This window comes from Mustela putorius, unplaced genomic scaffold (genome assembly GCF_011764305.1).
Source record: "Mustela putorius furo isolate JIRA1106 unplaced genomic scaffold, ASM1176430v1.1 tig00003859_pilon_pilon_pilon, whole genome shotgun sequence".
Classification (NCBI taxonomy): domain Eukaryota; kingdom Metazoa; phylum Chordata; class Mammalia; order Carnivora; family Mustelidae; genus Mustela; species Mustela putorius.
In genome coordinates this window covers 9,260,152-9,404,330 of record NW_025422011.1, presented here as the reverse complement: position 1 = coordinate 9,404,330, position 144,179 = coordinate 9,260,152, and the positions used below count along the sequence as shown (strand labels likewise).

Sequence of the window (144,179 nt, the reverse complement as noted above, 5' to 3'; positions counted from 1 at the left end):
GAAGCAGGCTCCTCACTGAGCAGGGAGCCCAACATGGGGATCAATCCTAGCACCCTGGGATCATGACCTGAGCCAAAGGCAGACACTTAATTGACTGAGCCACCCAGGTGCCCTACAAAAACATTTTAAACACTTAATTTCAAATACAACATAAACAATATTTAATTCCTGTAAAACAACCAAGAATTGTTTTATTTAATTTAAAAGCTAATGCTTTTAGCTAACTGTGTCAACTAATCTCAAGCTGTAGGAGGACTCCATTTAGCTCATGATAAAATGCACAACTTAGAAAAACTGAGAAAAAAAGTATGGTTAGGATTCTCAGATGATGGGCAACCATATGGAGTTTGCTGCTTATTTCAAAAGAAGAGAAACAAAATTAAGAGATTAACATGTGACACTTACATTTGAAATACTCCTGGGTTTTATTGCAGATAATGTCCACCTAAAAAATTTGTAGTAGAATACTGATTTCTTTCTTCTTATCACTGGGGCAAAGCCAGATTATATGGAATAAGAAATATATGGTTTCCACTCATATTTATACTCAATTATGAAAGAATTGGTATTAATTCAACAAGAATTTATTAACCAATTATTATATGCTAGGCACAGATGGGACACAGCAAAGTGCGTATCCTCTAGGGATGGCTGTGAATATATGCTAACAGCTAGAAAATAATTTTAATACCTCAAGATGCCTCAGTTCCATCTTCTGCAAGCAACCTTCATTTGGACACTTCACCATCAGAGAAAGAATCTCTCGTTTTGCAAAATTATCAGGAAATAGTTGATTTTCCAGCAATATTTCATTGTCAACTGGACATTTGTGACCAGCATCCCTAAAAGAAACAAGATACATACACTTCTAGTAGATTTAAACAAATATTAACATTGGAAAACACAAAACTTTAAGTCACCGCATATAAGTTCTCCATTGATTATTTCCTATGGAAAGTAACTTAACAACGTCATACTGCCTATCACCAAAATATACTGTTCTTTTGTGGACAATTTAACAAGGGTTCTTTACTGAAATAAATACAACTAGTACCATTTGGTTACCTATCAAAAACTATGTGGCATTTTAGATTTGGGGACAGATTTAAAGCAAAAAAATGAAAAAAATTACTTGAATAAAACTATTTTGATTGGCATGAAGTGAAATAAAAGTTAAGCGTGGACACTCTGGCAGTGTGGCAGGCCTCTGTTCCCTAAGCAGCCAGACAGCGCGCCTGTAGTGCACTGCTCGGTCACAACAAAAAATTAAACCCATGAGCAAAACCCATACAAGGTCACGTTTTTGGGTTTATTCTGAACAGTCATTACAATACTCTGGCTCACTGGCAACAGAAGGTTTCCTTTATGTTTATTTAAGGTACAGTGTAGTAGGGAGCATCTCTGTGTACTTATTCCCAGTGGTTTATTCCATCTTATGATAGAAAAAGCATCCTCAGGAAGCTTGGGTGTCTGTCACTCCCCTTTAACTTTTTGGAATGTCTCAATCTTCAAAAAATATGGCAGGTCAAGTAGGCTACTCAATCATTCAAATATTTGTCGAGCACCTCCTATATGTAAACCAACTAATTGCTGCTGTAGGTAAAAAGTTGCTGAAAAATGGGTCTGCTGTCAAAGGTCTCAGAATTAATAAAAGTGAGAGCCATGATCTTTATGAAGCCTCTCTCAGAGTGCATGTTATTACTACACTGTCAAATACTTTCTGGGAAGCAAAGAAATAGATGCCCAGAACCTATGTGACAGAAAATAAAAACAACCTTACAGAGTAAATTGGAAACCACTGTCCAAGGTATTAACAATCACTCCAAAAGAAAATGGAATTGAACTGAGATAGATTTTGATTCCTTGAATGACTGTAAGGGATGAAAAATTCCAGCACGGTTCCTTTAAGAACTTCAGAGTTAAAGTTAAATGGTCATTTGTGACTTAGAGGGAGACAGGAAAAAAAAAAAAAATGGCTCAGACTTCCTTTTGTGGCTTTTACTTCCTTTTCAGACCAAGTCCCATTACTTGCATGAACTCTATTAAAAAACTGCTAAAGGGGCATCTGGATGGCTCAGTGTGTTAAAGCCTCTGCCTTTAGCTCAGGTCATGGTCCCAGGGTCCTGGGATGGAGCCCCGCATTGGGCTCTCTGCTCAGTGGGGAACCTGCTTCCCCCGTCTCTGCCTGCCTCTCTACCTACATGTGATCTCTATCAAATAAATAAATAAAATCTTTTTTAAAAAACTGCTAAAGATTAGCTACCTTCCTCGGACGTGGGACACTTGGTAAAATACTATACATTTGTACCCACAGGAAAACCAACAATACACTTTTATTGCCTACATAATGATGTAAACAAAAATCATTATAAACAAACAAACAAAAACTGAGCCTTTAACATCATTCTCATGCACATTCTAAACCAGTGGTCTCAACAAGGGCAATTCTGCCCCCCATGGGACATTTGGCAATGTCTGGAGACCACTCTGGGTGAGTTGGAGAGAGGGGGGATACTACAGTTTCAATGAGCAGAGGCCAGGGATGCTGCTAAATCATTCCACAATAATTTCACACAACAAATTATCTGGCCCAAAATGCCGTGGAGGAGGGTGAGAAAACCTACCCTCAATAGATCTCACCAACTCAACAGTGGGTAACACAGTTTTTTCAAGAATTGACATAAGTCCCATGTTCCTTGTAACTTAAATCAAGCCAAGTCCCAAGTATGGATGTAGTTACCCTAAATTCATGTTTTATGCTAAAGTAAATTTAAAAGTTGAAAGAGAAAAACTTATAAGACAAGTGAATAGCCAGCTTAACCTACTTAAGAATGATTTTACCAATATAATTAGATATTGACTGAAAAACATAACCCCCCCAACTTCTTCTATTATTATTATTATTATTTTTAAGATTTTATTTAGTTATTTGAGAGAGACAGTGAGAGAGAGCATGAGCGAGGAGAATGTCAGAGAGAGAAGCAGACTCTCCGTGGAGCTGGGAGCCCGATGCGGGACTCGATCCTGGGACTCCAGGATCATGACCTGAGCCGAAGGCAGTCGTCCAGCCAACTGAGCCACTCAGGTGTCCCTCTTCTATTATTTTTGTTCTGTATAGAATCCTTTAGTCATCTGAAAATATTCCCATCTACTTCTGAATTATAGTAAAATGTATCTATTTCTTAGGAGATGAATTTGAATCACTTGTGGAAATCCCATCTACCTTCATATTGGCTAAAGCAACTATGATTTACTGAGCACCAACTGTGCGTCAGGCACTGTTCCTGGCAATTAGGACATATCAAGAAATAAGAGATCTCAACCCCTGCTCTCATGGAGCTTATCTTCATAAAACAAGCAGACAACAGACAAATGACCCAGCATTTCAGAAGATGAAAAGTGCTAAGGAAGAAAGAAAAGTAAATAATGGGAGACTGAGAGGGTGGGGGAGGTAGTCATGCTGTGGTATAAATAGGGTGGCCCGATTACCTATGAGAAGGTGAGATGTGAGCCATACTGGGGGAAGGAAAGAGGGAAAGAGTATTAGCTAAGCAATTAGCTGAAGTAACAGTGCTCCAAGCAGAGAGAGCAGTTAAAGCCAACTCCCCAGAACAAAGCACGCTCGGTATGTTCAAGAAACAGCAGAATGAACTGGAAGGAAGGGGAGTGTAGTAGAGAGGTGGACAGAAAACGGACTATCATACAAGACCTTGGCTTGTATTCTCAGGTGACTTGCTGCAATGCTCTGAGAAGTGATGATATCATCTTATTTTACCAGGTTGTACTGAAAACAGTCTGGAAGAAGGCAAGGATAGAAGCAGGAGGCCTGTGAGTGAGTCAGATGGCAGTAGCAAGTGGAGGCAATGAGACGGGATTTGATTTGAGATATATTATGAAGGTAGAGCCATCAATTAATACTTTCTTTAAAAATACCCGTTTTTTTACAGTTGTCCATAGACACCAGGTAACAGAATTTAACACAGCTAAAATAAGAATAATCACTTATGTAAACTTAAGTAAATCACTTAAGTAAACATTCTTTATATGGCTGGGATTATCAGATTCTAACAGCATCATCATTTAAAGTACATTTTTTTCTAAATTTTATTTTTAAGTACTCTCTGTACCCAACATGGGGCTCAAACCCACAACTCTGAGATCAGGAGTTGCATGTTCCTCCAACTGAACAAACCAGGTGCCCCTAAGACACATTTATTCTATATTATTTTCTTAAAGCATAGAGTCTCACCCTGTAGTCTGCAACAGAACTGCTTTAAAAAGAAATAGCTAATTTGCCTATTTATTTATCTGAGGGTTAGGAGGGGACAGAGCAGCAGTTACCTTTCATACCACAGCAGAAATGAGGAACAATCTAAATTTCTCAATTTTCTGTCCAGTGTGCTTTTCCCTAAGTAACTTTTTATGTGTAAGACTACTCTTGGGAGGTCTTGTGTTCTATGTAATAATGTTCTCTGTATTTGGTCCTATTACTGGATACAGTTCTTATGCTCATGTACCTTTTTTTTCCCCCCAAGAGTTATTTATTTATTTGAGAGAGAGAGAGAACACATGCACGCAGTGGAGAGGCAGAGAGAGTCTTAAGCAGACTGAGCTGAGTGCAGACCTTCATGACTCTGAGATCACCACCTGAGCTGAAACCAAGAGTCGGATGCTCAAATGAATGTGCCACCAAGGCACCCCACTCACGTACCTTATTGACTTGATGATGCAAGCTTTGCAGAACCTGTGGCCACAGGGTGTTTGCACTGCTTCCCGTAATGCCATCAAGCAGATGGGGCATTCATACTTGCTTTCCAGGGGTGGGTCAAACTCCACATCATACCCCTGGACCTCTTCCATAAAAGAACTGGAGAGGTTCCCCGTGCTGGCGGTCCCACTCACACTGTCATCTTTTGCAGCAGCGCTACAGGAGCTGGTCATGGCAGCACAGCAGTCACTTTCAGAGTGGCTGGATCCACAGCTGTTTTCACAGTGTAGCAGACTCATAGTAACGTGACTATCAATTGCTCTGTAGAAAGAGTGAGGAAAAAATGCCTTAACACACATATACATACACACATATACATGTCACAGCTTATCTACGCAAATCACTTTTTAGTTGAAGTACGTTAGCTATGCTGATATCATTTACAGAAAACTTTTAAAGTTCTTTGAGCTTTGCTTTATGGCTATGATTTTTTGAGCTGTGGAGTTCATGATCTAGGAGAGAGAATATAAGATTAAGAGAAGAAAAGCACCTCAACAGTAACACTTAGTTTTATCACAATTATCTGCTTATGTGTCTGTTTCCTGTGACTGAACTCAAGAATTTTTATATCTTCAGTACTTAGCACAGATCTTTCATATAACAGTTGCTCATAAAGCATCTGCTGAAGACCTGAATTATGCTACTGAAGTTCCTTCAAGTATCATAAGGTGAAGAGCACAGAGTGACCAGCAAGCAGTGCAAGGAAGAGCAATGCGCAAGGAATCGGGTGATCATGTGCAAATACCAGTTGTGGGATTTGGGGCAACCTAACAATTTGGCTCTTGGTTTCTTCTTCAAATTTAAAATTCTACAAGTACTTCAAAATGTTCAATGTGGGGATTTCTACTATGTAGAAAGAATGGAATTGAGAATATATATGTGTATGTCCTTTTGCCTTCAGTCAGGTCAAGTGACTATGTCTCATTATTAATGACTGGAAAAACACGTGAGATTTCATTGGCCTACGGAAAACTATTGCTTTCATGGGAGGTGGGACGCCTTCAAATTCTGAACCATTACACTATTTATGAATTAGAAGCCAATGTCTAAAAGTGATACCCAGCATATGTAACCGAGTCTCTGTTGCAGATAATTACACCTGATAATTAGGCATTATCTGGCACAGATATAATAATGTGCCAGATATAGTTCTATAAACAGAATGTAAGCCTCTAGTCAATATGGTAGATGTTTATCCCCCTCCCTGTCTCAGTTTCATATGAAAATCCTGGCTGCCACTAGGCCAAACAGTGGGTTAGGATGGTAATCCTGTATCTTTTACTTCCATACCTCCTTCTTTTTCCAGACACCTTCTTCTCAAAAAGATCAACAAAGGAAGAGGCACTGTTCTGGCTGGAGAGGCAGTGGGTGAAGCTTAGATGCTGGAATTTGAAGACAGGGGTTTAATTCTTTTCTCCATTATTTGGTGTAGGACCTGGATGAATCAGGTAACCTTCTATGCTTCAGTTCCCTAATGTATAAACAGAGATAATGATGAAGCCCACCACAGAATTACTGAGGATTAAATGTGTTAGTATGTGCAAAGTACTTAGAACTGCATCGGGAAGAATGAATTATTATGATGTGCAGTTCCATATAGCAATTTTATTTAACAATTTTACTGCCTCAATTTTACCAAAGTGGAAACTATGGAGCATAAAAGAGTTAAGTAACTTGCTGGAAATCATAGGCAAAACCTGAAGTGTTCCCCCAAGGTTGATACAAAGTAACTACTGGCCAATTCCCTATCATTTAAAGAAGTTCTAATATTAAACTGAATAGCTGTGAAGAATGAACAGTCACAGTCTTCTCACTTGTAAGGTGCTTTATAACAATATCCCCTGAGCCTCAGTCCATGTTTTGGTTCAACTGTTCCTGGTTTGCAAAGAGTTTTTTGGTGTGTACAATAAAGTTTTACCAATTACTACTTCAGAGATTCGCTGGCTTGTACTTCTACTGTTTTTGAACTTTGACAAAGCACAGCCTTAATTAAATATTGTGGGATATAACCACTGATGACTTATTTAGACTACAAAATGAATAAATATTGTCATAAATCATGGCTTGTCATACATCATGGCTTAAATCCACATACTAGTGTCTGGGTATATATTACAATCCAAAGAGTACAACGTTAAGTATCTGAGGGAAGGGGGTAGTATGGTGATGCCAAAAATGTGCTCCTCTACAATCAACAGATACTAATGAGAGAAAGCATCTCAACTAAAGAAATCAACAAGGTATGTCTTGAATTGGTCAATTTTAAGTCAATGGAAAATTCATTCATGGCAAAACACAAAAATCCTATAAAGTAAAACGATATAAAACAAAATACTGAGAAAGTACCTTTATTCTTCCACTAGCTTTAGAAACAACTATTCACAAACTCTTTAAAATCTATTCCTGGGGGCGCGCCTGGGTGGCTCAGTGGGTTAAAGCCTCTGCCTTCGGCTCGGGTCATGATCTCAGGGTCCTGGGATCAAGCCCCATATAGGGCTCTCTGCTCAGCGGGGAGCCTGCTTCTCCCTCAACCCCTCTCTGCCTGCCTCTCTGCCAACTTGTGATCTCTGTCTGTAAATGAATGAATAAAATCTCTGAAAAAAAAAAAAATCTATTCCTGAAATGCAAAGACTTGCAAAACGTGCAGCACTGGCCAAGGAGTGCTGCAAAACAGTCAGCTGTGAGATCTGAATTTTGAATACAAATTCAAGAGGCATTCTCCTTCCTAGGCACTATTTGTTTTCCTCCTAGAGGCAAGGATCTGAACCACTTCTTAAAATCCACAGAGCCAACAGTGTATCAGCATCACGTATCCCAACTTACCACAGAAAAGGTCTGGCCTTTACAATTCTGAAATACTGAGAAGTATATAGAACATGCAGGTTGAAACTCTGCTCATCATATGGGCAACAAGTGCCTGAATGAAACACATTCCTTCCTTGAGTCACTAAAAGGCCACTCTGTCCTTAAACCACCCCAACCTCAAAATCAGCAAAACCCTTTCTATCTTCCCCAGCAATCACAGAGGAGTGGATGTTATGGCAGTGGGTTGGGTTCACAAGGCCAGCACTCAGACATTCTTGACAAGTTTTTCTCGTTTCTACCCCCGTGTAGCAAGACAGTAGTAACCTGTTCTCCCGAGAAACAAGAGAAACACGCAAATACTATATATTCCAAGCTGCTAATACTTTAGGTGCTTTCTGTTCACATTCAAGACAGTCCTAACTCTCAACTGGAGTTCCCCTATAGCCAAATACTAGGAACAGCTTTATCAGCCCTGCGTCTGGAACAATCTCTACAACTACCGAACGCAGGGGCGGAGGAGGAAACATTCATATCATCTGAACCTTTTTTTTTTTTCTTTTTAAACTTGCTGCCTGGGACCTCCATCGAGTTCAACAGGGAACCCAAAAATAGCTTTCCCCCACGACAGTGACAAAGAGCGATGGGAACTTAAAAGGTTTGCGTTTTGTTTTCTTTTTTCCTTTAAAAAAAAAAAAAAAAAGCTGGTAACAGCTCCGAGGGACGGGAAAATCCAGGAGGCAATTTCCTTTTCTGGAAAGGGGAATATGCGGGGCGAAGGGAGGCAGGGCTAAGGAAGGGGGCGCGGGATTCCCGCCGGCGGAGGGAGGGAGGGGTGGGGGTCCCCGCAGGCAGGGGGAGCAGAGATGAGCGGAGAGGGGTCGGCGTGCCCAGGGGAAACGTCCCCTCGTTTCTCTCTGGGAAATGAGGAGACAGAGGGCGGCCTCCCCAACCTCTGGGAAGCGAAGGGACAGGGGGGCGGCGACCCCGACCTGTGAGGAACCGGAGAGGAGGGCACGGCGTCCCCAACCTCGGGGATAAGGCCGCGGCCGCCGGGAGGAGACGTCCGAAGAAGACTCACCGCTCTCGTCCGCTGGGCCACCGACTCCAGCCGGCAGCACGACTCGGCTCCGCCAAGGCTCCTCACTTCCGAGCTGAGGCGACCTGGAAGCCAATCTCCCTACCCGAAGGCCGCTTCAGCTGCGACCCCGGGCCCGCCCGGAGCCCAAGCCCCAGCCGCGGACGCCCCTACTTCCGCCTTCTCTGCTCTCCCTGCGCAGCGAGGGGCGGGGATCGGGCGGGGGCGGAGACAGAGCGGCCTAGCGGGGCCCGGGTGCCCCCTGGCGGCAGTCCTCCACGGACCCCGCAGGCTTCGGCGCAGGTGCGGGGCAGGTCTCGCTGTCAATCAACCCTGTGCGCTCTGGCTGGGCTTCCTTTGCGGCTCTCGAATTGGGTATCCCACCTTGGAATTCCACACACCGCAGTCCTGAACTGGTGTGTGTGGGTGTGGGTGGCTGTGTGGGCGGGTGGGTGGAGCGTTTCTATAGCTTCCCTATCCAAGCAGGAAAAAACCCCAGCTGGGTTAGATCACTTGACCTTCGGGAATTCTTAAATCCCTCCCCAACTTGCCAGGAAGTTTCCACAGTACTTAGAACCCTCTGTTATTATCACCTGGTCCTTCTCCTTTAACCAGTCGAAGGGAGTCAAACCCATGTATTAAGCATATCTTTGAAACTGCTGCCAATGACACCAGCTTCTTTTCTGTCACTGTCATGGGAAAGCTATTTTGCACTCCCTGCAAAGCCCTGTTTAACTGGAAGCAAACGTCAAAGGAATGTCACCGACACTTTGCAGGAGATACACAAAAGATTCCCACCCCCTCTGCAAAGGTGGCTCATGTTCACCGCTAAGGCGGGGTGGGTATTATAGGGTAATGGTAATACAGTTTTAAAATCACTTTTAAGGGACTTGTGAGAGGAAAAAAAAAAAGACTAGTAGGTAGAGAGTTGTAAGAGATGGAAACAGAAGGGCAGGCAAGGGCTAGATCATGCAAGGTCTTGTAATCCATGCAAAGGAGATTTATAAGAGGGAAGAGATGTGAAATCATGCATGGGAATCGCTCTGGCTACTGTGTGAAGACTAAGGACAAGGATGGAAGAAGGGCGAAGGGGAAAGGACGTTGTGGTGTTCCAGGAAAGGTGGGGACTTGAACTGGTGGGCAGCAGTGGATGTAATTAGAAGTGGGCAAATTCTGGACGCATTTTGGAGGGAGAGCCCCATATCATAGGACTTGCTGATTGGGTCTGAGCAGGTGATAATGAGGGACTGTTATATATATATTTTCAAGATTTTACCTACTTATTTGAGAGAGAGAGAGAGAGAGCATGAGTAGAGGGAGGGGCAAAGGGAAAAGGAAAAGCAGGCTCCCTGCTGAGAAGGAACCCAGGGATCTTGACCTGAGCCAAAGGCAGACGCTTAACTGACTGAGCCACCCAGATGCCCCAGGACTCTGATATATATATTTTTTAAATATTTTATTTATTTATTTGACAGAGATCACAAGTAGGCAGAGAGGCAGGCAGAGAGAGAGAGGAGGAAGCAGGCTCCCCGCTGAGCAGAGAGCCTGACGTGGGGCTCGATCCCTGGAACCTGGGATCATGACCTGAGCCGAAGGCAGAGGTTCTAGCCCACTGAGCCACCCAGGCGTCTCCCCAGGACTCTGATATTTTTGATGAGCAACCGAGTGGATGGCGAGGAATGAGAGAGGACCAGGCTGGGAGAGAAAAGAATCCGGAGTTTGTATGTTTCCATCCGCTGAAGCTTGAAATACCTACTAGTACACAATTAGAGATCTTTAGTAAGCTGTGGAAGTAAGGCCTCTGACCCCTAAGGGAGAGATCAGACCTGCAATAGTAAATTTGTGAGGAGCAGCCATATAAACAGTGTTTAGAATCACCTGAATGTTATCGCCTAGGGAGACTGTACTTAGGGAAGGGATGCAATCTGATACCCACAGAGTGGACAAAAGCACCTTCGAGTCAGATTCCTTCTCATGCCAGAAGCAGTCAGAACAAGAAAATAGATATGTTAATATTTGATAAAATTACAGATCAAGAAAGAATGAGTCAATCAGAAGAGGAATTAGAAGTGATGGAACCTAGAAAAAGGCCAGAGATGCAATATGGCATTTCTCATGTACATTCTGTTTTGGGGAGAAGGTTCCCAGGATCAAACTCTCCCCCTAGCTCTCTATTTTCAAAGGCAGGAATTTGGGAAATGGCCTGATGTCATTAATCTTTGACATGTAGAAGCAATTGGTAACAGGGGCCAGACAAAGCCAGAGGAGTACATGAAGGAATGTTATCCAATGGAAGATTCTGGTCTTGGAATATATGCCAACTATGCTAAGTTTCAGAACAGCCCTCCTCATTTCTCCTTCCCTGTCCCCACCCAATTCCCATTCCACCAAAATCAGAGCAGGCGTGTGAGTAGGTAATGAGGAGTGAGGGTGGGCAGGTGGGGGCAGGAGGTAGGGAGCTCAGAGGAAAGATGAGTGAGGTGTATGTACAGGTGGATATGTATGAGAAGGCTCCAGAGGGGAACTTCAGACAGTTCTAACAGGCTTTGGGGCTATGCACTTAGCTCAGTCTCCTGTCCAGGTTGAAACCAGACTCTGAGCCACTAGACGGCAGAAATTTAGCTTTAAATCTGCTTTGCAGTTTATAGAAGTTCCTAAAATTCTGTATGGCTGGAGGGTCTGGCTGACTCATTCAGAGGAGTGTGTGACTATTGATCTCAGGGTTTGGGGTTCAAGCCCCATATTGGGCCTAGAGATTACTAAGAAAGTGAATAAACTTTAAATAAATTGTTAGGGCAACGAGTTTTCTTTGATAAAGCCTGTCTCCTAGCAAGAACTTAAAAATAACTTGTGCTGGGGCGCCTGGGTGGCTCAAGGGGTTAAACCTCTGTCTTCGGTTCAGGTCATGATCTCAAGGTCCTGGGATCCAGCCCAGCATCTAGCTCTCTGCTCAGCAGGGAGCCTGCTTCCCTCCCCCGCCCCGCTCCCTCCTCCCGCCTCTCTGCCTACTTGTCATCTCTGTCTGTCAAATAAATAAATAAAATCTTTAAAAAAAAATAACTTGTCCTTCTCCACCCTCTTCCCAAATTCTAGTCAAAAACCTAGACATTTTCTGAGTACATTCATCTTTCTTGCTCCTGGAGAAAGGAGGGGATTCTCTTTTTTTCTTCATGTGGGAGAATGGGAGATGGTGGGTAGATGTCCAATGCACTGGGACTGGTTTATTTCTTGTTCACAGCTCATGAAGAACTTTGAGATGATATGTTGACCCAATTTACTGCTTTCCTTGAGAGAAAGAATGTACCAGCTAGAGGAGGGGAGTATCTATTTGTGAATTGTATTTTTAATGTAAATAAATTGCTTTTGTCTGATGTGTATATTTGTTTTCCATGAGCTGTCTTAATGTAGGGGCACGCTGGGTGGGAAAAATCAGTTTTTGAACTGACAGAGCTAAGGGACAGGCTAATTAATCAAGGTAAATGATACCGTATGACTTCTTTTGGTACATTCTCTCTGGATATATTTTTAAAAATTACTATCAAGAAAAATCATCCAACATTGAAATAAAGGAAAAGGAAGGCTGGTATCCTTTCAGTGTCATTTAATAACACATTTTCCTAATAATTCTTTAATTATCGGTGTCTGAGAATTCACCTATGTGTGATTTTACTGGTTATTATTTGATTAGAAATCACACATTGAAGTTACATGGTCGCTTACAGATTTCTGTCTGGTTAAAAAATACAACCCCAGAGACTAAGGCACAATATGATATTAGCCAATTTTGTATCTAGGAACCCCATAAATTCAGTTCAGCATTCCTTTGGCCGACCACATAAAATCTGCTTCTCCAAGTCTTCTTTGAATCAGCTTTTTCATCTTAATGATACCCTCATTAATTGTTTGAATAAAATCTTAGACGTGTTCATCCTATATTTATCTGGTAGCCTTGTGTGTATTTTTTGAAAATTATACTTTAACATTATAACATTCCTACGCAACTCTCCTTCTTTCCAATATTAACAAATGGAGTAAAACTTGGAGTACAAATTGCTCAGTCAGATTTATGCATGTTTGATGGTTAATCTTTTGAATGGGATAATGTCGAACCTCTTAGGACATCCGGATGCTTCTAGAAAACTTTAATCATGGCACTGTAACACAAAACCACAAATGTATCTAGAAGCTTTTGGCTTATCCGTAATTTGGAACACATGGAGGCTTATCATTTAGGAAGTTTCTAAGTTCAAAAGCCTGATTTGTATGTGTACTACTGGATGCTAGGTGTGGAAATTCTCACACCAGCATGAGAGCAGAGGGTCTGAAACAGAGCGGTAAAAAGTATCTGTGCCTTGAGCTTGCTTGGTGGGAAGAAGAGAAAAACTATTTCTGTGTTCCCGATTAGAATTTATAATACAATTCTTCCAAAAGGCAATTAAGTAAGTAACAATTAGTTTCTTTGAATTGCCCACAATGTGGTTGAAATAATGTCTTTTATGCAATGGAATTATTTTCAGCAATTGTATGTTTTTACTGTAAACGTATTTCAGATATGGTATGAGTCAAATAGTCTTTTGTGAGGCAGACTGAGAAGCTAGTCCCAATTTATAACATTGTTTTTTATAGAAAACATGTATTTGGTTCCAAACAACTAAATAAAAATGCTTTGGGGGAGAATATACAGTTCTTTTATAGATTGGGAACAGCCTATAATGAGGTTTATTACAATGATAAAATTAAGCAAATTAAAAGCTGTTTTGCTAAAAGGATATAAAGAGAAAGTGTGTGTGTGTGTGTGTGTGTGTGTGTGTGTGTGTGTGTGTTTTGTTAATGCTGTTATACCTTTTAGTTTTGGGGTTTTTTTTAATCACACAAAGTAGGACATATTCCAGGTTTCTGAAGCCTTTGCCCACATTTGTCTTTTTCATATGGTGCTATCGTTAATACTTCATGATTGTCACAGACAAAATAATTTTCAATTTCAAATTAAGCTTGTAGCATTTCATCCACCAAAATCTCATACTTTCACCCCAATTTCTGCCAATACAGAGCAGATTTCTTTCTGGACTTTCTAAGTAGAACATTGCATTAATGAATAATGAGACTGACCACTTCCTTATAACAAAGTAATTTTAGTGTTCTGAATAACAGCTAATCCTCTATTTCTTTCCGGAAGGAAATTCTGTGGGGTATCCAGCATTCTAATAATTATGGTAAATTAATAATGATCTTTGAAGATTTGACATATGCACACTAGAAGATATTCAAATTTTTTTGAGGGTTGTGGTGATGGTAAATTTTTCATAAGGCATTTATTAAAGGTCATTTACATTTTCTGTTTTCTGCATTGGTGAGCTAAGGATATAAGCAGTCAATGCCAGAAATCAATGAACAAGAGATCATGTTAGCCATGACCAGAGAGGCATGTTTCCTAATGGGAAATCCCTCAGAACTAAATTGGGAAAGTGCCAAATATCATATTCCAGAGAGGAAATAAAGTGTTAGAAATTGGAACAAAACTGGAATCCAGAATGATTCATCAGCTTTCGTTCCATTGCTCTTAAAATAGTTCATACTTATTTCGCTTCTTGTATCAAGCCTTTCCTATGTAATTAAAATGCTTCAAAATAACTTTAAAGAATGTACAGTTTCCTGTTTATGACTATGCCTATAGTAATTTAACTATTCCTCAAGGCTGTTTTTGCTATATTTGCTCTTATGTATCAGTGAACTTCTGTGCATGAATTTTTGCCATATTTAACATTGTGCCTTTAAGATGGATGCCTTCACTGGAAACTGGTAGGTCAAAGGCTTTGAATATTTACTACTTCTGTTACAAGAGACTTTTCAGAAATACTGTCAATTTGTTTTCCATCTGGTTCTTAGTGTATATATTGCTTATTTTCCCCAGGATTCTAGGATTGACTATTATCTTAAAAAAAAAAATAAATGAACACCTCCTCCCCACTCCCATGCAAACCTACCTCTCCCCAGACATACCCCAGTAACATTAAAAAAATTAAAATTCACAAACACGATAACATAGCCATGCTGATGTATAAAAAACTTGAGGATTTGAAGCCAATGGCCAAGAAAGAATTCTTGAGACATCTTTGGTGCAAAAAGATGGTTTTATTAAGACACAGGTGTAGGATCTGTGGGCAGAAAGAGCTGCACCAGGGTCATGAGAGTGGCCCATTATATAGTTTCAGGTAGGGAGGGGGTTGGGGACAGCTTAAGTCTCTAAGGAATTTGAAAGCAAGGTTTCCAGGACCTTGAAGGGGTTAGCTATCATTTGGAAAGTGTCATCTATTACTGTGTGATAAAACCTGAGTCATGAGACCCTTCAGGTGTACAACGGTGGGCTATGTGCTTGGGGAGCTATTGCCAATATATATCTTGGAGTGTGTAGAGATAAAGGAATTTCCAAAAGAATTCTTATATGTTAAAGTAGGCTTACAGGATCCTGGAGGTGAGGGGGAGGGGTCAGGCTAGGATTGCCTTTTGCCCTTACCAAAGTGTCAACATCGAGAGGTTTGAGGCCTTGAAGGAATGTCACTCTGCTATTTCAAGGACTTGTCAATGGCCTGTAGGTAGTAAGGAAATTTAATAATTTTCCTTCTGCCTTTGTTTCCTACATCAGTGCTACAGAAGGGCGAAACCTGAACGGCGATTTTCCCCCTTATTTTTTGAAACTAGTTCTACTTTCTTCAGGTAAATATATCACCATTGTGATATATATATCCAACCTAACATTTGAAAGCCCGGTGTTGCTATTTATGTAACCTCCATTTGGGAAGGAGCAGACTGTGAACTGCTAGAGGTTCAAGGTCACTCAACCAGGATCCCCGCATTCATTAAGTTCACAACACTCTGGACATGAGTGCCATCTCTACCACCTCTGAGAATTGCCTGTGGTTTTTTGCAGACATTCCAATGGGGAAGGTGAGTCCCAAACACGTCCTGACAGGAAGGGAGGTGGACTTTGGAGCCATAAATAGGCGAATTTGAAAATGGCAATTTAAAGGTATTGATAACACATATTTGAAAAAGATAAAAGATTATAGTATCTCCTCAGTAAAACATTAAAGGCTTATAAAAAAAAAAAAACTTATGGTATTTACCTACGACCATGGAAAGGAGCCACTGTTTGTCTTGGGCAAACAGTGCTTGGGCAAGTAAAACATTAGAGATTCCTAGTGTGGGTCAAAGTTCATAACTATTGATTATTGAGGTCTTTTTTCTTCATCGCTACTCTAGAGTGTCCTGCCTGTTTGCTTATCTTTCAGAAACGCTCCGTGGTGCTGCTCACTCTCTCTCTTCTACTTCCCTCCCTCTCCCCTCTTCAAATTATTAGAGAGGGTTTTTTTTTTTTTTAATTGAGAGTTAGGTGCAGACCCTGTTATATATTATCCCTATGTTACTTAAGTATACTAAGAACGAGGATAGTTACATAGTCTCCAATATATCTATAATAGCATTCTCACGTCAAAAATGTACCACATATATTATCCAATACACACCCAGATCTAAATTTCTTTAAGTTGTTCCCATAAACAATCCTTTATTTTTCCATCCAATCCAATCCAATTGGCAGCTGCATTTGCTTGTCATTATCTAATTTTTTTTTAATTAAACTTTGATTTTGAGATAATTATAGATTCCCACGTTAATTGTTAAGAATGAATACAGAGAAATCCCACTTACCCTTTACCCAGTTTCCACAAATGATAACATCTTGCAAAACTATAGCCTGACACGGATATACGATTCCATCAAACTGAATATTTCCATCACCAAAAGGATCTGTTATCTTACAGCCCCCCCCTCCCCGCTTACCTGCTCCTGCCTCTTCTCTCCCTAACCTGGAAACCACTCATCTCTTTTCCATTTCTATACTTTTGTCGTTTTAAGACTGTTACATAAATGGAATCGTATAGCATGGAAACTTTGGGATTGGAATTGATTGTAAACATTCCTCTACAGGTTTTTGTGTGAACATAAAGTTTTACTTCTCTGGGTCAGATATTCAGGAATATAATCGTGAAGTCATGATGGTATTTGCATTTATTTTTTTATTTTTTTAAAGGTTTTATTTTATTATTTATTTGACAGAGAGAGAGAGAGAGAGGAGCGGAAGAGGGAGAAGCAGGTTCCCTGCTAAGCATGGAACCCAATGTGGGGGGCTCGATCCCAGGACCCCGGGATCATGACATGAGCCAAAGGCAGACGCTTAATCACCTGAGCCACTCAGATGCCCCATGGTATTTCCTTTTTAACTTTTTAAGAAACTGCCATGTATTCTTCCAGAGTGACTATACTATTATATATTCCCACCAGCAAGGTAGGTGTGATTCAGGTTTAGAGCAGTTACAAATATCTCTTACTAAAATTTTTAAATATTTCATATTTTCCTATTTTGATATTTTATATTCTGCTTTTTGTGACTGATAGTCTCCTCAAATATATATTCTCTGAATTTTCTTTAAATGTTGTTTTATTTAAAAAGCAACAGAAATATCAGAAAATGCTGGGAAGTACAGGAGAAAACACTCAAAATTATTTTTGATTCTCTGACCTAGAGATCTTATGTGTTAATATTTTGATGTCTACCCTTAGTCTGTGAGGAATATTTTCATGTGTTTTGTGTAGAATATACTGTATGTTAGTATTTTTACATGTATCCTTTTATTTTTAAAAATATTTTATTAATATATTTATTTCAGAGAGAGAAAGTGAGAGCATGAGAGAGGGAGCAGAGGGAGAAGGATAAGAGACTCCGCCCTGAGCACGGAGCCTAACTCGGGGCTCCATCCCATGACCCTGAGATCACGACCTGAGCCAAAATTAATCATCTGAGCCACCCAGTCGCCCCTATGTGTATCCTTTTGAAACACAGATATTTAGGGTGTCTGGGTGGCTCAGCTGTTAAGCATCTGCCTTCAGCGCAGGTCATGGTCCCAGGGTCCTGGGATCAAGCCCGGCATTGGGATCCTTGCTCAGTGGGGAGCCTGCTTTTCCCTCACCCACTCCCCCTGCTTGTCTGTGTCTCTCTCTGTCAAATAAATAAATAAATAAAATCTTTAAAAAAGTAAAAATAAAACAGATATTTATATGTATGCTTTACAAAAGTGGTATCATGTTGTTACACATGTAACAATATTTCAGAACATTTTTCTCTTTCCTTCAACAAGGTAATTGTAATAATTTCACCTGTGGAAAACGCTCCCCAGAGATTTGTTTCCTTTGTTGTGAATCTGGGAAAGTTATCACACTTCAGGACAGTCATTTCATATGTAATCCCTTCACTAAACTTTTAATAATTTTTATACATTTATAATTTATTCACTGTATTTTCTAAATAGGCAACCATCGTGAGGAGAAATAATGGTAATTTTGTCTTTTCAATTTCTTAGTTCCATTTCATATTGGATTATCCTAGCTAAAATTTTCAAAAAAAATTGGGTGTGCCTGGGTGACTAGGTCGGTTAATCACCTGACTTTTGGTTTTGGCTCTTGAATTGAGCTCCCCCCCGTTGGGCTCCACTCTCAGTGAGGCGTCAGCTTGGGATTCTCTCTTTCTCCCTCTGCCCCTCCTGCTATGCTCTCGATCTCTAAAATGGGTAATGAACCTTTAAAACAATGTTTTTTTAGGGGCGTTTGCCTTCAGCTCAGGTCATGATCTCAGGGTCCTGGGATCGAGCCCCGACTCAGGCTTTCTGAGTCTGCTTCTCCCTCTTTCTCTTACACTGTTCATGCTCTCTCTCTCAAATAAATAAATAAAATCTTAAAAAAAATTTTTTTTAGAAAACGTAAAATAATGGTGACTGTGTTTTGCATTTAGTTGCTTTCTCCATCTTCTGGATTTTTGTTTGTTTGGTTTGGTTTGGTTTTTAAGATTTTATCCATCCATTTGACAGAGAGAGAGATCACAAGATGGCAGAGAGGCAGGCAGAGAGAGAGGGGGAGATCCCGATGCGAGGCTCGATCCCAGGACCCTGAGACCATGACCTGAGTGGAAGGCAGAGGCTTAACCCACTGAGCCACCCAGACGCCCCATCCTCTGGTTTTAAATGAGGATGTGTCTATTCTCATTGTTGAGTAGTGTGTTGGTTGGTGGTTTGATCTGGAGTAGGTATCTTTATTATTGATATTGAGATAAACATTACTTTTGACTGAGGTGATCACATGTATGATAGAAACTATATTTAATTACTAATCGATTCCTAATATCCAACCATCCAGGGAAAAATTCCACTCAAACAAGTGGAATAATTTTAATAATGCCGTGCTGAATTTGATTTGGTCATATTTTATTTATTTACTCATATTACTTTTTGTCAGGTTGTGGTAAAAGGCTTATGCCTGATTCACAAATGTATTTCTAGCTTTTTAAATAATCTGAATCAAATGTATATAGATCTATAATTAGCTCTTCTTTAGAACTTTGAAAGAATTCATTAGCTAAAAAAAAAGAAAAAGATCACTGATTCCTTAAGAGTTTTTGGAGGTCAGAGGCACCTGACTGATTTCAGTTGTATTTAAAAGAAAAAAATGGGGATGCCTGGGTGGCTCAGTGGGTTAAATCCTCTGCCCTTGGCTCAGGTCATGATCCTAGGGTCCTGGGATCAAGTCCCGCATGGCATCGGGCTCTCTGCTCAGCGAGGAGCCCGCTTCCCCCACTCTCTCTCTGCCTGCCTCTCTGCCTACTTGTGATCTCTGTCTGTCAAATAAATAAATAAAATCTTAAAAAAAAAAAAAGAGTTTTTGGAGGTCAATTTTAAATATTTATGCTTCCATAACTGCTCTCTTCAGATATTCTACTTCTGAAGCAATTTATGGTTCAAATTATATCCTCAAAAACTTTCCACAGTAGTAAGATTTTCAAATTCTTTACCAAGTAATCTTGCATGACATAATAATTTATTTTTAAAAACCTCCCTTGAGGGAAAGAATGTCCTAAGAGCGAGGGACAGAGTGGGAACAGTCAATTGCCTTGCTCTACCAGAGGAAGTAAAAACTATTAAACAAATAAGATGACGTCAGATCCTAATAAACCTTATATTTAATTTGCTCACAAAAAATGTCTGGTTTTCCTTCTGGCCACACAGTAGGGTTGTGCTGCTCTGCCCCTCAAAGCTACATATGGCCGTGTGATTGCTTTCCCAGTGAAATGTGGACAGAAGTCTTGTTTCAGCTCTTGATCTATAATCTGATCATGACGGACGGACTCTTTCCCTCTGTCAGCTGCAGCTGCTACTTCTGCTGCAATTTATGGACCACAGTAAGTCCTGAGGCCCAGCTGGTACTCGGGGAATCGATGCTCTTTGTCTTGAGAGGAGTGGCAAGGTCCCATTGCAAAAGGTGTAGATTCAGGTAAGGGTGAAAATTGGGAGCATTCTGTAGTCAATAGATCACCATTATTTTCTGCTTGGATTTTTAAATTTTCCTTTTTAAAAATCTCTCTCTTTTTAAAAACTTTTTAAAATTTTTCAGTCGAGTACTGATTTCAATTGTATTTAAAAGAAAAAAATGGGGGGCTGGGTGGCTCAGTGGGTTAAAGCCTCTGCCTTTAGCTCAGGTCATGATCTCAGGGTCCTGGGATGGAGCCCCACATCGGGCTCTCTGCTCAGCAGGGAGCCTGCTTCCCTTCCTCTCTCTCTGCCTGCCTCTCTGCCTACTTGTGATGTCTGTCTGTCAAATGAATAAATAAAATCTTAAAAAAAAAAAAAGAAAAAAATGTAAGTACTACTATTTTGATCTGTTTTTATCCACAGAACACTCCTAATGCCAAATGTGTGGCATTTTTTCCTCATACCAACCAATTCTGCCACTTTCTGGGCACCCACAGGCGGACTACAATTTAATTCAAATCTGACATCAACTACTCAGAGTTGGCACAGACCCACAGACTACAAGATAGCCCCCACTCCAGAAGTCAGTCCCAAGTCTGGGCAACTATACTTCTGACTTACCGGCCACGAATTTGGAGGTTCCCATGATCCCTGCTTCATATAATTGGCAAGAATGGCTTACAGAACTCTGAGAGTCATTTTACTTAATATTACTGATTTTGGGGGGCACCTAGGTGGCTCAGTCATTAAGCATCTGCCCATGACCTGAGCCAAAGGGTCCTGGGATCAAGCCCTGCATCAGGCTCCCTGCTCAACGGGAAGCCTGCTTCTCCCTCTCCCACTCCCTCTGCTTGTATTTCCTCTCTTGCTGTGTCTCTCTCTGTCAAATTAATAAAAATAGATAAAAAAAATTATTACTGACTTTTTATAAAGGAATACAACTCAGGAACAGCTGGGTGGAAGAGATGGATGAGGCAAGGTATGTGCAAAGGGCCTAGAAACTTCCATGTCTTCTCTAAGCATGCCGTCCTCCTAGAACCTCCATGTGTTCACCAGCTCAGAAGCTTTTGAACCTCGCTTGGGGTGGGGCTGGAAGTTCCAACCCTCTTAAAGCTAAACAGGGGCCCACCAAGAGTAACCTTATTCGCATAAATTCAGATAAAGTTGAAAGGAGCTTAAAATGAATAATAAAAGCTGTTCGTCTTAACCCTATCACTCAGGAAATTCCAAGAATTTTAGGAGCTTTGTGCCAGGAACCAGGAACAAAGAGCAAATATATTTGTCTAATTATATCATAATATCAGAAATATATTTAGACTTACAAATTTCCATTTGAGTAAGGCTTTTGGTATCCTACCAGATACCACATGTTAACATGTAGTGGTCTTCCTCTACTTCTTCTTCTTCTTCTTCTTCTTCTTCTTTTTAAGATTTTTATTTATGTATTTGATAGGGAGAGAGATCACAAGTTAAGTAGAAAGGCAGGAAGAGAGAGGGGGGAAGCAGGCTCCCCACTGATCAGGGATCCCGCTGCGGGGCTCCATCCCAGGACCCTGAGATCATGACGTGAGCTGAAGGCAGATGCTTAACCATCTGAGCCACCCAGTCACCCTTCTTTTTGATTACTTTGTAAATAGCCAAAGTTGTAGTTTTCCTTTTTTTTTAAATCTAACTGCCATTTAAGTTTATGGTTTTGTTTTTATTCCTTTCCTTTTCTTTCTTAATTAATATATAATATATTATTTATTTTAGAGTGACAGGTCTGTGAATCATCAGTCTTACACAATTCACAGCATTCATTATAGCACATACCCTCCCCAGTGTCCATCACCCAGGCACCCTATCCCTCGCCCCATCCCCCAGCAACCCTCAGTTTGTTTTCTGAGATTAAGAGTCTCCTATGGTTTGTCTCCCTCCCTGGGTCCCATCTTGTTTCATTTTTTCCTCCCTTCCCCACATGTCTCTCAAATTCCTTATATCAGAGAGATCATATGATAATTATTTTTCTCTTATTGACTTATTTCACTTAGCATAATACCCTCTAGTTCCATCCACATCGTTGCAAATGGCAAGATTTGGGGGGTTTTGATGGCTGCATAGTATTCCATGGTATGTATGTGATATATACCATTTATCCATTCATCTGTTGATGGACATCTAGGTTCTTTTCATAGTTTTCATAGGCTATTGTGGACATTGCTGCTATAAACATTTGGGTATATGTGCCCCTTTGGATCACTACATTTGTATCTTTAGGGTAAATACCCAGTAGTGCAATTGCTGAATTGTAGGGTAGCTCTATTTTCAACTTTTTGAGGAACCTCCATATTGTTTTCTAGAATGGCTTCACCAGCTTGCATTCCCATCAACAGTGTAGTAGGGTTCCCCTTTCTCAGCATCCTTGCCAACACCTGTCATTTCCTGACTGGCTAATTTTAGCCCCTCTGATTGGAGTGAGGTGGTAACTCACTGTGGTTTTGATTTGTATTTCCCTGATACCAAGTGATGTTTAGCACTTTCTCATGTGCCTGTTGGCCATCTGGATGTCTTCTTTGAAGAAATGTCTGTTCATGTCTTCTGCCCATTTCTTGATTAGATTATTTGTTCTTTGGGTGTTGAGTTTGAGAAGTTCTTTATAGGTTTTGGATACTACCCCTTTAACTGATATGTCATTTGCAAATTTTTTCTCCCATTTTGTCAGTTGTCTTTTGGTTTTGTTGACTGTTTCCTTTGCTGTGCTTAAGCTTTTGATCTTGATGAAGTCCCAATAGCTCATTTTTGCCCTTGCCTTTGGTGATGTTTCTAAGAAGAAGTTGCTGTGGTTGAGGTCGAAGAGGTTGCTGCCTGTGTTTTCCTAAAGCATTTTGATGGATTCCTATCTCACACTGAGGTCTTTCATCCATTTTGAGTCTGTTTCTGTGTGTGATGTAAGGAATGGTCCTGTTTCATTCTTCTGCATGTGGCTGTCTGATTTTCCCAACACCATTTGTTGAAAAGACTGTCTTTTTTCCATTGGACATTCTTTCCTGCTTTGTTGAAGATTAGTTGAACCTAGAATTGAGGGTCCATTTCTGGGCTCTCTATTCAGTTCCATTAATCTATGTGTCTGTTTTTGTGCCAGTATCATACTGTCTTGATGGTTACAGCTTTGTAAAAGAGCTTGAGTTCTGGAATTGTGATGCTGCCAACTTTGGTTTTCTTTCTCAACATTCCTCTGGCTATTCGGGGTCTTTGCTGGTTCCACATACATTTTAGGATTATTTGTTCCATTTCTTTGAAAAAAAATTGGTGGTAATTTGATAGGGATTGCATTAAATGTGTAGATTGTTCTAGGTAGCATAAACGTTTTCACAATATTTGTTCTTCCAATCCTTGAGCATGGAACATTTTTCCATTTCTTTGTGTCTTCCTCAATTTCTTTCATGAGTACTTTAGAGTTTCCTGAGTTCAGATTATTTGCCTCTTTGGTTAGGCTTCTTCCTAGGTATCTTATGGTTTTGAGTGCAATTGTAAATGGGATAGACTCCTTAATTTTTCTTTCTTCTGTCTTGCTGTTGGTATATAGAAACACAACTGATTTCTGTGCATTGATTTTATATCCTGATACTTTACTGAATTCCTGTATGAGTTCTAGCAGTTTTGGAGTGGAGTCTTTTGGGTTTTCCACATAAAGTATCAGATCATCTGCAAAGAGTGAGAGTTTGACTTCTTCTTTGCTGATTCATATGTCTTTTATTTCTTTTTGTTGTCTGAATGCTGAGCCTAGGACTTCTAGTACTATGTTGAATAGCAGTGGTGATAGCGGACAGCCCTTAAGTTCCTGACCTTAAGGGAAAAGCTCTCAGTTTTCCCCCATTGAGAATGATATTTGCTGTGGGTTTTTCATAGGTGGCTTTTATGATATTGAGGTATGTACCTTCTATCCCTACACTGTGAAGAGTTTTGATCAAGAAAGGATACTGTACTTTATCAAATGCTTTTTCAGCATCTATTGAGAGTATCATATGGCTCTTGTTCTTTCTTTTATTAATATATTGTATCACATTGACTTGCAGATGTTGAACCAATTGTACAGTCCAGGAATAAATCCTGCTTGGTCGTGGTGAATAATCCTTTTAATGTACTGTTGGATCCTGTTGGCTAGTATTTTGGTGAGAAAATTTTTGCATCCATATTCATCAAGGATATTGGTCTGTAATTCTTTTTGGTGGGGTCTTTGTCTAATTTTGGGATCAAGGTAATGCTGGCCTCATAAAATGAGTTTGGAAGTTTTCCTTCCATTTCTATTTTTTGGAACAGTTTCAGGAGATAGGTATTAATTCTTCTTTAAATGTTTGGTAGAATTCCCCTGGGAAGCCATCTGGCCCAGGGCTCTTGTTCTTTGGGAGATTTTTTTTTTTTTTTTAAGACTTCTATTTATTTGACAGACAGATCACAAGTAGGCAGAGAGACAGGCGGGGTGGGGGGGGGGGAGCAGGCTTCCTGCTGAGCAGAGAGCCTGATGTGAGGCTTGATCCCGGGACCCCGGGATCATGACCTGAGCCGAAGGCAGAGGCTTTAACCACTGAGCCACCCAGGCGCCCCCGTTGGGAGATTTTTGATGACTGCTTCAGTTTCCTTACTGGTTATGGGTCTGTTCAGATGTTCTGTTTCTTCCTGGTTCAGTTTTGTTTTGTTTTTTAAAGATTTTATTTACTTATTTGACAGAAAGAAATGCAGTGAGGGAGGGAACACAAGCAATGGAAAAGGGAGAGGGAGAAGCAGGCTTCCCGCCGAGCAGGTAACCTGATGCAGGGCTCAATCCCAGGATCCAGAGATCATGACCTAAGCCAAAGGCAGATGCTCAACAACTGAGTCACTCAGGCACCCTGTTTTGGTAGCCTTAAGTCTCTAGGAATGCATCAATTTCTTCCAGATTATCAGATTTGCTGGTGTATAGTTGCTCATAATATGTTCTTGTAAGTTTATATTTCTTTGGTGTTGGTTGTGATTTCTCCTTTTCATTCATGATTTTTATCAATTTGGGTCCTTTCTATTTTCTTTTTGATAAGTCTGACCAGGGCTTTATCAATTTTATTAATTCTTTCAAAGAACCAGCTCTTAGTTGCTTTGATCTGTTCTGCTGTTCTTTTAGTTTCTATTTCATTGATTTCGGCTCTGATCTTTATTATTCTCTTCTCCTGCTGGGTTTAGGCTTTCTTTGCTGTTCTTTCTCTAGCTCCATTAGGTATAGGGTTAGGTTGTGTATTGAGACCTTTCTTGTTTCTTGAGAAAGGCTTGAATTAACATATACTTTCCTCTCAGGACTGCCTTTGCTGTATCCCAAAGATTTTGAACAGTTGTGTTTTCATTTTCATTTGTTTCCATGAATTTTTTCAATTCTTTAATTTCCTGGTTGACTCATTCATTCTTTAATAGAATGCTCTTTAGCGTCCATGTATTTGACTTCTTTCCAACTCTCCTCTTGTGGTTGAGTTCTAGTTTCAAAGCACTGTGGTTTGAAAATATGCAGGGAATGATCCCAATCTTTTGGTACCAGCTGAGACCTGATTTGTGACCCAGGATGTTTTCTATTCTGGAGAATGTTCCGTGTGCAATGGAGAAGAATGTGTATTCTGTTGCTTTAGGATGGAATGTTCTGAATATATTTGTGATGTCCATCTGGTATCAGTGTATCATTTAAGGTCTTTATTTCCTTGTTGATTTTTTGCTTAGATGATCTATTTCAGTGAGGGGGGTGTTAACGTCCTCTACTATTATTGTATTATGGTCTATGTGTTTCTTTGATTTTGTTACTAATTGGCTTATGTAATTGGCTGCTCCCATGTTAAGGGGAGATACTTAAAATTGTTAGATCTTATTGGACAGATCCTTTTAGTATGATATAATGTCCTTCCTCATCTCTTATTATGGTCTTTGGCTTAAAATCTAATTTATCTGATAAAAGGATTACCACCCCAGCTTTCTTTTGATGTCAAAATTGTTGACATGGTAAATTGTTTTTCATTCCCTCACTTTCCTCCCTCACTAAACTCACTTCCTGGTCTGTTATTTTTAGGCTCCCTCTTTGCATAGAGGACCCATCACTTTAAATCTGGAGGTGTCGGGGTGCCTGGGTGGCTCAGTGGGTTAAAGCCTCTGCCTTCGGCTCAGGTCATGATCCTGGGGTCCTGGGATCAAGCCCCACATCAGGCTCTCTGCTCAGTGGGGAGCCTGCATCCCGTCCCCCCTGCCCCCCGCCTGCCTCTCTGCCTACTTGTGATCTCTGTCTGTCAAATAAATAAATAAAATCTTAAAAAAAAAATAAATCTGAAGGTGTCTTTGGGAGTAAAATGAGTTTCTTGCAGACAGCATATCGATGGGTCTTGTTTTTTCTATCCATTCTGATATGCTGTGTTTTTTGATTGGGCATTTAGCCCACTTACATTCAGGTTAACTACTAAAAGATATGAATTTAGTGCCATTGTATTGCCTGTAAGATGTTTGTTACTATATATTGTCTCTGTTCCTTTCTGGTCTATTAGTTTTAGACATTCTCTTTGTTTAGAGGACCCCTTTCAATATTTCTTGTATGGCTGGTTTGATGTTTTCAAATTCTTTTAGTTTTTGTTTGTCTTGGAATCTTTTTATCTCTACTTCTATTTTCAATCACAGCCTAGCTGAATATAGTACTGTTGGCTGCATATTTTTCTCATTTAGTGCTCTGAATATATCATGCTAATCCTTTCTGGTCTGCCATGTCTCTGTGGATAGGTCTGCTGCCAATCTAACATTTCTACTCTTGTAGGTTACAGACCTCTTGTCCTGAGCTGCTTTCAGGATTTTCTCTTTGTTACTGAGACTTGTAAGTTTTACTATTAGATGATGGGGTGTTGACCTATTTTTATTGATTTCAAGGGGTTCTCTGTGCCTCCTGGATTTTTATGCTTGTTCCCTTCCCCAGATTAGGGAAATTTTCTACTATAATTACTCCAATATGCCCGTTGCCCTCTCTTTCTTTCTTCTTCTTCTGGGATCCCAATTATTCTAATATTGTTTCATCTTATGGTGTCACTTATCTCAAATTCTCCCCTCATGGTCCAGTAATTGTTTATCTCTCTTTTTCTTGGATTCTTTATTCTCCATCATTTCTCTCAAATTCTCCCCTCATGGTCCAGTAGCTGTTTATCTCTCTTTTTCTTGGCTTCTTTATTCTCCATCATTTGGTCTTCTATATCACCAATTCTTTCTTCTGTCTCATTTATCATAGCAATAAGAACCCTCCATTTTTTATTGTACCTCATTAATAGCTTTTTTTATTTCAACCTGGTTGGATTTTAGTTCTTTTATTTCTCCAGAAATGGATTTTATTTATCCAGAAAAGGATTCTCTAGTATCTTTTATGTTTTTCTCAAGCCAAGATAACATCTTTATAATCATCATTCTGAATTCTGGTTCTGACATCTTACTAAGGTTATATTGATTATGTCTCTAGCCATGGTACTGCCTATTGTTTTTTTGTTTTTTGTTTTTTTGGTTTTTTTGGTGTGTGGTGAGTTTTTCTGCCTTGTCATTTTATCCAGAGAAGAATAGAAGAATGAGAGAACAAAATAATAAAAGGGTAGCAATGACCCCAGAAAAATATACACTAACCAAATCAGAAGCGACTTGAAACCAGGGAGAGAAGAAAGAAAGAAAGAAAAAAAAAAATATATATATATATATATACATATATATGTGTATACACACACACACACACAATAGAACAGAGCCACACACTTGATTTTGGGTGTATTTTGGCCTGTTAGAAGAAAATGCCTCCCAAAATTTTAAAGAATAAAAAACTTGTATATACATGAAAATAAGAATAAACACGATGAGGGGGAGGGGATGGAATATGACTGTAAAGATGAAAATTTAAAAAGATTTTTAAAAAGGAATTGATAAGAAGTTGGTTGAAAAAAAAAAAAAAGAGGAGAGAATGTGAGGAGGCTGGAGGCTAGAACAAAGCCATACACTAGATTTAGGGTATATTTTGATCTGTTGGAAGAAACTGTGTCTCAAAATTTTAAAGAAATAAAAACTTACGTGTATACAAAAAATAAGGTTAAGTACAATGAAGGGATAAAATATAACAATGAGGGTGCCTGGGTGGCTCAGTGGGTTAAGCCGCTGCCTTCAGCTCGGGTCATGATCTCAGGGTCCTGGGATCGAGTCCCGCATCGGGCTCTCTGCTCAGCAGGGAGCCTGCTTCCTCCTCTCTCTCTCTCTGCCTGCCTCTCTGCCTACTTGTGATCTCTCTCTGTCAAATAAATAAAATCTTTAAAAAAAATATATATAACAATGAAAACTTAAAAATATTTTTAGAAAGATATTGATAAAATAGTTAAAAAGTTTAAAACAGGAAAGGGGAAAATTTTTAAAAAAATAGAATAAGAAAAAAAATTTTAAACTTAACTTTGAAAGACTAAAGAATCATGGAAAAAAGCTCTGAATTCTATGTGCTCCATTTGCCATAGCTCTGGAGTTCTGCTGTTCTCACTGATCAGTGAGCTTGGTCTTGGCTGGATGTTCTTGCTGATCTTCTGGGGGAGGGGCCTGTTGCAGTGATTCTCAAATGTCTTTGTGGAAATGCACCACCCTTGCCAGGGGTCAGGCGAAGTAATCTGCTCGGGTTTGCTCATGTAGCTTTTGTCCCCTTAATGTTTCCCGTAGAGCTTTGGAGGAGGACAATAAAGATGACAGCCTCCCAATCTATGACCCAGAGGAGCCAAGAGCTCGGGGCCCCACTCCTCAGTGTGGCTTCAGAGAAAAGCAGTCAATTCCTCCCATTTCCCTGGTCTCCAGCTGTGCTCTGTGCTCACCCGGCCTATGACTGGGTGTTTCTTTCCCTTGTGCATGGCCCCACCTGGAGTCTCCAAACCCTCAGACACCCTCGATCTTTCTGTGATCCCACGGAGCCTGAGACCACACTGTCCCAGCAAGGGCTCCAGCCCCCACTTAGCCTCTGGAGCGATGCCCCTCAGTGGAGCAGACTTCTAAAAGTTCTGATTTTGTGCTCTGCTGCTCTCTCACTCGTTGGGTGCTGGCCCCTCCCCCCAGATTCACTTCTCTGCACGTCCTACCTTCCAGAAAGTAGTCGCTTTTTTGTTCATAGAATTGCTGCTCTTCTTCTCTTCAATCTCCTGTTGAGTTTGTAGGTGTTCAGAATGGTTTGATAACTATCTAGCTGAACTCCTAGGACCTGAGGAGATATAGGTCTCCTACTCCTCTGCCATCTTGCTCCTTTCCCTCCTACCTGTTATATTTTAAAATGTCCAAATCATCAGGATTTTCTCTTTATCTTTGTTATTAGTGACTGTATTATATTACATTTTGATGGGAGGGTATTTTTCATATAATTGTGTTGCATCGAGATTTATTATTATATGGACAGTCTTCAAAAATGTTTCATGGGTTCCTGAAAAGAAGTTGTGGACATTTTTAAATTGTATGTAAAGTTTGAGATAGATGTGCTTGTACGTTCAAATACATTAATTAGAATACATGAAGTCTTGAAGTACACACACACATATAATTTATTACAGACAGAGAGTACAATGTTAAATATCCCATTACAAGCAAGTTTCTGCCCATTTATCCTCTTTTTTTTGGTTTTAAATATTTTAATGCTTTGTCATTAATATATGAAAGATAATTATTAGTTCATCATTTCTGATTATATATAATTTAATTTCTGGTCTTTATCAGGCATTCATTTAGATCTGCCTGACTAAAGTGAACCCATATCAAGTTCCTTTATTTCTGTCAGAAGCAAGAATTCCCAACCCCTTCAAGGTCCTTCTAGGTGGAATAAGAAATTGACATGAGACTGATTAACGGGGGAAATTGAATTTAATAGCATTTGTCTGGGGGGAATCTATGTAGACAAGGAAATTCCAAAGACAGGCAAAATGAGGTATATGTCATTCTGAACTAAGAAGAAGGAGGTTAGGTCTGGTACTTCAAAGGGAAGAAATGCAATTTATAAGAAGAAGAAAAACAGTAAAGGTTTGGTAGACAAATGTTTGCAGGGCCACAGGGAAACAATGCGGCATAGAGGACTTTGGCCAATAGATCTTGCTAGTTTCCTCCCTATCATACCTATTTCATATCATAATGTAGTTATCTATGGTGATAGCTCTTTTCCCGCAGTAGGCCCTCTCTCCCAATTCTTTTTAGGGGGCTCCTGGCTGGCTCAGTCAGTAGAGCATGAGAATATTGATCTTTGGGTCATGAGCTCAAGACTCGCATTGGGTGTGGAGCCTAGTTAAAATAAAAAAGCCTTTTTAGGAAGCTGAGAGAGAGGTAAAGAGTTTTTCCTGAATCTGCTAAGTTTTTATTACTTTTTAATTCAAAATTATCTTCATGCTGAAATGGCCCATTTGGGGATGGCATGTCCTTATCCCCTACATCTGATACAGAGTTAATGGTTAAGGGATTGTGTCTTTCACATGTTGGGGAAAGAAAGATAAGAAAAAAGTAGAAAAGAGGTATTGTTTGTCATAATCAGTATGAATGGATGAAACTTCACCTATTAAAAGGGAAGGATTGGATTAAAATACTAAATCCAATATATACTATTTACAAAAATCTCAGTTCAAATGAAATACTATTAGTCAAAACAGGAAACTCAAATGGCCACCAATAGTAGATGCTTGAGTAAATTGTGGTATATTCATATAATAGAATAGTTTATAGCAATGAAATCGAAGCAGATCTGGACACAAATTCCCTGAATCATCAAACATTAAGATGAATAAAAACTGTCAGTCATAGAAAAAAGTTATTACTATTTAATTTATACAGATTTCAAAAACTTGCACTTAGGGATGTATTTCTAGATTGGAAAAGCATAAAGCAGACACTCTCTCTTTTTCATTTAAGGCTGGCAATATAATATTTTTTAATTTGAGTTGTAGCTTTGTATAAGAATTCACCAGAATTTTATTTTATTTTTTCACACACATTTTTTTGCACATATATTTTTTAACACATGAATAGAGCATTTTATTAGTTTCCTATGGTGCTTAATAAATTATCACATATTTAGCAGCTTAAAAGAACATTCATTTACTATCTTACTGTTTCTTTTAAAAATTATTTTATTTTTAATTTTTTCCCCAGCTTTACTGAAATATAATTGACATGCAACACTGTGGAAGTTTAAGTGTACAACTCATTGATTTGACATATTATACATCTTGCAAAATGATTACCACCACAACAGTAGCTAACACCTCTATCCCAGTACGTAATTTTTTAACGTAAAATCTACCATCATAATACTTTTAAGTGTACAGTTCAGTGGCACTTAAGTACATTCCCATTGTTGTGCAGTGATCACCACCATTCATCCATCTTCCCAAACTGAAGCTCTGACCCCATGAAATAACATGCCATCTTCCCCACCCCTCCAGTCCCTGGCAACCACCATTACACTTTCTGTCTCCATGGATTTAACTCCTCTCAGCACCTCACAGAAGTGGAATCGCGCAATATTTGTCTCTGTTTTCTTGTTGACTGTTAGCCAGTGGCCTGCTCTCCCTTATGGGGTGGGCTGCCAGCCTTTCCCTGTCAGGTGAGGTATCCGTGGGCCCTCTCAGTGTGGAAGTCTGCTTCTTCAAACCCACCAAGGGAAAAAGTCTCTCTCCTGGCTACCAAGATAGGGTCTTATAGACCCTAGGTGATTGTCGCCTTTGCCATGTTCCCTCACTTAGAGCAAGTCGCAGGTTCCCTCTGAATTCAATAGGAAGAGATTTGTGCACAAATGATTTTATGCACTCTTCTGTAGGAGTAATATATTAATAGCACATTTAAAAAAATATTTTATTTATTTATTTGACAGAGAGGCAGGCAGAGAGAGAGGAAGAGAAGCAGGCTCCCCACTGAGCAGAGACCCTCCCCAACGAGGGGCTCTATCCCAGGACCCTGCAATCATGACCTGAGCCAAAGGCAGAGGCTTTAACCCACTGAGCCACCCAGGTACCCCTATTAATAGCACATTTAAAAAACAAATAAATTAAAAGGATAGAATAGCATGGATAGGTAAAAAGATGGTGGTTTTCTATCTGTCTATCTATGAACTACCTTTAGTAAATTAAAAATAAAAACAAAAACAAACAAAAAAGCAAACCAATACAGGACAGCAATGGTTATCCTAACCATAGTGGAAATCAAATAAAAAACATTAAATAGAATAATGAAGGTCATTTTATATTGATCATACTTCTTAATTTTTAAAAAATATTTTATTTATTTATTTGAGAGCGAGAGAAGCATAAGCATAAGCACAGAAGAGGGGAAGAAGCAGACTCCCCACTGAGCAAAGAGCCCGGATATGGGACTCGATCCCAGGACCCTGGGATCATAACCTGAGCCGAAGGAAGACGCTTAACCTACTGAGCCACCCAGCTGCCCCCATAATTTCTGTTTTTTAAAGGTAATTTTTTTCCATGAGTGGATATTTTCAAGATTCTTTGTTATTATTTAAACTTCAAAATGTTAAAAGCCTGTGTTTTGGGCGAGATCTCTGCTCTTTATCAGAATATGATGATGAGCTTTCCTTCTTTGTTTAGTGCTGGAAAACTGACTTCAGTTCTGTCTTGAGTAATGCTTTTATTCCATTCCGTCGGACTGGATTCAGTTAATTTTGGGGGAGCACCACCATTCTTGGGAGTTCACATCTCCATTTCGTTTGTCCCAGAGTATCTTCTTTTCTCTTGTTATTTTCATCTCTTGTTATTTTTATCTCTGGTTATTTTCATCTCTTGTTATTTCCATCTCTTATTCATGTCCTGCGTGACCAAGAGCGTGTTTCTCCAGTTTGTCTTCTGTATCACCAAGTTGCAAATGGGTCTTTTTAGCACATCCAATCTATTTATCTTATGTCTTCTCCCTGGGTGTTAGTTTCCTTGCCCTTCCTTCCTATCTTGGTTCATCTCCTCATTGAGACCCCTTCTTGTTCGATCGAGGTGATCCTTTCTAGAGACATAAGTAAGTAAGTATTTTCCCATTTTTCTTCTGATTCAGAAAAAGCATTTTTCCACTGAATTATTTGGTCATCAGAAGAGTTTTACTTTGTGCTATAGAATTTCTTCATCTCATGTCATATTGATTGAGTTCTATTATTCATCCTAAAAAGAGGAGAATTTTATGTAGAGAAAATGTTGAAGTATACATTTGTCTACTTCAACTGGGATGCTCAGATTTGCCATTCCGGGGGCTTCCTGCATTTTCAGCTTGAGTTTAAGGCTGGACCTACCTTGATAGGAAAAACGATGTTGGCTTTCTCTCCAAATGTAAAACTCTTCAATGCAAAAGCATTGAGATAGTTCTTACCTGATTCACTGGGTTCTTATTTGGCAGAATAAGAAAGCCAATAAGGAGAGGCACCTGACCTATTGTGTATTTGCAGACCCTTTTTAGGTTCATGACATTTTTTTTCATGTGGTAAAACAAATCCATAGCCGTTGAACTCAGAATAAGTCTTAAGTGCATGTAAAGCTGCAGTTGCAGAGAGGCAGAGAAGAGGGGCGCCTGGGAGGCTCAATCGTTTGGCTCAGGTTATGATCCCAGGGTCCTGGGATCCAGCCCAGCAACCTTGCTCAGGGGGAAGCCTGCTTCTCCCTCTCCCACTCACCCTACTTGTGTTCCTTATCTTGCTATGTGTCTCTCTCTGTCAAATAAGTAAATAAAATCTTAAAAAAAAAAAAAAAAGAGGCAGAGAGGATTTTAGGGGCGTTGTCTGTGGGACTCTTTAACCTTGCCTCTCGGCCTGTTTTTCTGGTTAATGCAGGGCTGCTTGCCTGGAATGGATTTTTTATTTTTGTCTTTGGAGTCCGCTTCCCAGATACTTGAACAGCTGCTTATCTGAGGCACGTTTTCTCTTCTGCTCCATGCTCCAAGGCCTTTTTACTTTGAGCAACCCTGCTCCTCAGGGCAGCCTCCCTCCCCATCTTCAAGGCGGAAGGTATCCCTGGGGCCTCACTTCTGTTGTCAGCAGGCTTTCTCTTTTTTTCTCCCTGCCCCCCTTCCTTTCTGTCTACCTTCTTCCTTGTGCTTTCCTTTTTTAACTTCCAACCTATTTTCTCTGCAAAAATTGAAGAGTGGATGGGGATCCCGTTATGGCCTCAGCTGTGTCCCTCAAGATTTATATGTTACATCCCCAGCACCCAAAGTGACTGTATTTGAAGACAGGGACTTAAAAGGGGCCATTAAGGCTAAATGCTGTCATATGAATGGTTTCTAATCCAATAGGACAGGTGTCCCTCCATGGAGAGGAACAAGCAGCAGGGACATGTGAGCACAGAGGAAAGACCCCGTGGGAACATAGCAAGAAGGCCGCCATCTGCAAGGCTGCAGGAGAAAACCATACCTGTTGACCCTTTGGCCTTGGGCTTCCCACATCCAGAACTGTCAGAAAGAGAATTGTCTTTAAGGCACCCTGTCTATAGTGTTTTGTTAGGAAAGCCCTAACAGGCTAATATACACCCTATTGACCCATCATTCTGCTAATCTGTAGGGACTCCTCCTGGGGATCCTGGCATAGGTCTCATTTTTATCCCTAATATCTGATCCTGCTGAATTTTTCTTGCATTTTAGATGTTTTATAGACCCTTTAATGGGCACTGGGAAAGAAGGGTCTGTTTGCCTTCCCTTAATCTCCTCTGAAACTTCACATTTCTTATGGTCTCTAGCATGTAATTTAGCAGTTATTTCGTATCTTGTTCCACTCATTAATAGCAACAGCTTTAACATCATCTGCCCAGTTAACCTATAGCTTGCAAGCAGCAGGTTATTATGTTCCGTAATTCCTGTCTAATGCCATGCCGTGCTTAAAAATGCTGGAGGGTTGGTTGATTGATTTAAGACCTTGAATTGGATCCAGGGCACAGGGATCTTTTTGATCCTTTCTGTTTCCTGGTTCAGATGGTGAATTCAGATACCATGGGGAATGAGGGTGGGGGCTGGGCCTTCTCCCAACACATGTATTTTGGAGACCCCAGTTCTGGTTTCCACACAAAAACCAGCCGGTCTGTCGTTTTCCCTTGGGGACCTAGAGGCAGATGTAGGCAAACAGCAGGTGAGGAGGAAGAGCGGCTGGAGCCCACCGGGCTGTAAACAACCAGAGCTATATTAAGAAAGGTCTTGCTTGGGCAGCGCGGATCTCAATGCTGCCACCCACTGGGCATTTCCTGAACTGACTTTCCACAGTCCCTCAGGCTGGGACAGGTGTGGAAGGATTTGTAACATAAAGGAGTCTTTGAGTTGGGAGGAGTCTTATCCATCATATCCTTTGGTATTTCACAAAATCCTGTGGTGATACATGAAATGATTTTGGGTAAGATATCAGACGATTTTAGGTGGAGACCTACTCACGTCGGATGTGCATTAACAGCAAATTGCTTTTCCAGTGTTCTTTCAGTCCTTTTGATATTGGGAAGGGGAAACTGTCTGGTGCCAGCAGACCTTGACACTTGATAACCTTCCCTTCGAACAGAGAAAGCATTTTCCCTCTTACATTGTTTTCTGTTACTACCATTAGATAACATATGAAAGTCTTTCCTCATGTAAACAAGGTGACTTCCTTTAGAGACAAATATTAAATAATGGTGCAGGATGTTATTTGAATAGGGCAAAACTAGCAAAGGTGGTACAAAGTGAAATTGCTGGCAGCCCCTTTGCTTCCTTTGTAATCTTTCCGTGAGATTGGGATTTGGAATCATTGGTGGCATCGATGATTTATGAGCAGGATGCCCAAAAGAAAGGAGACTCCCCGGAAGTAACCAGAGCTTGGCATCTGGATGGACCTTCATAATGACAATGCCTGACACCGAGAGAAGGTCTCCCAGAAGCCATCCTTCCACTGGTCACCAGAAGAAACAGAGAAGAGCCGTGCTGGGAGAAGGAATATTAAAATTTAGGGGTGTAGTCTCTGTGGGTTAAAAGGCCTGAGAAACCAGGGGGGACTTTCAGTCAAATCAAAGGGGCATATGAACGGGCAGGGCTGTGCAGAGGCAACAAAGCTGGGTGTCAATAGTTGTTGATCTTGAGGTCTTAAATTACATTTTAGATTATTTTCAATAATCAAATAATTATTGTTTATGTTATATACTTCTTTGTAGAAAAATATGAAAAAAGAGAAACTATACATAAGTTATTTTAAAACTATATATAATATATAAATATTAAAATAATTTTTAAATATATAATACATAAACATAAAGAATGAAAATATACAAATAGAAATTATATAAAATATATAAAATAAAAATACATAAAACTATGAAAAAACAACAACTATAAAATATATTTTAAAACTATGTGTACAAATAGAAACTATATATAAAATCCATATGCAGAGAAATTACAAAGTTGTGCAAGTAAGTGAATTTCTTTATTTTCAGAAGCCACCTGAGTCACCATTAGGAACTCTCATTCAGTCTGAAGATTAGAAATTAATTTAAAAAGTCCTTCATTTTCCCCAGTCATTTCAGATGAAACCAGTCACTCTTGTATTTTCTCTCGTGTCCTCTATGCTTCTTCCTTGGTTGCACCTACATTTATTTATTTTTTCTTTTTTTTTAAGATTTTATTTCTTTATTTGTCAGAGAGAGAGGAGCGAGAGCAAGCACAGGCAGACAGAGTGGCAGGCAGAGGCAGAGGGAGAAGCAGGCTCCCTGCCAAGCAAGGAGGCCAATGTGGGACTCGATCCCAGGACGCTGGGATCTTGACCTGAGCCGAAGGCAGCTGCTTAACTAACTGAGCCACCCAGGTGTCCCTGCACCTACATTTCTGACATTATGGCTTGGAGATGGAGGGTGGGGACCAAGCTGACATCTGCTCAGGAGCTTGGGTGTGGACTTCATCATACCCCGGGATCTGTGGACATAACTGTTTTTCATCACTGGTCATCTGACTTTAGTTCAGCTTCCTCTTCTCTCAACTGCCTGTGTGCTTTTCAGACACCAGCCTCAGAGAACCCATGGCCTTGTCTCTGACCTCTGATCCCCTGCACCCCTACACAGTGTCATCAGCTCTGTTGCTGGGTCTCATAAAAGCACATAAAGGCGTGTTTTAGTGCAATTGTGAGATTTTGCTCACTTTTCCAGGTTAAACCTAGGAAGTCAGATATTCTGTGCTCTCAGATTCCCCAAATGTGTTGGGACTTGGCTTTATTGTTACCTTCCCTTCTCCCAATTTTATTCAAGCTAGGCTGAGCCCTGGCTCCCTTCTTAGGGGCTCTCATCAGCATCTCTGTCTTGATTGGTCTGTCTCCTCTCCTCCACCCCTCCTTCCAAAACCCCTTCTCCTCCCTAGGATAATGATTACATCTGGAAATGGGATGTCTTAGACCTTGGTCCAAATCTATTGGAAGCTATTGGAAGGTTAAGAATTGTCTTTGTTCTCCCTCCCAAGACAGTGGTCATGGCCTGCCTGAGTTCCCGATTCAAGTTTATCTAGCAGTGTACACAATAGTAGAAGAAATGCCTGATTCATCCAAGTTGTATATCACTAGTTTGTTCCTTTTCATTGCTGAGTACTACAGTATTGATAGACCACAATTTGTTTAAGTATTCACCTGTTAAAGGATGTCTGGATTATTTCTAGTTTTTGGTTATTGCAAATGAAGCTACTGTGAACATTTGTGTACAAGTTCTTGGGTGAACACAGTTTTATTTATCTGGGATAAATACTCAGGAGTACAATTCTTGGTCATATTTTAGTTGCATGTTTAGTTTTTTCAGTAGGCTTTTTGAAAGATTTACTTATTGGGGCACCTGAGTGGCTCAGTCATTTAGCATCTGCCTTCAGCTCAGGTCATGGTCCCAAGATACTGGGATCAAGTACCCAGAGCCTCAGGCAGGCTCCTTGCTTCTCCCTCTCCTCCCCACTGGTGCTCTGGAGACTAGAAAAAGCAAGGAGCCAATTCTTCAACTCTTCCCTAGAACCTTCCAAAATTCAAAAGTTACTAGAAGAATCCAGAAGCTTCTCTCCAGTACAGTTCCTTTTCTGAAGGCAACCAACGTTACTACATTCTTGTTCATCTTTCCAGAATTGTTTGATGTATATATAAGCAAAATATTTTTGTACATATCCCCTCCCTCTTTTTTAGGTGTACAGTAGCATATACATTGTACATTGTACATTCTGTTCCCTCCTTTTCCCCCCACTAACAAGAACTCTTGGAGGTTGTTCCATATAAATACAGTTTATTTTTTCCTTTTTATGTACTCATTCTATTCCATTGAAAAGCTAAGGACAATGTTAGTTGTTCTCAGTGTTTTATTGCTGCAAACATGTCTTACTGAACTTCATACATATAACATTTTGCTGACAAACAGGTATATTTGAATGTCCCTAGGATAAGTTAGTAGATGTGGAATTTCTAGGTCAAAGTATTGGCACATGTTAGGGACTGACTTATGTTGTTCCCAAATTCATATTGAAGCTTTAATCCTCAATATGACTGTATTTAAAGAAAATGCCTTTAAAGGGGTAATTAAGGTGGTGCCTGGATGGCTCAGTTTGGTGAGCGACTGCCTTCAGCTCAGGTCATGATCCTGGAGTCCCGGGATCGAGCATTGGGCTCCCTGCTCGGCGGGAAGTCTGCTTCTTTCACTGACCTCTCTCCTCTCATGCTCTCTCTCTCTCTCTCTCTCAAATAAATAAATAAAATCTTAAAAAAAAAAACCCAAAGGGGTAATTAAGGATAAGTGAGGTCACAAGGATAAAGTTCTAATCCAGTTGAACTGATGTCTTGTAAGAGGAAGATACACCAGAATTCACACACAAAGAGAAAAGACCATGTGAAGACACAGCAAGAAGTCAGCCATCTTCAAGCCAAGGAAACCAGCCTTGCCAGAAACCAACCCTACTACAACCCTTGAACTTGGACTTACAGTCTTGAGAACCATGAGAAAATGAATTTCTGTTGTTTATGACACCCAATCTGTGGTATTTGTTATGGCAGCCCATGCAGACTACTACAGTGTCTGCATGGTAATTTTGACAATTTTTGCCAAATTCCTCTCCATAAAGACTGGACATTTGTATTTCTTCCAGTCTCTGCTCTTCTGCTAATGGACATTTACATTATTTTTAATGTTCATTAAAAAAACTGCTGCAATGAACATCTTTTTAATTAGTTTTTCAGGGCGCCTGGGTGGCTCAGTGGGTTGGGCCGCTGCCTTCGGCTCAGGTCATGATCTCAGGGTCCTGGGATCGAGTCCCACATCGGGCTCTCTGCTCAGCAGGGAGCCTGCTTCCCTCTCTCTCTGCCTGCCTCTCCGACTACTTGTGATTTCTCTCTGTCAAATAAATAAATAAAATCTTTAAAAAAAATAATTAGTTTTTCAAAAAAGACTTTAAAAAGTAGCTTGTCTTACTGATTAATAATTGTATACCTGATAAAAAGATAGTCAGACACTTGCTTTCATCAGAAACCCAAAAATGACCCAAATAAAAACAAAAATAAAAACAGGAACGGTTGGCTCTTATACTCAGGAAAGTTTGCAATTTTTATGTTGCCCACCAGTATTAAGTGAGGCTCAAAAGTTTCAAGCAATTCACTCATTAAATTAAGCTTATGATGTTATCTCAAATTTCCAGGAAGCCAGGGTTTCTTAGAAGATTCACAACGGCAGAAGAAAAGATCTGCATGTATATTAGTTAGGACTTGTTGTGGTTTTGTGGGACAGAAATCCAATCAGCTTAAGGAGAAAATGGAATTTCTTGGCTTTTATAATGGAGAAGCTGAGGTTGTAGCTTATTTCAGGCATAGTTGGATCCAGGAGTTTAAATAATGTCATCAAGTCTTTCTTACTGTCTCTTTCCTTTACCTGCTTACTTGGATTTCATTCCCATATAGATTTTGTCATAAGGTAACATGATGGCCTTGGCAGCTACAGACTTATGAAATCCTTTGGGCCCACAATCTTGGAGAGAGGAGGGGGGTCCCTCTCATTTGTTCATATCCATCTCCCAGAAAGACTCTACCTTTGAGGGTCATGTGACTAACTCTGGCCAGCCACTATATCTAAGGGATTGGGAAATTTGTTTGGAGCTGACCTTGGCTTGGTGAGGAAATCAGGGCTGTGAGACTGACCACTTGGTAGAGTCACTGTAAGTGGGGGGAAAGCTGGCCTCAGATGGACAGACAAAAGAGCTGATATCAACTTTCTTATAGAAACTCAAATTATAGTCAGAATGTTGCTTGCTGAAAATCTAACCAGAGCAAAAGATTTAGTGGGGTGATTCAAAAGGGTAACGATTTCAGGCAACGATAAGCTTGAGGTGTTCTTCAAGCAATACACATCCCAGTGATAGGAAAGTGGCATTTTGGGGATTGATAGCCTCCTTTTTTAGTGAATATATATGCATATCTGTAGGTCTTTCTGATTTCAACTTTCTAAGTTTCCATTAATGACTACATTTATTTTCTAGTGCTACCATAACAAAGCACTATGGACTGAGTGGCTTAAAACACCAGAATTTACTTTCTCACAATTCTAGAAGCTTGAAGTCTGAGATCAAAGTGTCGGCAGGGTTGGATTCTTCTGAGTCTGGTTTGCCCTCTCATTGTCTGGTAGATGGCCATCTGCTCCCTGTGCCTTCACATGATCTTTCCTCTGTGTGTGTCTGGGTCCTAATCTTTTCTTGAAAGGACACCAGTGCTTTTGGATTATGACCTTATTTTAATTTATCTCTTTAAAGACTCTATCTCCAAATATAGTCAGTTCTGAGGTACTAGGCATTGGGAATTCAATATATGAATTTTGAGGTGACATAATTCAGCTCATAACAATGACCAACAACCTCACTTTGGTTAATAAATTCTTTTCATATTTTAGTATCTGTCCTCAAGTTTTGTTCAGCCTGGAAACTATTGTATTTTCTTCTTTTAAAAAAATTTTTAAAATGTTTTTATAAACATATAATGTATTATTAGCCCCAGGGGTACAGGTCTGTGAATCGCCAGGTTTACACACTTCACAGCACTCACCATAGCACATACCCTCCCCAATGTCCATAACCCCACCACCCTCTCCCTACCCCCTACCCCCAGCAACCCTCAGTTTGTTTTGTGAGATTAAGAGTCTCTTATGGTTTGTCTCCCTCCTGATCCCATCTTGTTTCATTTATTCTTTTCTTACCCCTCAAACTCCCCATGTTGCATCTCCACTTCCTCATATCAGGGAGATCATATGACAGTTGTCTTTCTCTGATTGACTTATTTCACTAAGCATGATACCCTCTAGTTCCATCCACGTCGTCTCAATGTATTTTCTCCTCTTGATATGACTTTTCACATCTTTGTTCTGATTTGTTGTGGATTAATTTTATAGTGTAACTCTTAAGAAGGCAAACTTGATTCAAATTTTTTTAGGGGGTGGATATTTCTCCGATATACCATGTTGCTCCTGATGTTTATTAAATGCCTACATAGCATCAGACTCTGATCCAGGCATTTCCTCTAATTATTTAATCCTCATCAGGATTCCAGAAAGTAGGTGTTACCCATTTTTACATAAGGCTAAACCGAGAAAGTGTCATTATGTGAATAGTTCAAGGTCACAGAGCTACAGAGTGACAGAGCAGAAAATATGTCTCATATCTCTCGACTCTTGATTCATAATCTCATTCTCTCTCTCTACTCTACCAACGACTCTAGATTTGTTTATTTTAATTCCACAATAAATTGCATGTTCATAGAAGTCAGAGGCAGCTGTGATGCTTACTTTTATGTGTCAACTTGGCTAGATCCAAAGTGCTTAGATATTTGGCTAACCACTCTTTCCAGCTGTGTCTGTGGAAGTAGCTCATATGATTATGGAAGCTGAGAAGTCCCATGATCACCATTTGTAAGCTAGGACCCAGGCCAACAAGTGGTGTAAGACCAAGTCTAAGGACAAGAGAAGACTGATGTCCCAGTTGGAACAGTCAAGGAGACAGAGAGAGAATTCTCCCTTCCACTACCTTTTTGATCATGGGACTTCTCAGCTTCCATAATCATATGAGCTACTTCCTCATAATAAATTCTTCTTCTGGATCTCTAGAATAGAGATATCTCCTATTGGTAGTGTTTCTCTGGAGAACCCTGTCTAATACAGCAGTGTCTAACGTAATATTTCTGGCAGAGAGGATAGCAAGCGGAAATATATATGGACTTTCTGGGGAGCAGCATAAGGGTCAGTGCGACTGTAGTAAGTGGGGGAAAAAAGTAATGCTCCTTGTTTGTCCTTGTGAAATCTTTGGCTTTTGCTCTTACCAAGATGGGGAACTTGATCAGAGAAGTAAAATGATCTGACTTGTAATTTTAAGACGACTAGAATTTGTTGACTTTGTTGTGAAGATTTGTAGAAAGATAAATGAAGGATGACTTTAGGCATTTACGTTGAACTAAGGAGTTATTTGCTTTTAAAGAATATGAAACAGACAGTGAGGACAGAGAGTTTTGGGGGAGGATGGGGAGTTCTTGAGGAAACATCGTGTTTAACTGAGGGTTAAGCATCTTACATGTATTAGTTCATTTAATTCTCCTAAGAACATTACCAGGTACTACTATTTTTTTTAAAGTAATATTTATTTATATGAGAAAGAGGGAGAGAACAGAGGGGGGAGTGAGAGGGAAAAGCAGACTCCCTATTGAGCAGAGGGACCAATGAGGGATTCCATGCCAGGAGTATGAGAGCATGACCTGAGCCAAAGATAGGTGCTTCACTGACTGAGCCTCCTGGGTACCCCACTAGGAATTACTATTATTCTCATTTTCAAATAAGGAAATAGAGTCAGAGAGGTTAAGAAGTGTGCCCAAGATCCCACAGCTTGCAAATGGCTAGAATTTAAACTTTGGTTAGTGTCAGTCCAAAGTCTGCAGTACCCAGTACCACAGCCCAACACCATACAGATAATAATGGCCATGAGAGCCATATTTGCTCAGGAAGACTGAGGCCTAATGAGTATCCTTAGACTTGACCATCTAAAGAGCTTCCTCTTCCTTAGGTAGGTAGATAAGGAAAGTGTCCAGAGTAAGAGACGTGATCTATACCATAAGAGTCTGCTTGGGTTGCCGTAACCAAATACCACACAGTAGGTGGTTTAAACAACAGAAATTTATTTTCTCACAGGTCTAGAGGCCAGAGGTCAGAGGTCAAGATGCCTCAGGTGTGGTTTCTTCAGCTTGCGGATGGCCCTCTTCTCTTTGTGTCCTCAAGTGGTCTTCTCTGCTCCTGCATCTCTAGATGTGACCTCATTTCTTTTTGAAAGGACATCAGTCAGATTGGATTAGGGCCCACCCCTAGACTTCACTTTTTCTTAATCACCTCTCTAAATACAGTCAACAGTCAGGCACGGGGGGGGGGGGGTTACAATTTCATCACGTGAATTTTGGGAGACACAGTTCAGCCCATAACACCTTCAGATCAACAGGCATAAATAAAACACAAATTATCTTAACACTTTATTATGCTACTGATTGTTACCAAGGAGAAATAGCTTTGTTGGAGAAAGGGAGTCTTGAGTCCAGGTTGCTGAAAGGTCAATGAGCCTGGAGTTGATTCCTGGTATTTTACACATAGTTTCTACGTAGCAGTTTATAGGTGATGAGAAACAGAGAAGCCACAAGAAGATTTAGGAGGTCTAAGAACCCTTCATGATGTCATGTTATTGAGAACTTTTTTTTTTTTTTTGGTCTTATATATGGCTAGTGAAAGATAATCAAGGGTTTAGTTACGGTTGGTGATTTTTGGGGAGGCAGGGGGTATTGAAGAGATTGGAAATGTTAAGAGAAGTTGGAGGAGAATGATGATATTTTCTTTTTTTGCTAGAAGTACAAAGGATGGAAAATCTCACTAAAGTTCAATTCAGCTTGTCCCTCCCTTCCTGTCACAAAGCAAAGATATTTTTTAAGATTGACATGAAGACAGGAAAGAGTAGACTCCAGATTGGTCTTTACAAAACTTATTTAATAAAGTGAATTGTTACTACCAATAGCCATCCCTAGATGTGGAAATAAAGAGACAGACATTTCTCTTTTCTGTAATGATAAGGGCAAAGTGAGATTTTACTTGCATTTGGAAATTGTGCTCTTTGTTTGAGTGGGAAGAATGTCCCAGGAAAAGTATATAACAAGATAAGTATATAACAAGATAAGTATTTAACTCACATAGTAAATTATAAACTATTTTGAAAGAAACACATTATAAACAATTCAAGGGCAGATTTTTGCCCTTGATAATTAGGAGTTGATTTTATCTTTCCCTCTCTCTCTAGAACCACTATTCATAAGTTGAAAAGAGCAGTTTTTCACTAACATTTATTAAAAACATAGCAATTTCATTATATAAAAAATCAAACCCCATTGTAACAGAAACACAGTTAAATAGACAGGAACAGTTAAATTAAACAGAAACATGGTTAAATTAATTTAAATTGTAGTTTAAGTCCCTTTGTTTAAAAGTATCTTTTTTTCACCCTCCAAAAATCATTGTGAAATTTTGGAAACCCCCAAATTGTAGAGCTTTTTGTTGTCCAGTGTGGCATTTTGTAAAATTGTCTTTTGTTGTCCTGTGAGTACTAATTTCAGGCTGTTATGTTTACTCTAGGCTGAGAAAGCTAATTCCTCAAACTTGAATTCTAGCTTTAAGAAATTTCGATCAAATTCATCCTACACTGATGTTGTAACTCATTCTTAGACCCTGACAGCTAAATATGACAAAGAAGAAAGAAACAACTTCTTATATTTGGGTCTTGAAGATGGGTCAGATGCCTGCAAATCAGAAAGGATGTCTAGTAGAGTCCTAAATACTGGACATCATTCTAAGTTCCTCCAACTCCCTCATGAGGGCACGGTCTTCACGTCTTTACTTATTTTCGGAGTGAAGAGAAGGTATTTCTCTTCATTTCATGTTGGACCTCCCTTGACTTCAGGGGAAGACTGCAATTAACTAGGTGTGGGGTCTTGAGGAAGTTGCTTGGATAGCCTAAACTTTTGGCATTGTTTCTTCGTGGATAGGAATTATGGGGGAATCCGACGGAGGTAGGGGGTGGTGGAGGGGAAGGTTAGGGAGGATAGAAGTTGGGGCGCCTGGGTGGCTCAGTGGGTTAAGCCTCTGCCTTTAGCTCAGGGTCCTGGGATCAAGCCCTGCATAGGGCTCTCTGCTCAGCAGGCAGCCTGCTTCCTTACTCCTCTCTCTCTGCCTACTTGTGATCTCTCTCTGTCAAATAAATAAATAAAATCTTAAAAAAAAAAAAACAAAGAATAAAAGAAGAAGAAGAAGTCGGGGATGAGGGGAGGAGAAAAGAGAACCAAGTTTAAAGACTTTTGGAATCCGTTCATGGATCCGATTTCAGACTTGCTTTAGGCTCAAGAAAGGCTTTTCCTGAGGGACTTCTTTTGCCCACACGATGGCAGTGGTTGTTTAGAAACAGCCTCCCGGACACCAGAAAGCCCGCTGCGGTACTCTAGAATTTGTGGAGAATGAGCAGCAGCTGACGTTCAGAGCAATTAATAACACATTAGAAAATTTACTAACAGGGATAATCCACATTGAGTTAATTAGAAAGCAATTTCAAGACTGGGGAAGTGGGGGAGCAATGAGCGTGTAGAGATGCTGACTTTCGGCTCCCGGCACTGGGGCAAGTTCACGTTCTCACCGAAGGCTCTCATCTAGCAGTGACCTATGAAAACTCTGCTTCTTTGCCAGCTCAAGTTCCTTTCCAGGCTAAGGGAAGCCAGATGGCACGGGGGCGGGAGAGGGAGGAATGCTCCCATTCTAGCGCGGTGGGAAAAATCTTGTCCTGGGATCCTGGGATCCTAGAGACCTGGTCTGTAATGCTATTTCTGCTTCTAATTCTGTCCTGTGACATTGCCCTTTGGGGACTGTTTTTCACCTATGAGACGTGTTCATCGGGTCCGATAACCTCCAAGTTCCCTTTTAGCTCTGGCGTTCGGGTTGGTGATGTTAGGAGGCAGGAGTTTTGCAAGCTGGAGATACACAGATACAAGCTTATACGTGTAATCACGATGTCAGTGAAGAGCATCTGCTGGTTTATGATAAAAGCGCAAAACGCCGCCTTCACACACTCGGACCTCAGCTGCGGGAGCAGATTTTGATTGGTATCAACAACTGGAACTCATGGCTGTCTGGGAAGAAATTGAATTTGAAAAGTTCTCTTCAAAGGGCCTGCAGAGAGCCAAGAGGGATACATGTAGGCAACTTGCTGAAGAGAGTTGGGGGCTCGGATGGAGAGGCTGGAGGAAGGAGGGCCGGCAGGCCAGGTGCACGTGCCCAGAGGGAGCCAGGCCAGTGCAGGACCTTTAGACACTTCCAGAATTAACCACAGCTAATCGCTTAGCAGGGAGTGCAGGGCTCAAGGCTGGAAACGGGCATTGAATCGTCCAAACACCAGTTTGGTCTTTTTGTGCTTTTCCTCCTGCTAAATTAGGCCAAGATCTTTCAGCAGTGTTTTATTTTTAAAATTTTTTTTTTTTTTTTTTTTAAATTGCTCACAGGCAGATAGAGTGGAAGGCAGAGTCAGAGGGAGAAGCAGGCTCCCTGCGGAGCAAGGAGCCCGATGCGGGACTCGATCCCAGGACGCTGGGATCATGACCTGAGACGAAGGCAGCTGCTTAACCAACTGAGCCACCCAGGCGTCCCAGCAGTGTTTTATTTTTAATTTGCTCGGAACGACGTGGCATCCGAGGCAGCTCTGACTTTGCTGTTTTAAGACGGAAGTCCGAGTTTGCTTGTCACGTGGGACATTGTCACGTGACCCACTGACATTGTTTGTTTGGACTTCAGGAATGTTCCAGAAAAGTGGGATGGTTGGCCACCTTAGTATCGCTTAACTTCTAGGTGAGTCTTTAGAACCGAAGCCTGCCTGATCCTTGGAAGCTGGGACTCCCTGCTTTTTCTAATTCTGTGATAATTTCCTATTTCCTTCAACATGAAGCAAGAACATCTGGCCCTTTCTCTTTCTGTGAGTCCCGGGAAGATGCAGGGTTTTGGACCCTGGGAGGAGGGTTGGGAAGGGCATTGTCTTCCTGCCTGCTGTGTTGTCTCCTCTCTACCTGACCCCAGTGAATGAAGGACTTAAAGGCTATAAAGCCCACCCATCCTGCAGGTCCTGCTTCCTGCTGATCTGAACACGGACACCGTCTTTAGGGAATTCTTAGCTCCCACCTGTCCTGTCTCAGTGTCATAGGGACCTCAGGTGATGGGTCTGTTCCTGTGAGCACAAACACACCGAAGCACGTAGAAACCACAGGCCATCTCTCCCAGGAGCAGTGGCTCCTGATCTGTCTTTAGCTTAGGGAGCAGGAGCTGTGTGTGTGCCCAAGGATTGCTGTGCCCTTAGATTGGCCCAAGTGCAAAATATTAGAGATATGGGGCTCCTGGGTGGCTCACTGGGTTAAAGCCTCTGCCTTCATCTCAGGTCATGATCCCACAGTCTGGGGATTGAGCCGCGCATGGTCTCTCTGCTCAGCAGGGAGCCTGCATCCCCCTCTCTCTGTCTCTGCCTGCTTTGTGATCTCTCTCTCTCTGTCCAATGAATAAATAAATAAAATTTAAAAAAATCACATTGGCTATAACTAAAAACATATATTGGAGATATAAGAGGAGTGTCTTACGCGGGCAGCACAGCACAGAGAAATCCTTGCACCTGCCCCTTTGACAATTTTTGCTAAGAGAACATAGAAGATCCCTCACATACTAGGGGGACAGAGATGTACTTTGGGAATAAACCTGGCCTAAGAACTAAGAATGGCGTTTGAAACAGAGATGGTGTTAAGTAAACAGAAGTATATTCTTATTTATTTATTTACTTATTTTTAAAAGATTTTATTTATTTATTTGACAGACAGAGATCACAAGCAGGCAGAGAGGCAGGCAGAGAGAGAGAGGAGGAAGCAAGTTCCCCGCAGAGCAGAGAGCCCCCATGTGGGGCTCGATCCCAGGACCCTGAGATCACGAGCCGAGCTAAAGGTAGAGGCTCTAACCCACTGAGCCACCCAGGCATCCCCAGAAGTATATTCTTGAGTCATCTTCCCCCACGACTACAGACTGGCTTTTATTATTCCTTTACAGTGGAGTGGAGTGCTTAAGGAAACTGCATTCACCAGCTAGTAGCTGTGTGACCCTGGATGGGTTCTCCATTGCTCTAAACGTGTACTGCTCCTCTTTAGAGATAAAAATGTCAAATGTATAGATTGCTGGGACAATTAAATAATACGTAAAGCACTTAGAAGCCTAGCCTATTGCTCGGGGCTAAAATGATCAATCCAGTTCGTAGATGAGGAGATTCTGGCTCCCAAAATTTAAGTAACGTATTGAAGACCTGAGGCATGATTCAAATCCAGGCCTGTCAACTTCAAAACACGTTTAGTCTTGTTGAAACCCAGTGTTGTTGCAAGGAGCACAACCTTCCCAGACTGAGAATTGCCCAGGTAGGAGGATTCTGGGATGGGTTTGGATCTTACTTAAAAGTAAGAATAAAAATAATCAGAGTTAGTATGTGGTGAGTTTCTACTAAAGGCAGATTCCATCCCCCACATTTTCCTGTGATAATTCTCACTGTATAATGTCGCTGACTCTGAGGTATATGCTGTTAGCCTTTCTATCTTACAGATGAGGAGACTGAGGCACAGGGCCATCGCTGCATCTTTTGGCAGAAGCCTGAACTTCTGTTTGACAAGTTCATGTCCAACCCAGACAGGCTTGGGGAGTGAACTGGCAGCTCTGGCAACGTTCCAGCACACCCCCATGACACTCGGGTCCCCAGTGAAGCTTCCTGAAGAGCCAGGTGCCAGCTGGAGATGGAGGCTCCTGGCCTGTGATTGGCTGCTGGCTTGTGTGGTTAGCCCTCTGTGGTGGGGGGAGGCTGGGAAGGGCAGTGGAAGCAGATAAATAATGCCGCTGTCTGCTCTGGGGGCGCTGAGAGAGCCAAGAGGGGGAGGAGAGCACACTTGGCCTTCTCTTTGGTTATCACGTCATATCAACCGAATTACAGACATCCCAACCCTTTGGCCAGGCAGCCTGCTGAGCAAGGTAACGCTTGTACTTTCATGCCCTGAGCCACAATATTTATTACATTTTTGTGTTTCCAATCAGAAGGACTTGGGCATCTTTTCTTTGCAGGGGATGAGGGGAGGGATCAAGGGAAGCTGACAACAATTTAATTTTTCTTTCTAATGCGTAAAAACTGGAAAGGGATAAGAAGCCAAGTTTAGAAAGACAGCGTAGGTTCATAGAGAAGATACAGATCTCCAAATTGCTGGAAAGGTGTATGGTGAGCAGAAGAAACCTTTAAGGAGTGCTTCTCAAATAAATGAGTAAATAAATTATCAGAAGGAAGGTGTGACTCTTGGGAAGAAATGTTGTGTTTATCTAGGCATGGTAAGTAATCAGCAAACAGAATTTCAGGGTGGGAGGAAATGTAGTTTCCCAGGTACTCCCAGTATTGACAGCAATTTCCTGAACTCGATTGGAGTAAGTAGGATACCAGCTTTTCTCAAAGTGTGATCATGGACTACCCCTCACAGCAGAATCCCCGAAATGCTTAACAAATGCGATTTCTGGACTCCATGCTTGATAAACTGAATCAGAACCTCTGGAGCCAGATGATCTGCATTATTATTATTATTATTATTATTATTATTATTATTATTATTTTACACAAGCTCCCCAGTGATTCTAACACATAATAATTTTTAGAATTGCCCCTGTAGAGATGCTACACGGAGATTATGTGCTTGAACTGGGATTCCAGACTAGGGTGTGTGACCCTGTCCTTCTCTTTCTGAAGTAGTTCAAGCAAGAGGTTGCCTGGAGGAAGGGAAAGAATCTGAGAGTCATTTTGTGGATGCCTGAGACTTCTAGAAAGGCTGCTGTTGCTGCTGACTTTTTGATGAACGTGTTGGGCAGAAAGTAGAGATGGGTACTTATGGGGTGAATGGTTGGGTGCATGAGTACCTGAGTGGGATAGGTGTGACAATGAGGGGTCCCGCTTGGGCACACAGTGGCCACTTGGCCATTGTACACAGACCAAGTCGAGGATGTGAAGAGGGGAGACTGTAGGTCAAGGGCTTGGATGTAGGCATGTGTAAGGTGGGGGCGGGGCTGGGAGTGGGAGGTGGTGCTGCTGTGTGACTCAGCCTCTGAAACCAGCTTGTCGCGCACTCACCACACTGAAGCTTTTATCCGGCCACGCTATCCCAGCCTGCTTTGTCCAAATGAATCTGCCCTGTGTTGACAAAGACCCCACAGCTGTGATGGCAGGTGACAGCCACATTGAGATGGCAGTGCCTCAGGGGAACAGAGCTGAGCCTGTAAGCGAGGCTGGTCTGCCGCTGAGATCTTTCATTAGAAGAGAGATCTGGCGTTGGTAAGATTCCCGAGTGTCAAACGATGGCCACACAATGACTCTTACATAATCCCAACTTCGTGCTCTATCGAGGTCCATATTTTTGTTGGCTTTCTACTCGTTCACTGGGAAAGAAAAATGAGGTTGCTGATCAGATCTGAGGCTTAGCCAGGTCTTAAAACTTTGGGGGGGATTTAGGAAGAAATAAAGAAAAATGACAATGGGTACATATGAATCTCGTTTTTTTTTGTTGTTGTTGTTGTTTGTGTTTTTTAAGATTTTATTTCTTTATTTGACAGATGGAAATCACAAGTAGGCAGAGAGGCAGGCAGAGAGAGAGGAGGAAACAGGCTCCCTGCTGAGCAGAGAGCCCGATGTGGGGCTCGATCCCAGGACCCTGGGATCACGACCCAAGCCGAAGGCAGCGGCTTAACCCACTGCGCCACTCAGGTGCCCCTGAATCTCGTTTTTTTAAAAAAAACATTTTATTTTTATTTATTTATTTGATAGAGAGAGATCACAAGTAGGCAGAGAGGCAGGCAGAGAGAGAGAGAGGAAGAAGCAGGCTCCCTGACGAGCAGAGAGCCCAATGTGGGACTCAGTCCCAGGATCCTGAGATCATGACCTGAGCTGAAGGCAGAGGCTTAACCTACTGAACCACCCAGGCGCCCCATAAATCTAGTTTTTAAAACATTTTTTTTCCCTAAAGTAAATTGATCACAAAACTTTAAAAATAATACATATTTGTGATAAAAAATTAAAATGATGTAAGAATGAATAAAACAGAAAATTAAGGAGACCTTCTTACAGTATCTCTGTTTTTGGAGAATAAAAATTGTTAAGATTTTAGGGCGTATCCTCCCACAAAGTGTGTGCTTGTAGATGTGGGCAAATGTGCGTAAATGGAATCCTGCTAGCTCTTGTTATCCTGTTTCTGCATTGTCATGTGGGTATCTTTCCGCATCATTGATGCATAGAGAAATTGCACATATGCATTAAAGCATATGGCAGTGTTAAATGTCTGTGTTGTTTTCCATTGTATTTCTGGACCAGAGTTTACTTAATAATGTCCTATTGGTGATTATTTATGCTATTTCTTTGTTTTACAGTGGAGTGGAGTGCTTAAGGTTTTTTTTTAAAGTAACAAATAATTTTTTTTAATATATAATCTCTTTCTTTGTCTCCATCTCTCTCCATGCAATATTCACTGTGGGAATAACTTATGGCATATTTATTCCCACACAAGAAATGACCTGTGGGAATGTTTCTCTAGAATAACTTCCTAAAAGCAAGTTGATTGCATCAAAGATATAGTTAAACTTTTTTTTAAAAAAAAATGGCTAAATTGTTCACTAGAGATATTATATCAATTTAGAGTCCTCCCAAGAATGTATGAAGACACTTGCATTTCCCCATACCTTCATTAATGTTGAGTAGTAGTATTTTCAATCTTTGTTAACCAGATAGATAAAACATACCTCATTAGATCTAGTTATTAAAAGTTCTGTCTTCTGAAAGTAATACATGTTTATTTCAGAAAAAGTAGAAATCATAGGTAAGATAAAAAACATAAAACATCTATAGCTGGGTTTGACTGGCTGGCTCAGTTGGTGGAACATGTGACTCTTGATCTCGGGGTTGTGAGTTCGAACCCCACGTGGGGTATAGAGATTACTTAAAAATAAAATCTTAAAAAAAATCTATAACATCCACAGATAATCACGATTAGCATCTTGGTGTATATTTCCCTCAAAACAAGAAGAACACATCCCTTCTACCCCCTTCTTGCTTCTAGTTAGGATAAAGTTTCAGCAGTTGCGTTGAAAACAACAAATACGTTTGATTTGGATGTCAATGGCTAATAACTGATTGGTGATGGTATGCTTTCTCTGGGAGTATTTAAATGAATGTATTTGGGCAGATTTGGACATAACAGTTCAGACCAGTGGGAGTCAGAAGGGGAGTGGGTAGGGTAGGAAGAGAGTTCTAGAGATCCCTCCAACATGCCTGTGGTTGATTTACTCATTATGAAAGTTCATTATTTAACTCCAGTGATGGTGACGCAGTTTTTTAAAAGTAAAAACTCAGAAGACTATCTTGGAAATCCAGAGAACAATCATGATACAAAAAGACTGGGTAGGAAAGTCTAATGGATTAAAAAGGCATTTGAGAAGGAATTCTAGCCAGTGGGGCCAGGGAGACCTGGGAGGTCTTCACCCTTGACACAGGACAGAATTTAGGAACATAACTGAACCCTAAACAACAAGCCCAGTGTTTGCTGGGCTGCAGGTGAAATACTTTGGAGATTAATGAGACCTTGAAGATGATTGAAATTGTTTAGATTTGACACGGTCCTGCATATAGAACAATTGAACAGGATTTCCTTTTTAACCATGTCTTGGAAATTGGCTTATAGTTTCCATGAAGAACATCAGCCTCTGAAGCCTAGAGCATGCACGATGGACCAAACTGTAGTTTAAAGGGATGACTTGAAAAGAAGCTTCGGTAGAGCAGTCAGTGTTGACCGCTGCACCTCCTTCCCCGCAAGCCCCAGCCCACCCAGCTGTTCATCGGAGGATTAGCCTCCATGACCACGTGACTCTATAAAAAACATCATCAGCTGCACCTGGGTGGCTCAGTCACTGAGTGTCTGCCTTCGGCTCAGGTCATGATCTCAGGGTCCTGGGATCTGGCCCCACACTGGGCTTCCTGCTCAGTGGGGAGCCTGCTTCTCCCACCCCCCCGCTTGTGTTCCTTCTCTCACTGTGTCTCTCTCTGCCAAAATAAAATCTTAAAAAAAAAAAAAAAATCAAGTTGGTTAGTTAATTTTTTAAAAAAGATTTTATTTATTTATTTATTTAAAGAGACAAAGAGTATCAGTCCGGGGTGGGAGCTGGGCAGAGCGGGAGAGAGAAGCTCAAGCAGTTTGTGCTAAGCACAAAGCCTGATGTGGGGCTGGATGTCACGACCCTGAGATCATGACCTCCGCCGAAATCAAGAGTCGGATGCCCAACAGACTGTGCCACCCAGACTCCCCAATCTAGGTAGCTAATTAATTCAGGTGGAAAAAGTGTTGCTTCACATAATTTGTGGGTCAAGAGTGTTAACCCCAACACATCTGGGATAAATAGATTACGGATTGAAACACAGTTGCTGCTTTTCCAGTGATGTGTACTAAGGCATTTTGAAAATACTGAGCTAAAAGGATCAGGAGAGGACTCAAATGGCATTTGCAGATTTTTTTTCCGCAGCCCTACCCAGATTGGTAAGGTTTCCTGGCAGATGTAATTGCTAATATTTTTTATCAGAAGAAAAATATTACTCCTACCTCTTCTTATTACAAGCTATCAAGCTAATGACCATTGTCTAGTAATGACTTCCAGGATGACCTGTGTTATTTTTTACCTGACACTACTTGAATTTTTCATTTTAAAAGTCCTTGGGAATCTTTGTAGGTTCATACTATGGCAGCTTTAGAGAGTTCTGTGGTATTTTGTTTCTAATGTAGACACAGCCTTATAATTTACAGCAGTGTTCACTAATTAAAATTGTAAGCATAATTACTATCCATGATACTTATTATTAGTTAGCATTCATAAAGCCTCAAAATTCACTTCATCCTTTCAAGTAGTGAGTAATTAGTTTCTTTGGGTTTGTAGCTTTATCATCCCTTTATGACCGGCTCGGAGGAAATAAACAAACAACCTCCTGGGAGACTGCTTTAAAAAGCTGGAAATATATTGTCCAGCTAGTGCAATGAGGCTAATACAATGCAGGAAATATGACTTTTCCATGGTTTTACTAGCCAGTTTTTCCTTGTATTTATTCCACAAATAAAAAAAATATTCAGCCCTAGTATGTACTAGGAATGTTGGAGAGATAGAGATGAATCACTCAGAGAGTCTGTCCTCAAAGACCTTAAGGTTTTGGTGGCAAGAAAATAAGATCATACAAATATACATAAAATGAACCACAGAGGTGCATGTTGGTAAAGATGACCATGGACATGGTCAAAGCAGAGAATGACTGTTCTCTGCTGTATACTCAGCACCTAACAGAGTATATTAAAATAAGAGGTTTAATAAGTAACTTTTTGGATCAATGAATGAATGAATAGTTGAATGTATTAATTTGCATTCCTTCTAAGATGCATCAGTGGGATATCGAATTTTTTCTTCATCTGACTTTTTTCATTGTTCTCAGGAATCTCAGCCAGCATGGCTGTCTCTTTGCCACCCACCCTGGGACTCGCTTCTGCCCCAGATGAAATTCAGCATCCGCATATTAAATTTTCAGAATGGAAATTTAAACTATTCAGGGTGCGATCTTTTGAAAAGGCCCCCGAAGAGGCTCAAAAAGAAAAGAAAGTTTCCTCTGAGGGGAAACCCTCTCTGGAGCAATCTCCAGCAGTCCCGGACAAGGCTGATGGTCAGAAGCCAGCTCTGAGTCAACCAGCAGTAAACGTTCACCCTAAGTTTCTGAAGAAATCCCATGATGACAGGAAAGAAAGAGACAAAGCCATCCACCAAGCCAACCTTCGACATCTCTGCCGTATCTGTGGGAATTCTTTTAAAACTGATGAGCACAATAGAAGATATCCAGTCCATGGGCCCGTGGATGGTAAAACCCAAGTCCTCTTACGAAAGAAGGAAAGGAGAGCTACATCCTGGCCAGACCTCATTGCCAAGGTCTTCCGGATGGATGTGAAAGCAGATGTTGACTCCATCCACCCCACTGAGTTCTGCCATAACTGCTGGCGCATCATGTACAAGAAGTTTAGCAGTGCCCCATGTGAGGTTTCCTTCCCAAGGAATGTAACCATGGAGTGGCACCCCCACACACCATCCTGTGACATCTGCCGCGCTGCCCGCCAGGGACTCAAGAGGAAGAGCCATCAGCCAAACATGCAGCTCAGCAAAAAACTCAAAACTGCGGTTCACCGAGCTAGAAGAGCCCGTCGGCACAAGAGAAGAGCGAAGGCAAGGATTAGCAGCAAAGAAGTGATGCAGAAAATTTCCAGCTGCAGTCATATACATCTTAGTACCAAGCTTCTTGCCGTGGACTTCCCGGCACACTTTGTGAAATCCATCTCCTGCCAGATTTGTGAACACATCCTGGCTGACCCCGTGGAGACCACCTGTAAGCACGTGTTTTGCAGGATCTGCATTCTCAGATGCCTGAAAGTCATGGGCAGCTACTGTCCCTATTGCCAATATCCCTGCTTCCCTACCGACCTGGAGAGCCCAGTGAAGTCCTTTCTGAGCATCTTGAATTCCCTGATGGTGAAATGTCCAGCCAAAGAGTGCAACGAGGAGATCAGCTTGGAAAAATACAATCACCACGTGTCAAGCCACAAGGAATCCAAGGAGACTTTGGTGCATATTAACAAGGGGGGTCGGCCCCGCCAGCATCTCCTGTCCTTGACCCGAAGGGCTCAGAAGCACCGCCTGAGGGAGCTCAAACTTCAAGTCAAGGCTTTCGCGGACAAAGAAGAAGGTGGAGATGTGAAATCGGTGTGTCTGACCTTGTTCCTGCTGGCACTGAGGGCCAGGAATGAGCACAGGCAGGCGGACGAGCTGGAGGCCATCATGCAGGGACGGGGCTCTGGCCTGCAGCCAGCTGTCTGCCTGGCCATCCGTGTCAACACCTTCCTCAGCTGCAGTCAGTATCACAAGATGTACAGGACTGTGAAAGCCATCACTGGGAGGCAGATTTTTCAGCCTTTGCATGCCCTTCGGAATGCTGAGAAGGTCCTCCTGCCGGGCTACCACCCCTTTGAGTGGCAGCCGCCTCTGAAGAACGTGTCCTCCAGCACCGACGTGGGCATTATTGATGGCCTGTCAGGGTTGTCCTCCTCTGTGGACGATTACCCTGTGGACACCATTGCGAAGCGGTTCCGCTACGATTCAGCTTTGGTGTCTGCTCTGATGGACATGGAGGAAGACATCCTGGAAGGCATGAGAGCCCAAGACCTTGATGACTACCTCAACGGCCCTTTCACCGTCGTGGTGAAGGAGTCTTGCGACGGAATGGGAGACGTGAGCGAGAAGCACGGCAGCGGGCCCGTGGTTCCAGAAAAGGCTGTTCGGTTTTCGTTCACGGTCATGAAAATTACGATAGCACATGGCTCTGAACATGTGAAGGTGTTTGAAGAAGTCAAACCCAACTCTGAACTGTGCTGTAAGCCCCTGTGTCTCATGCTGGCGGATGAGTCTGACCACGAGACCCTGACGGCCATCCTGAGTCCTCTCATTGCTGAGCGGGAGGCCATGAAGAACAGTCAATTAATGCTTGAGATGGGAGGCATCCTTCGGAGTTTCAAGTTCATCTTCAGGGGCACCGGCTACGATGAGAAACTCGTGCGGGAAGTCGAAGGCCTCGAGGCTTCTGGCTCAGTCTACATTTGTACCCTTTGTGACGCCACCCGCCTAGAAGCGTCTCAAAATCTCGTCTTCCACTCCATCACCAGAAGCCACTCCGAGAACCTGGAGCGCTATGAGGTGTGGCGTTCTAACCCGTACCACGAGTCCGTGGAAGAGCTGCGGGACCGGGTGAAAGGGGTCTCATCGAAACCTTTCATCGAGACGGTCCCTTCCATTGATGCGCTCCACTGTGACATTGGCAATGCAGCCGAGTTCTACAAGATTTTCCAGCTAGAGATAGGGGAGGTGTACAAAAATCCCAACGCCTCCAAAGAGGAAAGGAAGAGATGGCAGGCTACGTTGGATAAGCATCTCCGGAAGAAGATGAACCTGAAACCGATCATGAGGATGAACGGCAACTTTGCCAGGAAGCTCATGACCAAAGAGACCGTTGAAGCAGTCTGTGAGTTAATTCCCTCTGAGGAGAGGCACGAAGCTCTGAGGGAGCTGATGGACCTTTACCTTAAGATGAAGCCTGTGTGGCGATCATCGTGTCCTGCCAAAGAGTGCCCCGAATCTCTCTGCCAGTATAGCTTCAATTCACAGCGTTTTGCTGAGCTCCTCTCTACCAAGTTCAAGTATAGATATGAGGGCAAAATCACCAATTATTTTCACAAAACCCTGGCACATGTCCCTGAAATTATTGAGAGAGATGGCTCCATTGGGGCATGGGCGAGCGAGGGAAATGAGTCTGGCAACAAACTGTTCAGGCGCTTCCGAAAAATGAACGCCAGACAGTCCAAGTGTTATGAGATGGAAGACGTCTTGAAACACCACTGGCTGTATACCTCCAAATACTTGCAGAAGTTTATGAATGCTCATAATGCATATAAAAACTCCGGGTTTACCTTAAGCTCACAGGCAGGCATAGGGGACCCCTTAGGCTTAGAGGACTCTCCGGAAACTCAAGATTCAATGGAATTTTAAGGAGGGCAGCTGCTTTTGAGTTGGTTTTGCAAATCAGTTTTCTTCTGGGTTGCACTGAGACCCCCTCCTCACATGCTTCAGTCCTGTGTGTAGGGTTTCGCCACCCAGGCAGTGGTAGACGGGAGAGGCCCGCGGTGCTACATGCATGTCAGGAATGGATAACTGATGAGCTGATTGCTGGAGCCGTTTAGGGAGTTCAGAAAAGCAACAGGAGAAATCAGTTATTTGAAAGCTCAGTAACTCAGAACAGGAGTAACTGCAGGGGACCAGAGATGAACAAAGATGTGCATTGTGTGTGACTGAGTGACATGGAAAATCATAGCCAAGGTTGTCAAAAAACAGCCCAGGAAGCCAGGAAAGGAATTTGTTTTGTGGTTTCCATTCTCTACCCCTTCAATTTATTATACTTTGTATTGAGATACACATGTTTGTTTGTTTGTTTTTTTATACCATTTCTGGAGAATTCTTTATTTTGTAAATTTTGCAGATCTGGGCTTATGCCACAAGATTAAAAAATCTTTAAAAGCTTTTCAGATTTCTTTAATAAGAACATCTTACACACTTGTATGACATGATGGCCTTCGCAGAGTGCCTCAGTACGTTTTCTTACTTGGTACATTTATGCAGAAATACCCTACATCCAGGAAATTTTTGGAAAGTCAGCCCTCTTCTGGGTTTCAATGATGTCACCATGGAGTGACCTTAAGAGTTTAGGAGGTCATCTGTGACTATGACTTTTTTCAGGAATAAAGTTGGAAGAATAAAACTGTTATATACAGTTATTTATTAAGTCTTCTGATAATTCATTTTTACTTAGCTGTCGGTAGCCAAGTATGATTTTTATTTTTGTTTTTTTAAATTTCATTTAATTTAGCATCTCTGATGCTCGTATAGAATCTTAAAGCCACAGAGGCTTTTAAGATCTGGGTTGACTCACTGTGTAAAAACAGGTTTAATGTCTTGCCAAACATTTCTGCCAGATTTTTCTCCATGTGAAACCTGAGTCAGTTTTACTAAATCCAGATTTCATGGAGTCCTTCCCTCTGAAGTGTGTCACTCTTTCTATTAAGATCAGTTTACTTTCAGTGCATTCAGATTTTTGGAGCAGGATACTTTTCTACTTTTCTCACCTGCTAAATTTAGACGAAGCCTGTTCATAGCACAGAGGAAGAGTTAACATTTGTTAGAGTGTTTTTTTCCTCATTTTTAAATATTTTCACATTCATTTTGCTTTGTTTGTCCTCACAACAACTCTGTGAGGGTAGACATTGTTACTATTCCCACTTGAGGGAGAGTTAAATAATTTGTCCAAAGTTACAGTGATAATAAATGTCTAATCTGGAATTTGAGCTCAGGCCTTTTGTCTCCAAATTCCATACTCTTTCTACTAAAAAAAATTAACCACCATCTTTTTTTTTTTTTTTTTTTTAATAAGGCAGTGTCATAATTCGCTTAGGATCCCCAACTAATCACTGCAGTTTACAATTCTTGGGAGTGGGGATGGTGGGTTGATAAGTCATTATTGTGCTTTGGGCCTTTTGATAGGAGAAAGTGATGGGAAAGCTCCTGAGAGCCCCCCCCCCCAAAGCTGGGGTGTCTCCAGTTATTTGGAGACTATTGTCTTCATCCTTAGAAATTTGGGAATTGCCAATTGCTGGCAATTTAGAGCAGGCATAGGATTTTATATGCTAGTGAGTCATAATGATATGTTAGTGTTAATTAGTTTTTTTTCTTTCTTTGATTTTATTGGCCATAATTGCCACTATTCATACACAGTATACCAAAGAGCTGTGTAATTTAGTTGTCAAACGTGTGTCAGAGGCATTATCCTAAATGATATGCATTTGGTGCTTTTGCAGGGATTGAACCCCCCATTTTCCATTAAAAAATACAGCAGTTTCCCTTGCTTTTTATATACAACATATATAGAAATTACAAAGACATTTGTAATTTAGTTGTCAAAAATATATACACATTTTAATTGTATTTTTCTCGAAAATGTCAAGTTTTGTATTTGGCAAACTAATGGGCTTCTGGGCCACCCCTTCCTTTCCTCTCATTTAATCCTTACAGCATGTCTCTGCACTAATAAACAGCTAAATTCATGTAATCACTCATTTCCCGAAGCATGCTGGTGCTGGTTATTTGTAGACCAACCCCCTCCCCCCTCCGCCCGCCCCGTTTCCACTCTGTTGTCTGATTGGTAGCACTGTAAATACTTTCTGGTATTAAATTTTCCTTTTCTAGCATTGTAGGAACTATTTTGAATGCATATGGCACACTGTATGATTTATAAAACAACCTTCGCAATAATCTCTTAATCAAATGCCATTTTGATAAGCCCCAGGAACATCTGGCCGCAAACATTTCAGGATGTCGAAATGCTGCCTATGGTTGTGTTAGCCCTCCTTGTTGAGATTGCAATATCCAAGGTCTGGTTTTATCCTCAGGTTTTATTTTGACAATGCCCATTGTAAATGTGGTCACATACTCCAGGGAAATTAACCACACAGGATAGAGCTTTTTTTTTTTTTTTTTTTGGAGTATAGACTGGGGCTTCAGAAGGGCAATGCATTTTCCTCCCGTGAAACCTGATTCTACAAGTTTTCCTGCCAATCCATGGAGACACACTGCAGGGACCTGTATTAATGGCTGATGAAAACCGAGGAATGGTCCAGGGGAGGTCAGAAAGTGCTCTGGGATTCATAAACAAGCACTGAGATGCCAGAGCAGGAGAAAAGATACCTTTTTCCAGGTGAGCTGGAATGTAGTTTTGCCTCAATTTGTTTTCACACAATATAGATGAAGATAAAGATTTTGTTGGTTGAGTATGCAGGTCTCGCATTATATCAAACAGAATTCAAATTCTGCACAACCAGGAGACGGCAGCAGTGGTGTTTGGGAGGAGCAAATCACCAAGTGATGGGAGGGATTTCTGAGTGCGGATAATGTATGTCTCTTCAGTTTTTGTGTGAGCGATGCTCCATTCTTGTACTGTTAAGACATTTTAAGTAAGGGTGGATATTTCGTTCTCTTTTATTTTATTTTATTTTTCTTTAACTATAGTAATCTACATAAATACACCTTGGAAATCATTTTTGATAAGATATTTTGTGCAGAACCGCCCTACGGTTTGTTTTCTTAACAAATAATCATAAAGTTTGTTTAATGGCTCCCGAGAGCCTTCTTTTTTGTGTTTTAGGGAACGTTCAGGTGCCAGAATGCAATGGCATTTATTTGATGTTGGTGACCTGTGTTTCCATGTCAAATGTTTTGAAATTAAATAAAGTATGTGTTTCAATACTTACTTTCGTATTTTAATATTTTTTCTTCTTATTAATATTATGGTTATTGTTAACAATTTTATGCTTAAGTATTTGAAATAAAGGTTTAAAATTTGGAAATAAGTGTGTCTTGTGATTTATATTCAAATAATACTCTTGAGTGCAACGTTTGAAAAAATGAAGTAACGCATATTTCCTGAGGGAAATACAAAATAAATTTGGTGATCTTTAGAATAAAGGGCAACAGAATAGTGATTAATAGATATCATTTACCCTAATATCAGCTGAGACCATTTGTTTCTGGATATTTGAAGTGAATAGTAAGCTTTTCGAAAATTTAGAATTTAGGGGCTCCTGAGTGGCTCAGTCGTTAAGCATCTGCTTTTGGCTCAGGTCATGATCCCAGGGTCCTGGGATCGAGCCCCACATTCGGCTCCCTGCTTGCAAGGAAACCTGCTTCTCCCTCTCCACTTCCACTGTTTGTGTTCCCTCTCTCACTGTGTCTCTCTCTGTCAAATAAATAAAATCTTAAAAAAGAAAAAGAAAAGAAAAGAAAATGTAGAATTTGAAAATCAATAGCTTTTTTAAAAAAAAATTTTATTTATTTATTTGTCAGAGACAGAAGGAGAGAGAGCGAGTGAGCACAGGCAGAGAGGCAGGCAGAGAAGCAGGCAGAAGCAGAGGGAGAAGCAGGCTCCACGCCGAGCAAGGAACCCGATGTGGGACTTGATCCCAGGACCCTGGGATCATGACCTGAGCCGAAGGCAGCCGTTTAACCAACTGAGCCACTCAGGCTTCCCAATAGTTTTTGTTTTGTTTTGTTTTGTTTTTAAGATTTTATTTATTGAGGCACCTGGGTGGCTCAGATGGTTAAGTGTCTGCCTTTGGCTTAGACCCACATGGGGCTCCTTACTCAGCAGGGAGCCTACATCTCTCTCTGCCTGCTCCTGCTTGTGCTCTCTCTCTCTCTCTCTCTGACAAATAAATAAATAAAATCTTTAAAAAAAGAAAAATAACATCCTAGGATTATGACCGAAGACAGACGCTTAACCTAACGAGCCATCCAGACACTCTGAAAATCAATAGTTTCTGACTCTTTTTGAGAATCTGATAAAAATATGGGCCTGTTCCCCAGAAAATTCACATTTTTCATATACTCAAAACTTTGATCAGAGTGGCTGACTTGTCCATGGTCACAGAGAGAGTGGCAGTACAGAGCTGGATCCCAGGTTCTTTTGTCCAGTGGTGTTCCTGATGGCAATGATGCCGGTGATACTACTACTACTAAAACAACATCTGCCCCTTCGCAAACAGGGTCAAAGGAATTGCCATTGGTTTTCTCACAGATCTTCCCTGTCATGTGCGTGGTCACTGAAGCTCCGCTCAGCCTGCGTGGAGGCAGAGCCACTGCTCCGGTTTCCCCATCCAGTCCTGCCTGTCTTACCGTCCCATGACTGGGTGGTCTCCTTGTCAACCATGAGTTTTCAAGCATCTCAGCACCACCTTTGCTGGAGAGCTCTGAGCTCTCTCCTGCTCAGAACAACGATTCAACCTGGTGCTTCTGTGTCACCGTGCCAGTTTTTATTTTTAAAGATTTTATTTATTTATTTGACAGAGAGAAATCACAAGTAGTTGGAGAGGCAGCCAGAGAGAGAGAGAGGAGGAAGCAGGCTCCCTGCTGAGCAGAGAGCCCCATGCAGGACTCGATCCCAGGACTCTGAGATCATGACCTGAGCTGAAGGCAGCGGCTTAACCCACTGAGCCACCCAGGTGCCCGTGCCAGTTTTTAAAATACAGAAATATGTTTGTACTTGTAGGCAAATAGCTTGTGTCCCAAAGCCCCCAGGACCCTTCCCATTCTGGCAGCCTGCCCCATCCTCTAGGAACTCAAGATCCAGCAAGTAACAGGTTAATCCTAGCACCTCAGGGAGCCTTCAGGACTGCTCCCGTACTGTTTTCTTGGCTCGGTTACTTGGTTTCTTTTTTACCTGTTATCCTTGCCTGGTTTTATTTTATTTTTTCCACTTTCATTGAGACGTAATTGACAAACAGAATTGTATATTGCATGTATGACATAATGATTTGATATGCTTTGTAAAATATTTATCATAATCTAACTGATACATCCTCTCACATCATTACCTTTTATTTGGGTGTGGGGAGGGTGTTTAAGATCTACTCTATTGAATGTCAAGTGCATAATACAGTATTGTCAGCTGTAGTCAGGACGCTGTTCTTTAGATACTCAGAACTTTCTCATCTTATCATTGAAAGTTTGTGTCCTTTCACTAAGTATTTGAATGTTACCACTGCATTTGAGAAGGAGGCATCTCTTTGCCCTTTAAGGCCCAGCTAAATTCTATACTGTTCCTGGTACCCTTTCTAACTACTTCAGCCTTTATTTTATTTTAATTTTTTTAGAGAGAGAGTGTGTGTGCATGAGTGGGGGGTAGGGCAGAGGGGGAGAGAGAGAATCTCAAGCAGGCTCCGCACCCACTGCAGAGCTGACACGGAGCTCCGTCTCACGACCCTGAGATCATGATCTAAGCTCAAATCAAGAGTCAGACACTTAACCAACAGAGCCACCCAGGCACCCTGGAGCCCCTCAGTCCATATTTTAAAGAAATATGTGGAGGATGTCTTCTGCACCAGGCAGTGTGTGCTTGGCCCTGGACATACAGTGGTGAACAACACAGTTTCTGCTCACAAAGAACTAGGTGAAAGTAGAAATTAAAACCACAGTAAGCCTAACAAATGCATCACAACACACTCTAGTAGGTGTTAGGAAGAAAAAGTACTGAGTACAATCTGAGTACAGTAGGACAATGGAATTTAAACTGGGAGATCAGAGAAAGTGTCTAGGAAGAAGGAACCTTGAAGGAGAGATGGGTAGAGGGAGTGAGGTGGGGGCAGATGAGGAGGGATGGACCTGGAGCCGACTTAGCCTGTGGGAAGGCTCTGAGCTGAAGAGCAATCAGTGGCGTCTGGGAACAGAAGAAAGTTCCATCTGGCAGAGGCAGAAGGAGTGAAGGCAGGAAAGTAGTTGCGTGTCTGGAGAATCAGGCAGAGGCCTCGTTATGCAGGATGCGTGGGCTGGGAGAAGACTTTGAACCCTACCCAGTGCAAATGGAAATCTTTGAAGAGTTTTAAGCAGACAATGGTTGTCATCCATGCCAAGTCAGGGATGGGACATGAGTGAAATGCTTACGGAAGGTCTAACTGTGAGGGGATTTATCCGAGATTGAGAAGGGTCATGCATATATATTTAAATGACAAAGTAGTAATTTCAAACTTTTTTTTTTAATGTCAATTATACCAGGCCTGCTAATTCACATATCTCACTCCCTCAGATGACTGTGGCCAGCACGAAGGGAGGTTTGGCTGTACCATCATCTTTTCATGAATTTAGCATTTCTTCCCATGACAGTTTTCCTTCTTCTTTGTGGGAAGTTCCTTTTCTCCTTGGATTCTATACAATCCTTTGCCCCCTCCTGATAGTGACAATGTATCTCTGCCCTTACAAAATACACACTGAGTTACTTGCAGGCCAAGTATGTGTATTTTTATGCTAAGGTCTGATCAAGGTCTAAATAAATACCTTGAGGTCTGTCACATATCTTTCCATTTTTGTCTTCGAGAAGTTCATTGACATGTTTTTACCCACAGTGATCAATTCTCCAATTCTCTAATACCTACTGGATGTCCCATAAGTCCATTCAATTATGACATTAACTATCCAAAGTTAGCCTAGACTCCCAGGTGAACGGCTCAGTCCCATAAGACTGCCCCCCACTTTGATACCAGCCATAAATGAGGTGCCCAGTCTGCCCATACTTCTGCCAGTCAGCTACAAATCTGGAGGACCCCATAACCCTTTTAAAAGGCTGATGAGGGAGACCTGAGTGGCTCAGTTGGTTAAGCGTCTGCCTTGGGCTCAGGTCATGATCCTGGAAGAAACAGGGGATCCACAGAGCCTGCATTTTCCTTTTATTCTAAAAATTATAATGTAAACCAATACACGTTTACTGGGTTGATATCTAGAGACAGAATAAGCTGTTAGCTCTCTTAGTAATAAATGTGCTTTATTAGATGTTTCCTGACAGAACTAGGTTTGGGGAAATGTGATATCATTTATGATACATTCCAAGTCAAAAGGCAATATTCTATACTAGAGTGGAATTTGGTGGCATATACATAATGTGGAATTCTTGTCACTGTAGATTAGAATAGCTGCTTATTCAATCTAAATTTATCACGAAATGCTCAAGAGTGGTACAAAAACAGCTGAGTCCTAGGTGGCCTCACAGAGACAACTGTGGCCACGCTTAGAAATGAAGGGGCAGAATGATCTCCTTATTATGTGAGCCCACTAGGGACCCAAAAACAGCTAAGAGAGAACTAGATCTAATGATTTCTTGTGGTTAAGGCTGATACACAACTCAGGAGTCATTATTAAGCTGATATCCTCAGGCCCTGTGGGAGCGTGGATGTTGTAGTGGAAGCTAGTGAGAAGGATGATGACCTTAAGAATCAGACGCTTCACCCCCAATCACTCCTACTCCTGGCAACCAGGCATTATATTTCTCCCTGGAACTCAGAAAAAAAGTTGGGTGAAGAGAGAGGACCCTAAATTTATCAAAATGTAATTTCCAACCCACAATAAAAAGATGCATAATACAATATAAGTTACAGAAAAATACAATTTTGTTTCTTGTACTTCTGAGTATATAAGCAGAGATTTGCTAGCGCCCTCAAGGAGGTGATGGGGTTCAGAGCAGTCTTCCTGGGGAGCAGGCATCTGAACTGAGATGTGGAGTGGGCAGGAATGGGCCAGCTGGACTAAATATTAGCCGGAGTGATAAAGCACAAGAGGAAAGGTATGCCCAGTAGAGAGGATGGGTTTGTCAAAAACCCTGAGTACGGAGACAACTAGGGGTTCTCACTAGAAATGTTATCAGTTTAGCATTTCTAGAAATTGAGCACAATAAAAGAAAGAAAGCAGTGAAAGAAGTAGTGAAACAGGAGGTACAGGGGACAGGGCAAATACTGTGAATGAAGTTGTATGTGACTTTACTAAGGAAAACCACAGGGGGCTGGCCCTTGCTTCTCTCTTTAGGCTCAGGACATTCCATACTCCCCTTGTTTACTATGTTTTAGCCAGACTGACCTTTCAGTTCCTCAAAGGTGATGACCTTCACCTCACCCCAGGGCCATTAGCCTATTTCTTTTCCTTACACTTCCCTTCCTCCTGACACATTAAATTCACTTGTACTTGTAGACTAAAATGATCACCTTGGAAAGCCCTATACTTATTTATTGATACTATTCTGCATAAACCATTTCCAGACTTATCTTTAGAACTTATTTATGTGCCCTATCAGAAAGCCCATCTAGTAGCTTGTACTCAGAATTTCTTTTTTTTACCTAAAGTGGTAATATAATACTGAGCATTAGACCCTACTAGGCTTTGGATGATGTTTGTCTGTTTCCAGAAACCAATTCCATCTCTAATGGTGGGAGAGGGGCAGTTGTTAAATTTCTTCAAAGAAATGAACCATGAGGGGGCACCTGGGTAGCTCAGTCAGCTAAGCGTCTGTCTTCCGCTCAGGTCATGATCCCAGGGTCCTGGGATTGAGCTTCACATTGAGCTCCCTGCTTAGTGGAGAGCCTGCTTCTCTGTATCCCTCTGACTGCTGCTCTGCCTACTTGTGCTCTCTCTCTACCTGTCAAATAAAAAAAATAAAACCTTAAAAAAAAAAGAGAGAGAGAAATAAACCATAGCCCTGAAGGTGACTAAAATGTGAGTCCTAGAAATGTTTTAACTATGGGGTGCCTGGATGGATTAGTTGGTTAAGCTCAACTTGCTTGACTTTGGTTGAACTCTTGGTTTCGGCGTAGGTCATGATCTCATGGCAGTCGTGGGACTGAATCCCACATTGGGCTCTGAGCTCCGTGTGGAATCTGCTTCAGATTCTTTCTCTCTCCTCTGCTACTCCTCCCACTCACTCTCACATGCTCTCTCTCTCAAAGAAATAAATAAAATCCAAAAAAATAGAGAAACGTTTTAAGCAAAAGCAGTACATCACCGAAGTGAGTACTCTTCTAATGTGATTCAGTTGAATGTTTGCATATGATTATTAGAACAGAAGTCTCATTATCTTTAATGTCACATTTGATGGACTCACTGGTGAGGTGACTTAGACCTATTTTTACTCAAATAGATGGTAAGCAAAACCAAAGTACTTGCTTTTGTAACATACATTCATATACCACACACACACACACACACACACACACACACCCCACAGAAGAAGCTATGCTGGTGGGGTCTGAGTTTAACTACAGAACCCAGTGGGCTCAGAATTAAATCACTTGGTTATCATATCTTCATCTCACTGACTACAAAACAAATGTGGTAATAATTCTTTAGGCGCTTAGTCACTATAGACAAGTCAAGATAATAGAATGTATCTACCTCTTGAGGAAGTAGCTCTTTTGAACTCTATGAAGGTTATTTCAGTTTTAACGTCTACCACTTCCATTTAACAGGAAAAAAGAAATCAAATAGAGTGATCCTGAGAAAATGAAATAGTAAAATTTTGTCTCTAATTGGGAGAATTAATAACTGGAGGAAATCAATACCAATGGAAGACATTTTAATATTCTATTAGTTTTACATAGGTGACAAAAACAACAAAAAATGAAACAGTGGTATAATAAATGGTTCAAAAGGAATATTCATTAAGCAACATTACTAAAATGAACTGAACGTGATTTAATTTATCCAAATTACTTTTAGTATCTAACACACGGAACTGGTGTAGATGAACTTGTGTTCCGGGGGTTTATCTCCTATATGGTCACGTTTCCCCTAAATCTGGCCATAGTAATTCACACATACACTGTGGACTTTCAGTGAAGACTGATGAATAAGAAGCCACGGCTTCAGCTCTTAGGATAAGGTGAGAGGCTCTGCCAGAAAAATACTCCAAAAGGAATGACATTTCTTTAAGATCATCTGATTATCAGTTGATGTCTTGGACCCTCAAAATGAAGTCTTTTTAATTTTCTTTCAAGACAGTATCTAAATGAACCATTGCAAGCACATTGATTTTATAATTTTCATTGGCAGCAAACTCCACATATCAACTAGACGCATACACACACAAATTTGTTTTTCCCCATTTAAAATCGTCTACCTATTAACTTTAGAAAATCCTTCAAACTTTTTTTATTTGGGGGAAATAATACTGTTGCTCTTTATGAGATTTAATCAGTGGTCCTTTCTTAGTGTGCTCTCACTTTTATTCTCTTTTCCCAGAATTCTAAGTAGCAGTGGACTTCAGTTTTCATTAAATCTCTCAAAAAGAATTTGTTCAAGTGACTGGCCTTGGTTCATCTTCCATGCACCAGATGGTGGGGGGGATCCTCTGAAGAAAGTTCATGCAGGTAACTTGATAAAATGTAACAAACTTGCTGTAGATGCCTTTCTCTTCCTTCATGTCAATGGAGACTGTCTTATAGTTTACATAAGCTATAGGGACCTTCTTCTGTTCACAGGCATAACTAAGACACCAGTTTACAGTTAGAGGTGTACAAAGAGCACTAGCGTGGGATATAAGTGATTTTGGTTTTAATTTTTGGCCAGCCACCAAATTGTTATATTGTGCAAAATAATTTATTTAATTTTTTGGGTGTTAGTTTCTTGAACAGTTTTACTTCGTCTTAAGTACCCTATAGCTTACTTGTAACCAAAAATCCTGTGTGGGATATAAGTATATCTTGATTACTATTACTGCTTCTGATTTAGGATTCCCTGGATGAAAAAATTCAGGTTAGAAATTCTCATTTAAGATATCTTTGAGTAAATGATTTTCAAGTATTTAGCATTGTATTATGAGCACTTTTCCTTGGCACTTAATTCATAAAACTAAAAAAAAAACCCAGACATTTTCAATTAAAAAATTAGAAATATAATTTTCATCATTGTTATGATTCTTTAAAATGGGTTTAAAATTTTGATGCATGTGAATTTGAAAGGCTTTTGTGAAACTAATCAAACAGCCTTCTAAGAAAAGATTTCTTGGCAGGAGTAATAATTTTCCCAGAACCTTTTTTGTGGAGAGATTTCAGTGGAGGCTTTTTTAAGGGTAGGACTCTTTTGGGGGTTTGCAGTGCTCTTGCTATCTTCACGTGCTCATTGCAGTAATATTTGTTGCTTCCTTCTGACAGTTGAATGAGCGTGCGTTCTGCCAGATCCATGCACTGGGCATGGACCCAGTGCCCATCTCCATGAGAGCAGTAGATCATGGCAGGTTTGTTGAGCTCAGTTGAATAAAATGGTACCCACGTGTTGATATCCACATCGCAAGTAGGGCAGCATGTAATCCAGTAGCCTGTCTCAGACTCATCTTCCTCATCATCTTCATTGTAGGTGTCAAACTCATCGTCACCATCAAAACTACATGCTTCTGCACTGAAACAAAATTCTTCTGAGTCTTCAAAGGGAGTGGAGTCCCCTGGGTCTTCTGTTGATGTCTGAGTATTCGTGAGTGTTTTCTGATCTTCATTCACATCGCCTTCAGCACATTTCAACATATAGAAATAGAAAGCTTCTGAAGTAGCCTGTTTATTGTCTCCTGGTATGCCGAGGAATACAGTTCCATTTCCCATATTGCTCCCAAACCAGATCTTGCTGTGCTTAATATCTGGGGTCCAATCTGGGGTCTCCATCTCGCGAATGTCTATCTTATTGTCCTCCAAAGAGACGATGTTGCATACCATTCTCTTTTGATTTTCAAGCTGATAGCCACCAACAATAACAAATTCATCACTGTTTGTTTGAGTCAGGATCGCACTGGAGACAGAGATTCCTCCTGGCAAGACTGTGCAGTTCACAGCTGGGCTACCCAGTGGGAGATCAACCTTTATTCTGTATAGGTTGGCAGGGCGGATGTTACTGGCAAGTGAATGTCCTCCTAAAATATAAATGGTATCATTTCTGGCAATGGAAACATGAAAAGATAGCCCATCCTGAAGTTCTGGAAGTAGGTATGATGTAGAGCACCCAAATTCAAAATCCACCAAGAAAACATGGGGCAGACAGTCAGCTACACTATTCCATTTTTCTGTGGTTCTTTGGGCAGACGGAATGTATGACCGTCCTCCAAAGAGAACACCCATACTTTTCCCTCGACTATACACCACATCGATGGAATGACCGTATCTGGCTTCAGGAACATCTCCCACCAAGTCTTTCTCTGTGCAGCGAAAAGTAACCTTTTTGTTGTTCTTGCCAACAAAGGACATGACATAAATCTTATCGGAAAGCTCATTGTTTGGTGTTTTCCCTCCATGGATGATGTACTGTTGCTTTTCAGACTCTACACCGCTTCTGAATATGCAAGTGGCCGGGTAACGAAGAGGAGGAAGGTAGCAGGAATCCTTAGAGAAAACGACAGGCTTCAGTTTGAGATGGTTATGCTTTACATCAAAGTGGAAAACTCCAGTGGGGCAGGACCTCTTTGGCCAGCCTTTTTGGCCAAAGAAGAAAACTTGCCCCTCAAAATTCATTAGTGAGAAGCCTGGTTGAATTAAGGCCATGTTATTACTGACTGTTACCATCTGTAGTGACATATTTTCTGATCCTGTGGAGATCTTTTATCTGAAAGAATTAAAAAAAAAAATGACATATATCTCTCCAAACAAATCACTGTTTGGATCACCTCACATGTTAAACTTGTTAAAAAAAAAAAAAAATTCTTCAACAAGCTTGTAGTGGGACTAGCAAAACCCGGGCATCTAGAAGCACAGAGCCACAGAACCTCTCTTCCTAAGAGGATCCAAGCAACTGGGACAGGTTTTAGACATGGACTAGTCTCCCTTAGATTTCTGGGAATTGTAGTCCTTTTTTCCTCACAGAGTCACCGCTTGTTGGCAGAAAGAACTACATTTCCCAGGAATCCGTTCTCATCGGGCTACGGCGCTACGATTGTTTTTTGTTGCTACAGGAGAGGAGACTCCTAGGATGCCTCTCTGAATAAAGACGCTCAAAGTGCGAAGTGACTAGATGGGAGCTAAAGCGGAAAACTAGGGAATGGGAGGTGAGAGTGGCCGACCCACACCCAACATCCGGGTTCCCGGAAGGCCGCAACCCCAGGAGGGGCGTCAGGCAGCCCGCCGCCGGCTGTTGCTGGTTCCTCTCCGGGGTCTCTTAAACGGGTGACCCGGTAGGAGGCACAGCAACTTCTGGCTCCAGTGGGGTTGCCTGGAAACCGCAGCCTGAAGGGACGGCCCGGCCGAGGCGTCTTTGCAGACTCCTCCCGCCGGGACGCTTTGGGGGACTGGACTCAGTTGCAGCTCTGAGGGTCCCTAGGTTGCTGGGACGGGGGGTGGGGGAGGGCGTGGGACGAGGGGGACACGGAGGTCACAAAGGTTGCCACTGTTTGACTAGTTTACGGAGGCCAAGGACCAGCGTCTGTTTACCTGGAGTGCAGGGTAGAAGTGACCAGATAATGGTTCAGTAATGGAAACTCTGGAATTCGATTTTAGCGAGCGTCGTGCCTTGCTAAGGCTCCTTGTTTTCCGCAGTCGCTCTTGCTCCGGTGTTTAGGATTCTTTTAGCGAAGCAGAGAAGACTCCTAACCACCTCCCTCCCTCCTCCATCCTTCTCTTCTTCCTTCTCCCACTCTCTCTCTTGGGAAAAAAAAATAAATAGTGGCTGTTATTTCAGATTTCTCTCTTCAGCCCAAGACGTTTGAAATAATTCTTCAGTAATTCTGTAGTAAGCAGGCGCCAAGCAAAGAGGTGCCAGAATTATTTAGGATTAATACTAGTATTATAGTACTTTTTTAAAAAAGATTTTATTTATTTGACACACAGAGAGGTCACAAGTAGGCAGAGAGAGAGAGGAGGAAGAAGGCTCCCCGCTGAGCAGAGAGCCCGATGCGGGACTCGATCCCAGGACCCTGAGATCATGACCTGAGCTGAAGGCAGAGGATTCACCCACTGAGCCACCCAGGTGCCCCAGTATTATAGTACTTTTTAAAAAAGGTATTTATTAGATGAAGGAAACCTGATTAAGTTAGTTTTTATTACTGTTACTTACCTTCAGAGATTCCAGGAGCTTTAAAAGTAAGCTCCCTGTTGTAAAAGTGAAGTCCTAGACACCAAAGGTTAGAGGAAACAAAATAGTACAGATTCCTGACTGTTAAGAGTAAATTGTTTTTTTTTTTTTTTTTTTAAGATTTTATTTATTTATTTGACAGAGAGAGATCACAAGTAGATGGAGAGGCAGGCAGAGAGAGAGAGAGAGAGAGGGAAGCAGGCTCCCCACTGAGCAGAGAGCCCGATGCGGGACTCGATCCCAGGACTCTGAGGTCATGACCTGAGCCGAAGGCAGCGGCTTAACCCACTGAACCACCCAGGCGCGCCCAAGAGTAAATTGTTAATATGCTTCAAAAACAGTTTGAAAGAGTGTCTCTGAATATGGCTCTCAGTACTTCAGAGTCTGGACTCTGCAAGCTGGTGGACCGTATTCAAATCCTGTCTCTCACGACTAATGCTATGAGCTTGTAATTTTACATCTCACTATCTCAGTTTCTTCATCAGTAACATGAGGTAATTACTACATCCTTGGCCGGGGTTATTTATGGTTAGTAAATTAATACACGTAAAGCACTTAGAACAGGGCTTTGCACACTGTGATAGTTTTTATAATTATGCTTTAACTTACCAAAGGGATGGTTGTTAGTACACAATTACCTGCAGTCATGGCAGATGATATAACGTTGGAGATGCTTAGAAGGGAGTTAGGATCTGGGATCTGGTCCGTGGGTTTAGACTGATTAATTTTTTTGACTAATGAGAATTGGATAAGCATATCAGTGGAGCAGCTAGTGGTGAGTTCAATTTAAATAACAGGAAATAATTCATTTATTTTTCTGTTACCCTTTCTCTAACCACTCATTAAATAGGCAGACTATGAAGTCGGAGTCCAAATCCGGGCTCTGAAACTTAGTTGCTGTGTAACCATCTTGGGCAAGTTATTTTTCCTCTGTTCTTTCTTTCCTGTAAAATGGGAATCGTATTAGTACGTATTCATTGGATTGTTTTGAAGGATAAACGGGATAACACATGTAAGTCACAAAGCACAGTGCCCAGTATATAATGAGCATTTAATAAATGTTAGTTGACACTGTATTTTTATTCTCCCTGCAAAGATTTCTTGGACCATTTAGAATCTATGGTCAGTCTTCATGACATCTTGGAGGGGGGTGCTTTTGCCTTGAAGCACTTCTGTAGATCAGATGTAATTAATTGCTAAATGTTCTCTTCTATTTAGTTTACTTAGGAGATTCCTCAAGATGTGATATTTTAATAATCATCTTGTGGGTTTTTTTTTCCCCCATCTTGTGGGTTATTAAACCAAATGAGGACATGGTGAGTGAGAAGCATTATTACTAAAGTTGCAAAAGCAAGCCTGTCTCTTTAGACCATGATGGTTTATAGGTTCAGCAACTTGGCCTACTTACAAAATAACATGGGTGTTTTCTTTATTTGGGGCCTATCCAAATATACATAAGAGAAGACTTCTGGGAACTAAGAAAATGCTCTCCATAGGAATTAAAAGGAAATACTGTTAACCCTCAATTCAGTAAATGAAAACCATAAGTGATTACACTTAGCATGATATGTGATGATTGTCAGAGAGTTGTTTATTTTTTGGTGGAGTGAGCGTTGAAGCCAAAGCCTGTTTATCTTAGATACCTCTGAAGACTGTTACTGGGATGTAGAGCAAGCCATACAGGGGTAATGCATTCTAGATCCCAAGGGATGAACATACACCAAGAGCATTTGCTTTTAAACAGCGAGTTTTTTTTTTTTTTTTTTAAAGTGTTCATTGTGGCCTATTGGCTTCATTTTAAGGTTGTCATAGGGAATTTGGCTTCTCATAAGTGAAAACATGATTACTGTAGATTAACAGACACATTTTCTTAGGCAAGGCATAAAAAATACTACCCATTTTTTGTAGCTTAGTTTGGGTCCCTAAAGATTTCTGACCTGTCCTTTTGATGCCCCGCTCTTGGTATACCTCATGATTTTAGGGTCCTAAAAACAGTGGTGAGGCTTATTACTAGTAGGATGAATTATTTCCTCTGGTGACACACTTTAAGTATTTGTGCATTTAATTTTTAGAATATCCATTTTAAACCATGACCAGATGACTTAGGTATTGAAAGAGTAAACAGGAATATTGAAACACTGAAAGTGTTTTCATATTATTCTGCCATATTTATTTAGTTTTTCAAATTTGCTTTATTAACTTAAATATGTTTTCACTGGAGTAGACTATTGTATATTTCCCATGGTCTTAATATGACTATATTAATCACATCTTGGTTTTTAAGAGTTTTTGAAAGGTTTTACTAGAGCTAAAATAATCTACTTTCTTTAAATAGGCTAGATAAAAAAGGTAGATTTTGAAAAAGAAGATACTGTTCTTCAACTGAAGGAAGTTTCAAAGTTGACACATGAAAGATTCTTTTTAAAAGACAGAAATAGAGGACCAATAAATTTATACAATTTTCCCAACCCCATGCTAACATTCCTCAGCAGGGAGGTTTTCATTTATTCACTGTGAAGCTGGGGCATAGTTAAGAATCAAAAGAGAACTAATGGTGTGAGGTCTGGGTTTGTAGTTTCCTGTGTCTGAACTAACTCTTTTTTCCTTCCAAAGAAAGGTACTGTACTCGGAGGCATTAAATCTTACTGATCGGTGTTGCCCATGTTTTCCTGATCACTCCAAAATAGCAGGTAACCTCATGTAACTGTAGTCATTCCGTCCATGAATTAACACTATCTTGCACAGCTAATCAGGTTCCAGGCATATATTATTTGATTTGTTTTTTTTTTCCTGGCACTGAAACCAGGTTTAGGTCTTTTTTCTGACACTTATGCCAGAGAAACATTTATGTACATGGGCTCTGATGCCACAGGAATTAAATCCTTGCAGTAGCTTGACACCAGAAAGCCCCATAGTTCCGAATTTTACAGTATCCCCTCCCCGTCTGGACACCCAGTCCATCTGTGACTAACAGAATGTACAGGGAAGCATCACCTTTCCCTGAAAGTTGACAAACGTGGGTGCCCATCTTTTAGCTTTGGTAGAAATGAAGGTTTTGGACCTACCTGAAGGCCAGAAGGGCTGCTCACCCCTCTCTGAATCTTTGCCGCTAGACCAGGTATTAAATGTCAGCACTTGGGGAAGATTCACTGGCTGACCACTCTGACTGTGGCGAGCAGGAGGCTCACAGTCAAGAGAGTGTGTAAATGCGCCTACAGATGTTCCAGTGAACACTGATCTAACGGGAGTAACTGACTGTGACCTTTTTTTTTCTTGTCTTTAGATGGTTGAGGGAGATATCCACCAGGGTATACATACGCTCAAGATTTAACTATTTCCTTACTGAGCAACAATAGAAACACAATCCATTATTTGTAAAGACCAAAAAAAAAAAAAAAAAAAATCCTGCCTGCAACCTGATTTATGTTTTTATTAAAAACATTTTAGAAAAATATAGAAAAGAATAAATATAATTGCTGTGACTTTAATACTATTAGGAATACAGTGGTAAATTATTTTTCCTAAAGTAGAGGCCACCAATACCAATGCCAATCATTTTGATTTTGAACTGATCTTTAGTAGTCTCATTTTTTTTATTTTTTATTTTTTTTAATTTATTTGACAGAGATCACAAGTAGGCAGAGGCAGGCAGAGAGAGAGGAAGGAAAGCAGGCTCCCTGCTGAGCAGAGAGCCCCCTATGCAGGGCTCGATCCCAGGATCCTGGGATCATGACCCGAGCTCAAAGCAGAGGCTTTAACCCACTGAGCCACTGAGGCGCCCCAGTTTCATTTTGTTTAATGCAAAGCTCAGAGGTCATTCCAATTATTGGAGGCCTCCTTTGTACAATTTTATACAGGAGCTGCGGTATAATATTGTACAGCGGAATGATTACGAGAATGGGCTTTGGAATCAAAGTGATGTGGTTTTCTTTGCCAGCCTGCCGTTTGCCTGTGGAGTCATCTTAATCTCAAAGCCTCTGTTTCTCTGTCTCTGAAATGGGGATAATAGAAGTAGTCACCTCAAAAGATTGTTAGAAAAAGATTAAGTCAACTCATGTCTTTAAAGTGCTCAGTGCCCAGTAGCAATGAATGGGAGTTTCTGTTGCCGTACATCCTTGTCAGCATTTGGTGTTGCCAGTGTTCTGGATTCTGGTCATCCTAGCAGCTGTGTAGTGGTATCTCATTGTTGTTTTAGTTTGTATTTCCCTGATGATGTATGATGTGGAGCATCTTTTCATGTCCCTTTTTTGTCATCTGTATATCTTCTTTGGTCAGTTGTCTGTTAAATTTCAGCTCATTTTTGTTTTGTTTCGTTTTTTAAGATTTTTATTTATTTATTTGACAGAGGGGAAAAGAGAGCTCACCAGTAGGCAGAGAGGCCGGGGTGGGGTGGAGGGTGGGGAAGCAGGCTCCCTGCTGAGCAGAGACCCTGATGCGGGGCTCAATCTCAGGACCCTGAGATCATGACCTGAGCCAAAGGCAGAGGCTTTAACCCACTGAGGCACCCCTTCAGCTCATTTTAAAATCAGATTGTTTTCTTATTTTTGAATTTTAAGAGTTCTTTGCAATATTTTAGATAATCAGCTGGGTTTCTGGCAAATATTTCTGACAAATATTTTCTCCCAGTCTGTGGCTTTTCTTTTTATTCTCTTGTCAGTGTCTTTGGCAGAGCAGAAGTTTTTTAATTTTAGTAAGGCCATCTTACCAATTATTTCTTTTATGAATTATACCTTTGGTGTTGTATCTAAAAAGTTGTTGCCATTCCTGTGAACTCTGAACTTTATGGTTTTGCATTTTTTTGTTTATGTCTATGGTCCATTTCAGCTAATTCTTGTGAAGGGTGTAGGTCTGTGGCTAGATTCATTTCTTACCTATGGAGATACAGTTGTTCCAGAATCTTTGTTGAAAAGACTATCTCTGTTGTACTGTGTTGCCTTTGCTCTTTTTTTTTTTTTTTTTAAAGATCAGTTGATTTTATTTATGTGGGTCTGTTTCATTGTTCTCTGTTCTGTTCTATTGATCAGTTTGTCAATTCTTCACTAATACCACACTATTTTGATTACTATCGCTGATTTAATTTTAAAACGATTCATTAAAAACAGTTACTTCAGGAAAAATCTATACCACTCATTAGCCCATCAACTAATCATCAAATTTTTTATTGATTTGTTCTCTACTATGATGTTTATCTAAATATATATACATTTTACCTGGTTATAATGAGAGTACATTTAAATTTCATTTTATCTTTTTAATATAATATTTCATATACACTATAATCGTATATTTTATTTTCACCTTTATAATTTTTAATAAGTTCCTAGAATTCCATTAAGTAAATGGAATTGTTGGTCATTTAATCAGTTTCCATGTAGCTTAGATGATAGAATGCGTGATCAAAGGAAAACAGGTCTGACTTTGAGTCTCAGTTCTGCCACTTACTAGCTAAATCATCTTTTTGAGCTTCAGTTCCCTTATTTCTAAAACAGAGATGCTACCTGCCTTATTGTAAGGATTAATTGATATAAAGTGTTTGGAGAGTATACTTAGTAAATCTTGTCTGATGATGGTACTATAAATACATTTGAACAAGTGACTATTTTAATTCTTTGCAAAATTTTAGGATATAGTGTCAGGGTTGACTTTTTAAAAACTGATGAGTAGCTCAGTTGTTTGGCTGGTTTTCATCATTTGAAGTGTTGGTCCGTCCTTTAAAAAAGCCTCGTCATCTCTCCTAGTTACTTCCATGATGATTTTTTTCTTTGTCTGCAAAAGAGTATTGGATTATTTCCCTAACCTGTTTATTGTGTTATATAATGATGGTAGTACTTGAAATTCCAGCATCAATGACAGCTCTCATAAAATTGACATATTGGATATCTCCATAATAAATGCAAAATAAGCAATGTAACACAGAAACCATGGGTATGTTTATGCAAGTATTTTTGCCTTTGTATTTTACTACTAACATAAAAAAAAAAAACCAGGCGGTTTGTTGCTGAATGGGTTATTTGTTTCCTGAAGCATCTGGAAATTAGCAACACATTTGGAAATGGGTTTTAAAGCCCTCAGCCTTTGCCACACCATTAGGAGGACATTGAACTTGCAGTGATGTTAGTCAAGATCCTAGTTTGCTTAAAGTGCTCAGCATAGAGACTAAATGTGAAATAATCAACAGTATTTACTGATCATCCACTATGTACAGAGGCATTGGAGAATGAGAAAAATTATCACAGACACAGGGCTTGCCTTTAAGGAACATACATGGTAGTAGGACGAAGCAACTTTACATACTTCTTACACTCACCCTTAAAATTCTGAAAAGTTCACCAAGAAATCATAATTATAGGTTGCTCAGCTCATTCTTAAACCTTGAGGCAGAATCAAATTTAAACTGAAATATGTTGGTTTGCCTACCTTACATCCCAAACCAGCGGATAATGAAAGAATGCAAGTCCATGCAATTACAGAATAAAATATTGTTTATTTAGCAGCAGGGAGATGAAAGTAGCAGGCTGTACTGACATAGTAACCGAACAGTTAGGAAGCATTGCTGGAGAAAAACAGAATGCCAGTGATGGAAGACAGCTTCAAGTCCAGTCCCTCTAGTTGTGCATTCAAACAGCTTAAGGCCAGAGAAGTTAAACCATGCGACAAGAATAACACAGCTGCAGGGGTGTTATACAGGGTGGGTTGAGGGGAGGCAGGGGAGAAGCACTCTTGTGTGAACTCGTGACTGTTTTTGTGCAGAGTGCCTCTCAAGCATTTCTATCCCCGTTTTATAAATGGGGAAACAAATTACATGGTTGCTTGATGAATTAGTTAAGTGTTAGTGACAACTTTTCATAGCATTCCGATGGGAATGGATAGTTTTTATTTTTTAAATAAGTGGCTGATTTTTAAGGAAATAATACAAATAGCATAGGAAAAGAGATACTTGTAGCTCCCATAATGGGAGCTACAACTGAAACTGGCAAAGAGGAGAAAAGAGGAAGGAAGAGGAAATATATAGAAGGAAGCAATCTACAGTTAGTGTGATGGATTGTCAAGAGAAGAACATGACAAGTGACTTGTCACTTTTTACTTAGGGCAATTAATTAAATATGGCCACCTGACGAGAATGACTGGTATTTTCCTATGTTTCATTGTTCTGTGATTTAAGGTGCACTCTTTGCCATAAAATAAAATGGAGAAAAATTTCAGAGGAGATTTACAATGTTGTACTAGGAAAAAAATTCACTTCAAAAATTTTTATTTTTAGAGAAGGAGGTATTTTATGTTTCTTAGTTACTCTCTTTGGATATAGAAGCCATGTTGGTGTATGTATGTTATGTTGTATATATTGAGGTAAAATTACAAATAAAATGGTGAGATTAATTGGAATCTGGGAAAGCACTGTATGACCTCTGAAAGCTCATTTATTATTCCAGCCATAGGAATTTAGAATAAAAAATAGTTGAGAAATGCATCCTTAAAATCCTGTTTCTTTTAAGAGAATGTCAAATGAAAAGGTCGATTTTATTAGCAAGATCTGGCATTTTGAAACACTTAGAAATTAATTTCTGCAAGCAGACGTGATTTAGTTGGGTTTGTCTACACCTGCTCCTGACTAGCTGTGTGGATTTTGCTTTAAAGCAAGCTTTCTGGTGTTTTAGAAGTGTTGTGCAGTATGCAGGTGGTTGACAGGCTCAGGAAGCTGGCTAGAAGGGGATAACTTTAATTAAGAGTGTTTGCCTTTATGTTAAAGTTGTTCTGCAGTAGAGAAGACATAAGCATTAATGGGATATTAATGCCCCACATTAATGGGGCATCCCATGCGAAGATGGGATTACAACTGAGCTAAAAAATCTCTTACAATTGAAATACTAATGAGTGATTATAGAGCTCTGAAGTTGACCCAGAAACTACTGCGTCTACTGGATTCACAGCTTTGTTAGGATCCTTGAGGAAAAAATGTTCAGTGCAAGACTTAACTGTTATCATTCATAACTCACTGATGTAGTTGATTACATTTCTGAAGATAGGAGATCAGTTTTGAATGTGGTTGAAAGACATGTATTGAACATTTTTCTTGATAAATGTGCTAGTCTAGAATTGATGTACTTGTAGGAGGTTTATTAGGGGGTGAAGACAGGGTATTTACTTGTGATCATCCATAACTTGAACTTTTTCAACAAATGGGATAAACAAAAGTGATAGTGAAAAAGAAGTCTGATTTCCAAAATAGTAGATTTTCTGAAATTTGTCTTATGGGTATATCCTTCAGATACCATATCCACTGGCAATCTGCTTTTTATAAAACAATAGGGATTGAGTGGGAAGAGGAAGTTTGAATGCTTAACGGTTTGCATTTTTCTTTGTTTAATGGAATTAATAACTGTGTAATTGAAAACAGTCTAATACTCAGTTGACCTGCCTCGGTGAGTCAATGCAGACATTTGTGGATTGGCTTAAACAGCTTGAAGGAAGAGTATATTTTGGGGAAATAAAATTGATTTTATACAATCTGCTGATGAACAGCAAGGCTTAATGAATGATAGCCTCAAGAAATCTCATTACGGTAGCTTGGATGGATGAGCTGGAAAGGCAAGCAAATTTTTCAAGAGAAAAGTTCCTGCTTAAACATGTTATTTTATAGATTAGTGTTACTCCCATCCCCCCAGAACTTTCTGCATGGGGGAAGACAATTAACATGCATGAGTTCCAACATTCTTGGTAAACTTTTAGTGATGATTTTCTTAAGTCTTTTTTGCCTTCATTGACTTAGCCTTCTTCTGCTGCTCCTCTTCCCCCCACCCACCTGTAAACTTTTAACTTCAAAATAATTACAGATCACAGGATAGACTCACGTAAAGTTGCCAAAAAAAAAAAAAATGCGTAGGGACGTTTTATGCACCCTTGCTCCAGCCTTCTGCAGTGTTAACATCTTGTATATCTGTAGTATAGCATAAAAATCATTAAACTGATATTGGTACAAAACACAAACATATTCAGACTTCACCAGTTATATATACACTAATGTGTGTGTGTGTGGTTAAACTATATCATATGTGTAGCCTTGTATAACCACCACCACAGTCAAGATACTCAGCTGTATCACCACTACCCCATTCATGTTACCCTATTTATATCTGTATCCATCCCCTCCCCCATCCCTAATCCAACAACCATTAGTCTCTCTCTGTCTTGATAATTATGTTGTTTCATGAATGTCACATGAATGGAATCATACAGTATGTATGTAGCCTTTCAAGATTGGCTTTTTTCACTAAGCACAATTTCTATGAGGTTCATCCAAGTTGTTGTGCAAGTAATAGTTTGTTCTTTTTTGTTGGTGAGTAGTATTCTGTGGTACGGATGCACCATGTTTGCTTGACTATTCACCCATTAAAGAACTTTTGGGTAGTTTTCTGGGTTTGCCTTATGAGTAAAGCTGCTATGAACATTCATATACAAGTTCTTGCACGGGAGTAAGTCTTTATTTCTCTGGGATAAATACCAAGGAGTGGAATTGTTAGCTTGTAGGGTATGTCCATTTTTAGTTTTGAAAGGAACTGCCAAATTATTGTCCAGAGTGGCTGAATCCCCACAATTTTTCTGATGATTTTTCTCATCCATTTTGAGGAGTGTGTAGTGATAGCTCATTGTGGTTTTAACTTGTATTTCTTTAATGGCTAATGATACTATCTTTTCATTAGATTATTTGTCATTTATATATCTTCTTTGGTAAAATGTTAATGTCTCTAGTTTTTTTAATTTGGATTTTTCTTGAATATTGGGTTTTGAGAGTTCTTTAAATATTTTATGTGCTAGTCCTGTATTGTATTTGTAATTTATAAACATTTTCTTCTAGTCTGTGATTTTTTTTTTTCCTCTTCTTCACAAGATCTCAAAAAGATCTTAAAGAGATCTTCTTAACAAGATCTTTCGTAGAACAAAGTTTTGAATTTTGATGGGGGTATAATCTATCACTTTTTTTCTTATAGAGCATGCGTTGAGTGTCAAGTCTAAGAACTCTTTGCCTAGTCCTATGTCCTAAAGATTGTCTGTATTTTTTTGTGCTTCTTTTATAAAATCCACTATTTTACCTTGAGATGTTTTTATTATTCTTACTCCTATTACAGCCTTCATTTAAAAATACTTTCACTCAATTCCTTATTGCTCTAATGTAAAACTAATCATGACATGAGCACATTAGAGCAATTCCATACATTAGAGCAATTCCATATTGCTCTAATGTAAAACTAATCACGACATGGGTCATCAGAGTCATTCCTGTTCCAAAAATGGAGTCCTGTATAGGATGCATAGGTTATAATCCTCTTTAGGATAAGGAACAAGATCTGTTTCTATCAAGGCAGCTATTGTGGGATCTGTGTTCATGGTAAGCATGTATTTAGTCCACATTTCTTTTTTTTTAATTGGATGAAGTTTTCAGAATGGGTGTCTGCTTTTTCTCTTTTCCTCACAGTGAGATTTGTCAAGGAAAAAAATGTACCTGAAAATGCCTACTACTAAGACCTTTGCTTGGATGGCAGTACTGCTTCTACCTTCATAAGCTCTGTAGTCAATAGTAATCTCCAAGCTTTTCCCAACTCCAAGTATTTCCTTTAAAATTTACTGCAGAAGTGTACTTAGAGCAAGTGTTTTTTTGTTGTTTTTTTTTTTTTTTTCAGAGGAGGGAAGGAGAGAGAGGAGAGAGAGAGAGAGGAAGTGGCTGGGGACAGAGGGAGGAGAGGGAGAATCTTAAGCAGGACTCAGTCTTACAACCTTGGGATCATGACCTGAGCCAAAATCAAGAGTTGGACACTTAACGGTCTGAGCCATGCAGGTGCCCTGGGGAAGTCTTTTTATAGAGGTCAAGGGGTGCCTGGGTGGCTCAATTGGTTGAGTGTCTCCCTTTGGCTCAGGTCATGATTGCAGGGTCCTGGGATGAGTCCCACATTGGGCTCTCTGCTCAGTGGGGAGCCTGCTTCTCCTCCTCCCTCTGCCTATCACTTCTCTTCCTGGTGCTATCTGTCTCTCTCTGTCAAATTAAAAAAATAAAATAAAATCTATATAGAGGTCTAGATGCTTATGGCATCAACATTTTAGTGATAGTGAAGAATTCTGTGCCTTTAAGTATTAGGAAAGGGTCATTGGGAAAAGTTTATAACTTAAAGTACAGCATATTCTTTGATGCTAGAATGGCAGTTTTTATCTCATGCTGATAAAACACAGTAGAAGAGTTACTGTGCCCGTACATGCACACACGCGTGCACGCGCGCGCACATATTCTTTCCCTTTCTTTTCGTCAGGGTGTTTTGCATGTTACTGGGTACAGAGTGTTGTTGGAGGCCTGGGTATACCCATCTGGGTGAGATTGCTGCCTTTTCCTTAATTTCCTGCCGACTTTATGTATGCCTTGAAATTCATCATCAGAAGCATGCTATTACTACTTTTGATATGAGAACCACATTACTGTTTCTCATCAATAGTCATTTCTTGACAAAAACCCTACCCAAAGTGTTTTTCTCAGATTTATTCTCTATCACTGGATTAGATGGCCTTCAGGTTTCTCTCAGCCCTGAGAATCTGTGACAATTTCAGTCATTGGATTTCTTTCTCTCTTTTTAATACGATCTAAAAGACATGAAAAATATTAAAGGATGTAAAATCGGTGTCGTTCAGTCAAGGAAGAGGAAATCAGTTCATACTGGGTCTCTTCTATCCCATAAATAAATCTGTACACTTGCTATGTAATTTGGTCTTTTTGAGATTTGCCCATTTTCTGAAATATAAAAGGAGACCCATCCTGTGAAGTACCAAGGTTGTTGGTTTCATTTCCGTAGGCAAGGTGAATTCTTTTGATAATATTCCATCTTACCGTTCAGCACACCAGGAGATTCTTATTGAGCAGAACTATGAAAATTTGAGAAAGTGGATTTTGACAGCCTCTGCACAACTCTTTAAAAATGTGTTATTTATTATTTTAGAATATCAGCAGTAAACCTTGCAGTTTAAAAAAGACAACCCTATTTTTACCAACACACAGCTCTCTGTGCTGTTAAAAAACAGGTTATACACTTTGAGAGGAGACTAGTTCGTGGCGACTTGTTTCCAAAGATTTAACCACTCTTGCTTCTGAAAGTTGCATTTTCTTTAGGTGGGTTGCATTAAGCAGAGATCCGAAGATAAACATCAAAGATGCGTTAAGTCAATGGTGAGAATTCCACATGCCATATTTTCATAATGATGTCCTTTTGGAGAGCACAGAACACAAACTAATTTGGGAGGTTGTTAGTTTCTTTATTCAGTGATAGGAACAGGACTCCAGGAAGATTAATGTGATTTTTCTCTCCATTTCTCAGTGACTGGAGAGGAAGAGAACCAAACCTGTGGTCTTCCTGTGAAATTTACTAGTCCAAGTAGAGCAAAACATCCTCCCTGTGTCTCCTCCTAATGGCTGTGATTGTAAAAGTGTTATGTGTGATTTACTGGTCATTATTTCTACACATTTACTTATCTTCACAATATGTTCTGGGCCTTTCATGAAGAGCTCTAAGCCTTAAAACATAAAAATCAAACCAAAACAAAGAACCCTACTATGGGAAAGTGTGTCTCCCTTTTTTTTTTTTCTTTTAGAAATAATACTTCACGATAACACAAACATACATGAATGGCAACTGAAAAAACATTACTTCCTTCTACAAAACCACTGGGATTTGCATAAACCACTTTGGCTGTCTGGTAAATGATTATCTGCTCTGTCAGTCCTTGGGGACTTTCAACATTGGGTTATATGTATTTTTATAGATAAGGAAAGTTATGAATTTGCAGGTGGGTATTTGTTAAACTCTTCAAATAATGACCGTTTAGGAAACTGGATTTTCCAAAAGTCTTTAAAAAGTCAATAAAAACATTTCTTCTCCTGTATTGTGATAACCACATGAATAAAATTAAAGGTCTTGAAGGAGTTTGAATGCGCGCTGTGCATAGCTTGTTAATTGTTTCCCTTTGGTAAAACTGAGATGCGTTAAGGCTAAAAACCTCAAAATATACCACTTTGAGAATTGGAAAGGAAGTTTGAAAGAATTTCTATGATCACTTTTAAAGCATCCACAAGGGGACATTTACAGCGATATAAAACACAACCTGGCTGCTTCTGTTTGGTATTTGCTTGCTGAAGGAGATTACCCAAGATGGTTTGAGGGAGAGATTGATGTCATTCAGAGTTGGAATTTTGCTGGGGTCCAGTTCTGGAAAAGCAGATTGACATTAACATTCCTGTAATTAAATACATATCCTACTGACAGGGAAATAACAGTCACCTTCAAATTTATTTATTATTTTTTATCTAGGGGCGCCTGGGTGGCTCAGTGGGTTAAGCCGCTGCCTTCGGCTCAGGTCATGATCTCAGGGTCCTGGGATCAAGTCCCGCATCGGGCTCTCTGCTCAGCAGGGAGCCTGCTTTCTCCTCTCTCTCTGCCTGCCTCTCTGCCTACTTGTGATCTCTCTGTCAAATAAATAAATAAAATCTTAAAAAAAATTTATTATTTTTTATCTAGTAACTGCAGCATAATTTATTAAACTTTGGCTTGTCAAAGCCTGGCTGTGTTACAGGTAAATTTGCATAAACCCTAAGTGATGCTTTTTCCTATATTTAATTTTCAGGTACAAATAGTTTGAGATCGTTTCTTTGGTTTTGAGTTCATCTACAGCTCTGTAGAAAATTTTCATTTTATTTTATTTTATTTATTTTATTATTATTATTTTTTAAAGATTTATGTACTTGACAGACAGAGATCACAAGTAGGCAGAGAGGCAGGCAGCGAGAGAAGGGGAGGGAAGCAGACTCTCCGCTGAACAGAGAGCCCAATGCGGGGCTCAATCCCAGGACTCTGGGGTCATGACCTGAGCAGAAGGCAGAGGCTATAACCCACTGAGCCACCCAGGTGCCCCTATTATTTCCATCTTATTTTGGGGGGTTCTGCAACAGCATATTTTTATCTAGAGGTGTAAACCATGAGTGCTTATCTTATTTATCTTCAGGTGACATTGGTGCCCTCAGAGGCAGAGGGGTCACAGTCAAAGCAGGTCAAGGGCAGAGTATAATACTAAGTCTGGTCTGTTACCATCATGATCATGGTGGCCGACAGTTCTGAAGGGCCGTGTGTGCCCATTTGATCCTCAGAGCGATCCTGTGAGGGGTGTGTGGAGTCACAGTTGCTTATTAAAAACCCTTATGGTCAGATGTGTTTCAGAATTCAGAATTTTTTGGAGTTTATAAAGGTAATCAGGGATAATACCACATATGACACAAAATCTACAGTGGGGTCTGGGAAAGCACCTCAAAAACAAGCTCGTTAAGATTTCTTCAGGGAAATGTATGAGCAGTCACCCTGAGTAGAAGAAATAAAAGCCGTAAATACTTTCATGTTAATTCGAATCAGGTCTTGCCCCCAGATGATGTTAGATGTCATCTTATGAGAACACTTTTGTGTCTTTCTGAACTTTTGGTAAATACCAAATAAAATGAGTAACAAATAACAAAGTTTTCTCCTGTTTTAGAGAAACGGAAGAAGCTCGGCCCTTTCTCCTCCTGCTGTACACTGTTGGAGAACCCCCTCCTTTTTATTATCCCCCGCGAATTACACTGACTGTGTAGGCAGTAAAGACTCTTCTGCTTTCTGTAGATAGTAAATTTCTCAAAGCTATGCAAGAATGATATTTCATACCGAATGAATGGAATTTAACAAGATGAAATATCACAAGGAAAAACTAAGTTCGCACTGCAAGGATGGAAGCATTGTGTCTCAGCTGACAGGCATTTAGCAGTGTGTTAAACGAACTGACAGTGCGAGCAGGCTACCGGCAACGTGGGTGCGCGTCGGCGACACAGTGCAGTGTTTGGAATGTGAGAGTTAGTCCAGTTTCACGGGATCCAGACCATGTCTGGGATCTTGGCTTCATTTTTGGATGGCATTTTTTTTTTTTAAGATTTTATTTATTTATTTGAGAGAGAGTGAGAGAGAGCAGGAGAAGGGGAGAAGGTCAGAGGGAGAGGCAGATTCTCTGTGGAGCTGGGAGTGCCATGTGGATCCTGGGACTCTGGGATCATGACCTGAGCCAAAGGCAGTTGCTTAACCAACTGAGTCACCCAGGTGCCCCAAGAATTGTATATTTTGAAGGGAGATGCAGACAGTATGAAATCTTTTCCAGGTAGATTGAGCAGGAGGGGGGAAACTCTTGAAGTTATGTCATGTTAGGCATAGGTGAAATAATTGGGCGACTTTAGTTGAATGTTTTGCCAGCTTCTAGCAGTATTTGACTACTGTACCTGCTTAAATGAGTAATTTTAGCTTCATATTGATTGATTGCCAGCTGTATGCCCCATCCTAAGCTGTTAACATTTGGAGTACAAAAATGAAAAGACGGGGGCCCTGCCTTTCATGGGATTTGTGTCTAATTGGACACAGAAATGTACACAGCTATTTCTAATACAATGTACGTCGGAGTCCAGAAGCAGCCCAGAGAAATTATGATCAGCTCTCTGGGGTGATGGGAGATGGAAGGCTAAGAGAGAAACCGAATTCTGAGCTGGGTTTTGAAAAAGAAATTTAAGTGAGTGAAATAAAATTGAGGAGGGACAGCATAGGCTTGTTCAAATATTTGGAAAGCTGTCCTGTAGAAGAAGGATTGAAATTATTCAGTATGATCTCAGGGGCTCAGGGACCAGTTGGGGAAATGTACAGGGAGAGAGTTTAAAAGAGGTCTTTAATAGAGCTGTCCAAAGGTTTCTTTGGAATGTTCAGAGTTCCGAGTCGCTGGGTGTGTTAAAGCACAGACAAGTCAATTGTTTGGCCGCAACAGTACAATAGTACATGGTGGGGCCAGAGTGTCACGTAACAGATAGAATGAAAAACATCGTAAAGTGTGTAAGGGCATGCGTTCTAAGGATCCGGCTCTAGAACCCATTACTTCTACCTACTGGCTCTGTGACCTGAGCTCAGATTGTTACAAAGTTAACATTATCATGCTCAGAACAGCCCTTCATACATAGTAAATGCTAAATAAGTAGCTTATGAATATAAGCTATTATTGTTGTCATTGGATGCATGGTTGACATACTTTGAAATCCATCTCACCTTGAAAGACTGAATTTCTGCAGGTTTCTACAGCATTTTCAAGGAGGCTGGTCCTGCACAACTCTCTAGTTCGTGTTTTTCTTTGTCTCCTAGGTAAAGTGGCCTTGTGAGAAGGAATGCCTGCCCAAATATCAGATTTGGAGATCATGGATGAAGATCAATTAATTGAAGAAGTCTTGGATAAGTTTGTAAATTGCCATGAACAAACATATGAAGAATTCCTGAGCACTTTTACTCATCTTTCAAAAGGTAAAATGGAGAAGTAGACTTTCTACAGCAGTAGAGATAGATTTTATTATAATCTTATGTCTTTGCTGCCTTTTCAAAAAGACTGTGCAGTAAGCATCCATTCCTTTCTTTTAATCAGGTGTTTGAGACAGATGGATATAAATACCAACATTTTTATACAACCAAGAGTTGTATTATGGAGTCAGAGCCATTGCATTTGAAAATCAACAGGGACCTGAGAAATAATTTTGTGTAATTCCTTTATTTTTGAAGAAATGTAACTGCAAAGAGTGGAGGTTTTTTAAAGTGTATTTAAAACGTTTAAGACATACAGCATAGTATAGGCTATGGAGTTACACTGTATCCATTTGGATCCTGGTGTTGCCACTTTCTGGGCACGTGACCTTGGCGGAGGGGTTTGAGTTGGGGTTGGGGTAAAAACAGTACCTTAAAGGATGAAGGTTAATTGAGGTAATTTCAAGTCAAACTCTGAGCCTAGTGGCAAGCGCGTAAATACTTAATGAATGCTAGGTATTGTGTTCTTGTCATCGTTATGATGATGATGCTAGGGTTTCTAGAGAATGGAAACAATCCTTTAGATCGGAAGTGATAAATTGAAGCCTAAAGCCATACCCATATTGCCTGTTTCATTATGTCTTGTGTTTTTTTTTTTTTTTTTTATTGAGCTAACATTTAAAGAATGGGAAATTTTACATAAAAATATTGACTTGCTTTGTGTATTTCCAATTAAGAGAGGAGACCTGTTACCTCTTATTTCCCTGATGGCAATAGCAGCTAGAGTTCGGGAGCCCTTTGCTGTATGAGCTCCCCGTTTGTCACACCCTCTGGCTCTCACACATGGTAAAAATGCATGGGTGCGTGTGCCTCACCTGCTTCATTCACCCAAGTGGTGCCTGTAGGCGTTTGAGTTTGTCCTCTTCGTTTTGGGTTTCGCTTCAGCCCTCCTGCTGCTGACCTGCTCTCATTCTGGTTCTTTGTGGGTCATCAATCCACATCTGTGAGGCAGTAGGTTCCCCCCTTGCTGCACTGTGGACTCAGCGGAGGGTATTGTAGAGCGCGGTGATTCTGGGGCCCCCTCAGAGTCTTAACGGGTGCCCAGAAACCTGCACTTTGTAAAAATTCCCCCTGGGGATTCTAATGTGTACCTGACTGAGAACAGGGAGTTTCAGAATCTCCCGAGGTGATGACATTTGTCAGGATACTTGACTTCATGATTTTAAACCATTTATCATTTGTCCTTAACAAATGTGTAAGAAAGGTTTTTACAGTGAAGAAAAGGAAAAGTGATTGTACCTTTCTTTCTTTCTTTTTTTTTTTTTTTTAAGATTTTATTTATTTATTTGTCAGAAAGAGAGCACAAGCAGGGGGAGTGGCAGGCAGAGGCAGAGGGAGAAGCAGGCTCCCCATGGAGCAAGGAGCCTGATGCAGGACTCTATCCCAAGACCCTGGGGTCATCACCCAAGCCGAAGGCAGATGCTCAACCAACTGAGCCACCCAGGCGTCCAGAGTCTACCTTGCTTCTTTTGCAAGATAGTTGTGATGAAGTTTTAGAATGTAGGTGAGGTGCAGTGGGGTGAAGTCTGGAGCCGATGACCAAGAAAGAATTCTTCAGACATCTTTGGTGCAAAATGATGGTTTATTAAAGCACGGGGACAGGACCCACAGGCAGAAAGAGCTGCTGCCCCGGGTTTGTGAGGCGTGACAGGTTATATATGATGGAGAACTTTTCATATGCTAAAGAGGACCTACAGAATACTGGAGGCCATTAGGCCTTGTCATTGTCCAGGTCCTTTTCCCCTTCTTAACAAGGTATTAACATTAACATAGTTGGAAGACTCCTAAAGAATGTCACACTTGTCCCACCCAGGGGTTGGGGGAGGAGTAGGGTGTCAGCTTTTGCTTTGCCCTCTGCCAGCCTTCTGTTCCCTCATCCATTGGAATATCCATATTTGTTTTGTTTACAATTTTAAACTGCGGACTGTGTTTTTGTTTGCACTTAATGGAAAAATTAGGTAATATCTAGTTTACTTTGAGGTTGTGAATGATCTCCTCTGACAGGATATGTGGATCCAACTACTCTTGATTCATGGCCAAATCATCTTTTGGTCTGTGACCTTGGGTTTGGGAAGATTTTTGCCTTCCCTGAGCCTAAGGATTTTGTTCCATGCTTTCTGTACCTAACAGCGCAGCGTGAATGGTTGGGGTAGGGTCCTGGAAACAAGTAACACTAGCAGGATTAATACATTCTGAATGCCAGTGGCATTTTGATAATCCAAATTATTTTTGGAAATTAGTTGTAAAACTGACTTTATTTTCATACTCTGAAACAGTAAGAACTTCTTGCAAGCACGTGGATATTTTAAAGAGGTTATAATGTTTTTGTTTTGAGGCCAAGGGGTGTATATTCTGTTCTCAGATTTCTGTTAGGTCATTGCATGCTGAGAAAGAAACTGTTGCAGATATGGTGACTTCATTGCAAGTTCAGTTTTGGGCTCCAAACTGAGCTGAAATAAATGATGACGCAAGTCACATAAACTGCATCTCCAAGCGCACTTTTTTTTTTCTCCTTTCAAAATATCCCTAGGCGCCAGTTCACATTATAAACTAATGACCTGAAAAAATTCTTCTTAAAGCACAAAGAATCGTGAGTGCAAAAATGTGTCTTCAATCAGTAAGCGTCCTTGTCCCCCCTGAAACATTTAAGTACCTTCTGAAAAACCAAACAGCCCTTAGGGACAGCCGGAGCATCAAGTGACAGCCCGCAGAATTGATCGAAGTGATTGTGATTCTGTTTTAAGGAAGACAGGAAAGCTGTTTCTTCAGACTTTGCCCTTTCTTTCCAGCCCTTCGTCTGTCTTCGTGTGCTCAGTTTTGCTAATGTGTAGAATCTTCTCCCTGTGAAAGTGGTTACCAATACACTATCATGTGCATTTCTTTAGAGTTTGGTTTCTCAAGTCTATTACGATTTCCCCTGACTGACTGTTCTATTTATTTTTATAATAGTTATATGCCAGAATGCTTATAGGATTCATTTTCTTTCCAAGAGTGTTAAAAGGGTCAGTAATCCTATTAAAAATATTTCCCTGGAAAAAATTTATCTATAGCCTGGTTGTAAGAAACTCACATCATTGCTTCAGACTGTTGGAAAAATCACTGGAAACTGTAAATATTGTAGCAAAATCTTTGCTCCAGTATGTTGATGTTGATCACGTTTGGCAGGGTTTTTTTTTTTAAAGCAATTCTGGTTTTTTTAGATCATGGTACATACTTGATAATAAATACAATCTTCTATCAAAATGTTTAAAGAGACATATTAATTATTTATTTTAAACAAACAGTTATAACTGAATTCTCAGTATTGTCATCAGTTCAAGAGAGTAAGACCAAGTTGCAAGATTTGTATTAGAAAGTCAATGTGCAGGGGCGCCTGGGTGGCTCAGTGGTTAAGCCGCTGCCTTCAGCTCAGGTCATGATCCAGGGGTCCTGGGATCGAGCCCTACATCGGGCTCTCTGTTCAGCAGGGAGCCTGCTTCCTCCTCTCTCTCTGCCTGCCTCTCTGCCTGCTTGTGATCTTTCTCTGTCAAATAAATAAATAAAATCTTAAAAAAAAAAAAAGAAAGTCAGTGTGCAGAATTTGGTTTTATTCATTATTGGTGAAGATGTTATTATGTTGTTGATATTATTGTGGGTAAAGATAAGAGGCTAAGTTTCAATCTTTGGCATCTCAGTTTCTTTGTGAATGTGATTAATTTACAGGTTAAATTTTTTTTTAAATTTATTTATTTGTCAGAAAGAGAGAGAGAGAGCACAAGCGGGGAGAAGGGATAAAGGCAGAGCGAGAAGCAGGCTTCTCACTGAGCAAGGAGCCCTCTGAGGGGCTTAATCCCAAGACTCTGGGATCATGACCTGAGCTGAATGAAGGCAGAGGCTTAACTAACTGAGCCACCCAGACATCCCTAATTTACAGGTCTTTCTAAACTCTACATCTAGGGGCACCTGGGTGGTTCAGTGGGTTAAAGCCTCTGCCTTCGGCTCAGGTCATGATCTCAGGGTCCTGGGATCGAGCCCCGCATCAGGCTCTCTGCTCAGCGGGGAGCCTGCTTCCCCCTCTCTCTGCTTGCATCTCTGCCTACTTGTGATCTCTGAAAACACAGATTGTGAAAACGTATTTGATTTTCTGTTAATGCCTTTATTCACTTATTCATTAATCTGTGTCTCCTAATGGTCTATGTATTGTTTTAGGTGATGAGGATCCAAAAATAAGATATAGGTTATGTTTTCAAGCTCATAATCTAGGAGGGAAGATGAATAAGTAGACAAAAAGTTACATGAGTGTATGATAAGTACCAGAATGGTGGAAAATACAGAATTTTGTGAGAGCTCATAAGAGGGACATACAGCACTGACTTGGGCGGGGAAGACAGTATAATCTACCCATTGAAGAGGATGCCCATAGTGAGTCTGCAGTAACTGCTGAACCAAAAATTGCCTTGGGTCCTAAGACATAAGTAAAATAGAATGCAGGAAGTTTTGGCAGATAAGAGCCAAATTGAAAGATGTTCAAAATGCCTCCATTGTTGATTGTCCTTTAGATCATGTTTCCATTTGTTTTAGTACTAATATATATATTCTTTAAATAATATATGGTGGAGGTGGAGATGGAGCCTTGTTTTAGTAAGGGTGAGAGTTATTTCTAACTTTCTTTCACACCAAGATTACCGCACAATCGGATTTGGGAGCCATCTGCTCCCAGTTTTTAGAGTGCTAGTTACTACTCATATTGTGGTCACACAGAAATTATATATTTAAGAAGCCAGTGACTTAGAAATGGACATTCAATTGTTTCAAGTCCATTTGTTACATATAGTAGAAACCTTGGGGGGAGGGTTATAGTAGTTATACCCAGATCTTAACATCTCTCTCTCTCTGTCTCTCTCTCAGACACACATAGTGTCATTGTTCTGATTTTGTTCTTCAGGCTGCATGATTAATTTCCATTAAAGTTACCCACTTTGCCAACTGTTTAACTTAAAATAGTTTGGAAATTGAAATGAATCTACTGTGATTTTTATGACTTAACTAATTCTTTGTTTTTCATTCTCTCCTTTTAATCTTAGAACACGTAGGACCCTTCCCCAGTGATTCTACCAGTTTCTATATTACCACATAACAGCTCTCTATGCACTGCTGTATTTATCTACTCTAACCTGTTTTCCTATGTCTAGATCAAAGATTTTGTTTCTGATTTTGATGTGTGATTTCATTTCTAGTTCTCTTGATGCTCTTCTCATTTCACTTGCAATACTTTGTGATTTTAGTGTTTTATTATTCTTTCAATGCGTCTTTGAAAAAAAAAGCCCATTGACTCAACCTCCCTCTTCCTTCATATTTGTTAAATTCCTCCTGAGGGTAGGACATTCAGGCCAAATGGCCAATGCCTGTGGATTTATAAACTGGTGGTGGTCCGGCCTTTGATTATTCCAAACTCTTAGGGTTTCAAAACCTCTAAATAGGTTTCAGTTTATCTTAGATTTTAGTAATCTTACGTAATCATAAGAGAGTATAATCCATATATATATTTTTTTTACTTATTCATATTTAGTTCTATAAGGAGCTATGCCAATGCTCTGTCACCATTGCAAATTTCAGGAAGGTACAGTTACCGTATGATGTGATCACTAGGTCCCATTGTCTAGTACGGACCACTAGCCCATGTGGCAGGCAGTTGAGTACTTGAAGTGTGGCTAGTGCTGCTCACTGAGTTTTAAATTTCACTTAATTTTAATTGTTTTAAGCTTAAATAAAAATATTGCTTCTCAGTTCAGTTATTGGAAAGCTTTTAAATGTTTTTGGGACAACTTAGATGTGTGAATCAATTTTTTCAAATGTAAATTTTGTGAGATACATGGTAGTTCCTCCCCACCCCCCATCTGTGGTTTCATTTTGTATGGTTTTAGTTACCTGTGGTCAACCAGGCTTTGGAAGCAGATGGTCTTCCTTCTGAATTCTCATCAGAAGGTCCTAGTAGCCCAACACTCCATCACATTGCTGCCTCGTTCATATCACTCCATCTCTTCCAATAGGCATTTTATCATCTCACATCATCACAAGAAGAAAAAGGGTAAATATGGTATAATAAGATATTTTAGAGAGACCACATTCACATAACTTCTATTATAGTATGTTGTTGTAATTATTCTACTTTATTGTTGTTAATCTCTTACTGTATCTAATTTATAAATCAAACTTTATCATAGGTATATATGTACTTGAAACAACCAGTATAGATAGGGTTTGGTACTATATGCAGTTTCAGGCTTCCACTGAAAGTATTGGAACAAATTCCTCAAGGAAGAGGGGTTGACTACTACAAATACAGATCAAGTATTTCTGATGAGAAATTCACATCTGAATTGAGAAATGCTATAAATGCAAAATATACACAGGGGTGTGAAGTCTTAGTATGAGAACAGAATGTAAAATACCTCAATAACATTTTTATTTATTTTTTTAATTAATTTTTTTTTTAAGATTTTATTTATCCATCTGACAGAGAGATCACAAGTAGGCAGAGAGGCAGGCAGAGAGAGGGGGAAGCAGGTTCCCTGCCAAGCAGAGAGCCTGATGCGGGGCTTGATCCCAGGATCCCGAGATCACGACCTGAGCCGAAGGCAGAGGCTTAACCCACTGAGCCACCCAGGTGCCCCTCAATAACATTTTTATTTTAACTACATTTGAAATGACAATATTTTGGGAAATTGGCTTAAATAAAATACATTATGAATATTAACTTCACTTTCAAAACTTTTGAAAATGTGGTTGCTTGAAAATTTAAAGCCACACCTGTGGCTTATGTTCTATTTCTACTGGGCAGATCTGCTAGAGACCAGTGTGGTTCTTAAAGTTGGCTGAGTATCAAAAAGACTTTTACAATGTCAAACTTGTATAAGCCTAAAGATTTCAAAAAAAGAAGAAGAAGAAAAAAGAAAGACTAAAGATTTCTAGACACTATCCTGGGCTTATTAAATGAGAAGCTCTATAGTGAGGGGTCTAGGAATTTTTACATTCATAAGGCTCTTAACTAGTAATTTGACTACTAGTAACTAGTAATTTGGCTAGTTTTGAGACTACAGTTCTGGCAGTGCAGTCCCCCACACAGAGAAGCAGATATTGCAAGTGATTTTGCAAAGGAGGGGAGAAACATTGGAGTTAGGGAGCCCTGCAAGGACCCTGAACAGAAATACAGCTTTAGGGATATGGACCAGGAGAGGGGGACAAGGAAAGCAGGGAAGGGTAATGAGACCCTGAGGGCACTTGGCAACAAGAGTCACAGAGGACAAGGGAGAAGAAGGAGTCTAAGAGCAGTCAGAGGTGTCCTGCCTGGGAGAGGCCAAGCCCGCAGAGGCAGAGGGACCTGTTCAAAGGTCCATGTTTCTCGTTTTCAGGAGGCTTTTGTTTCTTTTTTTATTGGGCGTCACTTCTGTCAAGAGCTTAGAATCCTGAGCTGGGATTTGCTTCACTCCTCTGGACTGATAAGTTTTGAGTTGTCAGTTCAGGCAAAGGAATATCGCTCCGCATACTTGACAACCTCTAGAAAATGTAATTAAAAATGAAAGTGGTGACAGCGCATAAAACAACACATTTCCGAAGCTGACATATCATTTTGGTCCCCAAAGCTGTTTTGAATGGGAACGCTAGAAAAACACATCTTTAAAGTTCCATAGGGGTACAGAGAGTCCTTTCCCTGTCTGAAGGATGCATTTAAGGTAGGCTGTTGAAAAATACCACAGAGAAAAAAATAGCGAAAGCAGCTGGCCCTCTTACCAATCTCAGAGCAGGAAAGAAATTTCAGTGGAGCATAAAAAACAGCTTTCTCTCACTCGTAAAAGAACACACCAAAACAAAAAATAATCCTTGCTGTGTAGCCTTTTGCGGTTGTTTTTAGTCGGTATTAGACAAAGACCAGCGGGCTTAACATTGTTTTGATACCCTTGCAACTGGCAGATCGCCGGCTAGAGGAAGCTGGAGCGAACGGCCGGCTTTCTGCTTCCAGGTGGCACGCACGCCCCAGTTTCTGGGCGGTTGTTATCAGGCACTTTAATTCCCTACTGAATATTGAGTGGTGTTTTCAGTTCACAGGCCATTTGCAGTCTTTCTGTTTTTCCTTTTTATAAAAAAATTTTCCGTTAGTCACACTGAGGGGGAAAAAAAAAGGCTGCTTGGGAGGCACGTTTGGAAATGGGAGTTGAACAGCGAAGCCCACGGTGGAAACAGCCCAGCAAATAGCAGCCACCATCCTTCGACTGAAGACATAGGCCACTGGGATGTTAACCTCAAGGGAAAGTTGTAGGAGACATCCTAGGAGGACTTGCTAATGAAAGCAACCAGGTGATTAAAAAACCCACTAATTAGTCTGGCATCTTGGCATCTCAAGGGAGAGAATAAGGAAGCCCCATCGAAGCTTTTCATTGACTCTTTTTTTTTTTTTTTTGTATTGCTAGAAAGAGTGGGGAAAAAAAAGAACATGGTTTTATATTGATATAAATCAAACTTATATAAGACTAAAGCTTTCCAAAAAAAAAAAAAGAAAAGAAAAGAAAAGAAAGAAAGACTAAAGATTTCTAGACACTATCCTGGGCTTATTAAATGAGAGGCTCTATAGTGAGGGGTCCAGGAATTTTTACATTCATAAGGCTCTTAACTAGTAATTTGGCTCCACTAGTTTTGAGACTACAGTTCTGGTAATGCAGTCCCCCACACAGAGAAGCAGACAGTGCAAGTGATTTTGCAAAGGAGGGGAGAAACATTGGAGTTAGAGAGCCCTGCAAGGACCCTGAACAGAAATACAGTTTATATTGGTTTTATATCAGTAGCCATATGTATGTGACGACTTCATCAAAATAGAGTACCAAAAACCACCTAGAAGGCTGAAGGAGGAAAAAGTGTGGAATGAAGTGAAATCATTAGCAGAGCCAAGCCTGGTGGGACAAACAGCCCCAGCAGCACCACCCTACTCTTTCTCTCTGGGGGAACATCTGTAAACTGTAATTAAGCAATTTTCATTTTTTTCTCTATTCCTTTTGTCATCACTAAATCAGTACATTTAGGGAACAAATTGACAAATTAGGAAACACAGAAAACCACTGGTTCGTGATAGAAGGAAATTTCTCCCCTCAAATTACGATGCATTTTGAGCTGATTAAGCTATTTTGTTTCAGATATATTAGCGTAAATGTTCAGCTGTGGTTGTTACGATTCATATTCTATCCATGAATATTTGGCCCATAGATAATCGTTTGTTTTCTGTGCCTGCTATAGTTCAGGTGTAATTGCATAAAGGAGAGAAAATATGTTTAAGTATTTACAACATTTTGAATTATAAGCTTTAAAATTTATTTTTGGCAGCGTTTTTAACGCATAGTATTTTGTTGCAATAAATTTGTTTCTCAGTGAAATAAAATATTATGAGCTTTTTAATTTGGTTGGCCTATAAATAAAGAATAATTTTCTTTGATTCTCTGTATATGTTTTCAACATATATATATATTATATATATTGTGTGTGTGGATATAGATGAGAGAGGTAAATTTTCTTAGGCAAATGGAATCTTTTAAAAAAGATTTTATTTATTTATTTGTTAGAGTGAGAGAGAGAGCACAGGCAGGTGGAGTAGCAGGCAGAGGCAGAGGGAGAAGCAGGGTCCCCGCGGAGCAAGGAGCCTGATGCAGGACTCGATCCCAGGACCCTGGGACCATGACCTGAACTGAAGGCAGCCGCTTAACCGACTGAGCCACCCAAGTGTCCCAGGCAAATGGAATCTTGAACTTCTACAAAAGACAAGCAGAAAACTGCTAGTGGCCAAAGAAACTTTAAAGATGGTCACAGTCAGCCTTTAAGAGGCTGATGAAAACAATATTGAGTGAGTGCACAGTTGTTTTGTATGCATTGGTCTTTAACTTGAGACTTTATTTTTATTATTCATTGTTAAATGTACTGTTACGCTTGAAAAGAAAGAGTAAATTGTGTAGCTTGGAACTGAGGTGGTTTTAAGACTGTATCCTTTGATTCAGTTGAATGGGTCTGTATTCAAATGTGTGTGGCTTTCAAATCTGGAATCTCTCAGCCGTAGACCAATAATATTTTCTTTGAAATGGTCAGCTAAACCCAAAGGGATACAAACAGGAAACTTTATTGCAGCCAAACTCACATCTTCTTTGTATGACAATCAAACCACAGTCTGTCTAGTTTGAGATTGTTAGTGTCTTTTTTCTTCCCCCTCCTACTTGGATTCCCTCCAGATGAGAAAGGTTTAAGTGGCACCAGTTAACTCGTTCTCCTTGAATCATACCATTTTCATGTGTTTTTTGAGCTTAGCCTGACTTTGCCTTAGGTTTTATAGTGTATGGATTGCTGATTAGAAAAAAGGGATTGTGGATCAAGTGCCACGTTTTCCTCCTCTCCTCCATCAATTATGCTTTGTGTGACTTGTAGCCAGTCATCTAATTTCTGGGTATTAGGCTTAGTCCCCAATTAAAAAGTGTCACTGCAGTTCTTCTTGCAAATGTTGAAATCATTTTCCGTATTGACTGTGTTCCTGTTGTATTTTAGGCATTGAGCTAAAATCTGGGAATATAAGATGAATGAGACAGAGTCCCTAGTCTGATATGTCATTCTTACTTATTTCTGTGTGCTCTGCGTTTCAAATGCTCCAGATGTGTGAAGGCACACTAGCAGTCAAGCACACTATAGTTAGAGGTCAGTTGGTAAGCTAATACTAACCACTCTTTACGTAGTGCTGATAAAACAATATGCAGAATATTGCCTTTGGTCTGGGGGACTCAGTTTTAGATTAGAATAAACCCTCTGTATGAGTTTAAAAAAGAGAAATCAGAATGATTAAAACAGTAGATTTTTCAGACTGTTTTTTCTCCTTTTTTGACTTCAAGCTTTTTTTTTTTTTTTTAAATGAGGGACACCCTGAAGTGCACTGGAAAAAAAAATGAGGGAATCTGAGAGACATGTACAGTTTAAGTGTGTTCTTGCATTGCCCCAATGCTTTATACCAATGAATGGGTCCTGGATTATTGCAAATTTGGGCAGTTTGAAAACTCCTAAAAAGCATTTATTTGTAAAAGGGTAGAAAAACCTCGCAGTCCCTGACTTTCTCCAACCTGTGTGCATAAAAAAGGTTGTCTTAAGTTGATGTATCACTGTGTAGGCAGGCAGAAGGAGGGTATGATCTCAGGGTGAAGGAAGATTTTTTAGGTTGATGGGATTTGGTTTTATGAAGAGTTTAGTGTACTGCCCTTTTATTTCTCATTTTGTTGCGAGCAGGGCCAGTGTTACGGAAAGGGTTCTCTTTGAGCTCAGGATTCAGAAGACCTGGTCCAGGCACTTATTAATTCTTTGACACTGCAGGCCTGTCGCTTATTCTCTCTGAATCTGTAAATGAGGGATAATTCTGCCTGCTCAGTATGTCTCATATGGTTGTGAGGTGAAGCCGATGAAATATACATGAAGGTACTTGGTAGGTTTTAAAAAGATGTACTCTTGTGTGGTTTTTATTTGTGGAGGCTATTTATGATTTAAAAGGGAAACATCAAGGTTAAATAGTAAAAAAAAAATCTTGAATCTACAATATAAAGAAGGTAAAAGTATTGTTTACCGTGTTAGCTGTCCACACCCTTGGTGGAGTCAAAATGAACTCTGTATGGTATATATTGTGTAGTATCTATGTATAGAGTCTCTCGTATAGTGTAAGACTGCACAGTTCAGGGAATAATCCTACACTGGCCTCTGGTGGATAGACTAAATAGTATGTCGACACAGAACCTTGAAGCAAAGGTATTTATATACTTTGACAAAGATATCAGATACTACATCTTTTTTTTTTTAATTGAAGTATAATTGACATACAATGTTACATAGTTTCAGTTGTACAACATAGTGATTCAGCAACTCTGTGCATTGTAATGTGCTCACCACATGTGTAGCTGTGTCACCATACAATATTAAAATTCCATTGGCTCTACTCCCCGTGCTGTCCCTTTCATCCCTGTGAACTTCTTCATTCTATAATGAGAAGCCTGTACCTTCCTCTCTTTTTAATTCTCAATTTTTGCATTCTACTTCAAGAAACCTTTCCTTGGGAGTCTTACCTCAAGTATCATTTAATAAGCTTATTAAAATGTGGATTCTTGGGGAATCAGTCCCCAAATTTTAGTTCAACAGTGCTAGTGTATGGATGGACCAGGAGCCTTGACTTCTAGACCAACTTTCAGAAATATGTTCTGAATGAGATCAAGGAGAGGAGGGGGAAATGTTTATGTTCCATAAAATTCTCTGCTTTTGTATGTACTGCATTTTCCCAGGAATAAGGTCCACAGCTTTCATGAAGAAATCATCTACATGCCCTGCCCAGAGAGTAAGAACTATTATTTTACTTTCACCATAATTTTTTTTTGTTTAATGTCACATCACCATTTTATATTATTTAAAAAGGAACTTCGACAGTAGACAAAGAATGACGGGTTAGAAGAATAATTTTACTGTGATCTTGCTGATCTCTGATAGGGAGAACAGGGTATACTTGCTTACAGAATTTTAAGGTGAGCTTTGGATTAGCGTATATTCTGTTTCAAGTCTGAAGGATTGTAGAGCATGTGTGAACGGGCCAGAGTTATTCCATCACAGCGAAAATCTGGCTACTTGTGTTATTGCTGGAAGAACTATGTTCTTTATGAGCATTTTGCCATTGGCAAGTGCACAGGCAACAGTGTAGGGAGACCACATAGGCATGAAGGTATGTTGTCACCTGTACTTCTAGGAAGTGTTCCTCCAGTAATTTCAGTGCTTTTTGTACCTTTTTTGCTGTGTATTTTATAAATGAAGGTACTTTTAAAACTTATTGAGATGTAAAATTTTATGATTAGATAACTAGGATTTAAAAGAGGGACATCAAAGTTGAATATTAAAAGAATCTTGTGTCTACAATATAAAGAAATGTAAATGTGAGATATTATGTATGTAGATGTATTCTTTTCTTAGTATTTCTAAGAACAACTTTTTAAGAAGGAAGGAGATGCTTGTAGGTATTCTCCCTAGATTAAAGATTGGAAGAGACTTGGTTAGATAAAGTGCTTTTCACCTCTACCGGTAAGTTTATTTTTTTGTTCATGGTAGGAAAGTAAGAAAATAAAAAGGCATGAACACACACACCCTCACACACAAGCAAAAAATACACTTTTTCTATAGCAGTAACATTTTTAGCTGCTGCATGGCCCCTCAGAATAAAGATGACATTCCCGAGTCTCCTTGCAGCTGGGTATAACTGTTTGCCCAAGTTTGTGCCAATAAGAAGGGAGGGGAACTGATATGTGTAACTTCTGGGGTGATATCTTCAAGAAACATGGCCTAGGCTCCTTTAATCTTTTTCTCCCAGCCGGAAATAGACAACTGTGGGAGTGATCCTTAGACACAGAGATGGAAGCCATGTGCCAAGGATGGCACAGCATCCCGCCAGCCTGTGTGCTTGGACCATCTCATGGAACACAGCCTGCCCACTTGCCCTAAATTATTACCTGAGAGAGAAATGAAATTCCTGTTTGAGCTGCTCTGTTTTGGTGCCTCCTTGATAGAAGAGCTTAAACTATGCCTTTGCTAATGACGGAAGGGAACAGAGGTACACACTTTCTCCTCTTTATCCTCTTGCATAGAGCAAGAGTGGGTCGTGCACCATTGTGTACCATGTTGGAGAAGGGTGGTGCCCTAGGGATGGCAGAAAGGAAGAAGTAGCCCGGGTTCTAGAATAATTCTGGGAAGCAGAATAACCATGTTATTATGGATTCTCTGCATCTCTGTATTAATGCATGAGAGAGAAATAAACTTCTATTTCATTTAAGCCATGCTTAATGAAATAGCCATGTCTGTTTCATACAACTAAAGCGGTATCCAGTTAACTAATTAATAAAACTGTGATCCTGTATCTTAGAGATAAACCATGGGTGTATACTTCCTTGCTGAATTATTCTATTAGTTTGTGTATAGATGCACTTATTAGCTATGAACATGTGACTTAGAGACAACCAGGATTTGAATCTGAGCTCCGCTGTTTCCTAATGAGGTGGTCTTGGGAAAGTTTTTAGAATCTCTGAGTTTCAGTGTTATCATCTGTAAAATGGGTATAATAACCTCTACTTCACAGATGTGTTATTAGGATTAAATAATCATATATACAAAAACCACACATATATTTTTATATTTATTTATATTAACAGTACCTACATTATAGTAAGTCTCAACCTAATATTTTCATTCATTTATATATTCAGCAAATTTATTATAATTATTGTATAAAAGTGATATCATACTATGCATACTTTTTGTTCCTTGCTTTTTCACATAATGTATTATGAACTTCCCAATTAATAAATATGATAATTTAATAGAATTGTTAGACTGCATAGTATTCAATTGTGTGGATATGCTATAATTTATTTCGCCCTTCTCTTTTTTGTTGGACATTTAGTTATTTCCAATTTTTGGCTATTACAGATGATGTTGCATTGTCTATCCTCATTCATTTAGTAAATGTTTATTGAACACCTACTGTGTGCCAAGTAATGCTCACATAAGTGACCAAAAGAGACAAAGGTCTTTACCCTTCAGGGAATTTGAATCCTAGCAGGGGGAGAGAGCAACGAACAGTAAACATAATAAGTAAGAAAAATATTTATGTTAGAAGATAGTAACTGTTCTGGTAAAGACAAAAAAATATACTGAGCAGGATCTGAGGGTCATGAGTGCTGGTGGGGAGGTATAGGGTTGCATTTTTATGTAGAATGATGCTGTTGGGCCTCTTTGGGAAGGTAAAATGTGAGTGAAGATTGGAAGGAGCTGATGAAGGAAAGCCCGTAGATTCTTGAAGGAAAGGCATTTGAGGCCAAGGGAACAACCAGTGTGGAGGCCTGGTCACAGCAGCGCTGGGCCTGGTTGAGGAGCAGGGAAGAGGTCATTGTGGCCTGAGTGGCAGGAACAAGGGTGAGAGGGGGGAGCTGAGGTCAGAGGGTATGGAGGGCAGCTGAGGCGTGGACATGGCTAGCGTCATAGGTTCCTAGTAATGCTTTTGGCCTTATTTATTTATTTTTTCAGTAGCTACATCTTTGTATGCTTTTTTTTTTTTTCTTTGTACCCTTCTTATTTATGGCCTTTGGATACATTTTTACACATGGAAATTCAAAGATATGCAAAAATTTGAGGCCTTGATTAAATAAAAAATTTCAAGGGAAAATATTAGACATTTTTGGCTTTGTAGTGAAATCTTTGCCCACATACTTAATTATTTCTTTTGGATAAATTCTTAGACATGGAAATGCTGGCTGAAAGATATGCAAAATGTTGTGCCTTTGAGTGAGTACAGGTTTTAAGAGAATAAATTATATGTTTCTCATAGACAAAGGCCATGTCTTATAACTTTCTTTCCTTTTTTTTTTTTAAAGATTTTATTTATTTTTAAAAAAGATTTTATTTATTTATTTAACAGAGAGAGAGATCACAAGTAGGCAGAGCAGCAGGCAGAAAGAAGGGGAAGCAATGCTCCCTGCTGAGCAGACAGCCCAGTGCAGGGCTCTGAGATCATGATCTGAGTGGAGTTGACCATCTTATAACTTTCTTAACTCTTCCTTGAATCTTCCAGCTCAGTTCACACAGTGAACTCCCTGGTGGAAAGGTTGAGCATCACTCTATGTTCGGTCTTAAATGTTACATGCCCTTTGGAGTGGAGAACGAATATTTTCCTTTTCAGGAACTGTGAGTGATTTCCTGACCAAGAGGTCCCTGCTTTCCTTAGGCTTACGTTACTGGGAAGAGGTAGACAATGAACAATAAGAAAGGTAGTTTCAGGTGACTTCAGATAAATTTGAAGAAAACAGGACTATGTAATAGAGTGGCCTCATTGTAAGGCTGTGACCATGTGAAGAGAGATGATGAGAGAGTTTTAGCTTCACTGAGTATGTGCATTCTTCCCACTGTCTGGGTGTGGAGGGAGGCTGGAACTCTGTCTTTTGTTTTGGCTTTATCCTGTAGTGGCACAGCACAGAACTGGGTTAGCAGTAGTGGTCCTTGATCAAACTCAGCCTCAGAATCAAGGGGGTACAAGATGTGGAAAGCCCCCAATTGTCCATTCACTGGTGAATGGAAAAAACAGAATGGCATCTCTCCACACAGTAGATAAAAAAGAGCGAAGTACTGATATATGCTACCATGGGTGAAGCTCAAAGATGTGTGCTAGGTGAAAAAGTCAGGCTCAAAGACCACATATTGTAAGATTACATTTATATGGAAGGTCTAGAAAAGGCAGATCTATAGCTATAAAAAGTAGATTAGTGGTATGGTTTGCCTGCAGTTAGATGTGGGAACACGGAGTGACTTCAGATGTGCCCCAGAGACCTTTTTGGGGTGAAGGACGTGACCTAAAGATTTAATTGTGGTGATGGTTGCACAACTCTGTGTTGATTAAAAATCATTGAATTGTACATTTAAAATAAGTGAATTTAGTAAATTATACGTCATTAATGGAGAAGTAGAGCTACTCTTCATGGATACTGAGATGTTTATTGTAAGTTTTTCACTAGGTGAGTCTATGGCCTTGTGACTCTGGATTTGGCTCAAGAATGAGGAGAGACCTGTTTGTCTGTCCTCATATTTCCGACTAAGAAAATGAAGTGTATGTGCATAGACTTGGAAGTTTTAAGTAGGTAAGGATTGTGATAGAAAAAGAAAGGAACTTCTTGGATGTAACAAGATCCTACCTTGTGTAGACATGTCAGCAGCAGCGGTCACCCTGTTAAGGATTCTGGGAGCTAAGGAAAGCTTTGTTCAAATGTGCCCTATCTGCTGCTACCGTGGGCCACCTCACTTCCATGGCTGAATCCACTGGGAAGGTGAGCTTATCTTGTGGGGTGACATGTGTAGCCTCTTTTGCACCAGAGTGTAATCCCTTTCACAGGTTGCAAGCGTGCTGTATTATCTACTTCCATCTTCACAGAGATTGTTAAAAAAAAAAAAGAAGTTACTTAGGGTGTGCCAAATTAGAAGAATAGTACAGATTCCAGTGGGAAGATAAGGTGCATATTCTGAGTTATCTACAGGGAGGAGGAAATATAACCACTTGGAGATAATGTCTTCATTTCTGTCTCACAGATGAAAAAAGAACTCACAAAGGGAGTTCTTTCTTAAATCCTTTGCTCAGGGTCCCTTTAATTCTTACCTGGATTACTACCTTGACTTTCTATTGCTCACTCCAGTGTCTGGTCTGCAATGCTCCCTTCTACTCATTTCCTCTCCTTAGAGCATAGCTCTAATTGTGACTCTCCAAGGCCTAGATAAACTGCAGAGTTTTTGTCAGGCCCTCCAAATATCAGCCCTTCCATGTGTCACAGCACATGTGCTCCCATCTTCCTGGAATACTTTGTGACTCTTCCCCAGGGGCTTTGCTTTCCTATTTTGGGGGCTTTGTTCATGCCATTTTCCCTCTGTGGGATAACCTCAGCAGTGCTTGCCTGTTGAAATTTGTTGCGGTCTCTCAAAGCCCAACTCAGATGCTCCATGTCTATGTGAAGCCTCTTGTGATTCTCCCAAACCTGTTGTGATTTTGCCATTCTCTTACCTTGGACTCCCTTCCATTGTCTTCCATGGTTGTATTCTCTTCTCGTGGTTGACATACTTGGGTTAACTTCTTGGTGTGTAAACTCTGTAAGGGCAGGGACTGGGGCTCCCCATCTTTGTCACCTTGCATATAGTTGATGCCTGGAGTATAATTTTCCAGACTGAACGGATTGTATGACTCAACGGCCACTCGGATTTTCTTCCCATAAATCAGCTTTCAACCACTTTACACTCTCTTCACATTTTTCTCTCTATGAGTACCTAAAACTGGATGTTTCAACAATGTTAACTTACTGCTGTTGTGCCCCTCATCTTGGGCTTTGACACACACTTTTTTTTTTTTTTCCCCCTGGGCCAGGGTTGTGCATTTGTGTCTTGGCAGCTTGAGAGCTATGACTGTGAATAATGAGTCAATTATCATCCAGCCTGGGGGAAAGCACAATTATTCCTGACTGGCCGGGCTGAGGTAATCCTCTCTTCCCTGTGCCCTTTCAAATGAAGAACATAAAACAGTTGGAATTCAGAACACTGCGAAGGGAATTTAGACAAAACATTTGTCTGCTGAATTTAGCTTCTTTGGATTTATTCTGATTTATGATTGATTGGTTTTTAAATTGCTTATTTAATCCTAATGACTATCGCTCCAGGGGAGGCCGGATACCAAGGAGCATGTGATCAAGAAGCAGTGGAGTGAAGTAGTTTGGTTGGACAAATCAAGAGCAAATATTATTGTCCAGAGAAACATTGCTCCAGGCTAGGAATATAATGTGAAAATCACCCCCTGACTTTCAAAGTACCCAGCCTTGTTATCAGCATGATTGCTTAGCCCCTATTCTCTTTGCAGAGGGCTTTTTGCAAATATCCAGTGTTGCACAGAATTTCCCCCCAAGAAGTTTTCTTTCCTTCTAGCCACATGGTCAATATCTCTTCACGATTGAGAACATGCTCTTGATTTACATTGCCACTGACCCTGGTGCAGAAGTAAAGACACTGGAGGTTGTTGTCGGGATTTGGTCATGAATTCTGATGCTGGTTGTGTTGATTTGTGAAAACTCTCCTGCCAGTGCAGTGATGTTTCTCCGCACCTGGGGTCTAGTCTAATCTGACTTTTGTATGGATGGATTTGAATTTTTTAAAACTTTTTTTTTTCTTTCAAAGTGGAGTTCTCTGAAAGCGGTCACGTTCATCCAGAAGCTATACAATCAATATGCGATCAGTGTTTAATTTATCGAGGCATCTGTGGTTTCGACCTTTTCAAGGAGTGAAATCTTTTTCCTTGGCCTGAAATTAGACACGGTGGGTCTAGTTGGTGGCCTTAAAAGGGAGATCTGTTGGAAGCGTGTCTGTTTGGTATCAAAAGAAAATTGAAATTCCATTGCTTCAGAATAATGCAACCTTTAGGAGAGGAAAAAAACAAAACAAAACAAAACAACAAAAAGCCTTTGTTTCATCTGTATTGAAGTTTCCACTCAGAAATACCCAGAGAAACTCTCTTTCAGGTCTCAGTAACCTACTTGTGCTCTGAAATATCTGCTAGATTTCTAAAGTGTATTATGTCTGACACTTATTTCAAAGCAAGGAGCATTAGGGATAAGATGAAAGGGGGAAGAGGGCTCAATGGAACACAGAAACAGAAGGAGATGAGACGGACACTTGGGTGGCACGTTTGGAATGCCACCGGGGTAACTCCAGGAGGCAGCAGCTGGCTCTCTGATCAGGCTGTAGGCCACTTTGGATTCTGGGCTGTGCCAGCATCTGCCATTTTGACATTATCATATTGAAAAAAAAGAACTTTTTTTCCTATTTTATTTTGCCAAGAGATTTATATTTTGCTGCTTTTTCAAAAAAAAATGATAAAAGCTTTTATGAGAAGCACTTCTGGGTCTTTGGAGTGATCGAGTATATATTCTTGTGGAACGATTTTCAAGGTTCAGGAAGGAGGCCTCAACTATAGGTTCTGTCAGAGAGAGAACACATTCTTTTCTGAATCTTCTGGTATTTTTAAATGAAAGCTTTATGTTTACGAAATAAAGTTTTAAAAGGATGAGCCAAATATTTTGTTAGATCTGAGACCCCAACAATAGTCCAACGTCGGCATCAGAACCTGGGACTTTGTGATACATTGCTTTTTATTTTGAAGGAGTTTCATCAGGTTATCTGTCAAATAACCTGCATGTTTTATTGGAAATGGCAGAGGTGTACATTGAGTGATTATGAGAATAAATAGAGCTTGTCCTTACAGAGCATCTATTCTTCCCAGACATCGCTGTGCTTTTCAGGTTCTTAAGTCAATAGACTATTACAACAGTGTGCTGGGACATAGTGTTTTCTTAGTCAATACTAGATTGAGGTTGTGCTAGACATAAAGGATAAGCAGGGAGAAGGGAAACTTCCACCTCCTATGAGAACAGTGCACTGAGGAAGAATGACAGGTAGTCACGAGTAGTCTTCTTGCCTCTAACTTTGATGGAGTTTGAGGAACTCCTCCTGTTACTACGCTTATCTCCCTCCACCCTGCTACCATCACTTATCTTGGACCTAGGACTGATGAAGGACCCCTCTGTGGCTGTAAAAAAAAGTCCAGGAGGAGAAGTCCCATGACCTTCTCTACCTCACTTCTCTGGTCTTTTAGTACCTCAAGCATTCAGCCTGTGGATTTGGAAGAGAATTTTTTGTTGTCGATTACTCCAGCAGTATTCTCGGCAACCCTCCCACTACCTCACTCACTCTCCCCCTTCCTACCCCTCTGTTCCCTCACTGCCCCCTGCCAAGACTAGTGCTTCACATTAGAGTTTCTACTGTGCCCGTGGAAAGCATTAGGAGTCACAGATGTTGGTTCCCGAGTCAGTAGAGAGAGCTGGCCTGAACTTGTGTTATTTCTTAATTCTTTTTAAAGAGAAAGTGGTGCAGTTAGTATTTGCATTTTCCCTCACTGGCTTATAGACTAGGTTACGTGACCTCTGTGCTCCAGCAGTATCTCTGTGTTCATGTCCTATAGGTACCCCCACATGTCTTAACTCTGCCAGTGATGGGGTAGAAGGAAGCAAACAAAGGACTCTGGAGTTGCACCCAGCTGTGAACAAGAATCTCACTGACTCTGAAGCCGTGCAATTGACAGCTCAAGAGAAACAAGCTTGGCCACTGGGCTGGGTTAGGCTGTCTTGTAACGCCTTTAGCAGATACCTGCCTACAAAGCTCACAGATCAGACAGTCCTTGTGACCCTGGAGCTTTTTCATGGTGGAGTACCATAAGGAGATGGAACAGGGTTCTCCAATCTGCTTGTTGCTTGATTTCTGCCACTTGACCTCTTTTGAATCTCTTTATCACTCTTCTGTTGATCACTACACAGATTCCTGCATTTGCTCTGGTCATTTGCAGCAAGCCACTTCTATGCACTCTTGCTTCTTCTGGTGCTATTGTAAACTTCTCTTGTCTCTTTTCCAGGATTTTTTCTTTGTCTTTTTTCTGCTTCATTCTTCTGTTTTCTAAGGACTCTTTGCCTTTATCTGCTATATTACTCCAGTTGGCATAACACTGTGGTTGGGAGTGTGGATTCTGAGTCTAAAGGCCTGACTTCAAATCCCCACTGTGCTATTTGCTAGCCATGTAACTTTTTTTTTGTTGTTGTTGTTTTTTAAGATTTTATTTGGGACGCCTGGGTGGCTCAGTTGGTTGGACGACTGCCTTCAGCTCAGGTCATGATCCCGGAGTCCCGGGATCGAGTCCCGCATCGGGCTCCCAGCTCCATGGGGAGTCTGCTTCTCCCTCTGACCTTCTCCTCTCTCATGCTCTCTCTCACTGTCTCTCTCTCAAATAAATAAATACAATCTTAAAAAAAAAAAAAGATTTTATTTATTTATTTGACGGAGATCACAGGCAGGCAGAGAGGCAGGCAGAGAGAGAGGAAGAGAAGCAGGCTCCCCGCTGAGCAGAGAGCCCAATGCGGGGCTGGATCCCAGGACTGTGGGATCATGACCTGGGCCGAAGGCAGAGGCTTTAACCCACTGAGCCACCCAGGTGCCCCACTAGCCATGTAACTTTGAGTAAGTTACTCGACCTCTCTGTAGGCCTTGGTTTCCTCATCTGTAAAATGGGGGTGCTAATGGTAACCACCTATAGGGTTGTTGCGGGCTTTAAATGAGATTCATAAAAGACTATCTGACACACAGTAAATGTTAACCCTAACGATTAATTCTAATATAGGAAGCAGTTTTATGGCTTAGACCATTATCTCAGTGTGATTTTTAGCAGATATTTACCTATTGCTGTGATATCTCGCCCACATTTTAACCTGCATTTGCAGCTGCCTCTGGGACATTTCCCTCACAATTTCTACTGGCACTTCAAATGAACATGATCAAAGCTTAATTCATTATCTCTCATCTGAATTTATCCCCCACATTTCTGTTAATGGCATCATGTTATCATAATTTTCTCAATCTCTTAATTTAGGATTAATCTTAGACTTTCTTTATCCTAAGAACATAATCATGAATATGCATAGATTTAGTACAAAAGTATTAATTGTTTATAGTTTTAAATAGTCAAGAATAGTCAAACATTGCTTTTTAGAAGTATATGGATCCACAGATAAAATACGAGAAAAATAGCCATTGAAAAATAATTGTTATAGCTTTTCTGTTTTGCAGAATTATTTCTAATTTTAATTTTTTCTCTTAAAAACTTTCTAAAATGACACATACATTGCTTCCATATAAGGAAAACCTCCCTTCAAATTTAGGGAAAAAATGAGATAATTAATGTCCAAGAGTTTTTCAAATACCATACTTCATTGACCTTTTAACAATGGCTGAGAACAGTGCTGGGTATAATAGTAAGCACTTAGTATTTGTTGTAAAGTGAATGAAATAGTGTTATCGTTCTATGCATTTTTAGAAAAAATTTTATAAAGTTCAGAGTGCTCAGTATCTCAAACATTCTGCTTGTAGACTTTGAAGAGCATGTGTTGTTGTTATTGTTTGGAAGAAAGACTCAGGAAATGCAAAATAAGCAAGACTGGGTGTTTGTATATTTTCTAATGTGTAACTTTCATTTCAGAGGATAATGTGACCAAACGAGGAGCATTTGGAACTGATTCTTCAGAAAACGTATTTCCTTCAGTAAAATTTGCTCATGAAAATGAACCAAATGATCATCATCTTAGAAACAAAGCCGTCTTTCTTCATACTTCATCACAATGTTCAGAAGACGAACAGGTAATGTCATAGCACATTTATAGAAACAGGAAAAAGAGCATTCTTTATGAATTAAAAAGAGAAAGAAACTGTAAAAACATAAGAAACATTGGACAGTTATTGGATCAGTAACTCAGATTCTTAATTCTGGAAGGAGTGCCATTGGGAAACTTTATTAAGAGTCATTATTATATTTCTTTTTCCTTTTTTAAAAAGATCTATTTATTTATTTATTTGAGATAGTGAGAGTTGGGGGAAGAGCAGAGGTCATGCAGGCTCCCTACAAAGTGCAGAGCCCAATGTGGAGCCCAGTCCCAGGACTCATGAGATCATGACCTGAACTTAAACCAAGAGTTGGACACTTAACTGGCTGAGCCACCCAGGCACCCCCAAAATCGTCATTACATTTTATGATTTCAGCAGCCAGTGTTTATGAGGGTAACTTGGTTAACCCCAAGTTTTTAAGTTCCTTTAAGGAACTGCCATCTAAAAATTCTTGTAATTATTTACATATTTTAGCTTGTCCTTTATTTTGGACAAAAGAATTGCTTTTTATAATTCTCTGTGTTAAATGGGAGTTTCTATTATCTGCTCTGGATTCATCTCTTAAAGTAAAATCTGTTATCTTATTTTTTCCAACATTTTGTTATTAAATATTGGATGCTCTCTTCCTAATCTTTAAGACTTAATAGACAATATTTATATTCTCCTTAGCTATGGTTTTTTAATTTTCAAGGAACCCTAGTGGAAGCTGTTGTATTTTTTACAACATTTGAGTTTCTACTTTCTTTCTTTTATTTTTTTTTAAGATTTTATTTATATTTGATAGAAGACACAACGAGAGGGGAACACAAGCAGGGAGAGTGGGAGAGGGGGAAGCAGGCTTCCTGCTGAGCAGGGAGCCCAATGTGGGGCTCGATCACAAGATCCTGAGATCATGACCTGAGCTGAAGGCAGACACTTAAGGACTGAGCCACCCAGGTGCCCCAGTTTTCTATTTTCTAGCTCATCATGTCTTCCTGTGTTATCGTGGACAAAATTATATGTGAGATGTGGTTTCATATGAGGGAACAAAAGTCTCTGTGTTAGAAAAGTGTTTCTGTATGCCAGAGGCCTATAGTGTTTTAATTCCAGAACTTAACATCCAATGAAATGATTATGGGACCAGAACTTTTTCTTTTTTTAAAATATTTTATTTATTTATTTGACAGAGAGAGAGAGAGCACAAGTAGGGGGAGCAGTAGAGAGAGAGGGAGGGCAGACTCTTAGCTGAGCAGGGAGCCTGGTGCAGGGCTCCATCCCAGGACCCTGGGACCATGACCTGAGCCAAAGGCAGATGTTTAACCAACTGAGCCACCCGGGTGTTGTTAGAACTTTTTTTTTCCCCCTAGAGGATTCACTTTATACTGGCTATTGCTGGCAGTTGGAGAGGCATTTTCTGTTGAGTCTTTAACCAGCATGTGGAGAGGCAATGAATTGTTCAATGATATTGTTTCCTAATAACTTGAAAATGTTGTATTAGCATTCTCTGGTTTGTCCTTGAGAGGTGCATTGGGGTGGGATGGGGGGTGGGGTAATGAGGTGGGGAGTGTTCCTATTTTACACATGAGAAAACTGAGGTTAAGTAATTTACTCTAGGTTATTCTGTGGATGAGTCTACAAGCACAAGTAGAAGTCAGACCTCCTGAAAACTATTCCCTGACCACTACTATGGTTTAGTGGATCTGGTCCATCATGCATAGCTAATTAACAAAAACCGGAAGGGGAGTTTTATTGCCTGAAGGGCTACAAGATCAGCTCCTTTATTTTTGGTTGTTTCATTTTCTCATCAAGATGTCCTCACTGGTTTTTTTTTTTTTTCTTTTTCAGATAGTGATAGATGAAGGCCAAAAAGTTGGCAGTTCCTTTCAAGGTGATCTGAATCGGGCTGGAAAGGTGAAGGTAAGGGATGATTCAGTTTTCTTCCATGGCAAAGAATACAAAAAATTGAAAACAAAACAAAAAATCCCAAAGGACCCATTTGCTGTCACTCATACAAAATTGGAGAATTTAGCAGATTTTGTCTTTCTCTCTGTCATATATATATATATATATGATTTTTAATTGGTGTTTAAATATCTTAAACTATGTTCAGTTGGCTGGGTTCCAGATCTTTCTTCCTCAAAGCTTAGCAAATGGAATGGGTTCTTGAGTACAGAAACATGACTCCAGTCACCCTGAACATACACCATCAAGAGAAATGACAATTTAGCAGTTTTGGCACTAAAACCATCGTGGGGAAGATAAATTTTTGCTGTCACTTGGATGCCAGGAAAGAACTGCAGTTATGTACGTGCAAGCAATGGAAGCTACCATTTGTAATTCGTATGTAAGAGCCGTGGTCTGGGGTGTAGAGCTAGGGGAAGAAAGACCTAGGCTATGTTTTGAATTCCACTTAGGAGATCTAAATTTGTAATTTTATGGTATTTTGTTATGAACACGTTTTAGGTCATGAGCATAAAAGGCATTTCGACATTACGCCTTTACTCTGCTAGGTCTCCTTTGTGCCGGTGGTGAAATCATTTTCTTATTTACACTCTTTGATATTCACCTGAGATGAATTAGTTCGTGTCTGAAATGTTACCATTTTGTTAATATGAAATGTCTCATTGTCAGCTTGCTGTGGAAAGCAGTATTCCACGTGGAATAGTCTTTCATTGAAATGCTGCTATTGTGGCTGTAAAGGTCATTTGCTCTGCTTTTTACCTTTGAAGTAATTTTCAGTTTTATTTGCTGGAAAGAAAGAACACTTGATTTTTGGTCCCACTCACCTCTTTTGTGATTTACCTGGGGCAGGATGATTTTTGTTTCGAATGAGCCTTTCTCTTTTGCTTTCTTTAGTTTCTTCTCTCTGACTCTGTAGAGTGAAAAGCCCATTATGGTAATAGCCAGACCCACCACCATCATTTGCTTGAGAAGCAAAAGCAATAAAACGAAAACAAAAAGTAGAGACTGTTTTGGACTGTCTCGGCGGTGGTATATATCCTGGGAGAGTCCCTTTTCAAAAAACTCCTCAGACTGTTCTTTCCCTTTCAGTATAGAGATCTTACTATGGTGCCTACGAAATCCAGGCCAACTTCCAAATTTACTGCTTCTTTCAGATATCTCTGGGAAACCACAGTGAACACAAAGACCTTTAGCTGGGACTCAAAAGTTAATGAGAAAAGTGGATTCAGTTGCACACTTTGAATGCTGTGGAAGTGGATTCATTGATTCTTAATTGCACTTTTTCATTAGGTCTAATATATATAACAATGATGTTAATTCTTTTCTAGGTAGACAATTTCCTAGATTTAGAAGATTTGGATGTGGATGAAGAGACTCAGCCCCAAATGAGTAAGGGTATGCTTTCTGTTTCCTCTATCTATACTGCTTGACCTCTTTCCAGAAACTACAAGTAAGACTTTTAGATAGCTTTTTCTTCTTTTTTTTTTCTTTTTGGCAAGCCCTACTTGCGCCTTCCCTGACTTAGGGAAAACTACAGTCCTGCGATTTCTTTTTCAGTAACAAAGATTTCAGCCGAAAGGTCAAAGCATGATGAAGGTTGTGAAGTCTTTGGTCTAAAATGAAATAAAGGTGCCCCCCTCCCCCGACATGCCTCCACATGGTTGAATTTTGGATAATTTTCTCAAGGAGCGCCATTTGAGTCATACTCTTTATATCTTAGAAGTGCCGTGTAAATTGAGAGATAACATCATATAGCAATTGATCATAAAAATAGCAGAACTCATCATAAAATAAAAAATAAAATCAAAATCTTGACTTGCATAAGTATTTATTAAACAGATAAGCCAAACACTAAAGAGTAAAGACATATTGTAAATGTTTCTTTGGGGCGTTTTTTCCAGTTGAGCTGGACTGGGGGAGGCTTAATGCCAGTCCAACGATGTTTATGCATATGAGGCCTTTTTCCTTTCCTGCTTGACATTACCGTGTAAACATAGGTATCCTTTGTTGCTCAAAAGACCTTTGAAATATGTTCAAAATTAGAGTTGTTTGTTTTGAAAATTCTCATTCCTAATTTAATGTGCAAGAATATCTCAAAGTTGATAGTGAATATTAGGGAAGGGGCTATTTTCCTTGGGGGTTTGGTTGCTGGTGTTGAATTGTTGGTTATAGGCTTTAGGTAATCACAAACATGGGTGCTGGTGTTGATGATTAGGGAAGGTGATTTGTTTATAATCACACAGAAGTGACAGTGCTGGGTGGTGGTGGTTTGGGAATGGCTCTGGCTTCTCTGGTTGCCCGAATTTGAGAGGCTTTCGAGATTGGAAGCAGTTAACATTTTTATTCAGCTTCCAAACATCACATTACTCCACTGAAAGTATTGTTTCTTCTGCCCTCTATTAACCACTAGACTTTGCATGGAATTTTTCCTTACTTAACTTGGTTCAAGTGAGATCAGAGATCTAAAGGAATCACAAGCTCCAGGGAGAGGTTCTCTTAACTGTAAAAGCCCAGGCAGCTCTGAATTTCTCTATGTAAGCAGCTTAGGGGGTCCGATTGGATCAGAAGGGATAGCTAAGGACTTATCAGGAAGCTGGGTTTGCAGAGCAAGCACACTATTTGAGGGGAACAGGAGATGTTGAAAATGCAGATTCCTGGGTCCTGTTCCTAAGAGAGAGTCTAATTCAGAAGGTGTTTGGTGACAGCATTTTTTACCACTACCCCAGGGGATCGTGATATAGCTGTGTCCAAGGAAGACACTTGGAGACAAATGGTTCCCGGTCTGCATGTAGTACGTTTGCAATATAAATTTAATTTTATAGGAAGGCACCAAAGTGTACAGGTTGGGTATTTTTTCATGGCTTACATTTCTTGCTTCCTGGCATTAATGAGAAAATCTGTATACTGGCATAAACCTACATAGGCAACAAATCTGATTATAGTTATATTAGTCTTCAGATTAGCCTTTTTACCTTTTCCATTATTTCCACATTTTTTTAAAAAATATTTTTCAAATTGTGTGTTTTTTGGTTTTGTTTTGTTTTATTACCAGATCTATGCAGTAGCATAAAAAACGCTCACTACTACGATTTTCCCAGCAATCAGATAACAGGCAGTGTTGCTGTGGTGTTGTATAAGAGGTTGCTGAGGCTGAACCAGGTCTCTGTAGAGAGAATGAGCTAGTCAAGCCTATCCCATGTGTAAAATAATGTGGACAGGCGGGGCTGAAAAGCAACCCAGGCTTCATTGACCTATTCCAATTACTGAAAAGACCACCAGGGCTTCACAATTTTTATAATGCAAGATCTAGGTCATTTGAAAGGGAAAAAAAAATTAGTTTGTGCCACGGTAGATTTTAGTTTGGGCCTAATTTGTATTACACTTTAGGAATGTGAGCAGACGGCAGATATTTATATCAGATGGGGAAATGTGACATTTTAAATAGGCAAGTTGCTTGTATAATTTTGGCAGCCGAGAGGTTTACTGATTAGATCCTGTTGTTATTGTTTAAGCAACAGATTTGCCCAGGGCAACGTGGAAGAGAGCTGGGTATTGTTTTTCTATCACTGAATTTATTTGTTCCCTGCATTTGCTTTCATAAATATTCCCCAAGATTCAGGAGCATGATTCTTTCCCAGGATTTGGCTTATCATTTGGGCGGCCCGGGCAGAGATGGTTTTTCAGAAGAGCCAAGGCAGTGCAACTGAATTGAGCAGTTGTTTGAGGGTAGCATTTACCAGGGAGTTTGGTGCCCTGTGTTTATTTGACATCGAGTTAACCACATTTTCCTCCTTTGAATTCAAGGTCAGGTAGTTAACCTCATGGTTACTGTCATGCCCCAGACTGTTGTCCAGAAAAATGATTATTTGGAATAGGTGTTGGTTATTATGCTGAGGCGTTAGAGCAGGAAGAATCTTCTGGACATCTTTATTTATTTTTCCCCTTATTCGGCTGAGCAGGTGCCCTGGCTGAGTGCAATTGACTGCTTGGAGATGGTCTTTTGAGGTCTTATTCTAGAATCATCTTGTCTTATATAGGTCTCTCTCTTTTTTTGTTTCCCAAGATTTTATTCATTTACTTAAGAGATATAGTTCACAAGTAGGCAGAGAGGTAGACAGAGAAAGGGGGAAACAGGCTCCCGCTTAGCAGAGAGCCCGATGCCAGGCTTGATCCCGGGACCCTGAGATCATGACCTGAGCTGAAGGCAGAGGCCTAACCCGCTGAGCCAACCCAGGTGCCCCTTATACAGGTCACTTGACTGGTGGCGGGCGTGCTTACACTGTGGCGGATCATGTTGGGTGAGAACAGGCAACTCAGCCCTGTGCAAAGACTGGCAACCTTATTTGATTTTCATTTTCAAGCTGTCTGATACTCCCAATTCTAATGAAGTCCCCAACCACCTCTTTTTTTAAAAAAAATTCTTTCCTTATTTGCAACTTCGAGCAGCTTTTGCTGCCAGTGAATGGCCTGGGACTGTTATTCGACAGACCTGGAACAACGCTGGCCGGAGCCTGGAATCTAATGAAGAATACGCAGATCCGGCTTCTGTCCTCATTGAATTCATTGACCAGACATTCACCAGATAATCACTAATACAGGTTTCTAAATTGTTCTGCGTGTCACGAGAACCTATGGCAGGGGAACTTCAATTTGTCCGTAGGATCGGAGAATGCTGAGAGCCTGCGATATAAAGAATGAGTCGCTGAAGGTCCTCAGAAAGACATATTTCAGCCAACTTGTAATTTAGGTATTTTTCTTATTTTATACATAGTACTTTAAAAATCATTCTTTCAGGGATGCCTGGGTGGCTTAGTCTCTTAAGAATCTGACTCTTGATTTCAGCTCAGGTCTTGATCTCAGGGTGTTGAGTTTAAGCCTCATGTTGGCATCCATGTTGGGTGTGGAGTCCACTTTAAAAAAAAAAAATTATTCTATCATTGCCCAGAAGATCACTGAAAACATCTTGAGAGAGAAAAAAAATCCTTCCTTCCAAATTCTCCTTCATCCACTCTTCCTCCATTTTTTTTTCCTGTTCCTCCAATTTTTTGTATGTGCAAATTTCTCTATGAAGGCCTAGCTTGAAAGTCACATCCACTACAAGGGCAAACCAGTTGCCCGAGCCTCACAATTATACAAGGAAACTTGAACTCCATTCCTGAGAAGAGCACAGAACTGGGAAGATACTTCTGCCCTTTCCAAATCCTCTGCCCGTTTCTCCCCAAGGGAAATAAATGTAAGACTTTATCTATGTAGAGAAATTGGGAAAAGAAACTATGTATTTATGGATCAGCCCCTTTGTTTCTTCTTTTAGGTTCATGCTCTTTGGAAGATGTATGTCTTCTCCTCTGTGTCTGTGCCATCTTTCTTATAGTAGACACACCTCAGGCGGCCCAATGCCTACCTTATTCAGTGGTTTTCAACCTTAGAGACGCAGTAGAAACACTTAAAAAAAAATTAGATACCTAAGTCCTGCCTTTGCGATTCTTTTTCAGTAGTCTGATATTTAAAGCTTCTCAGGTCATTCTCCTATGCAGCTGAGGCTGGGAACCAACTCTAGGCAGACATCTGGAGGCATTACTCTCTGAAGCCTGACTTGAAGAGCTCTAGGGAAGCTATTCTTATACCTGGATGGATCCGTGTCAGCTGTGTGGACTTCCTGTTAAATGGAATCCCATGGTCTAGACTTGTAGGAAAGGTTGATACATAAGAAGCCCAAATGTGACTGCTGGACAAGCTCTGTTTTCAAATTCAGCTCTATTAGTTGTAAAGCTCATGTTTTAATCCTCATCTTTCTGACTTCTGTGTTTATTCCTCTTTTGTTTCTATATTTGAAGATAGAGAGCTATGATTTATTGTCACTGTCCAATGCCAGCCCCACCCAGTGAAGTAAGTCTTCCTTCATCATCACTATCTTCTCCTCCTTTTCACTTCCATTTTTATTTATTGTGCATTTTTTTTTCTCAAAATAGGTGTTAATGTGTCCCTTGAAAGCAATGTATGGTTTATATGTATGCATCTATACACACACATTCTAAAATTTTGTCTTTTATTTAGTTCATTTACACTTAATGTAGTTGCTGATACCTTTGGCTTTATACCTAGTACCTTATAATTTTGTTTTCTATTTGTCCTGCCAGTTTTATGCCTCCCCCTCCCCTCATTTCTTGCTTATTTTAGATTAATCAGCTATTATTGTATTATTTCATTGCCCACTATTTTTGCTCAGTTGGGAATTCTAGGTTTGTAATTGTTTTCTTTCAGTATTTTACAGATGATAATCTGTTCTTTTTGGTATTAATTGTTGCAAACCAGATGTCAATCTGTTGGTTGTTCCTTTGATGATAACATATTTTCCCTCTCATTTCTCTGCTTTTATAAGTTTCTCTTTTGTTTTTCTAGTACTTTCACTGTGCCTTGGTGTTATTTAATTTGAATTTATTTTGTGTGGGGTTTTTAGAGATTCTTATACATATTGGGAAATTCTCAGCACTTGTCTTTTCATATATTACTTGTGCCTTGATCTTTTCACCATATTCCATACATCTATCTTTTATGTTCTTTTCTGCATTTTCCATCCTTTTTAATTTCCTTTCTTGCTTCAGTTAAAATATTTTCTACCATCAGGATGCCTGGGTGGCTCAGTCATGATCTCAGGATCCTGAGATAGAAACCCCACATCAGGCTGCCTGGTCAGTTGGGAGTCTGCTTCTCTCTCACTCCCTCTGTCCCTCCCCGCAACTTGTATGGACTCTCTCTCAAGTAAATAAATAAAATCTTAAAAAAAAAAAAGTATTTCTACCATCTGTATTCTAGTTTACTAATTCTTTTTTCAATTGTGTCTGTCTTCTGTTAAAAGCCATGGATATTTCAGTTATTTTAGCTTTTTTTTTTTTTTTTTTTTTTTTTTGAGAGACAGACTAGGGGCAGGGAGGGGCAGATGGAGAGGAGAAGGAGAGAATCCTAAGCAGACTCCCTACTGAGTGCAGAGCCCAGTGTGGGGCTTGATCTCTTGATCCTGAGATTGTGACCTGAGCCAAAATCAGGAGTCCAAGGTCTAACCAACTGAGCCATCCAGATGCCCCTCAGTTATTTTAGCTTTTAAAAGAGATCTAGAATATCTGTTTTGAGAGATTTCAGTTCTGTGGTGGAATTCTCCATTTATAATGTATTTTGGGGGGAACATATTAGTCAGTTATTTTAAAATTCATGTCTTTTTTTTCTTTTTTAAAGATTTTATTTATTTATTTGCCTGAGAGAGAGCTAGAGAGAAAACAAGCAGGAGGAACACCAGGCAGAGGGAGAAGCAGGCTCCCCACTGATCAGGGAGCCTAATTCAGGACTTGATCCCAGGACCCTGGGATCATGACCTGAACCAAAGGCAGATGCTTAAATGTTGGAGCCACCCAGGTGTCCCTAAAGTTCATGTCTTATAATGCTAATACCTGGGATCTCCTGTGGGTCTATTTATATTATTCATTTTCCTTTTGATTTCATGTCTTTGTATATGTGGTAATTTTTGTTTAAATGTTGAACATAGCATATAGAATATATAGGGACTGGATGATGTTATCTTTTTCTAGCATAGCTTTTGTTCAACATTTTGCTAGCAATTAGAGTAGTAAAAGGTCACCTTCATCCAGTCTGGGATTGGGCTGATTTAGGACTGGGGTCAAGGCCTTGTGGGGGCTGCTCTCCTTCTAGTTCTTGCTTACTTCTAGGGTGTGGCCCTTCAAGGTAAATCATAGCATCGCCTTCTTGGAGACCCTGAACTCTAATTTTTTTCTTCATAACACTGTGATTTCTGTTGGCAATTCTGCTAAGCTTCTGAGCTTCTTAGCTTCTCTCATCTTTATTTTGGCTTCTCAGTTTCTCCTTGAAAATCAGTAAATGCCACGAGTTGAAAAGCATCTTAGACTCTTGGACTCCCTTCTCGGTACTTTCCATCTCTCTGGGATCTTGGCCACTCAAGTCCTAGGCTACCCTGGTTACCCTGGTAGCTTACCAATGCCTTTATTTATTTATTTATTTGACAGACAGAGATCACCAGTAGTCAGAGAAGCAGGCAGAGAGGGAGGAGGAAGCAGACCCCCACTGAGCAGACAGCCTGATGCTGGGCTCGATCCCAGAACCCTGGGATCATGACCTGATTTGGAGGCAGAGCCCTTAACCCAGTGAACCACCCAGGGGCCCCTCACCAATGCCTTTAAATAGTTGATTTTTTGGTAATTATCTAGCTTTATTATTTTTATTGATCAGAGGGTTAGATGGTATTAGGTAGACCAGTAGACCCCTGGGGATGTGGTCTAGGAACTCCTAGGGAAACTCCTAGGGAAAGCTTTGTGCTTAGCAGGGAGTATGTTTCTCCCTCTCCCTCTGCCCTACCCCTCACTGGTGCTCTCTCTCTCTCTCTCTCTCTCAAACAAATAAATAGAATCTTAAAAAAATAAAATAAAATGAGTGCTATTTTCCATTGAACATGTTCTTGATGAATTGGTAAAAATTATTAATTTTATTAAATCTTGATTCTTGAATACACCTTTTTTACTGTTTTATGTTCTGAAACCATAGGTATGCACAAAGCACTTCTGGGGCATTCTGCCATACTTGGTTGTCTCATGGGAAAACACTTGTGTGATTGCATGGTGTGCTGAACGAGTTCTTTTTTGCCCCTTACTTTCATGGAATAACATTTTTACTTAAAAGAATGACTGACAGACAAACTATAGTTCTCAGAATGAAAGAAGCAAGCCTGTCCCTTCAAGAGAAACACTGGTAATATTCGTTGCCAATGATAAAATTGGCAGTAGATCAAGTGAAAATTCATTTTTGGAAAACTTGTATCCAGTCCTGTGAGCTTGACAGCTTCCCAATATTTGATGACTATTCTGATAAAATTGGTGATGTTAACTAATGTGATCCTTATACTATATAATGAAATGTGTCAACATTTGGAAGACCTACATAAAACAGTGAACCAGTATTTTCCAAATGACCAATTTATGATGTTACAAAATTATGCATAGGAGAAAGATCTGTTCAGTGTGTAAGATAGACCAATGAATTTTAATGTAACAGTATGAAAAATTCACTGAAATAGTTTCAGATTGCACACTGAAGCTATTTTTTAAAACTTTATCGTTTGTCAAGATCTGGTATAGCATCAAAGAAAAATATCCACAATTATATAAAAAGACTATCAAAGTACTCCTTTCTTTTCCAACTACATTTCTGTGAAGACTAGATTTTCTTCATTTACTTCAACTGAAACAGCATATTCCAAAATTGAATGCAGAAGCAAATATAAAACCTAGATTTTTTTTCTCCTAAGGCATTTACAAAATTTTTAAAATGTAAAACAGTGTTTCTTCCTTACTATTTTCTTTGTTTTTGAGAAAGAGATTTTTCATAAAAATATGTATTTCAACATATAATGGTATTATTGTCAGTGATTCAATAAATAAATATTTGCAAATTTGTCAGTTTTAATTTCTAATATGATGAATATTGAGTGATATAAACCACATAAACAAAAGCTCTTTGGGGTCCTCAAAAATTTTGAAGAAAAAGAACCAGTGAGATGGACTATCATAACAAAAAACCGTGTGCCGAAGAGGCCTTATTTACTAATACAGTTCTTATCTATATTCTTTTTAGTTTTGGGGAGGGCCCAAAATTTCAGAAAATTTTGGCCATTTCTACATAGCAACAAAGGAACAGATTGGTTAATTTTTATAAATATGCCACTCAGATTAAATATTGTTGTCCAAATTATGAGATATCAGGTAGATTGCTTACTTTTTAATGTTATATTAGATTATCTGATTATAGCTTTTGACTGTTGATTATTGACTTCATACAGAAATACAAATGGCATAAACACATAGTTGACATTCTTATCATGGAGTGAGAAAGAAGAGATGGGAGTGTTTTCAACCAGGCTTGCCATGGAACACGAACATTCACTTCTGAGAGAGGGCTGGACTGTGCAATGTACGTCAGCCAAAATAATGGTGTGTAGTTAAGATGAAAACAAGGCCTTTGGTTGTTTCAGAAACAGCAGTTAATAAGATCAGGTTAAGGGGCGCCTGGGTGGCTCAGCGGGTTAAAGCCTCTGCCTTCGGCTCAGGTCATGATCCCAGGGTCCTGGGATCAAGCCCCGCATCAGGCTCTCTGCTCAGTGGAGAGCTTGCTTCCTCCTCCCTCTCTGCCTACTTGTGATCTATATCTGTCAAATAACTAAATAAAGTCTTTTTTTAAAAAATTAAAAAATTAAAAAAAATAAGAACAAGTTAAGTTTAATAAAGCATTTCAGTTTTGGAGAATTTTACAAAGGACTTCAGACATTCCATTTCCCCTCCCCCCACCAATGAATAGAATAATTTTTCTCTCTGAGACATTGTGAGTGTATAAATAAACCGATGCGTGATTTTAAAATGGCTGAAAGATAAGGTAGTCTTCTTCATAAAGTACATCTTACCAGACTATCCCTGTACATATTAGTGTCACTCTTTTATAAATCCATCCTCTGTAGGGCTAATGCTGTTCAATTTTACTCTTGATCACTCTCTGATTGATTTATGTGTGAAAATCTTACCCCTATAACAGAATTTAGTGTTTGAGGGTGAGGACTCTATATAGACATCTACAGTGTCTTCCTAGCAGGTAACTCTTGGTACTTACTGTTCGGTTTAGAAGGGGAAGTGCGGGAATTCATTTCCCGTCTCAAGTATCTGTTGAGAATTTGCTGTGTGTCAGGTGTTGTGTCAGACGTTGGTGAATACGCGTTTGTGCATTTTGCTTTTACACTGAAAAAACAAACAGCAAGAATTTGAAGTGTAGGGGAAACTGAATCTTGTTGTTTTGAGGGAATTGTTTCCATGGCAGTAAAATCTTTAGGAAAGAAACCATTTTTGTTGAAAATCCTCCCTTCTCTGCAAACATATCGGGGAGGCAACGAGCTTCAGCACAGGAATTTGAGAGGTGTCCTCCTCACTGTGTAATATCGTCAGTCACATTTTAGATAGCTCTGAAAGCAGAATTGATTTTGATTCACGTCTGAACTGATGTTTTGTGCTCTCAGCCGGTCATCTCAGAGGTACTGGTTTTCCCATGAAGAGGTTTTCTCTGCTTGCCTTTGTCGTTGGCAGGCCCCTGACCACGCTTGGGTCAGTCCTAGGCAGTTACAGCAGGGAGCTCAATGAGGGAGGTGCGTTGGAGCTCATGAATAGGTATCTTAGAAAGCCAACCTCTCCATCAGCCTTACTGAGTTTAAAAACATTGCTTCTCTGGGTATAAAATGTTTACGTGTACTTAATACTGACTAACCTTGCTAATGTGCTATGGCAGTGACATTCCTTGTCTCTGAGTTTGGTTGTATAATTTGATAAATTTAAATAATTTATGTAATGAAATTGCTTGTTTAAAAGAAGTTCCTGGGGGCGTACCTGGGTGGCTCAGTGGGTTAAAGCCTCTGCCTTCGGCTCAGGTCAGGATCCCAGGGTTCTGGGACTGAGCCCCGCATCGGGCTCTCTGCTCAGCAGGGAGCCTGCTTCCTCCTCTCTCTCTGCCTGCCTCTCTGCCTTCTTGTGATCTCTGTCTGTCAAATAAATAAAATCTTTTAAACAAATAAATAAATAAGTAAAAATATAAAGACGTTCACGGGGACACCTGGGTGGCTCAGTTGGCTAAGCAACTGCTTTCGGCTCAGGTCCTGATCCTGGAGTTCCGGGATCCAGTCCCGCATCGGGCTCCCTGCTCAGTGGGGCATCTGCTTCTCCCTCTGACCTCTCCCCTCTCATGTACTCTGTCTCTTTCTCTCTCTCTCAAATAATAAATAAAAATAAAATCCTAAAAATAAATAAATAAATAAATAAATAAATAAATAAAAGAAGTTCATCATGTGACATGTGGGCAGAGTATGGGCTCTGCTGCCCGACTTCCCGGCTCTGACACTTTCTAGCTGTGGCCCCTTGAACAAGGTTACTCTCCTTGCTCAGAGCTCCTTACCTATGTAATAGGAAGTAATAGCATCCTTGGGAGGATGAGCTCAACTGATGCCTGTAAAATGTCAGCTCTTATACGTGTTGACTGTTGTTTTTATTTCTTCTAATTTGGTCATATTTTAAGGATCCAATAATGAATCATAGTAGAAGTATCTTCTTCACGATCTCCCTACCCACTCACAGGTTCAGTTTCTAGGCTGACCATGTTCTGTTGCTGGAGTCCTAAGAATTTTGTAATTAACATGTTTTTGTGCTGGTGTTATCTGCAGTTGTGAGAGACGTATTTCAAGTAAGTTTCAGTTTTTGAATATCAATACCGGCTTAATTATCTCCCTATATATGCTGCCATTGGCAACCGCCAAGGCACGCCTGTTGTTCATTAATCACTTCCACTGAGAACTTAATTAGTGTCTTCATTAGGATCATCATCGAGTCGAGTAGCAGGCAGCATGGTCCTGAGAGAGCTGCAAGTTCCTGGCCAGCTCCAGCAGCCCTTCTGGTCCTATGAAAGCCTGGATCCACGAGGAGGCCTATTGTGCTTCTATTTGTTTTTCTGTTTTGTCTCCCTTAAAGAAAGCTGTGGAAGATCTAATGGTGATGCCCCATGTTCCGTCACACATGCAAAAATAAGGCCACAGATCCACTTACAACGGACAGATCAGAAAACCCAGATTGGTTATTGAATTCTTGTCATGGTGCTAAACAAGCTGGAAACAAGTTGTTTGTGGGATCGAACATCATACCGTGAATTCAGCATATGACAGAGCACTTCATTTTTCTGCTGAAAGTTAAAGTCCTTTCCTGCTGGCATCACTGTTTTATATATATATATATATATATATATATATATATATATATTATTTTTTTTTTTTTTTTTTTTTGCCATAGTGTTACAGGATGAATTCAGCACTTCATTTCCTTTCTTTCCATCCCTCAGGAAAATGTGGGAAAATGAGGCAAAGGTAGCATCTTGCCTTATTTTCCTACAGAGGTAGAAATTGGGTTGGGGGTGAGAGGGATGATCAAGTCAGTCCCTAAACAATCCTTCTCCCAAACCTTTGGATCGAATGTGACCTTGAGACAGTAAGATAAAAATAAATGCACAAATGACTTCTATTTTATGGAAAAGGGAATCCTCTGGGTAAATCCCCAAATGAGGGCAGGCATTGTCTCCAACGAACCTACTTTATTTGAGCATTTTTACTTCATACTTTTGACTATTGTAGGCTTTTAGGTGATTTAGGTCAATTGTGAACTTGATGAAAGCATCACGTGAAATATTTTGTATCCAACAGACTTGCTGCTGCTTCCAGGGGAAGTGGAGGAGGACTTCTACCCGCGTGTCCCTTCTTACATTCCTTCTGTGGCCCAGCCCTTTGCCCCTGGGGTCAAGCCAGGGCCTGCTGGGAGAGGAGCCGACAAGCAAACAGAAGAGGTACTCCATAGGGAGTTCAATCAGTTTTGAAATTGCCTTGATTTTGTAACTTGTCCTTTCAGTGAAATGCTGCCATATCTTTGTGCTTTTTTATTTTTCTTAGATTTAGAAAAATTTAGAATTCATGTTGCTTAATCTAGTCCCTCTGACTGCCATCTATCTCTAATGTGCAGATTTCTTTTCTTTTCTTTAAGATTTTATTTGACTGAGAGAGAGAGATTACAAGTTGGCCAAGAGGCAGGCAGAGAGAGAGGGGGAAGCAGACTCCCCGCCGAGCAGAGAGCCCAATGCGGGGCTCGCTCCCAGGACGCTGAGATCATGACCTGAGCCAAAGGCAGAGAGGCTTAACCCACTGAGCCACCCAGGCACCGCTGCAGATTTCTTTTAAACACGGAGAGCAGTTATGTCTTCTTTACGTGGAAACTATTTTTGTTTCATGACGTAGACCATGCTGCAGGACAGTGTTATCTGGGGACTATGCAATAGATTCTCTCTTATTGTCTGGACTGGCCGTTTGCTTTTTACTCTTGTATCCAAGGTCCTATAAACATCTTGTAATGGTTAAGGTAAGGCCAAGCTGTTGCTGTAGAGAATCCCAACAGTAAGTCAGTGGCCAAAAGGAGATAGAACTTTATTTCCCTCAGATAACAGTCTATGGAAAACTCCTTCTTCTTCTTTTTTTTTTTTTTTTTAAGATTTTATTTATTTATTTGAGAGAGAGAGAGAGCACACATAAACAGGGAGTGGGGAAGGGGCAGAAGGAGAGGGAGAAGCAGACTCCCCACTGAGTGGGAGCCCAACATGGGGCTCAATCCTGGGACCCTGAGATCACGACTTAAGCCAAAATCAGATTCTTTACTGACTGAGCCATCCACACACCTATGGAAAGCCTTTAAAGTGAGTGTTTTCTCTGTTCCCTGGGGTCACCAGGGGCCCAGATTCCTTCTCTCTGGATCTCTGCTGTGCCTTAGGACATTGTCCTCCTATGAATGTTCCAGCTCAGGTCACGGTCCTGCTATAGGGGCAGCAGGGGAGAGTGTGGGAGCTGCACATTTCCCCAGGGCTTAGGACTCAGGACTTCATTTCTGCTCACCTTCCACTGGCAACCACTTCACCGTATGTTCCTGTCCAGCCACTGGGGGGAACTGGGAAGTGTCACCTAGCCCAGCGCTTCATAGTCAGGGGGCACGGAATCTCTGCCATGCCTTTCCTGTCCCACTGGCACACCTAGAAAGTCATCATTTGTCGTTGTTTGCAGCTCTTCTGCACATACGTTAGAAACACGCACTAACTAAGGCTGCTGGTGGTGTTGGGTGTGACCTTGATCACCATGTTTACTCCCAACAGAAGAATGTCTCAGGCACAAGAAATTGTGAAGAGCTCTTTATTACTGCTTCCTCATAAAACTCCTAGGGATTGCCTATTTGATCATTCAGGTACTACAGATCTTATCACTTAAAGATATTCTGTTACCAGGAGGGGGTGGGGGGGTGCCTCGGTCATTAAGCGGCTGCCTTCAGCTCCTGTCATGATCCTAGTGTCCTGGGGTGGAGCCCCATATCCGGCTCCCTACTCAGCGGGGAGCCTGCTTTTCCCTCTCCAGCTCCCCAGTGCTTGTGTGCTTGTGTTCCCCTCTCCCTATCTCTCTCTGTCATAAATAAATAAAATCTTTAAAAGAAAAAAAAGACATTCTGTTATGGAAGCAGTCGTTCAGTCAAAGGTAATCCACATGTTCCCATTTTAAATTGCCTCTTTGTCATAGAATTTTTGTTTACAGACATCACAGAAGTGTGTCTGGGAGGCTTGCAGGCTTGTATTAAACCCCTGAATTGGCTACCAGATAAACTGGTAGCGGGGACAGCCACTCTTCAATGTGCTTTTTGAATTACAGATTGCTTTCTCCAAGTAGTAAGAAACTAAAATTGCAGTGTTATTTCTAGCAGGAATCAGTTTCTTTTTAAAGACTTGTTCATGCTCTTGACTTCAGTTGTGACCATACAAATTGCTGGGCCAGCCAGTGGCCATGGCACCTAGTGCCATTATAGAAATTGTTATAAAATCGTTTCCATTGGTGGGTTAAAAAAAAAAAAAAAACTGAATGATTCCTAGAATCCATCAAGTAGCCAGTAAAAAATGCAGGTTAAAACCTTGGATATGATTGTATCTTGAAAAGGAATATCAATTTCTTCCCAGAAAATGTGAACATTTTTTAAATGTTGGAATCAAAATGATCTGAACAAATTTTGTGTTGGCAAACTTAGAAAACATAGATGGAGAGCTTTTGCTGGTTTTCAAATACCTAGACTATCTTGGCTGGGATTTTTATTTCTGACCACGATTTGTTAGAGAAACTTTTCAGAACTGTCTAGAATCCTAATACTTTACCAACTATGCCTTGGTTAATCTTATTTTAAAGCACTCACTGCCAGTAAAACATCATAATAATCAATTTCTAGCAAATATATCCTGTAAGGACCAACCAAGGGGCAATTTGGGGCTAAATATGGTAACTTCTTTCTGTGATATCAGTCTCAAAGATGAAAATGAATCCTGGATGTCTTGACCTCCTCTAAGTAGAGGCTCTGACTTCCTCATACAGATTAGACCAATTTAAATTTTTTCCTAATTTTGTCACTGGGGTTTTATATATGTGCATCTCCCCCTTAGAGTCAGACATTTGCCAAGGACATTCCATCTTTCCGTTTGTGAATAACTTGTTGCCTTAGTAATTCTGTGTCAGTGAATTTAGTAACAGCTTTATAGTAACATTGGGAAGATGAAAAATTGTGTGTTTCTCCTCCACCCTTTTCCCCCAACCCCAAATCATAGAAGAAACTTTGGTGGTATTTCAATGGGAGATCTCCTTTTTTTCTGGTTCGTAATGGGACTCTAAATTTTTTCACCTATAAAGATGGTTTATTTACTATATTACTTTGTCAGATAGCCTACAGCTAAATGCTGCTCTTATTGATTTGAGCATTAGTTCTGTTTTCTCTAATTTGCCTGTGTGGTACTATGAATGAAAATGATTTCTCTGGTAACAGGGTCTCTCTTTGAATGAGTCACATGAGCAATTTTAAGGAAACTAGCCGTTTTCTAACACTGTGCAAATTCTATTCCCTGAGAGGCTACGAAAAGATTTCAGTTAGATTTGAAATGAGACCCCTCAAATCCACATATTTCTCTCAGCTCCTTAGGCCAAAATAATAAGTTAATAACTTAATTCACAGTTGTTTTCTTTTTAGTAGCAGGGGATTTGGTTTTCCATTGCATCCATTCTCCTCTTTGAAATAAATGAGAATTTCAGTTTGTAATCCCAAAGCCTTGGAGTCATACAGCTTAGAACCCTGAAACGAACCTAACTCGAAGGAAGAGAATTCCCAGCGTGGGCCACAGTAGCTGAGAGCCGAAATACACAAGTAGAATTGCAACTTGACTGCATTTTAAAAGCTACCATTTTGAAGATCACCGTGATGTCTTCTGAATTGCAGTGTACCTCTGCTTTGGATTACATAATGTGGTCCTTGTCTTGGAGGACTCTGAATTCACTGATGTGTGTCTTCATAAGCTTAATTAAAAAGCAGAAAAAGTAGGAAGTAGTGCCGCGTTCAGTGCTATCTGCATATGGTAGACATGCAATAAATACTGAATGGACAAATAAATAAAAGAAAAACCTCATTACCCACCGAGAGTGTTTATCTGCGACAACAACACGGTCAGGGCCATTCTCTCTCTCCTTCTCTATTGCCTCATTCTCCTCACCATGTAAACATGTTCGAGTCTCTCCCATCCTTAATGAAATGAAGCAAAACAAAAGGAAAGGGAAAAAGCCTTCTCTCTACCTCAGGCCCTTTTGGATTACTGTCCGTTCTCCCTCTGTTCTCGTCTAGACTCCAGTAACTATGAGACTTGACCCCACTCGTTGACTCTGCTTCTTTCCCCCTCATTCCTCATTCAGTGTCCTGCAGAAGGTCCTTGGCTCTAGTCACCTGCCTGGATGTATTCAGAATAAAGGTACCACTTACTCTGTAACTGCCAGATCTCAGTGGACACTTTCCAGTCCTTTTTTTTTTTTAATAAAGAGAGAGAGTGAAGTGGGGGGCAGAGGGAGAGGGAAAAAATAGGGCTCCATGCTCAGCACGAAGTGCTATATGGGGCTCGATCTTACACCCCTAAGATCATGACGTGAGCTGAAATCAAGAGTCGGTCGCTTAGCCGACTGAGCCACCCAGGCGCCCTAATGGATCGCTCTACTGTGCCTGACCCTCATGGTCCTCTGGTTCTCACTTTACTGCTCTCCCCAGATTCTTTGTACATTTCTCTCTTTGTTCTTTCCCTGCCTCCTTTGGGGGCTTCCCTCCATCCATCCCTGAGTTGGTACTGCTCAGGGGTCCGTGCTAAACTTCTTTCCATTTAACATACTTGGATCCATTTTCCTCTCTAGGTTTTACCTTTCCTGCTTCTGTCCTCAAATCCACATCTCTAGCTTCAGACCTTTCTCGGAGCTTCAGGTTCTGGTTTTCAGTGGCCTGTTGATATCTCTATCTAGATTCCTTTGGGTGCCTTCAAATCAACATGTCCAAAGCCAAACTTGTCTTTCTTTGCCTGCTTCACTTCATGCATTCTTGCTTTTCCAAATCCAAATCAGTCCTCAAGTGGTGCCAGTTTTGCTTTCTTATATTTTCATATCTCTGCTGTCAGCTTCCTGTTTTCGTTCTCTCTTGCCTGGACTGCTCTATCAGGCTCCTAACTAGTCTCCCTGACTCCAAATCTACCCTCTTCTTACTCTTCAAAGTAACCCATCTGGATGTAATCTCCATGAGGGTAGGGCGTCTTTCTGGTTTTCACAAAGCAGTCCGTCCAGCACTTGCCTCATTGTAGTTGCTTGGTTAAAATTTGAAGGAATGAAGGAATTTACCTGAAATGCATGGATGACCAAGTATCTACCTTTCTTTGAAGAAATCCTTCAATGACTTCATCATATCTAGGATAAATAGCATCTAAGATTGTCGTGATCTGGCATCTCCTGTTTCTCTCTCCCTTAACACTTAACTACTTGCAGATCCTTACATGTGAACCTTGGCATCTTATTTCCTTGTCCTGCTCACTAGAACTCCCTTTATCTGCAAAGTTCTTCCCTCAACCTTTTTAACTAATATCCTTAAGATTCTGCTTGGATATCAACTCTCCCAGGAAGCCGTCTCTGATTCCTTCCCAGTACCTTATAGTCCGAGTGGGTTTAGGTGTCTCTTCTCTGTTCCCATCACCCCCAACATACTGTTTGTACTTACTCCGTTTTACTCTACTGACTTGTTAAATGTCTATCTCCTTTCTCTCCGATGTCGGACAAGACTTCATCTTTGTATCCTCAGTGCCTATCGCAGTGTCTAGAATTTCATAGGCGCATAGAGTTTGTGGAAAGAATGGAAAGTCACTGAATGGTCGCAGGAGGGCGCCCCTCTGACACTGTGAATCAGGGACATACTGGCCACATTACAGGGCTACCCTCAAATGGTTTGAAATGTCATGAGTATCATTACATTTGGCATTGCAAATATGAAATTACTGCTCTTCTTGGTTTCTTGCTTTTGTAGTTCAGCACTGAATTGATTGCCTAGAGAGTTAATTTAACAATAGCTGCCATTATAACTCCATTTCCAAGTGAAGAAATTTCTATTTTTAGGTGTATTTTTGTAACTCTAAATGTATTATAAATGAGTAACTCTCGTGTTGCCATCAGATTTATTGACCAGCTAAAACCTTTATTCCTTGCTATTGTTTTGGTTAATACTGAATGACCAATGAAGGGAATCATACTCCTTAACAGAAAAAATTTAAGTGTATTAAAAAAAAAAAACTTACAGGAAAACAAGATTTTTCTACTTAAGGATAAACTTCTACATCTCTAGTACCACAGTGTTGGATATTACAGCTGCAAGTTATGTTGGGACCTCAGACAAGGCAGAGGAATAAGGGTGTGATGGATTGGGCCATTTGTAGAGCTAAGTGGGCCATGGGAGTGAGCCCTTAGCAGAGAGTCTAGAAGTACGGCACACAAGCTGTTCTCTCTCTGGGTTGCTAATACGAGGTGGGTCATGAGTTGGGTGTTGAATGAGGAGGCAAGTGGGATTTTCTGGAGAGTAGCAATGCCCAGCTGAGGGTGAGGTAAGCCTCAGCACTTCCCCTCTATGTTTTTGCAGCCCCTCTTTGCATTTCTCAGTTGGAGAGCATGGCACACGATGTAGAAGTTGTTCATTTGCTCTGTCTTCTCCCTGAAGGGAGGATACCCGGTGGACACAGATTTTGCTATTTTCATCCCGTGTTCCCTGTATCTAACACATATTAAACACTCAATACGTGTTTATGGAGTGAACAAGTAAAGGGGAGGGAGGTGGGAATGTGAGGGTTGTTTGTGTTGTATAGAGGGAATGTGAGGAGGATGGTCTGGTATCACCGGGATTTTAGCACAGCAAAGAGATTTGTCTCCTATTAAATGCATTCCAGCCTCAGAAGGAGGTGGGTGAAAGCAAAGTGGCTGCATCTAGAGAGTGGCTGGTACAGGGTAGGTAAGGTTTTAGAGGCTGGGGGTGGGGCGATGGTTCAAATTCCTAGTGCGATGGACCCACGTGGGTACTTGCAGCCTGAAACTTGGCCGATAAGTGGATGCCAGGCCTCGAACCAGCCATAAAAGGGCAGCAAGAATCCCATCAGGCTGGATACACTGGTAGAGAGGGGACTCTTTCTGGTCCTCTCCCAGGATCTGTTGGAATCGGCTCAGGGTGGGGTGTGGCCAGGCCTGCTAGCCACAGTGCTCCCTGCTGAGTAGAGATGGAGACGACTGTTTATGTTTCCTCCTTTGAGCTGTTCTTAGCCATATTACCACTCTGTCACTTCCACTGTGGAGATAATTGTAATCTTAGAGAGTGACCAAAATGGACAGATCGGTCACTCTGTAGACCGATTGGCTTCCTGTGCATGCACGCTCTTTTCAAGACAGTCATGGTGTTACATGGAGCCTTCGATATGGATTTTATGATAAACCGTGGGAATTACTTAGCTTATTTGGAAAAGGTCTTTTCTCCGCAAGAGCCATCTATGACTTGGCTTAGTGAGAAGTCCAAGGTTGAGTTTTGCTGGTGTTTTTGTTGAGAGGGTAACATCTGAAACCGATTGCCCTGGGTTCCAGTCTTGCTTCTTTCCCTTACTAATGATACAGCCCCAAGCCGGTCACTTAACCTTTCAGAGCTTCAGAAGAGGGGTTGTTTGAAGATTACTGCTGTTACCCACCCTGTTCCTTGTACTGGGGCAGACATGAGGTGGGAACTCACTCAGTGGCAGCTCCCATCATTGCCTTTGTCAGGAAAGCCTGCAGACAGTTCCAAATACAGAGGAAATGAACAAGTCTCTGAAGTCTGTTCTCTTGCTGGTTTTACTTAGAAAGGATGGTAGATGGCTACATCTTTGCTATTAGCACTGCACACCTAACTACAAGATGCAATTTGCCAAACAGATAGGAGATACCGACTTTTCATGTCCCCCCTCCCCACCTTTAATAACAGCACATGGTTTCTCAGCTACATGGTCTGTTTTTGAGAACATTGCAAAATCCACTCAATGAGATAATCTTGAATGCAAGAATATTTAAAGCTGATTATAGCTTCAGGGCATTTTTTTTTTCATTCCTCCATAAACCATAGTTTTCAATTATTTTAGCATCGCCATACATATCATAGAGTTACATAGAACTGCCAGGTAATTTTATTGTATTACAAAGCATTTGCTTTCAGAGCAGCTCTTTAAGAGGTGAATACAATGTGATTTAATGTGTATTCTCTTTTTGTTTATTGGAAAATATCTACCTTCCTCTAGGAAGTCTTTAAACTCACAGATTATGAATAAATAGGTACAGAATTATTGTGCCGCTTTGCAGCTACTCTGACTTGTAGATAAATTCTGTAATATTTTTTAAAATTCTTGAGAGAAGAAAGAGATCCTAGAATTTTTGAGGAGATGGTGTGTGTTTTAATTCCCACTGTTATTGGCTGCAGAGTTACAAGTATTATCTGAAGAAGTAAGTATGATAAGTGTAGAGTATTTTTATCTTGAAAATTGTTGTATAGATACAAGTCTTTTTTAGTAAATGGTGAAGGTGTGTTGAAGGTTGATCCAAATCTCAAGGTATATTTTCTCACATTTTAATGTAACTCTTAGTTTTTCCATATGCCTCGAGCCCTAACACTGCAAGTGGTAAAAATGTAATGAATGTGTGCAAGAGAAACTCTCTGATTCTTGCCGTGGGTGGAATTAGTTAATGATATTCATTCCGATGCAGGATGGTACAAATGGGGCATATTAAGAGACTTAAATTAGGTCAAATTGAATAATTGAATTTATTCCTTTACTTAAAAACAGCTTAATCAGCGGAGAGTGCTGAAGTTCTAAAAAAAAGTTGAATTAAATATTAATAGGGAGTTTATGTTTTCAACTTTTTCCTCATTTACAGCGATCGTAGGATTTTTCTCCTTCTACCTTTTACAGACACTCGGAGATGAAGTCCAGCCCTTCTCACTTGACGAAGAATTTGATTATGACGCTGTGATGCTAACCCCCAAGTTCACTCCTGCAGAGATTGATGCGATCACACAGCTGTCCAAGCAAGAGAGATCACCGACACAGACTTAGAGGAACCCCACGGCTGATTCACGGAGACATCTTTGTGTTCGTGTTTATTTTGTTGTTATACAAGCAACATTAGAATAAAAGGTAAACCTAGTAGGATTCCCTTTGTCGAAATTTTCTTGTGCATGAGTTGATCAGAGTTTTTGTCAAGAGGGAGCTACGACTAACAAGACCAGGGAGATCTGTACACTTACAGGATTCTCCTCTGTCGTGTGTTGCTAAATCCCATGGCAGGCGAGGGGAGATGGAGGTGGCCAATAGGGACAGGAAGCAATACCCACAGAAGAGTCCATTTTTTTAAATTAAATTTTTTTTAATTTGCGTGTAGTTGACACAGAATGTTACATTGATTTCAGGTGTACAGCATAGTGATTCGACCTCATGCTACGCTCTCCACAAGTGTACCAGCCATCTGTCACCATACGACGCTATTACGCTATCGTTGACTATATTCCCTAGGTGGTGCCTTATATTCCCCTGACTGGAAGCCTGTATCTCCCACTCTCCTTCACCTGTTTTTGCCTGTCTCCTAAGCCTCCTCCTCTCTGGCACCCCACTTTAGTTTCAGCTGTCCTGCCAGGACCTCCTCTGCTTGGAGAGCTCAGGGACTTGCTGTCCCACACGCTGCCTCACCTCCAGCCCCTCTGCCAGGGCACCCCAGGCACAGAGTGCCCTGGGACTCCCTGGCCTGTGCCTGCTTCAGCGTCACCCGTCCTGCCAGGGTACCCACGGTGCACGGAACAGAAGGGTCTGTTCTGATGATAGCACAGCAGCTAGGTAATGTGCGCTATTGCAACAAAGATGGGAAACATCATCCCACCTCCTTGGGGGTGAAACACTGTAGCACATAGAGACAAACTGACACAGTGGTGGGGGGGCGGTCACTGGTCCCAGCTCTCCGGAGACTGGGGTGTGAATGTGCGTGCTGAGAGGTTGGGCTCCTAGGATCGATCAGGAAAGGCTTCACTGAAAAGGAGGCATCTGAGAATTGATTATATGTCATATATTAAATTCTTGTACTTTGGCATTGCCATTAAGCCTTCTGTGATGATCGTTACAAAGTACAAGGAATGGTGTCTCTATCCAGAAGCTTAGAATAATTTAAGAAGGCAAGACTTAGGTAGAGAAAGTAACTGGAGGATGTGGAAGCATATTATGAAGTGCTCATTGGGAAGGATACCCATAAATGTGTTCACGGAAGGAGGAAAGAACAGGGAAGGCGCAGGAAAAGGGGGAATCGTATGCATGAAGTCATTTTCATTATTAAAGGAATCGGTAACAAGTCCAGTGTGCGTGGGCTTAATGAGTTTTCATGCAGGCCTGTGCTTGTGGGTGCCACTGATATTCCTTACAAAGGACATTCTTGTTTTAATGATACAGTCAAGTGATTTCCACATCTATTTTTCTTTATCTAGTCAACAAACTTTCATAAAACACTATTTTCGTGCCAGACCTTAAACCAGGCAATGGGGAAGAGGCGGTAAATTAGACGTGGTCTGATTTAGTTTGGAAGATAGATGCGTACACTAACTCCAGCAGAGCTGTGCTGTCCGATGGAATAGCCACAAGCTATTGACGCTGCGTGAGGCTGCGCGAGGCTGCTGAGCACGGGAAGTGTAGCTAGGATGACCGTGGGACGGATTTTTAAATGTTAATTTCCCTTTGATGTGAAATAAAAAGGTAATGTAATGTTCAGCATGAGGCATATAGTCAGAAACATTCTATTAACTTTGTAAGGTGACAAGTGGTAGGTGATTAGACTTATTGTGGTAACCATTCTGCAGTGTGTACGAATGTCAAATCCCCATTTTATACACCTGAAACTAATACACTGTATGCCAATGACAAAGAAAGACAGGGCCCCAGTCTTTTTTTTTTTTTTAAAGTCGATATTTGATAGAGTTATTATAAAACTTTCAGGTATACATTTGAAACAATGTAGGTATGGGAATCTATTTTTTTCATCTTTAAATTTTATGACAGGTAAATACAGATCAGTTATTTTTGATGACAACTTTAGTACCTAATTTAAAATATGCTATAAATGTGAAATGCATATTGGATTTTTGAAGAATTAACATGAAAAATTGTAGACTCTCATTTTTTTGTGCGTGGATGACATGTTAAAATGATATGGGTCAATGCTATGAATCTCTCTGGTTAAATAAAATATTTAATTCACTGATCTCTCCTTCCCTTTTTAGTGAGGCTTCTAGAACATTTAATATTCCACACACATCGTGCATATTTCTATTTGCTAGCCCTGCTGTAGGGGGCAGCCCGTGTTGGAAGAGTGGTGTGCACTGAAAGCTACTGGGGCAAAGTGAGTGGAGTTATTTAATCAAGAACAGAGAGCTGGGGAATCTTCATCAAGGGGTGACATCTGAGTTTGCTCGGGAGCAATCAGGAGGAGTTTTTGGTTGGATACTGTTGGAATAGTTTGCGTAGGAGATGATAAGAGCTCGAATTAAGGCGCTGGAGGTAGAGGTAGAGGGCATGGATGTGATTAGAGGTTTGGAAGTAAAACAAGCAAGGATTATTGATTGATACGATGTGGAAATGAGAGAGCGTCTGCGAGGTTAAGACAAGATTTTAACACACGATCTATATACACACTGCCTTGAAGACAACACATCGTGATCTAATTGTTCACAAGACTGGACTCCCAAAATGCAGCATTTTGGTGTCGTGAATAAAGAAAAGATTCACCATTTTTTAAAAAAAATATTTATTTACTTGATAGAGAGAAAGACGGTGAGAGAAGGAACACAAGCAGGGGGAGGGGGAGAGGGGGAAGCAGGCTCTCCACTGAGTAGGGAGCCTGATCTTGATCCCAGGACCCTGGGATCACGACCCAAGCCGAAGGCAGAGACTTTAACCCACTGGGCCACCCAGGTGCCCCTATTAGGTCTTATTATTAAGTCTTACCAAGAATTTTCTAGAAAACCATTTCTCCATAGATGAATGGAAATCCATATTCTTCACCATGGTCTTCCCAGCCCTTGCATAGTCTGGGCCTTGCTTCCTTCTCCCATCCCGTCTTGAACTATCTTCTTTATTTTTTGTGATGCTATGACCAGTTGCTATTCTTTTTAATTTTTCAAACACACCACCTTGTTTCCACCACCAGCCTTTTTACTCTTGTTCTTCTTTCTGCCTGGTACCCACTGGTCTTTGTATGGCTGGGTCCTCTCATTTTTTTTTTTAATGTTTTATTTATTTATTTGACAGAGAGAGATCACAAGTAGGCAGAGAGGCAGGCAGAGAGAGAGGAGGAAGCAGGCTCCCCGCCAAGCAGAGAGCCCGATGCGGGGCTCTATCCCAGGACCCTGAGATCATGACCTGAGCCGAAAGCAGAAGCTTAAGCCACTGAGCCACCCAGACGCCCCTGGATCCTCTCATTCTTCAGGTGTCAGGTGGACTGTGTCTCCCCAGAGTCTGTCCCTGACCACCCTCTCTAAAGTAATTCCTGTCTCACAGCCTCCGCCCTGTCGCTGCGCATCCCCTCACCTTGCCTTGTTTATTACCAGATGCTCCCACGAGGACACAAGCTGCAAGCGGGTATAGACTTACTCATTTTATTGATGGAAAGGCCTGGAGTAAAGTGGGTGTCCTGTAAACATTTATTGAATGAATCAAGCCTGAAAGGATAAGTTTATTAGTTTGAATAACCTGGAGGTCCATTTCATCATATCAGTTTGGTTAGACATACGTTGAGCAATTTTCGTAGACACCTTTTCAGTTTATATATGGGAATATACAAGTCCTTACTTCCTAGACTCATGGTAAGGTGATGGCCACGGCCAATTTGGGACACCTCGCTTGACTGAACAGAACTGTTCCATGTTCCATGTGCCTTCTTTTTATCCTCACCATAACCTTGTGGAGAGTTGAGAGAATCCTGGTTCACATGGGAACTTCACCCACTTCTCAGCTGCTCTTTGGAAATTTTGTTACGATTTCTTCCACGAAAGATCCCGTTCAGGAGTAATTCATGTGGGAACTGATTCGGCCAATCATCTGCGGTGAGGAGTATGGACTATGGACTACAGCCAAACTGGGAAGGGAAAAGAAAACAAGCCTGGAAGAGAGAGGTAGGAAGAGGAAAACTTCCATTTTGGTAGCTGTCTATCAAGCAGAATCCTTCAGCCCCTCATTGAAACATGTTGATACTCCTAAGAATCATCAAACTTTAAACGTGTCTTAAAGTCCAATTCCCCCGTTTTCTTTATATTTTCATTTATTCCAAGTGCAGTGCAATCCACAGAAGGGTTTAAGCAGAGGAGGGACATGGTCTGCCTTAGGTTTGAGGGGAGGTGGGTGGAAAGGGCGGGGTGCGCTGTGCTATCCTGGGGAGGGGTCGGCATGGAGAGGAGGATGCCGGGCTGGGCTGTTCGTGGTTTTCCCTCTGCAAGTGTATGTCATCTTGTTATCCCCAGTTTTCTGAAAATGTAGGCTGTTTATTGGCACAGGTCTATTTTCATCCTTTGATACTAGGCACTCAGTAGGCTTTTAGTTTAGAAAACTACATCCAGGAGGCGCCTGGGTGGCTCAAGTGGGGTAAAGCCTCTGCCTTCGGCTCAGGGCATGATCCCAGGGTCCTGGGATGGAGCCCCACATCGGGCTCTCTGCTCAGCAGGGAGCCTGCCCCCCATCTCCCCACCTGCCTCTCTGCCTACTTGTGATCTCTGTTTGTCAAATAAATAAATAAAATCTTTAAAGAAAAGAAAAGAAAACTACATCCATAGTTCTGAGAAATTGTCTTGAGTAAATTTTTTGATGATTCTCTTCCTTTAGTTCTCTTCCTCTTTTCTTTCTTCCTAGAACGTCCACATTTCAGCTGTTGAACTCCTTAGATTGCTCCTGTAATGCACTCCCTCTTTTCCTATCCTATACTCCTTCTCTCCTGTTTTCCTCTTTTTGTACTGAGATCCTTTCAACTTGATCATCCCCATCTTTTATGGCAGTGGGTATAGTATCTTCTTTTTTGCATTTTAGACTATTTTTAAGTCCACAAAACAGTAAAACCATTTCCATGAACAGCCAAACAAAAGACAAACACCAAGAAAGCACATCCTGTTCTGCCAGGAGTCGGCATCAGGCCAAGACCATCAGAACCGGGAAGGTGAAGGCGGTGTGTGTTACCCTCGGTCGTGTGTTGAGAAGAGTTGCTTCTTGAGGGGACGCACTTGTGCTTACCATGTTGGATGAACGAGCCACAGGAAGTGGGGTGAGATGTCGAGAGGGTCATGGATATTCCTGCCGTGTGTAGAAAGCGCCAGGCGTGAACATGGGGTGGCTCGGATCCCTGTTCTAGGATCCTTGATCTGAGGGAGGGGCGAGAAGACAGCCCAGGGTGGTGGATCTCCGGCTGCCAGCCTTCAACATGTACGAGGCGTTCGTGTGCTACCCCCTCAAGCGGCTCCTTTTCCCCTTTCTGATGTTCTTGTTCCTGTTGATGGCACCACGTTGGTCGCCAAAGTTTGTTGCTTTGGCCTCTGCGCTACCTTTTCCCTGCATTCCCTTCCCTGTATCCTGCTTGCTGTTATTCAGACCTTCGATTTCTACTTCCCTTCTCCTGGAAGCCTCCCTCCTCCCCGGTTAGACTCTACTTGCCCCTGTTCTCACCACTCCGGCTTGTTCTACACATTGCTTTCATATCCATCTTCATGGCATTTATCTTGTTTCAAAACTACCTGTAGCAGCTCATTGTCTATGTATTTAAAAACTCCCCCAATTGGCATTCCAGCCCCGTGTCTGTGTATGCCCGTGAAGCCCATGGAGCAGACCACACGCAGCTGCCGCAGCTTCCTTCCACCGTCACGCTTTTCCTTCCGACTGTTCTCTCTTTCTGGTCGGTCACCCTTCATTTCTGCGGACTGCGTTTCTGCTCGGCCTTGACAATGGACCCCAGAGTTCACCCCCTTCATGAAGACTTCAGTCTCTCACCAGATATAATTTCATCTCTCCCGAACCCTGATATCATCTGTCACACCATGAGCCTCATTCTGCCTTGAATTAGTTGTGTGCACGTATCCCTCCCATTCCCGACGGCAAGCACCAGATCCCACTGCTCTTGCAGCGTTAGGAAGCACTGTTTCTTGAACATCGTGGTTCTCACCACGGGCATCACTGACTTACAAAATCCAGGTTGAGTGCCCTAAACATGGATCAATGAAGATTTATTCATTCAACTAATATTTTTCTAGCGTTTGCCTCCTTTGCTGCCGTTTGCTATAGAAACAAATAGCTAACGTCATGACTTATTAGTCCATTGAATTGAGGGTAAAGAAATGAATGCAAAATATCTGTACAAGCAAGGCCAGCATGTTGAGGTATTGAGAGAACAATTAGAAAAAGTAATTCCATCCAGTACGAAAGTTGGGGGGGAAAAACCCACAACGATATAATTCGAATGTTAGTAAATGTTTCCTGAACAAGTCTAAGAGGACAGTTGAGTATCAAAATAATGGCAAGTCAGTACTAATGGCTATGGCACATGATACATAATTGTAATACTTTTCATGTCTATAAAAATGGCCAGTCTTTCCAGAGTTTTCTTGTTGTTGGTTCTACTTCAGAGGCCAGTGGATTATCTTCATTTTGTGCACTTAGAATATTGACATCCCTGTTAAGATTTAAAAAGTAAATCCAGTAACTCTCCAAATTGTGTTAATATTGGCTATATTCTCAGAAGAAATTAGCATCAATTTTAGTTTAGATTGAAAAGTCTTTTCAGAGGACGGCTTATGCGCAAGTGGCGGTAATGATGCTTGAAGTAATTAGGGTGTTTAACAACCAGGCAGAAAAAAATCACTAATTATTCTCTTCTTCCCCCTCCATTCCCGCCCCCACGAGGATGGGCAAAACCTGGGAAGGATTTGAGTCCTACACAGACTGGGGCATTTTTTATTTGAAACCCTGGTCTCAGATGCCTTTGCAAAAATGATTTCCTAAATCCTTGGGTTTAAGAAGGTCAGTGTCTTGGGAAATAAAGGTCAGCTGATTCCTGAACAGGCTTATTTATGCCTCTCTTGAAATCAGTTGGATAAAGTGTCATCCTGTAATCGATGCAGATTTGCATATATTTTCTATGTCTGTGTATATATGTTATTTTGCAGTGAATCTGACTTACGTTCACATGTCAACAAATTTCACAGATTGGTCTGTGTGGCTGAAATGGAGTTTGTTAACCTTTTTCAGGAAAAAAAAAACCATGCAGCATTTGTTTTTACTCGACTCTCTTCCTTTCTATTGTTCTGGGCTGTGGCTTTGCCTGTAGCATCTGTGTCTGCTTACCCCAGTCCACCGAGTGTAAGTGTAACGTAGAGAGGCACATGTTGCTTGTTGTGTTGTGTTGTGTTTAAACGACTGAACACCTGGCTGCCCTTGTGCAGGTGCACAGAGCTCTGGAGAAGGGGGTGCAGTTTAAGAAAACAGAAGAATGTATGCAAGTTGCAGAGGAGGTCTGGGGTGCTGGCCTTGAGATGCTGCTGTGTGCAGAAACACTAAGGACATGTGGACTGCCTACATGTCAGGGCCTGCGTAAAGTGCTGGTCATAGCACTTCTGGAACGTGTCTTCGCTTCCATAATGGCTTCCGTATTTGTCACCCCGAACAAGTCTATTGTATCCTATTTAGTCCTTGTCTTGAATTTGCAAGGATCACAGAGGGTTTTACCCAGATGGCACCTGAAGGGGTCCCTTCTCATCATCTTGAAATTAAACTCTAATATGCTACATAACAGATAAATACCCAGTCTAATGCCGTCACAATAGTTCAGACTGAGAAATGAAATACCTTTTGCAGAAAGTGTGCTCCCATGTTCATGTCCCCAAAATATGACAGTTACTGCATTTTAAACAATGATTGACCAAAATAGAAAGTATGAAGAAAATACAAAGTATTGTATTAAAAACTCCCCCAATTGGCATTCCAGCCCCGTGTCTGTGTATGCCCGTGAAGCCCATGGAGCAGTATTGTCTACTGCATGTCCAGCAGCATCTCAGGTGAGATGTCGGAGAAGGAAAAAAAACCCAAAAAACAAATATATACTTTATGACATTACAGAGTGGCCCATTTAGACAGGAAAGAGAAGTCAATGCAGTATCCCAGGAAGTCCAGGGGTGACCAAGTGCTATGCTAGCTAGACCCACTGCTTCAAATTCTGTTTTTTTTGCAGCAAAGAGCAGAAGTGAAGCAACTTGCTTTATAACTTTCTACAAGTTGAGCTCGATGTTCTTTTGGGGAAAGAAGGCTCATCTCGATTATGTATCATCAATGACAAATAACATTTGTCTTCTGCCTTCTGCCTGTGTTATTGTTATGGTTATATTTTCTTAGCCTGTCCTGGTTCCTTGTTGGACACTTTGTCCCTGTTGGACACTTTGCTAGATCGCAGATGGCACATGTTCATCATGTGGTACTGAAGGGTTGACCTCAAAGGCAAAGAAACCCTTGAAATCCATCCCTCTCAGCCCACAAGAACAGCTTCTTTCTGCCACAGTGATGAAAGCCCAAGATAACAGGGGCATTCCCACCGCTGCACCCTCTCTTGTGGGCAGCTGGCAGTTAACACAGGTGGGCGTAAGGTGCTGCCCATCTTTTGAAGGTTGTCTGTTGAGGGGAATGCCACCCCTTTGGGACCAGTGCCCTGCTTTGGCACATGGAGCTGCTTCTGAGAAGTCACCAGGT

General features: G+C 40.6%; 4 protein-coding genes across 9 annotated transcripts in view; 2 read left to right on the top strand and 2 right to left on the bottom strand.

The window, feature by feature from the left end:
• Window positions 1–8,862, bottom strand: part of TRAF6 (TNF receptor associated factor 6) — a 16,573-nt gene extending 7,711 nt beyond the window's left edge. Inside the window, exons 1-4 of one of the 3 annotated variants that reach the window (XM_004756000.3) lie at window positions 8,652–8,862; window positions 6,059–6,239; window positions 4,712–5,029; window positions 692–842 (exon numbers count right to left, since the gene is read on the bottom strand). In XM_004756000.3, coding sequence (XP_004756057.1) covers window positions 692–842; window positions 4,712–5,007 — 447 coding nt within the window. In that variant the 5' untranslated portion in view covers window positions 5,008–5,029; window positions 6,059–6,239; window positions 8,652–8,862. The remainder of the gene's footprint in view (window positions 1–691; window positions 843–4,711; window positions 5,030–6,058; window positions 6,240–8,651) is intronic. The other 2 variants (XM_045066012.1, XM_004756001.3) reach the window with 2 other exon arrangements.
• A 40,089-nt stretch (window positions 8,863–48,951) lies between these two features.
• On the top strand, window positions 48,952–61,135 carry RAG1 (recombination activating 1). Its single transcript, XM_004756002.3, has 2 exons — window positions 48,952–49,074; window positions 54,593–61,135. The coding sequence occupies exon 2, from the start codon at window positions 54,607–54,609 to the stop codon at window positions 57,736–57,738; it is 3,132 nt and encodes a 1,043-aa protein (XP_004756059.2). The 5' UTR covers window positions 48,952–49,074; window positions 54,593–54,606; the 3' UTR covers window positions 57,739–61,135.
• Window positions 61,136–67,676: 6,541 nt separating this feature from the next.
• RAG2 (recombination activating 2) lies at window positions 67,677–75,408 on the bottom strand. 2 transcript variants are annotated; one of them, XM_004756007.3, is made up of 2 exons: window positions 75,213–75,408; window positions 67,677–70,686 (listed from the first exon to the last, which is right to left on the bottom strand). In XM_004756007.3, exon 2 carries the CDS (start codon window positions 70,656–70,658, stop codon window positions 69,075–69,077), a length of 1,584 nt encoding a protein of 527 aa, XP_004756064.1. In that variant the 5' UTR covers window positions 70,659–70,686; window positions 75,213–75,408; the 3' UTR covers window positions 67,677–69,074. The 2 variants fall into 2 exon arrangements, with proteins under 2 accessions (XP_004756064.1, XP_004756065.1); XM_004756008.3 differs by lacking the exon at window positions 75,213–75,408 and adding an exon at window positions 71,508–71,899.
• On the top strand, window positions 70,976–135,584 carry IFTAP (intraflagellar transport associated protein). 3 transcript variants are annotated; one of them, XM_004756004.3, is made up of 8 exons: window positions 70,980–71,125; window positions 74,761–74,837; window positions 88,368–88,523; window positions 111,247–111,404; window positions 113,253–113,324; window positions 114,698–114,764; window positions 126,667–126,806; window positions 135,345–135,584. In XM_004756004.3, exons 3-8 carry the CDS (start codon window positions 88,391–88,393, stop codon window positions 135,486–135,488), a joined length of 714 nt encoding a protein of 237 aa, XP_004756061.1. In that variant the 5' UTR covers window positions 70,980–71,125; window positions 74,761–74,837; window positions 88,368–88,390; the 3' UTR covers window positions 135,489–135,584. The 3 variants fall into 3 exon arrangements, with proteins under 3 accessions (XP_004756062.1, XP_004756060.1, XP_004756061.1); XM_004756005.3 differs by lacking the exon at window positions 74,761–74,837 and having other exon boundaries at window positions 70,976–71,125; window positions 114,698–114,758; XM_004756003.3 differs by lacking the exon at window positions 74,761–74,837 and having other exon boundaries at window positions 70,976–71,125.
• Window positions 135,585–144,179: the final 8,595 nt, after the last annotated feature.

What these genes read in the sequence shown, in the direction of transcription:
- RAG2 (XM_004756007.3), bottom strand. Translation starts at nt 70,658, where the DNA reads ATGTCACTACAGATGGTAACAGTCAGTAATAACATGGCCTTAATTCAA.
- RAG1 (XM_004756002.3), top strand. Translation starts at nt 54,607, where the DNA reads ATGGCTGTCTCTTTGCCACCCACCCTGGGACTCGCTTCTGCCCCAGAT.
- IFTAP (XM_004756003.3), top strand. Translation starts at nt 88,391, where the DNA reads ATGCCTGCCCAAATATCAGATTTGGAGATCATGGATGAAGATCAATTA. An exon ending in AATGTTCAGAAGACGAACAG is followed by an intron (nt 111,405 to 113,252) that starts GTAATGTCATAG and finishes TTTCTTTTTCAG; the next exon opens with ATAGTGATAGATGAAGGCCA. An exon ending in ATCGGGCTGGAAAGGTGAAG is followed by an intron (nt 113,325 to 114,697) that starts GTAAGGGATGAT and finishes ATTCTTTTCTAG; the next exon opens with GTAGACAATTTCCTAGATTT.